The 128,619-nt window shown below is 42.7% G+C and overlaps 1 protein-coding gene and 1 pseudogene across 2 annotated transcripts; one reads left to right on the forward strand and one right to left on the reverse strand.

The window, feature by feature from the left end:
* Positions 1-1,951: 1,951 nt before the first annotated feature.
* On the reverse strand, positions 1,952-116,907 carry SMURF1 (SMAD specific E3 ubiquitin protein ligase 1). 2 transcript variants are annotated; one of them, XM_039226064.1, is made up of 18 exons: positions 116,574-116,907; positions 32,388-32,426; positions 31,115-31,223; positions 29,738-29,871; positions 29,499-29,564; positions 28,167-28,242; positions 25,946-26,187; positions 25,129-25,213; positions 23,445-23,591; positions 21,925-22,123; positions 19,846-19,949; positions 12,839-12,953; positions 11,897-12,075; positions 10,613-10,750; positions 9,513-9,633; positions 8,414-8,615; positions 6,832-6,907; positions 1,952-5,277 (listed from the first exon to the last, which is right to left on the reverse strand). In XM_039226064.1, the coding sequence occupies exons 1-18, from the start codon at positions 116,626-116,628 to the stop codon at positions 5,178-5,180; spliced, it is 2,187 nt and encodes a 728-aa protein (XP_039081995.1). In that variant the 5' UTR covers positions 116,629-116,907; the 3' UTR covers positions 1,952-5,177. The 2 variants fall into 2 exon arrangements, with proteins under 2 accessions (XP_039081995.1, XP_039081994.1); XM_039226063.1 differs by having other exon boundaries at positions 6,832-6,916.
* On the forward strand, positions 74,782-74,878 carry LOC120228054 (annotated as a pseudogene).
* Positions 116,908-128,619: the final 11,712 nt, after the last annotated feature.

Raw genomic sequence — 128,619 nt, forward strand, 5'->3', positions numbered from 1 at the left:
TGGTTCTTCAAAAAAAAATCGACACAATGGCAACCTTTAGCTAGATGCCTGTGGGGGGGCAAGGAGACAAGGACTCAACGACACAAGAGGGCAGCTTACTGCAAATTTACAGAAATAAGGGTCATAACAGAGTTCCGTGAGTAACTGTATGCCAACAAAATGGATAACCTAGATGACATGGACAAATTTCTAGAAACACACAACCTACTGGGACTGAATCATGAAGACATCTGAAGTCTGGATAGACCTTTAACTGTAAAGAGCTTGAATCAGTAATCAAATACCTCTTGAAAGAATAGGCCAGGACCCAATGGCCTCATCAGTGAATTCTACTGAACGTTTAAGGAATCCTCCTCAGAATCTTCCAAAAAGAGGAGGGAATGTCTTCTAATTCATTCTAGAAGGCCAGCATCACCATGATCTCAAAGCTAGATGTGAAGACACTACAAGCACACTATCAGTCAGTATCCCTCCTGAATATGGAATCCCCAACAAACCATGAGAAGTTGAATCCGACAACAGAATAAGAGGCTTATACACATCATGACAAAGGAGGATTCCTGGGATGCAAGGATCACTCCGTATACAGAAATCAATCGATTTAACATGCCATATTAACAGAACAAAAGGGAAAATACTCTCGATTGATACAGCAAAATCATTTGACAAAATTCAATACCTTTTTATGATAAAAACACTCAACAAACCACCAATACTAGGAACATACCTCAACACAATGAAAACCATACAAAAAATCCCACAGCTAACGTAATACTCAAAGGTGAAAGACTGACAGCTGTTCCTCTAAGGTCAAGAACAAGACCAGATGTCCACTCATACCGCTTGTATTCAAGATGCTACTAGAAGTCCTAGCCAGAGCAGTTACGCAAGGAAAAGAAAAGGTGTCCAAATTAGTAAGAAATAAACTGTGTGCAAACAATACAGTCTTATATGTAGACAACATTAAGATTACACGCACATCATTCGAATAAATGAAACCGGCAAAGTTGAAGCCTATATACAGGCAACACACCAAAATCAGCTGTTTCTAGACACTAAACGAACAATCTGGAAAGAAAATTAATAATTCCATTTAAAATAGTATTAAGTAAGAATACAATACTTAGAAATAAACTTAACCAAGGAGGCTAAAGACTCACACACTGAAAACTGCAGAGCACTGCTGAAAGAAATCCAAGACCACACAGATCCTAGTCTGTGCGGTCTTCTCTGGGCACCACGGCCGGGTCAACACAGAAAATTAACTATCATAGCAGGTGTCCATCCAGTAAATGGAAAAACAAAATGTGGTACAGTCCTAGAAGGGCACGCCATTCAACCATGAAAAGGAGTGAAATTTTGATAGATGCTGCAACATGGGTGGACCTTGAAGATGTAACGCTAAGTGATAGAAGAAAGACACTTATCTTATTAGAAAGACTAATATTTTATGATTCCACTTATGTGAAGTATCTAGAATAGGCAGGTTCATAGAGACCAAGTAGAATAGATATTATAAGGGGTCAGAGGTCCAGAGTTTTGGTTTGGGAGCATGAAAAGATCTGGGTAGACGGCAGTGATACTGAACAAGGTTGTGAATGTTTTAATGCCACAGAGGGAGACCTTTACCAATGGGTACATTGACAGATATCACACATATCTCACCACAATAAAAATATCTAAAAAAGAAAAAAACACAGCAAACCAACAAACCCAACCAGCGTGTGAGGAACCGGTCAGCAGATTCAAAAATTTCTCGATCCCACAAGTTTTTGCTTGATACAGCACTTTCAACTGCCTGCCGTGTTTTTTCAGTTCCTTCTATGATTCTAAAGTTTGTCCTTTTTCCCTAGAAGGTCCTTCCTTGTATTTCAAACCATTGACTTTTTTTGTGGGATTGGAGAGGAAAAAAAAAGGATCTCATCCCCACACCAAAGTATCAGACGCCAAAAAATGTAAAGTTGTGAGTTTATTGCATATGTAACAAAATGAACCTGACCTCCTGGGTCCAGCCTGCGGTACAATCGCTGTTTATTTTGTGTTTCCAGCTGGTTCCATAACCACATTAAATAGAACTAGTATTTCTTTAAATACTTCTGATTTTGACATAAAACAGAACATTAGTGTACAATTTTCACAAAATAAATCAGCAATAAAAACAGTGGGAAGAATAACAAGGATAGCAGCAATACTTAAAAACAAGACATTACAAAATAAATTAAAAAATACATTATAAAGTGGTTGAGAAACAAAAATAAACCAATTTTAAAAATTCATACTATCTTTCGGGAAGGCTGCCATGTGGCACGTGCCTGGCTGTGGACGGGGCTGGGGGGACGGGGCATTTTCTCTGCGGAAGGCCATTCCGACAGCTCGGGTTGGAGGACCCCCCCTCACCTGGATTGGGACCACGTGGCCAAGCAAGCTCGGGGAGCACAGGCCTCCCGGCAGGCAGACTCTCCCCTGGGGAGAGAGCTAACCTGACTGCACACCCCGCCCCCCGCGCCCCCGCCAAGCAGCCCATTTGTTTTTCCTTCCTACAGCAAGGGCAGAGCGGCGGTTTGCTACATCCCTGAGCATCGGCTGATGACCACTGGTGAGGGCAAGCCTGCAAGATGGGCCCCTGAAGCATCTGGGCCAACAGGTGAGAGGGGGCGGTGGAAGGCGTGGGGAACTACCGAGTGCCACAAACGAGAGCTCGTGGGAACAGGGTCCACACGGACCCAGAGTGGAGTGATCCAGAGATTTTGCCCACTGTCTGCCACACTACTCTTCATGTGGTTCAAAAGGCCCAATCCATGGTTGGTAGTTAAGGTTCTAGAAGTGCAGTGCCACTGATGGGCCCGTCTGGCAAGAGTGACCAGGGCTCTGGAAAGTTCTGCTCTTTTGGGCTCCACTGTAACACACAGCTGATGAGGGTGGCTGGTGAGGGAGAAAAGCAGAGAGCCACGCCTTCCAGGCGGGGAACGCGTACTGGGCCAGCACCTGCCACGTGGGCAGCGTGGGTTCTAAGGACTGTTCTCGTTCCTCCCAACAGCAGGAGCATCATCTTACAAGAGCCAAAGGCCACAGTCCTGCTAGACCCTCGTCTCCTTGCTCATTCCTGCAGGTCTGGGCCAAACCACGGGAACAATCCGTGCTGCTCCCCCCTCAGCCTGGATGTGCCTTGGCTCTTCTGTGAAGGTCTCCTCCTCACACCAGAGGGTTGAGGTACACCTTCGAGCGGAGGCCTGTGTGGGGGTAGGGCCCTAGCTGACATTTCCTCACTCTTCCAGAGGAAGGTTACGAGGGAGGACCAGAATCACGGAGAGCCAGCTTCTAGAAATGCCCGCAGAAGGATCATGGTAAACGAGACACAGGGTGAGCCTGACTTGGGCAAGGCAGAACTTCTGACAGTCCAAGCCCATGATATGGCCCAGACTTCCTGAACGGATTTCATTTCCCCTCTGCAGCCAGGCCCACTTGACACCCTCTCTACCCTGGTACCTCCAGGGGTGGCCCAGACGTGCGCTCACTCTCGTAGCTCCTGGAACCCACAGCTGGCAGCCCACGGCCCACCGGACCAGTCAGACTTCTTGTTCCGAGGGAGTGTCTATCTCCCAAGGGTCCCCGAGCTCCCCCGCAGCAGCCACAGAACGCTTCGGGGCAAGCCCAAGAACCACGGCAAGACGCACAGGGGCGAGCTCGCCTCCAAACCCACCTCGCTCCAAAGGGATCAGTAACAAAAGGGATAAGTCATCCGAAAGCTCCTTCCAAACCCATCTCAGACACACGGCTGGATCCCAACGCTGAACTCCAAAACCAACGGCAGACGTTCAACAGTGAAATGTCTTCCTGATGAATCACCCCGCACTTACCACCCCCCAAAAACAACAAAAAACCAAACCAGATGATTTGCTGCTGCTGCTGCTGCCGCCCTTCATGGAAGTTTATCGCAAACCAAACCACCTTGTTCAAATACTGCTTGAACTTTTGTGCAAATTGGAAAATGGTGTTAGAAACTCAGGGTCCAGTCTTTGGCCTTGCTCCTCACGTGAGCACGTCTGGGCAAGGCAACGGGGCAGTGATTGTTAGCGCCCCCACCCAGCACCCGGGGAGTGAGCAGAATGAGCCAGGGGGGAAGGGCCCCCTCCACCGTCAGGTTTGCATTCACGCCCTACTTTTCTTAAAACAGTCCCTCAGGGTGGATCTAAGTCAGTGAGGTTGCCCGTTCCCCCTCTCCCTTTGAGGCTACTTTGCATCAAGCCAGCAGCTACAACAACAGAATTCTGTTAGCTCTTAGCAACTTTCCGCACAACACTTGGTTAGTATTCAAGGGACCCAGCAGACCCTTTTCTACATCCAGGTTGGGGGGGGGGGGGGGGCTGCAGCCCAGGACTGGCGACATGGATCTGAGGCTGGTTTGGTGTGTTCTTTTATAAGCTGTTATGTGGTTTTTCACTGGAAAAATATCTCAAACTAGATAGATAATGTGGCAAAAGGGACTTTTAAAAGGAAAGATCATTTTTCTCTATGCAAAAAAATTTTTTCAGCCAGGATCCCCTGAAAAATACCCCAGGCCTCCAGCAAAAGCTGCCCCAGTTCCTTTACTTTTCCAAAAGGGAAGCATACTTTGGATGCAGGCTTTCAGCTGGGGTAGAATTCCAACGGACAATACGGTTATTTTTCAGTTAGAGATTCATCTGCTTCCCAGAGCAGGCTGCAAGGATGTGACTGGAATTTGAGCTGCTGAACTTGAAAAGGGGCCTCAGGACTGTTTGGAGACAGAAGAGCTACCAGTTACAAACCCTCAGTAAGCGAAGCTCAGTTCCAGAACTTGTGAGTTGATCCTCCTATAAAGGCCACAGGGCAGTGAGCCTATCACCGACCACGGGGGTTATAGTTGCTGCAGGGTATCCCGTGTGACCGAAGCCAAATGCTAAACCTGGCCGCATTTTATTGGATGGGCGATGGAAGGGGGTGGGGTCACTGTCAGAAAGGAGGAAAATATGGGTGGGAGCCGCCAGCCAAAGTCCCCCCAGCCCCCTTGCTCCCCCAATGAAAAGGAGGGGCGAAAACCTTTTCCCTCGGGTCATCTAGGCTTCCCGGGCCTCAGCCAGCTTCGCAGGAGGCGCACGGAAAGCTTGCTTTGGGTCTGGCGGTCATGAGCTAGAATCTGTTGCCTTTGGTTGCCCTCTTCACTCCACGGCAAAGCCACAGGTCTCCTCCACGGCTGTCAGCAGCTTCTCATAGAGCTTCTCGTAAGACTCATAAGGTGGGATGTCAATCCGATTAAAGCTGGAAGAGAGGACAAGAGTGACAGTCACTGCTGGGGGGCGGGGGTGGGGTCTGGACCTAGGCCCTGTGTCAAGGACAAGGGCAGGCAGGAACAGAGGAATTCGCGGCCAAGAGTTGGCAGCTCGTGCATATATAGGCGGATGGGGCCGAGAGGAGAGGAAAGCATCTCATCGCCTCGTTGGGGTGAGGGGTAGAGGCAGTTTTCCACTCCCCTCTGGTGCTTTTCTGCTTCTAAAGCAAAGTTTTTTTCATAGAACGCAGAGCAAAATAAATCCTAAGATCTTGAAAACCAAAATTAAACCAATGACTATTTCCTGGTTATATCAGGACAAAGCTCTCCATTCGTTGTGGTGGCTGTCTTTAGAAGAAATTATTTCTCACTACCACAAATACCACCTTTGCACATGGACCACAGTAATCCAGACCGGCCGACTGTCAGATCACCCCTAACAATCCACTGCACATCCATCTAATCCTTCGTGACTTGACCTGAGACCATATAGGACAGTCTGCAGAAATGGGATATTTCCTATAGAAACAAACTATAGCTCAAAACCATTAAGATGTCAAATCCCTGATAGGAGGAGATGAATCAACATTTCCCTGGGGAAATTCATTTCTAGTGTTGTATTTAAAAAAAAAAAAAAGACACCCTGGAAGAAGGGTATTCTCTTCTAAGAAGTCAAAAAAATACAAAATTCTGACCGATAAAGTGACCTACTGAATTACTAGCTGTGAAGCAGTTAAGGATGGGTTTTGTCAAGAAAGAATTGGGCTAAATGGTGTGATAGTTTTGGGGAGGATCTTTAGCATCCGAGGACAGTTCTCACATCCGTTTTACTCAAAGCATCCAACTCTGAAAGGGCAGAGTCAGGGAAGGAAAGTGGCTGCTGTGGGTCGACGCGGCGCTGTGTCTATAACAGCCACTCTGAGCCTGGCGCCACGGCCTCACTAGGGCCTCGGGCTGTGTAAGCACTTGAACCCACACCCCTGGGTTCCTAATCAGGAAGCTTCTGTTGCAGGGTGACGCATCTCAATGGCAAGGAACTGGTTTTTGTGAACTACACATAGTTCAATACGTGGTTTCTGAGACAAAGCATATTTAAGTGACTTGACTTTTAAACAAGGAAAAATAATCTGCTATAGATATTATTGAAGTTAAAATTTAGGAAGGTTAAAAATTTTTCAAAATTCATCCATCACAAAGTTCCAAGAAGGAAAATGAGGAAGCGAAGACCGGGAACTCCGGATTGAAAATGACAACTCTCCCCATGGCGAGGCACGTGTGTGCACACGCACATGTGTGCACTGGCACGGCCTCGCGAAGGCAAGGCTGGAGCTGCCAGCGCCGTTAGTCACATCTCATGACAAAACTGGTTTCACGAAAGAGACTTCTGATAACCCTCATGTGACACACTGCCAAGTGCTCGTCCCATCTGACTGGTGTCATGGCCAGTTGTCCTGGGGCACAGGGAAAAGGAAGCACAGGGAGTCATGCGAGGGATGGCAGGCCCCAGAGACAGGCTCCCGGTGATGCCACAGCATGGTCCTTACCAGGTATGGGCCTTCGGCAGGTTGTCCGTGTTGGCGTCGATCAGGTGGATGGTGAAGAGCCGGGGCCCTGCCGCGCCTGTAGAACCTTACGAGACAACATTCTAGTTAATGCACTTCAGAGGCGGGGCCCGGGCCCCACTGCCAACCACGCCCTCAGCCCAATGCCTGGTCGGTCGTCCTGCCGTATGGTCATGGGCTTCACACAGCGGCATAGCCTCTACCTGGGTTAGGACACACTGACCATCCAGCGACCTATCCCAGCTATTCTAGAAAACAGCAGGGGCAGAGAACCGTGAGAGCTCTCCTCCTGGACCCCAGCCAAGAGCCCACTCAAGTGGGGGTATTTGAAGGGCAAAATCCTTAAACCACCAGTGATGGTTTTTCTTTTTTTTTTTAACAGAATTTTCAGGCAGCGGGCTCACCACTGGCAGAGGACAGCAGGGTTATAACAAAAGCAAGATACAGAGTCATGAATCCCCCAGGTGCAGGTGAGGTGGGAAAAGAAAAAGAAACAAACACCTAGGACAACAGCCCAGGGGATGGAAGTAGCTTCCCTCTCTCAGAGAGGTCCTTAAAATCTGGAAAAGTCTACACAGAATGTTCTCTACGTGAAATATACCTGTGATCACTAGTAATATGCAAAGCTCCATCTACTGCATTTTAATATACTAACATTCTTCACCTTTTTCCTTCCGACTCTCAGGATTATCAAATATCTGGATATCAGATTTTCTATCAGTGTCAGAAAGGACGAGAGAGGGGATGGGTACCTACAGTAGACAGTGGAGCCTCTCGGGCAGTGCATTTGCTTAGAGGAGGAAACCGAGGCCCAGGGAGGACCCCTGGAGCTAATGACCGATACGGCAGCAGGAGACTCCATTGCCTGGTGCTCAGGCCAAGCCGCTCTCTCCTGCACCTCAGGGCTGCAGTGAGCCGGCTACTACCCGAAGACACGGAATGAACGTATGGTGCACTTTAAAACTTCTCATTTCTTTCCCCAAAGCCTTGTTGCTATTTGTACCCTCCCTCTGCCCACCAATTCCATAGGGGCAGGGGAGGCACCAGGTCCACGGGGTCCTTCCTCGCCAAGGTCTTTCCCAACCCAGCCCCAAGCAGGCCCCAGGCTGGCCAGCACGTGCCTCCCAGGTGACATTCCGCCTGCTGGGCATGTCCCTACAGGGACACTGGGAAAGGTGGGTTTGACAGGAAGCTAGCCTTTGTTTTGCTGAGATTCTCTCCCTTTGTGTTTACAGATATGTTCTTTCAGCTTGGGCAGAGGCTAGCACCCCTGGGGCACTGGGGGCCTGGAGCACGGCGGGGGGGGGGGGGGGGCAGCAGAGAGAACAGCAACAAGAGGCCCTCCGGGAGCGAGTGCGGCCACCTCTGCCAGGCGAGCGCCTCCACGGTGCCGAGTGTTCATTATAAAAAACACAGGCCGCCCCACTTCCTAGTAGATGTTTCAGGAAAACACCACCACTGCGGTCCAGCTCTTCCTGCAGTGGCCCGGTGGGGGACATGCCTGGCGGGGGACGTGCCTGGCGGAGACGTGTGGGGCCAGGAGCCCCGCCTCCACATCAGTCACCTTGCAAAGCCTTGAAGCCTTGGAGAGGGACCCGAGTGGAGCCGGTCACGAACTGCAGCAGCCTGGCCCTCCTCTCCTCATCGAAGGTCTCCACGGCCTGCCAGAACCACCTGACAACGTTGCTGTCGGCCACACAGTGCTTCAGCCGAGTGTTGGACTTCCAGTCGCTCACGTCTATCTTATCCAGACCGCCTATGATCAGCTGCGAAGGCATTTGGAGGCAAGTTATTTCTCAAATGCACACACCGGCCTCCCAGGTTCCCGGTCTACGCAAGGAGGGAATTCGTGGCGTCCCAAGAAACCAGCCACAGACTTAGATGCGCGGAGAGGGAAACAGGCCCACGCTCCCAACAGTGCGTTTTCTTACAACCAGGTCTGCGTTTCGTGGTTTTGCGCCTCATTGGCGAGGAGGCAGCACGAAAGGCCCAACCAGCGAGGCTGAACGGGCTGCCTGTCACAGCAGAGCTGGACGCGGAGTGGTGTGCAAGTGTCTGTACAGGGTGGGAGGCCCGCTCCGAGCTGCTCCCCACCCACCCTCCCCGGGAGGCGCCTCGCTGAGGCAAAACGACAAGGATTTCAAAGCCCTGAGACAAGGATTTCAAAGCCCTGAGCCGTTGGGCACCGGGGTGGGTAAGAGATGAATGGGTCTCTCTGTTCACGCGCACGAAGTGTGAGGAGAGAAGACAATCACTCTTTGTTCTGAGTCTAATAATAGCCAGAACAGAGACACAGGCTGACGTGGTGGGAATCTGCTTATACACAAGAGAATTCCCTCAGTCCAAGGTGAATACACGGGAAGGCTTTGGAAACCTCTACAGCTGGAGCTCCTGAAAATGAGGATAAGCCACAGGAGACCCTGAACAATGGCCAGAGAATGATCTGGACTTGTTGCCACCAAGCAGACATCTGGCCTTGTCATAAACAGGCTGAGACGCCCTCGACTCCCCACTCGTGCTAGGCCTAGTCTGGAGCCCTGACAAGCCCCCGGCCTTGCTGGGGATAGGCAAGCCTCATTCTGCAGCCAGGCTGTCACTCAGGAGAACATCGGCCTCATTTGTACCCTTTAATGCCAACTTAGCTTGGCCCGGTGAGCACATACCTCTAGTTCCTTCTGGTCAAACGGTTTCAGTAAGTGTTGGGGAATGAGTTCATTAAACCCTTTCTGAAGAGCTAAGAACTGGGCTTCAATCCCCCTCATGAACCTCCAATTTACATACAACCTAAAAAACAAATTCACAAGTTGGAGGCAATACCAAGTGTTTCACACACAAAACAATGTTTTCTCTACATCTGCTGAACCTGACGCCCTGGGGCAGGGGTGGGGGGGGCCCAGACAGGAGGAAACCGCCACCAGCTGGCAGTGCCTAGCCTCAGTATCAGGTTAAAAATAAGTCAGCACAGGCCCTTACACATTCTAATGCTTTGCTAAAAATAGCGGTAGGAATTAACCTGACCTGTTAGAGCAAGTGCCATAATTTAAAAGTAGATTTGAAAATAACACAGAGGACACCGTGAGAACCACGACCCATCTGGCAGTGTAAACACATGACACACTTCCAGTTCTCTAGGGCGAGCGTCTGGTCATTGATCTGCCTTAAGAGGTAAGCCCCTGAGTGGCTCGGTTGGTTAAGCATCTGACTCGCGATGTGGGCTCAGGTCATGATCTCACAGTTTGTAGGAATGGAGGCCCACATCAGACTCTGTGCTCACAGCACAGAGACTGCTTGGGATTCTCCCTCTGCCCCACCCCTGTTCTCTCTCTCTCTCTCTCAAACATTAAAGGAAAAAAAGAAAGGAGGTGAGAAAACAGACTACTATGTTGTAGACTTCCTTGAGACTGATCTCAAGGACACTTCTAGACTCCTATTCTCTCCTGTGCTCACCACCTTCACACTGAGAATCGGGAGGTCACTTGCAACCCCTTCCCTAGCTTGGGGTCCGGGGTCATTATTCTCCCTTCAGCAGGCCGGCTGTGGTGGCACTGGGGGCTCCACCATGCATAGCCCCCACCGGTGAACCTGACCATTGCTGAAAGTCTGTTTTGTTCTTGGGATTCTGGCCCCCCGTGTCGGCAGGGAAGATAAGCCGCAAACAGCCAAGGAGCCTTGACAACCTAAATGTGAACCCAGCCTCGCCCGGGATGGTCCCAGGCACCTACATGTCCTCACTAGCGACCACCAAGGTTCCCCGGAACATTACCGGACATATTCTTTCTTGTTGTCCTCTGTGACAGGAACATTGCGGCCATTGGGTTTCAGTTCATGCTGAAGAATCCTCCCGAAAGCATTGTGTTCCACACAGAAAGTATGGTCCAACACAGGGGTGATATCATTCTCTCTGTTGAAGTTAAGACACAAGATGGATGTCAGACCTCTGCCAGCACACAGCAGTGAACAGAACCTTAGACGGAACATTCCAGGAGAAAGACAGCATTTCCTGTCTGTCACCCCAGAGCTGCAGGAGGGAAAAGAGGAAAGCCTCAGGCCCAGAGCCTGTGTGAGGGCAGGGACACAGGTACCGGAGGGGCTGGGAGACCCACATGTGCCAGACTCTGGGCTTCCTCATTCACTCTGTCATTCTGGGATTTTATGAGATATGGTGACTGCTTTGTAAACTGACTCTCTGGACAGAAGGATTCACAAAGAGGAAATGGAGTCAAAGGAAAAGCAACTTGCGGAAAGAACCCCCCCCACACATAGAAAATACTCCCCACCCCACCCCTTTAAGGCAGCCATTCCAAATGCATCCATTCAAACAAAGTAGCACTTAGAAGTTCAAGTGGACTCCTCCGCCTGCCATATTTGCTGAGACACAAGCAGAATAAACGATTTCGTGCAGGATGGAGGCACTAACCCTCCCCAACTCCCATTTCCAGCTGGAGTGCCAGAAGTGAGGCTGATCAGTGTGCGGCATGCAGCTGGGTTCAGCTCCCCCGCTCGCTCTCCCCCTGCAGAGCCTGGATCTCTCCCTCCTGTGAAATCGGCTCTTTCACACGGGCCTGCAACCCTGCGGTTACCACGTGACTTGCTGACAGCTTCCAAGAGAGTTCTAGGATAATTCTAAAACAAAGTTGACTAAATATAATTTTTCTTGATACTTTCTCTTACTGTCAAATACTTTGATACAAGATATTCTGACACTAATTTTGTTTTGGGTGCTTTCCCTCTAGAGATTAACTGGAGACACCCTGGAGAGTACAAAACAAAACCTACCATCCACCTATCAGGCTTGGGGATTAATTTTGTGATCAGACCTTAATAGTTTGAGGAAACAACAGAAGAAATTAGTCTATGAAGTGAAATGGGCCAAACGTCATGAGGGAAGGAAGTCAACGATTTTTTGTTAAGTCCACTTTTACTTCACACCCATCCCTCAAAAATTTTCATACATGCACACGCACACACAAAACGATTGTATTTGGCGGACGGTAAGACAGGTGGCTGTGCAGGAATTTTCCATACTGAATGGTGAGCCGGTACTTACAGAATCCACACTAAGCTCTTATGGAGTTCTGGGTCCACCGACTCCAAATCAGAGAGCTGGATGGGTTTCCCCAGTAGCTGCTTATAGAAGGGAACCGTGAAGCCCCCGTTTATGTAGTGTCCATGGAACACGGCGAGACCCATGATCCGACCCACAAAATGGAAATAAGACAGATGGTCCTGTAGGGGGCACCAGAGAACATGAATTTATTAGAAAAATGATGCGGTGGGGGGGGGGTTGATACGGTGTGCCTTCTCCAAGCTTCTTGAGAGACCTGTCCTATGGGCAACCACAGACTCAGTTCCTCACAGGTTGTGCTCATGATCAAAGGCAAGAAGGCTGGTTAGGTAGTCAGAATTCAGAGCACATCTTTTGTATAGATCATCTGAACACTTTATAGGCCCTTCGTTCAAACATCCTCAGAACTGCTACGTCATTTGTGGCATTCAGCATAAAAGGAATATGCAGAACCCCTTGCTCAAAAATTATTAAGAATTTCAACACAGCAGCCACAGAGAATCAAACCAACATGGGCCCTTCTAAGTGCAGGGCGCCCAGGAACCCGGACCCCCCTTCTCCCCCACTGCACTACAGAGTAGGGGGCAATTCTCCCTGAGTCCCAGGAGAAAGCAGAAGAGAAGAAAATCCAAAGAAGGAAATTAAAAAAAAGAGGAACATAGAGGAAAATAATGGACAACCCAAGTAAGGGAATCATTCTAAAACCACAGGTGTTCTGGCTCTTAACTGGGGAACCTCCCATCTCTGCTTTTCCATTATAATCAGAATTAATCAAAACCTCATTTCCATTTCCCGCTCTACCTTTCGGTGTCTATTTACCAGAGACTGCATAAGCCCATAATGGGTGAACCAAGTACTGACACTGGACATGGAAATCCAGTTTAAAAACATTGTAGTTTGCCCTCTTTATTTATGGATACTTACAGGGTTGATAGAAGAATCCGGGTTGATTTGCAACATGTAAATGTTGTCCGTAGAATACTGGAAGAGTCCATAATACGGATTCAACATTTCGTGGCACAATAAATAGAGCCACTCCCTAGGGACAACAACGACAACCATTTTAATTGTGCGAAAATGTCCAGTTTAGGTCTTACCAAAAGGACTGATTCCCTGGGTCCGAGAAGGCCACACGGCAGGATACCCAGCTCTGAGAGAAGGTGTAGTTTGGGCAAAGTAGCCTAAGGAAGTAACAACTTGTGTCCGGTCGTCTGAGAAATGCCTTTTCTGGGCCAAACTCCCATGGCGGCTCTGAAGCGGAGGAAAATGCGGTGGGCTACAGCCCGGACCACCTGCTATGGGCAGTGTTCTCAGCAGTTGACTCATCAGCCTGCCTGCACCTTAACCAAGGTTTTCTCTGGGACTGTGCAAAGATCCAGATCTCAGGTGGTGATGATGATGATGTGGTTATAGTGGACAAGAGTAGTAATGAAGAGCAGTTCTATCCTTTTACTTACAAAGACTGTGTGTGCGTGCATGCATGTATGTACACCAAACAGGAAAGATCTGTATGCAGAGCAGAGAGGAAGAGGAAGAGGATTTACATTGACACTTTGACAGCAGTTAAGCCTGAAAATCAGCATTCTGGGAGACCTTCAGTTTTCTTTGGCCTCTTGCTAGAGAGTTTTTACATTTCCAATCGGAACACGTTATTCACACTTAAGTGAGGAGAAAACATTTCGCAGACTAGGGAGACAGGGATTGAGAACGACTTTTGCCCTTCATGACTTTCTATCATGTTGATTCTTACCTTTTGCCAGAAACATTTATCATTTTTAGAAGTTTACAAAACAAGCTGAATCCATAACAAGATATATTCCATGAGTTCTGAAATCTGAGTGGGATACATAAGAATAAACTATTTTTGGAATTCCTTTATATTCCAATCATTTCATTATATATTTAAAAAAAAAAAAAAAAAAGCCCCAAATCAGAAACAATCCAACAAGGGCACCTGAGTGGTTCAGTCGGTTAAGTATCCGACTTCAACTCAGGTCAAAATCTCGTAGTTCTAGAAGTTCAAGCTCCACGTTGGGCTTTCTGCTGTCAGCGTGGAGCCCGCTTTGGATCCTCCGTCCCCCTCTGGGTGCCCCTGCCCCACTTGCGCGCATTCTCTTTCTCTCAAAAATAAATAAACATTAAAAATTTTTTAAAAAAGAAAAGAAACAATCAAACAAAACAAGCACTCTCAACAGAATCTTTGTGATTCAGCGCCAGGATCAGGGGCGGGGGGGGGGGGGGGGGGGGGGGGGGGGGGGGGGGGGGGGGGGGGGGGGGGGGGGGGGGGGGGGGGGGGGGGGGGGGGGGGGGGGGGGNGGGGGGGGGGGGGGGGGGGGGGGGGGGGGGGGGGGGGGGGGGGGGGGGGGGGGGGGGGGGGGGGGGGGGGGGGGGGGGGGGGGGGGGGGGGGCCAGGACCAGGGAGAACCTTAGGCAAACACCCGTAGCACTTCCACAGCCAGCCTTTTATTTTTTCTACTCAAACCTCCTTTCAAATGGATACATTTCGTTAAGACATCAGCCCTGGATCTTATTCTGGAATTTCTTACTCTGTCAAATAGAAAAGACATGGAACTGAGAGCAATCATAAAAAGGATGAGCACACATGCAAATAATGCAAGGCAATGGTGAGACTACACAGAAAAGGATCAGACCTCAACAAGCTTATGTGCCGAACTCCAGACAACAGGAAGGAACTGGCAAAAGCCAGGAGACTCCAAATGTTATACAGTTCTTTACTAGAAAGGCAGAATTTCCCAGCTGTAAGACCTGGGCTCATCCGTAAGTTTTAGAGTTTGGGTTTGAGAAGAATCATTTTCAAAAGCCGAGGACTTGCAACTGTCTAGACAGGAAGTGATTAAAACACAAGCAAATATTCCGACCGAGTCATGCACGAGGGAGGGAGGCATACTAGGGACATTAAGGAAGTGGTGAGGGGAGAGCCAACTGTACAGGCAGAAGGGTTTTTTAACGATAAAGGAAATGGTTCAGAATCAAACACCAGGAAGTGAGTGTAGACTAATTCTCATCGGCCAGATAATGAACACGCACACACACACACACGAGATTTAAATCTCTCTACAGCTCTCCGAGATAGGTCTGATCCCCTGTAGACGTGAGGAAGGATCCGAGGGTGAACAACGCAAGATCACCCTGGTGGTAGGAAAGCCAGAACTCCCAGCTCTTTCCACTAGACCACCATGTCATCCAAAAAAGACCTCTCAGTGTGGAAGACTGGATAAAAAAACGGGACATGCAGAAGGAACAGGACTCCTACCAAACCAAACCAAGCTATTCACCTGCGTGCCGGGGAAAACATAATACCAGCCCTGCAAGGGCAGGATGGTAGGTTGGAACAGTTTAGAGTCCTGAATTCCTGAGAAAATAGCAGAGAAGAGAAAATGCAAGTAGTCTGATTTGAATTGTTGGGACAAATATGAATGTCTAACTAGGAAGCTTCTCACCTGAAAAGGGGGACAGACAGCCTGATCCACTTGCCAGGAAACAGAACCCATGTTATCAAGGGCAAACAGAAGTTACATTTGCCAAAAGAAAGATGGTTGCTAGAATCAAGATAGAGAAGATCAAGGGAAAACTCTGGGACAGTCTTGTTTGTTTGTTTTAATGTTTTTATTTCTTTATTTATTTATTTATTTATTTATTTATTTATGAGAGAGAGAGCAAGACAAAGCGTGAGCAGGGGAGGGGCAGAGAGAGAGGGGGACCCAGAATCCGAAGCAGGCTCCAGGCTCTGAGCAGTCTGCACAGAACCCGACGAGGGGCTCAAACTCAAAAACCCCAAGATCATGACATGAGCTGAAGTCGGATGCTTAACTGACTGAGCCGCCCAGGCGCCCCTGGGACAGCCTTGAATGGAAAAATATTTCCCCTGGAAAGCTGGTGCCAATCTGAGCTCACTGTTGGGAAAATGCATGCCTTTCTGCACCCTTCATCCCACGTGGACTCAGGAGCCAAGGGGCTGGAGGGTGAGAGAAGGGCAGAGACAAAAATGGGAAGAAGGTGGAGGAATGATTCCAACCAGGGCCAAAGGGCAGATCGTGACCTCTTGCTTTTTAATTCTTCTAGCTGCTGAAAAAAATCCAGCTCTACCCAGAAACGGAATGAGACCCACTATAAAGCTTGTCAGAACATAATTTCTCTTGGGGTAACTGCTGTAAGGCTGAGAATTTACTTATGTTTTCTAAATTGGGAGCATGTGAGGCTGTCCTGTCCTCTGACTTCCCAAGACACATTCTCACAGGAGCACGGGCCCTCCTTTGTAGCCTCTACCAGAGTTAGCATTTTATATGTATTTGTGTAATTCTCTTAGAATGCCTTTGGATGGGGACTTAGGAGGGGTGAAGGGGACAGAGAACATATTACTTTGCTCACTATTGTATCCCTAGTACCTAGTACATGGTAGAGCCTCAATATTTAATGGTTAAACAATTCTTACAGGAACATACAAATTATAGGGGGGTTCTCCTTTAAGAACATTCAGTCATGTAGGGCACCTGGGTGGCTCAGTCAGTTGAGGTTCTGACTTCGGCTCAGGTCACGATCTCACAGTTTGTGGGTTCAGGCCCCGCATCAGGCTCTGTGCTGACAGCTCAGAGCCTGGGGCCTGCTTCGGATTCTGTGTCTTCCTCTCTCACTGCTCCTCCCCTGCTCACATTCTCTCTCTCAAAAATAAACATTAAAAAGAAAAGAAAAAAAAAGATTCAATCGTGAAGATTCAATCATAGATAATAGATAAGTTTTTTTTTAATTTTTTTTTTTTAATGTTTTATTTCTAGGAGAGAGAGAGAGAGAGACAGCATGAGCAGGGGAGGGTCAGAGAGAGAGGGAGTCACAGACTGAAACAGGCTCCAGGCTCTGAGCCGGCAGTCAGCACAGAGCCCGACGCGGGGCTCGAACCCATGAACCGCGAGATCAGGACCTAAGCGAAAGTCGGACGCTTAACCGACTAAGCCACCCAGGCGCCCCAGATAATAGATAAGTTTTTAATTTTTTAAATATTTTGTTGCAATGGAGTCAATAAATGAGTATGTTATGATAACATAAAAAGGTTAAAAAAAATGTTGGAGCAGTGTGGCCACTGTGCAAAACAGTGTGGAGCTTCCTCAAAAAATTAAGAATAGAGATACCATGCAATCCAGTAACTCCACTACTGGGTATTTACCCAAAGAAAATGAAACCACTAAATCAAGAGGTATGCGTACTGCAGCGTTATTTAGAATAGCCACGCTATGGAAGCACCCCGAGTGTCAGTTTTATGAACGGATAAAGAGGACATGGTATATATTCACATATATGGATGAAACGTTAATCACAAAAAAAGAAAATCTTGCCAGGTGTGGTGGCGACGTGAATAGATCTAGAAGGTATAATGCTAAGTAAAATGAGTCAGAGAAAGACAAATACCATATGATGTCACTTTTATGGGGAATCTAAAAAACACAACAAAGCAAACAAAGCAGAAACAGACCCATAAATACAGAGAACTGATGGCTGCCCGAGGGGAGGGGGCAGGGGGGCTGGGCAAAATGGGTGAAGGGAAGAGGGAGGTCCATAGTGCTCCCTGTTGTTGACAGATGATGGCTACACTTTTTTTTTTAATGTTTTATTTATTTCTAGGAGAGAGAGAGAGACAGCGTGAGCAGGGGAGGGTCAGAGAGAGAGGGAGTCACAGACTGAAACAGGCTCCAGGCTCTGAGCTGGCAGTCAGCACAGACCCCGACGCGGGGCTCGAACCCATGAACCGCGAGATCATGACCCAAGCGAAAGTCGAACGCTTAACCGACTAAGACACCCAGGCGCCCCAGATGATGGCTACACTTACAGCGAGCAGAGCGTTAAGCTTTTTAAAACACTATGTTGCAAACCTGACACTAATGTAACATTGTGTGTCAACTATGCCTCATGAAACATAGTAACTCCTAGATGAGCCAGTAAAAACAAATAAATAAGACTGTCTAGAATCACCACTTTTGTTCACATAAAGAAAAACCCTGACACACAGGAAGCTGAATACTCCTATAAGGTGGGGGAAAACGAGCAAAGACGGGAAATAAAAAGAGGAGAGACCTGGAGGTTCAATCCAGGGAGTCCAGCATCTGAGTAACTGGCATTTCCGAAAGAGCAAAGTGGGGGAACAAGGAGGGGACACTGTGAGCAAGAAGCAGCTGCTCGTCTGGTGGATCCAGGAAGGAAGTGTGCTGGCATGGCAGGTGCTCATAGGAAGAATAGAAACCAGGTGGTAGACTCTGTGGGTGATTGGGTGGTCCTGGATGGGGCCAAACCACTTTGGGTGAAGTTAGGACTAAAATCAGATTGGCATCAGACCACTGCTCGGTGACAATGGGTGCCAGGAGATAGGACAGCAATGCCTTCAAAGTCCTAAATGAAAATTCCTTCCTAGAAGTCTATAAAAAAAAAAAGGGCAAACTGCAAATGAACATTTTTGGTAAGAGCTTGGAAAATTCACCTCCCACGCGTCCTTTCTAAGAAAGCTACTTGAGGATATAGTCCAGTAACACGAGGGAGTAAACCAAGGAAGAGGGAGCTATGGACCCACAAAACCATGCCCTGACCCAGGAAAGCAGTGACGCCCGTGACCACACTGTGCGGAAGACCTAGGGAACCGCCAGTCAGACTGGACAGTCTCCAAGATGGGGACACAAGGGGGAAGCGGGTGGGGGGGTGACAAAAGATCAAGCTTAATGGGACAAAGTAAAGACAAAGTCTGGTTTTGAAAAAAAGAAGACAAGGATGAAGAAATTCTTGGAAAATTAAAATTTGTTCTAAAGGCAAAAATTCTAGAATACCACTCAACCCCTCAAGCAAACAGTATTTACACTGGCATAATAACCTACACAATACTGATTTTCAAATTAAAAAAATTTTTCGTAATGTTTATTCTTTTTGAAACAGAATGCAAGCGGGGGAGAGCCAGAGAGAAAGAGGGAGACACAGAATCTGAAGCAGACTCCAGGCTGAGCCGTCAGCACAGAGCCCAACGAGGGGCTCAAACCCACGAAATCGTGACCTGAGCCAAAGTCAGACACTTAACTGACTGAGCCACCCAGGAACCCCAACAATGTACTGATTTTCAACACAAAAATACTAGGTAGGTGAGCATGGGGACCTACTTAATTTTGGATACAGAACAGACTATAAATCTCCAACCCTGGATGATAGAACAAAGGAGGTAAAGGCAGAAGGTCTCCTGAAGGGGAAGTCAGGAGTATTTATACCCTTTTTGCTTATGAATAAAGAGGTCAAGAGATAATGTCTCCAGTTGACAAACCAAAAAATAATGGTGAAAACACATTATGTCAAGTTACCAAAACAATGACGTTGCTGGACTAGGAAGTGAGAGTATTAAATTAGATCCAGTCTATCTGTGTCTGTGACCATAAATCCTGAAGTCAGCAAATTATGTCTGAACTTGATCAGTTTAGTGACATAAAGTCACCCATCAGAAGAAACCATTAAAAGAGCAATAAGGCAGTTGTCTCAAAGGTGAAAAGAGGCAGGACAGGAAATAGCAGCTTTTAATTCTTCTACTTTTAAGGTCATTGGCATGAAAGATCTTGACCAGCATTTCACTTTGCAAAACTTCTTTGACACAAATGCAATGTACATGCCTTTCTCCCGCCCTGAAAGTCCTCTACTGAGAAAAATAAGGCTGCCTCCCTCCCAGACTCATTTCAGGAGCAGGTCTTTCATGTCTCAGGTTCAGAGCTGCCAGATGAAGCAGTGGGGGGAATTAAAAGTTTAAACCTATCTTTCTACGAAGTAATGGAGGAGATGTGTGTTCCAGTGGTTCTGGGGACGTGCTCATGGAGCCCTGACAAACCCTTACCCCCAGAAGCACTGAATCCCACACGGAGACCTGAGCAGCACAAAGCAGGGCTGACCAAGCGCCTCACCTGGCCACTCCGCCATAATCCAAACCTTCCTCTCCCCGGAACTTGACCATCAGTCGCTTTTTCAGATCCTTCGGCCGCATCTTCATGATCTGGCGATAAGACTCCTGCGCAGCAAAGAAGGACAGAGTCAGTGACAAGAATGGGTCACATTCTTACTGTACTATAGAGATTCAAGGTTGTCAGCAATGGAGACTGAATCAGAATAAATAGTCATTTAAATCCAAGTTTGAGCTGATTCCCAGTCAGAATGTTGATCCAATGTCCAGTGTCTGGTATGGGGTGGCCCCTGTCACCTGATCTCCCAGGGTGTCCCTCAGGAATAACAAGGAGCTTGTACCGGGAAACATCGCACCCAAGGGAAATGTGTACCCCATTTTTGGCACAATCACTAAAGACCTACGGACAGACATCCTCACCAGAGTCCGTTTTCTCTAGAAAAATTGATTTTAATGTGGCCATACTAAGAACGACTTCTGGGGGTGCCTGGGTGGCTCAGTCAGTTAAGCATCTGACTTTGGCTTAGGTCATGATCTTGTGGTTTGTGGGTTTGAGCCCTGCGTCAGGCTCTGTGGTGACAACTCGGAGCCTGGAGCCTGCTTTGGATTCTGTGTCTCCCCCTCTCTCTTCCCCTCCCCATTCATGCTCTGTCTCTCATAATAAATAAATGTTAAAAAAAAAAAAAAAAAAAGAACGACTTCTGTATTGTAACTGAAAGGAACATACGTCAGTGGAGAATATGAATATTAAAAGAATTCTGAGCCTGTTTCTTGTATCTGAGGTGAAAAATCACATGATTTCCAGAGTCAATAAAAGCAAAAAAGGATTTAAAGTAAGATCTCGGCGGGGGGGGGGGGGGGGGGAGTGTAGGTTAAGCATCCAACTTTGGCTCGGGTCATGATCTCATAGTTCATGGGTTCGAGCCCTGCATCAGGCTCTGTGCTGATAGCTCAGAGCCTAGAGCCTGCTTCAGATTCTGTGTCTCCCTCTCTCTCTGCCCCTCCCCACTCGCACACTGTCTCTCTGTCTCTCAAATATAAATTAAAATGTTTAAAAAAATTTTTTAATAGATAAAGTAAGACCTACAGGAGCTTACCCAAAATACAGAACAGGCGGCCAGCCTGACCTTCAGCATTTTGAGTAGAACTAGCTAAACGTTTGTAGATTCTTTCAGTGACAAGGCACTTAAGACTCTCCCCATGCTTTCAATTGAATGTAATTCAAGCTTTACCATCCCAAGAGGGAAAGCGGATGCTGAGTGGAAATGACCTAGCAGCAAAATGTCAATTATTCAGCTCTTTTCTCTCCCTGCTCAACCGCCATTCCAGCCACGCCATCCATTCACCCAACCGCTGGCTGTGCACGAGCATCGAGCATGGCCCTGGGTGCTTCCTCAGCACCCGTCACTGTGAAGACAGCACTGGGCTCCCTACAGCCATGGTCCTCACGCTCCGTGGTCAGTTCTCACCCAGTGTCTTTTGATCACTTCTGCCCATGATTCCACAAAGGCAGGCAGGATACGACGGCCCAAATATCACTGAGATTTTACCTTCCAATCGCAAACCTTGAGAAAAGGGCCCTATCTATAAGAGGGTCCTGCCTGTTTAGTGGCCTTGATCCCACAGGGGAGCTGTATGAAAGACAACCCTTTTTTAGGAACGATCTGATCTTCCCATTTCCAGAAAACATAATAAAGTGACCAAATGGCCACGAAGCTTCTCTGAGGAGGCAATGCCATTAGGTGAAACAGCAAGAGCAAAAGGAGTAATTGGTTCTGAAGAAACCATGCAGATTGCAGGAATACACCATCTGCACAGAGCGGGTAAGAGGACTTACAGTATTATTTAGTAATAGTTTCTGTATAAATCTCTATAGTTTCATTTCAGAAGCTCTCTAGCTTTTAAGCTACTACCACAGGAGAATATACAGTGTATCTCTCTATACAGCCATTGGTCCTGATAAACCCTTGCAATTCGCTGGGTAATAAAATCGGTACCTGAAACACCAAACAGAAAGAACTCACTGTCTGTTAACAGGGTTTAACAGTCTCTGCTTCACTGCCGGTCACACCAAATTCCATACCTCAAATATTTCTTCTCTGGACACTTCGATGCGGCAATGACCAGCTTGGGGTTGCTGAAGCGAAAGCTCGTGTCTGAGGACCTTCAGCTTCTGGACTAAATCCCTTTCATATCTCTGGGCTGGAAGCTCCTCGTCTTCCACAGAGCCCTCACTGGGTAATGGCAGCGGCTGGCTGGGCTCCTTTAGTTGGCACTGGTGACTTGAGAAAAATAGAAACATCAAGGTCACTCCAAAAGTAGTGGCCAAGGGAGCCACAAGCAATACCCCTGCTGCTGAGGGACTGAGAAGCGAGTTCATTACACAGAACTCCAAGAAGAGATATTCCCTCTGCTGACATAACCATGTATGAAGATACGTAAACACTGATAGTGGCCACCACGGGCCTAAATACAGAAGTCTAAATATGGCCTCGATCAAGAAGATACCCCTGTTCCAAACAATTGCTTATCCCGTAGCTCATCACTGCTGTAAATAAAATCAGAAATTGCTATCCTTTATCAAGCATCTAGTATGTATCAGAGAGACTGACCAACGCATTATTAGATGCACCTTGGTAGTCAGAATTCAATGAAGCTGGCGTGAAAACTTTCATGAGCAGATTATCATACAGGGAGCAGCATGTACAAGAGCAAACAAGGCAAGTGCAATCTAATGGGAACCATTCCTCATTTTCACGACCAAGAGATTTCTGAGCCTACTCATAAAACTCCAGTAAAATCAAGGACTAGGACTAGTAGAGGGATGAAGTGGCATTTGTCTTGTCCGAGTTCTGCCACTAAGGTCAGCTGTCAATGAGAAAAGCCACATGGTGCTCCTACGTTCTTGAGAACGCAATAAACCCGGACACTGAATGTGGGATCCAAGAGAACTCCCAGTTCCGAGTTGTCCAGGAAGGACGGGCACAGGAAAAGGCTCCAGCAAGTAGCATTATGGACTGTGGCAGCCCATCCAGATGGTGACAAGCAGACACTAAGGAAGAGCCTCGTTTCACTGGCCCTCGCACCAAGGGCCAACACTCCCTCAGCTGCGTGAGGAAGCTTCGAGGGTGGAGCTATACTGCCTAACGTTGCCATCTCAGTGACTTTCATTTAGGCTGCAAGCAAGAAAAAATGGTAACAATACAGTTTCAGAACTGCTCACAACTGGGGCACCTGAGTGGCTCAGTTGGTTGAGCATCTGACTTTGGCTCAGGTCCTGATCTCATGGTTCGTGAGTTCAAGCCCTATGGCAGGTTCTGGGCTGACAGCTCAGAGCCTGCAGCCTGCATCAGATTCTGTGTCTCCCTCTCTCTCCCCCGCCCCAAACTGTGCTCGCTCGTTCTCTTTCTCTCTCAAAAATAAACATTAAGAAAAATTAAACAAAAAACAACTGCTCACAGCTGACCACCAGACATTTACCGTATTTTGCTTACACCTAACCTCCACTAACAAACAGCGCAGTCAATAAATTAAGAGAAATATTAGTAGAAAACAATCAATTACAGATGTAAGAAGTCAACCAAGATTCTGTAAAAGTCTTACTTCATGATGTGATGTAACCTTGGGTCTGTAAACTGGGTTGTTCGGTTATTATGATCTACAAAATATATTCTCCCAGAGACTGTACTTCTGACTTCCCAGCCTGGTGGCAGCGGTCCGAGCTCATCACAGTTCACGCTGTTAAGGTCTCTGCCGAAACGGAAGAGAATAGACAGGTTGTCCATCTGAGCGTGGAGGCATGAGACCAAAATGTCAGCGAGAGGAACCACAGGAGGCCCTGATCAACGCGGCCATGTCCCATTCTGCCAAGAGGGACAGTCACGGTGCGACTTACGCCAAACTCCCACTGAGTCCAGGTCTCCAGGCTGCAAGTGGCAGCGAAACCCGACAGATAAAAATGGAGCTTTAGGAGCCTGTGACCCTGATGGGGAACATGGTTCATTGTCCACCCGGGGAGCAGCGTTGCTTACTGGAAAGAAGGCCAAGTAACAGGAGGTAGCTGATTGTTGTGAGAAAACCATGTGATTTACAAGTTAAATTAAATGCTCAAGGTCACAAAGGTGGCTTCACTGAAAGGCTCCCAGAAGCACAAGCTCAAGGGGATATACTGACACGCCTTCAAAATCTCACAGTTCATAACAGAGGCACCGGCAAGCGGCACTCTTGGGCTTTCCCTGGCTTTCATACATGCCTGTCTCTGATTCTAAACTCTCAGTGAATGATTTCAGTACAATCTGGCCACATGGGAACACAACATTACTGGCCAAATCGCTTGTCTAATTAGCACAAAGCCTGACGTTTCTTACGGCGGGTACTAGAGACACCTCATTCATTTGCAGGTAATATTTCCATTCTCATTATAGACACTGAATCTTGGAAAGTCAGTGACAGGAAGCTCATTCTCAGATGAAACAAATGATGAATAGAAAGGACATGAGCATTACTAGAAATGTTATTAGGTAGTAATGCTGTTCTGAAACAGAACAAAACAAAATTTGGAAAGGAAAGCAAAACGAAGAAAAAAAAAAGAAACTTAACTCCATTATAGGGTGGGGAGGGGGCGGGGGTCTCTCTGACCTGGGCTCAGATGTATGGCCTTGTAGAAGGAATTCGTATAGAAAAGCTTCATCTCCCCCAGGAATGGTCCCCAAGGGACTGAGGCAAGAGGGACAGTAAAGTAGAAGAGAGAAAGGGTAATAGAGTTTTTATATTTCCTTTGTTAACTTTTTAATTATGGAAAATTTTAAGCATACAAAAAAGTAGAGAGAGACCACTAGCAAATAAGCAACGTTGACAATTATCACCTCATTGTCCCCCGACTGCAGACCTAATCCTCCCTTCACTCCCCCGCCCCAGTTATTTGAAGCAAATCCCAGACATGCTATCATTTTGTCCATTGATATTTTTAGTGTAAAATGGGAACAGCACACCTTGAAGGGCTTATTGGCTTTTCAAGTGAGGGCACGTTTGATTTCATCCAGGGAGAGGGTCTTTTTCAGTGGCATGATCTGATTTCAGGCTGGCTTTCTAAAGAACCCACGGAGGTGGGGGGGTACAGCAGCTGCCCATTGACCTCGTGGAGTCTGAAGGGGGCAGCAGAGAGCCTGAGTCCAACACCCTGGGGCTCCTTCTTCAAGCCCAAGGGGTCTCCCTATCATCGAGGGCAGGGGTGGGGGAAGAAGTGCTGATGGAAGGGCGCTGACTGTGCACATCGTAGAAAACGTACCTTGGTATCCTGGGGTCGTGCCACGTGCTCACTCCAGTCTGTGTGTGCAAAAAGTAAACTTGCCCCTGCACTGTTGTCCTTTGTTCTGCACAAGAAATCGGAGGGTGCAGTTAGTTCAACTCCATTCCAAGGAGAGTTTTCAACGAATCCTCGTAAGCACAGAGTCTAAGCTTCATTTCCAAATTCTTTAAAATCATGGAGGAAAGGGCAGTGGGTAGCTTCCTCCTGACCTCCTCACTTGACAAATACCTGGGCGGCTCTCACTTCTTCCTGCTCACACCTGTGGAGGTGGTGATCTCCTTACTCGGCCACACCCCAGGAGTCCCTGGATGGGTATCCAGCTTGGTACTGACCTCACCTTGACCCTTGTCACATCCATCCGCTCTCACTTGTGCTATTCTCTTCACATCTAAATTATATTCCTCCCTCACTGGGTTCTCCTCTCTGCGGTGATGATGATCCCTTCCTTCTTTCCCTTGTACCCGACACCGAGCTTCCCACATTCAAGTCACAGAATGCTCCATCCACCCTCATCCAGCCCACACATATCATCTTGGATTTTTCTTGGTATTCATTTGCCTAAAATTTTCACACGATTGCTAAACTGGGAGATTGGAGCAATTGCTGACAAATTCATGATGCACAAGATTTATCACCACCTTTTTTACTTGGCTTTATTCTGACACGACCGTCGCATGGCCCCACTCTGCAAACGTCCACAGTTATGGCACGTACGGCATGTACGAGTTACTAAAAAAGGCTTAAGAAATGCGACCCTGCCGCTCACACTCGGGGGTGGCTGGGTGGGTTCTCTCACCATAGCCTTCGGGCAGTTCTGGTGACTGGTGGCCGTGGGGACGATTCTGAGGCGTCTGTAGTGACCCCCGGACCTCCGGATTTCGAAGTCGCTGCGCCTGGAGCCTTTGATCTTGACTCGGGGACTCCACAAACCTGCAGTCCCCTCCCCCCGCCGCAGCACCAGTACTGTCTGTGTAAGGGGCTGGCTCCTCCATGAAGCAGCTGAGCGGCCTTCCAGGTCCTGAGTCTTCATACACGGTTCTAGAAAGGAGAGCGGCACAGCATGCATGGAACACTGGCCTGATGCAAGGGCCAAAACCCACACCTGTTTACTGTGCTTCTCTTGAACACCCAAGTGCCCAGTTGTATGAGATTCCTTCTGTCCCATCTAAACTGAAGGGTAGACTTTTTCGTGAGGAACAAGCAGCCGGAGGGAACCATGCATAAAGTGCCACAGAGGCCACATGGGCATTTCATCCTCAGGGAGAGCTGAATGATCCCAAAACCCAACCTTGCCCTGTAAGGAGCTCGTGAAATGATTTTTCATTTTTTGTGCTTTAAAAGCAATTCCACACGGGTGCCAAGCGACTCAGCTGGTTAAGCGTCCAATTTCACCTCAGGTCACGATCTCACAGTTTGTGAGTTCGAGCCCCATGCCGGGCTCTGTGCTGATAGCTCAGAGCCTGGAGCCTGCTTCAGATTCTGTCTCCCTCTCTCTGCCCCTCCCCCATTTGCCATGTCTCTGTCTCTTTCTCCCAAAAAGAAACATTTAAAAATATATATATACATATATATATAATCAAATCCATACTCCACTTTCCTTGTTACTCTATAGTAGAACTTCTGGTTACATATATACTGCAGTGACTTTAAGTGTTCTCTAACATAAATCTTTACCTCCTAAACTTTTCTGAAGACAATTCACCTTAAAGGCTATTTTCTGAAGACAATTCAACCTAAAGCCTATTTTCCCTCATTAGCATTTTTTTTTAAAAAAACATTGTAGATTGAAAACTTTCAAATATATACACAAACTGGGGGACTATCTCAGCGCCCCTCCCCCAGCTCGTCACCCAGCTACAACAATGGGCATCTCACAGCTACTCCTCCAATCTCTCCCCTCCACCGGGTTATTCTGAAACCAATCCCCAAGTGTTTCCATTTCATCCTCAAATCTTTCAGCATATATCTCGAGAAGACAAGGACTTCTTCCATAATCGCAACTAAAAAAAAGTACACTAACCTTTTAAATATCACCAAATACTAGTGTCCAAATTTCCCCAGTCAATGGTCTCATTACTCAGGAGTAACAAGGTCCCCAACATGCATTTAGTAGGTATGTCTCTTAACTCTCTTTTATTATCAATTTGTAGATTCTCTTCCTCTTTATTTATTTGACTCCCAACGTAGTAATTGTTGAAGAGTTGTCTTCTACACTTTCCAGAGCGCCCCCTTCTGGATGCTGCTTAGCGCCCAGCAGCATACTGCTCCGTCCTCTTTCCAAGAGGTGTGTTAACGTCAGATTAACTCTCTTTTGTCCTGTTTTAGCAACTATTAATGGTTACTGCCCAGTACCATTAAGGCACTGGGGATCACAAAACTGATAGAGACCAATCAGCTTTTAAGGGTGTGTGTGTGTGTGTGTGTGTGTGTGTGTGTGTGTGTGTGTGTGTCTTAGGATTTTTCCACTGAGTGACATTATAAACTCAAGAATTTTAATGTCTTTGATATGTTTCAATCCATTACAGTTATAATTCTTTTTTAAAATTTTTAATGTTTATTTAGAGACAGAGAGAGACAGATGCAGCAAGTGGGGGAGGAGCAGAGGGACAGGGAGAGGGAGAATCCCAAGTAGGCTCCGCACCGTCAGCACAGAGCCCAACACAGGGTTCAATCTCACAGAACCTGATCATGACCTAACTCGAAAATCAAGGGTCAGATGCTTAACCGGCTGAGGCACCCCGGACTCCCCTATGGTTATAATTCTTACTGATGCTCAAACTCCCATCTTTGGCCAGTACAAACCTCTTTAAATTGGATCCTGAGTCTTATGGGCACAACTCCACTAATCTTTATAGCTTCCTTTATAAACAAGGAAACTGGACCCCCCCCAGTTTTATCCCAAGAAGTCCCTTCCTGCATCTCAAACATTCAGCACAAAGGTGTGAAGGCTACTTTTACAGGGAGCGAGAGCCCAAGGCAGCAGAGAAGTCAGCAGGCATCACCATGGGGATACGTACCCTTCATTCTCTAACAGTCCTCTGCAGTCTACCACAGACCCTCCAGTGCCTATTCTGTCCCGTGTCTGTAAACTGACTAAAACAGAAAAGAACGTCTTGCGTTAAAATCCAGTGGCATTCCATACAATTGTAATACAGTGAGCCATTGCGAATGTGTAGCTTACATACGATATTATTATACAAAGCGAGGCACATGTATATACGTAAACACATCTAGTCCTGTGCTTTCATGTCTGAAGCGTTTACTCCATTAGCTGTACACCACTGCATGCTGCTTGGAACATTCCTTGTGAATGTGGAGAAGGAGGTGCTGCATTTTCACGCTCTCCATAAAAATAACAAATTCCCGGTATTCACTTCCTCTAAGTTACCTCATTTTTTAAGAAGCTCTTGACTCGTGTTTAATAAGGACACAGAAAGCACTTGCGGTATCTGCAAAGTCTAGATGAATTTAAGTATTTATTCTCTATGCCTACTGTGAACAACAAAGACGATTACAGAGTTGCTTCTAGTTCCTCGTTTTGTCCCTGGCACATCCCTCCACAGAGAAAAAGAAGTGGCAAACAGGAAAGCATTAAGTGAGAACTTTCTCATTATGATAGTTTTCAGGACGCATATCCACTGTTGATTTATTTCGGGTCAAATCTACTGAAGACAATACCTAAAAGATTTGGGGTCATGACTCACTCTGGTATGCTGCTAAAATACTAGGTTTTCTCTGATTCCTTGCAATGCACACAGGCAACATTTGAATTACCCTTAAATGCTGATAAAATGGAGTGGATGACAAAACAAGCTGCTTAGCAGATAAATCCCTTCCAACGGAATACCTCCAGTCAACACTTGTAACACTAGCACATTTGATTCTTTTTATCCTAAAGAATTCAGTCCTGACTCTATAAAATCCTATCACATGGAAGTCTTCAGATGTCGTCTTTGCCTTTTATGCATAGTACAGGTCTTCCTGAAGAAACTATTTCTCAACTCTGGTATACGTGGCCACCATTCTTGTCACGTACACTTGGTTAAGACCATGACACATTAATTGTCCATTAGTGTGGTGATTAAAATTATATTTTAAATTATAACCCGACATCTTTTTGTAGCCTCGTCATTTTAACTCAACTTGGAATGAGAGGATGAAGAGAATTCGATAAAATAATAAAACCACACAAGATGAAAGTTTTTAGCGCTGAAAAGATGGCCCCGGATGCGGCTGGTCCTTTGAAAATATGGCACCACGGTCAGTGCCCCAGTGCGCTTTCTCGGTGATGGAGAGCTGAATGTTAAATTTTGAAAAAGATCTCTTTATACAGATGAGAAAGTTCTTACCCACTATTTGGCCACGAACTGCATCAGTATCTGAGGGAGTTAGTTTGCATAGATCCAAACGCTGGTCTGCAAACAAATAATTCAGAACTTAACCCAGGGAAATGTTAACTAGGGAGGAGGGCAGGAATTCTGTACTTGGTATTCAAAAGTAAAACAAAAACAAAAACAAAAAAACGAAAAGATGTCTCATAACCCTTCTTCAGTTGTACTGAGAGGCAGAAAAGCATTTTGGTTCTTACATCCAGTATCTTTTAATCTGCTGATGGCATTGGAAAGCAGCCGCACGCAGCCCAGGAAGCCAGCCCCCTGCTTCTTGTGAATCTTCTTGTGGTTCCACACGCTGATGGTTATGGAATCCGTTTTCCCAACATATCTGAAAACACACAAACTCCTTCTCAACTGCCTTTCTGAATTATGAGAGCCTGCTGAGATTGCATCTGCTTGACTTCTTAGTACAAAAGAATCCTTTTAAAATGATGTTGGCTCTATTCCCCACACATAACAGGTGCTCAATAAATACACATCTGCTAACTTCAACGGGCTGCGGAAAGGCCGAAAGCGAGTTATGCAAGGAGCAAATGTACATAACTACGTCATCTTATAACAGAGACTCGCTATACTTTCATAGTTCCAAAGGACGATGACATGATTCATAAATTCTCACCAATTAGGCTTCATGTAGAATACCAGTTTGCAACACGGGCCTACTTATAAACCCACAGATGCACCCAAAGCACATTAATACCCCCACCTACTCTCCATGCAAATCAACCAAGGAGGGCAGTTTTTGGGAAAAGGAGCAACACCATTTCCCAAGCCACTTAGGACTCCTGAGTGTAACTAAAAGTGAGTCTTGGAATCCAGTTACAAAATTTTGTATTAATATAAAACCAATAATCACTCAGAGTTCCTTTGATGAACATTTCTTAGAAGGGACATGAAAACAGGTGTGTCTAAAATCATGGTTTTCAAAGTGTGGTCTGTCTTAGGAATGAATGTCATATCCATTCAATCATACCACGCTGTATTTTCTACAACAAACTCTATTTTTTCTTGTAGAAAACAGAGATCTTACTAAAAAGAAAATGTTTACATCAATAGAGATATATACAATATGTTTTTGCATAATAAATATGTAAAATAATGATTCATTTTTAAAAATATTTTATTTTTAAGTAATCTCTACACCCAAAATGTGGCTCGAATTCACAACCCTGAGATCAGGAGTTCCATGCTCCACCAACTGAGCCAGCGAGGTGCCCCAATAATAGTGCATTTTTAAAGTAAAACTCTATAACCAGCTTTAGAGGTTCACTGGAAGAAAGAAAAAACAAAACAGGATTAAAGGACCTGAACCCACAGCCCTTTTTCTCTCCTGTCAGCATGGCCAAGAGATGGCAAAGTTTGAAAACTACGGAAGCAAACCATAAAACTCTATGAACATGTGAAATGCAAGACATTCCAAGTATACAGATCCTAAAATTAGGCACTATGTATTCATTTGGTTATCAATGAGAAGTTAGTAATCATTTTTATTTTTATTTTATTATTAAATGCTTCTCTTAAAAGCTAGATTTCCTGCGCCCCCCTAATAGCTTACAGAATATTCAACTCACAGATCATAGTGCTGGTTCCATTTTGGGTCCAATGTGTTTTTCACAGTGTCCGTTGAGTGGCACTGCCCAGATCCGTCCACCACAATCTTTGCAAAGGGGTCAGGGAGTCCTAAAGGAGAGGGGACAGCCACACTGGAATGAGACTACACATCCATCCATGTGACACAGAACACAGTCTTACAGGCTACAGAGTGCTTTGAGATCATCTACTTTGGTGAAGAACATTACCCTAGTGGCACTCTGTTCTCTAATTGAGGGTTAGTTTGATTAGGGAAATAAGTTATTTCTATTTAGTTTTCTAAGAAAGGCATCCCAGTCTGACATCACTCTGAGATTTTTAGAGGCTAGGAAACTACAAAAAAAATCAGCTTAAATTCAGAATTTCACCTCTGATGATCACCAAGTGGGCTAATTAAATGGAAGAAAAGGGGTCTATAATTCATTATATTTATATTTATGCTTCCTAAAAAAACAATACCGAGAAATCTTGTTTACTGGTCTTTGTCTATTTTATCTACCAATGCAAGGATTCACCAAGTCTTAATTAGGTTGGTTTCTAAATGCTGATGTATGAATCACACAGATTTATAGGATCAGAGAGGTGGCAATTTATGGGTTTTAGAGACACCTCTGATGGGGACCACTACTGCAGAGGTTCCTCGCTCTTTGAGTAAATAAAAAATAAAGCCTGTGAGCCTAAGTTTCTTCCCCTTTAAAGTGCGAACACCACCACTTAAGAAGTCAGTGGCGTCCTTGTAAGGATCAGAAAGGGTGAAGAATCTCATGCTGCAGGCACCTACTTGATAGCAGGCAAATTTCTGCAGTTAAGGGTGATTTCTTCCTTTGGAAAAAGATCCTCTCTTTGTTTTTTACACTTCCTTTAAATATGAGGCTTTTAAAATGTGATTTCATTTCTAAAATTTGACTAACAATTTGACTCAAACCCAGCTCTTTTACAGAAAAATGTCTCATGTGTATTTGAGCGGAGAACACTTCATCCAGCAGAAAGCAACAGATTCAGGGCTGGGAAGACAGAGAAGACAGGGTGCGGCCGGAACAGGGAATGAAACAGACAGTTTTTCTTGCGTGAGTTATAAACGCTATGCCTGGAACGTGAAGCCTCCACATTGTTGTCAACTTGGAAATGAAGTCTGTCAAACCATGGGTCCATTCAGTAAAAGGCAGAACTCTTAGGGGAATATGTAAGTTCAAATTGCAAAAATATGTGAAGAATATTAATACTGTAAGAGAGCAAAAGCGGGTGTGTACTTACTGAAGAAGTCTTTCTTTGCAAGGTTCTTGGCACATAACACTGAAAACAAACAGAAATGCTAGGGTTAGCATTTATGGAGAAGATTTTCATCGCAGCCAGTTGCTATGGACTGGATTGTGTTAGACCCGCCCCTTGGCCCTCAATTCATGTGTTGAAGCCCTAACCCCGATGTGATGACATTTGGAAGGGGCCTTTATAGGAGGTGCTTACATTTAGATGGGGTCATCAGGGTGGGGTCCTCATGGTGGGATTAGTGCCCTTATAAGAAGAGACTATAGAAGTTGCTCTTGGTCAGTTCCCCATGTGAGGGTGCAGCAAGATGGCTGTCTATACGCCAGAAGTGGGCCCTCACCAAGAACCAAATCTGCCAGCTCCTTGATCTTGGGCTTTTCCAGCCTCCAGAATGGTGAGAAATAAAAGTTAAGTCATCTAGTCTATGGTATATTGTTATGTCGGCACAAACAATTGAGACGTTAAGTCTATATTTGCAACAAATTTTTTCTAAAAATTATCTTTGCCAATGATGTTTTTCAAGTTTAGTAGCACATTACACTTACACACACACACACACACACACACCCTAAAAAAAAAAAAAAAAAAACCTGACAAGCAACTAAAAAGTATTTTCTCCTCAAAATGGGAATCAGCTATAACAAATACAAAATGTTTTTTTACTTTTTCTTTCCTTTGTTTATTTTGAGAGAGAGAGCAGATGAGGGGCAGAGAGAGGGAGACAGAATCTGAAGCAGGCTCCAGGCTCCAAGCTGTCAGCACAGAGCCCAACATGGGGCTCAAACTCATGAGCCATGAGATCATGACCTGAGCCGGAGTCGGCCACTTAACTGACTGACATGATTAAAACTACCATATCAAGGGAAAATAAACCAATGTCACATTTAGAGCACTTCACAAATTTTGCCAGTTTTCAAGAATATGGTTTTTTTTTTTACATTTTTAATGTTTATTTACTTTTGAGAGAGAGAGAGAGAGAGAGAGAGAGAGACAAAGCCCAAGTGGCGTAGGGGCAGAGAGAGAGAGGGAGACACAGAATCCAAAGCAGGCTCCAGGCTCCAAACTGTTAGCACAGAGCCTGATGTGGGGCTCCTACTCACAAACTGTGAGATCATGACCTGAGCTGAAGTCAGACACTTAACCAACTGAGCCACCCAGGCACCCCAGGAATATAGTGTTTTATTATAAACATTTTAATAAAATATATTCATGATATATTGCTCTGAAAACTTTTAGTATATTTTTTGTATAACAGTATTATCAGATATAACTAATACAGTATACAGTTCATCTGTTTAAAGTGTGTGATTCAGTGGTTTTTAGTATATTCAAAGGGCCATAGGGTTGTACAACCATCACCATCAATTTTACTTTATTTTTTTTAAGTTTATTTATTTTGGGAGAGAGAGAGAGCACAAGAGTGACAGTGAGCAGGGGAGGGATGGAGGGAGAGGGAGAGAATCGCAAGCAGGCTCCATGCTGTCAGTGCAGAGCCCGAAGCGGGGCTCGATCTCACGAACCGTGAGATCGTGAGCTGAGCCGAAATGAAGAGTCAGATACTTAACCGAGCCACCCAGGCTCCCCATCACCATCAATTTTAGAACATTTTCATCATCCCTCCAAAAGGAGATCCCACACTCATTAGCAATTACTCATTTGACCTCAACTCCCTCTACCCCACTTCTAGGCAACCACTTATCTACTTTATGTCTCTGTGGTCGTGCCTATCCTGGTCAGTTCATAGAAACAGAACACAGTATGTGGTATTTCGTGACTGGCTTTGTCCACGAAGCAGGTTTTTAACATTCACCCGTGTTGTAGCATGAATCAGTGATACTCCATTGTACAGACATTTCCTTTATCCATTTATCAGCTGATAGACATTTGGGTCGTTTCCAATTCAGGGCCACTATGAATAATGCCATAAAAGTTGTTGTGAAGACATAGAGTTTTATTTCTCTTGTTGGGAACCTATGAGTCGTTACATTGCACATTTCGAGGACGTGCCAGACTGTTTTCCACAGCATCTGCACTATTTCATCTTCCCACTAGCGGTGTCTGAGGGCTCCGGTTTCGCCACGCCCTCTCTAATACTTATTGTCTGTCTCTGTGGCTTTTCATCTCTGTGCTTTTCATTTGCATTTCTCTGATGACTAATGACTTTGAACATCTTTTCATGTGCTTACTGGCTACTGGTATATCTTCTCTGGAGAAATTTCTATTTAAAAATGTTTTTGCCCATTCTTTAATTGGGTTATTTGCCCTTTTATGGAAGAATTCTTCATTCTAAATATGTAGATATCTACAGACAAGGTATCCTTATCAGATATAGGATTTGCAAATATTGCCTCATTCTGCGGGCTTTCATTTTCTTGGTGGTGTTCTTTGAAGCAACAAAGTTTTCAATTTTCAGAAAGTCCAACGTATCTATTTTCATTGGTTGCTTGTGCTTTTGGGGTCATGTTTAAGAAGGCCTTGCCTTAAAATGTTTTATTAGTTTATTTATTTTGAGAGAGACAGAGACAGCACAAGTGGGGTAGGGACAGAAAGAGAGAATCCCAAGGAGGTTCTGTGCTGCCAGCACAAGGCCTGACTTGGGGCTCGAACTCACGAAACCACAAGATCATGACCTGAGCCGAAACCAAGAGTTGGACGCTTAACTGACTGAGCCACCCAGGCGCCCCTTTACACTTTCAATTCTTTTCTTTTTTTTTTAAATGTTTATTTATTTTTGAGAGAGACAGAGTATGAACGGGGGAGGGGCATAGAGAGAGAAGCAGGCTCCAGGCTCCAAGCTGTCAGCACAGAGCCCGATGTGGGGCTTGAACCCACAAACCCCGAGATCACGACCCAAGCCAAAGTCGGAAGCTTAACCAACTGAGCCACCCAGGCGCCCCTACACTTTCAATTCTTAACTAGACATTTGGCCTATGATCTATTTTGGGTTCATTTTTGTGGATTGTGAAGAAGAGGTCCAACTTCATTCCCTGGCAGGCGGCTATCCAGTTATACGAGTGCCATTGGTTGAGAAGAAGAATATTCTTTCCCCACTGACATGTCTGGGCGCTTGCTGAAAATTAACTCCCCGTCAATGTGAGAGCTGATCTGTGGTCCTTTGATTCTAGTCCATTGATCTACATGTCTCTCCTCATACCATGACCACACTGTCTTGATTACTGTCTTAGTCTTTCAGGCTATATAGCAAAACACTACAGATTAGGGAGCTTATAAAAAACAAACATTTACTTCTCACGGTTCTGAAAGTCTGAGATCAGGCTGACAGCATGGTTTGGTGAGGGTTCTCTTCCAGGATGCAGACTTCTTGTATATCCTCGGCAGAAGGGGCAATGGATCTCTCTGGAATCTCTATTATAAGGCAGTAATCCTATTCTTTGAGTTTCCACCCCCATGATTTAAGTACCTCCCAAAGGCTCCACCTGCTAACACTGTCACCTTTGGCAGGTAGGGGAACACAAACATTCAGACTCAAAAACTACCACCGCTTTATAGTAAGTTTTGAAATTAGGAAACATGAGTCTTCCAATTTCATTCTTTTTCAAGATTGTTCGGGCTACTCTGGATCGCCTAAATTGTCATGAATTTTAGGATCATACCATCTGCAGATACAGCTTTACTTCTTCCTTTCCAATATGAATGCCTTTTCTTTATTTTTCATGCCTAACTGCCCAGTACTTCCAATACAATACTGAAGAGAAAGGGTGGACATCCTTTTTCTTGGTCCTTACCATAAGGGGAAAGCATTTCAGACTTCCAACCATTGAATACGATGTTAGCTGTGGGGTCTTCGTAGATGCCCATACTTAGTTGGGGAAATTTCCCTCTGTTCCTAGTTTGTTGAGTGTTTTTATCATGAAGCACTGTCAGCTTTTGTCAAATACTTTTTCTGCATCTACTAAAGATGATCATTTAGTGTTTGTCCTGTATCTGTAGCTATGAGGTAGTACATTAATTGATTTTTCAGATGGTATGCCAACCCTGCATTCTGACATAAATTCCACTTGGTTATGGTGCGTCATCCATTTTCATGTGCTGCTGTATTCAGTTTGCTAGGAATTTAGCAACATTTTTTGGTCTTATATTCATAATATATATTGGTCTACAGATTTCCTTTCCTTTCCTTTTTTGTATCAGGGTGAGAGGTGACCTCTTTTGTTCTTTCTCTTTAAGTTGGTGAAGAATTAGCATTCATTTTTCTTTCTTTTTTAAAAGAACATCCTTTTTAATGTTTATTTTTAAGAGAGTGCATGTGCTTGCACAAATGGGGGAGGGGCAGAGAGAGAGGAGGATAGAAGATCTGAAGCAGGCTCTGGACTGACAGCAGAGAGCCCAACGTGGGACTAGAACCCGTGAACCACGAGATTATGACATGAGCCGAAGTCAGATGCCCAACCAGTAGAGCCAGCCAGATGCCCTGGTATTCATATTTAGTAGAATTTGCCAGTAAGCCATCTAAGCCTGGCTTTTCCTTATAGAAAAATGTTTTCAATTACTTATCCAGTCTCTTTACTTTTTATGTATCTATTCAGATTTTTCATTTCTTCTTAAATCAGCTTTGGTAGTTTGTGTCTTTCTAGAAATTTGTCAGTTTCACACAGGTTATCAGTTTGTTGGCATACAGTTGTTTACAGCATTCCCTAATAATCCTTCATTTTATTTCTATATAGTCAGTAGTAATATTTTTTCAATACTATCTTTATGCCCTTCCTTCCCAATGGAAATACACACACACACACACACTTTCTCTCTTTTTAGCCTTTTCTGTGGATAGATCATAATTCATTATAGCTCCTGCTGCTGTTTTGTTTCTGTAATTACAAAAATAATACTTGTAAAACTTTGAAATGTGAGTAGAAAATGCATGTCCCTGAAATCTCATCATTATTCTTTGCTTAGGATTCTCCTGGCTAGTTACACATGCTTATCATTCCCATTACTTTTAGGATCATTTTGAGCAAGTTCAAAAAAAATAAATTACTTCATGAATAAATTTGAGGGGAATCTATCTCTTTATCATACTAAGTACTCCTCCTATTCTTGAAGGTGGTACATTGATCCATTTCTTACAATCTTCCTTAACACTCTTAAGTGATGTTTTAAAGTATGTCATAAAAGTTTTCCAAATTTCTAATCACATTTACACTGACCTGTCTTTTTGTTACTATTGTGAATGGGAGTGTTCCTTTCACTGAATTTTCTAATTGTTCTTTGAATATAGGAAAGCTATTAATTTTCTTCCATTAATTTAACATCCATTAATTTCAACTCTCTTTAAATGCACTTGTGATGTTTTGTTTCCTTCAACTTCTCTTTTCTTTCCCACAGTTTGAAAGTCTCAAAGGCTCTCGCATCAAATTAAAATGTCCAAAATTGAAGCTGAAATCTTCTCATTCCACCTAAAAACCTGGTCCTCTCCTAGGATCCATTACTTCAGAGACGGTCAGCTACACCCATCAGCTGCACAAACCAGAAATGTATGTGTCATGCTTTTACCTCTCAGTCTCTCTCTAACGTCTTGACTCCTCACCACCTCTACCCTTGTTCAACTCCCCAACATCGGCCATCACCAAGGACTCTTCAAAATTTAAATCTCTGGTTTCTTTCCTTTTTAAAAATTCCACACTGGCTTCCCATTGCAAAATTCCATCTGTCATGCTCTGACCCCGACCTACGTCACCTTTCCAGCCTCAAACATTATCCACCAGCTTCAGGCCCTAGTGTTCCTAAGGTGCTGGTGCTGAGCTGCTTCTGAATGGAAGAATTCTGCTCACATCTCAAAAAGATGAATCTTTGCTCATATTTACAAGACTAGCGATGTTTTAATTTAAGGCTCATTCCAGCGGGATTTGATTACATCATGAAGTGGTGAAGGTCTCAGTAGTGTCAGCAAAGATAATCTTGCCTCAATTTTGTGCAAAGATCATTTAAGGCCATCTTGAATCTAGTTTGGTTAATGGAATAAGATTTCTCCTACTAGAATAATTTGTGATCTTGTCCACTCTGGGAGATAAAATGATAAAATGTAATTTATCACAGCATAAAACTGCAGTCTATCAAGACACCAATTCTGCATGAGGCTCTAAGGATACAATGATGAACAGAAAAAGGAAGCTTGTTTCTCTTAGCGTATACCATTGCATGGTGGCTTCAACTCCCAACCCCTGGGCACCCCTCTACTTTGGACATATCTTGTCTCTTACATCCCATAATTTCCTAATCACATACCAGAACTTCCTAATGTTGGGGATAAGAGCAAATTACATAATGTTCACTTCACATCAGGAAATACATGAAGTGTTAACTTGAGGTATATTCAATTAGTAAGGTACTTCACTAGGACCCTGACAAAGGCAATTTCCCCAAAACACTCGTGGTTTCACCCACCCCAGGATGAGCAGCCGTGGCACAAATTAGTACTTTATTATAATAATCAACTTCAGAAAAAAAATTTTTAGGTTATATATTTTAAGAGAGAGCGAGCGGTAGGGGCGTTGGGGGGGGGGGGGGGGGAGAGAAAATCCCAAGCAGCAAAGAGCCTGATGCAGGGCTCAAACTCCACAACAAACCATGAAATCAGGACCTGAGCCAAAACTAAAGTCAGACTCTTACCCAACTGAGCCACCCATGTGTCCAAAGAAATGTTCTCATTTGTGTCAATACTTGCACTGTTTTTCTGTTCCCCAAGGCTAGAGACTTCTAGCTGTCGCTGTTCCTCCTCCTCCTCCTCTTACAGCTGGATTTGCCTCTTCCCCTGCTTCACGCCTGCTCTCCCCTTCTTGGCTTCACGGACTCACAGCTCGATGGAAGGACAAGGGCGCCCTGCCGCCTCAAGACATTCAGCCACCAGCTCAGTCTTCTGAGATGCTGTTTGCATCTTCTGAGGCTCCAAAAGCCCCAATGGCTTATTTTATTCCAATGCGTATTTTACTGCAAATCTAAATGTCTCCCTGGGTTCTGAGGTGCTCCATTCCCTAGGACCGCTGGTGCTTCCCACCACGCTTCAAAGTATCGCTTGGCTCACCAGCACCTCCTACCACCCCAACCGTCACCACCTCTCCACCATGATTCTTCCACTCAGCCCACTCAACAACCCTCTTCTCTCCGCTGGGCTCCATCTTCACAGTCTAGGCAAGGGCCCCTTGTCGGTGAAGCCACTCAGGCTGGTGTTTCCTAAATGCCACTCAGTGGGAACACTTCCACTGGTGCCAAAATGAAAAAAGTGACGACAATATGGTGTGGTTTTTGTTAAACGGAACTAAATCACTTTAAATGCCTGTCCTGTGTTCTGGTATTAGGTCTTTTCTCGGTTTTTTTTCATGTTATGATATCCCACTCTTAATGAAATGAGGTAAGAGCAAAACAGTGAGTTTCACCAGGGACTTGGCAAAATAAACGGCTAACAATTTTATGTTATGTTTACGTAAGTTCTGACTGACCTGAGAACTGCTGCTAGCAGCCACCAGCAAGCTACTCGTAGCCTTGCTCCTAGTTAAGAACCACATGGTTGAGTTGTCTGTCACTTTTCACACAGGCAGGCCTCATGCCCCAGGCAAGTGAAGTTCCTCTTTCGACCAGGGTTTCATGTGGAGCTGACCAAACAATTGACAGCCACGAAATCTCAGTTCTGATGAACAAGAACCAAAAAGCCCGAGAGAGAATAACAGTGATACAAATATAGAAAATGAAGGCATCTCAATAATTTAAAACATCTAAGTAGGGCACATGGGTGGCTCTAGCGTCCGACTCTTGATTTCCGCTCAAGTCATGATTCCAGGGTCACGTGATCAAGCCCCGCATCCGGCTCTGTGCTCAGCACGGAGCCTGCTTAAGAGTCTCTCTCTCCCTCTGCCCCTCTCCCAGACTTGTGTGTGCTCTCTTTCAAAAATAAATAAATAAATAAATAAGACATCTAAGTAAAATGTTCATTAGAAAATATAATTTATCATGTAGGATAGCCAGCACAGAATATGCACTTAATATATACTATTGGCTGTCTATTTCATCTAACTCTTAACCCTGAAACCACCCTTTTTATTTACTTGGGGGGAAATCCTTTAATCTACAAAAAAGGGATAAAAACAGAATCCTGCTAAAAGCAAAACAGGTTTCCTGGTCAGTGTGTCACTAGCATGTCACTTTCTAGGCCCTGAATCAGTCACTCACCTGTCAACTCTCATACAAGTTTAAGAAATCCTCAAATTTGCATTAAGAGTGGGGGTAAAATCACGTTTCAATTACATCAACAGATTCAAAATACCCAAATCTTTAAATCCACAGAGAACTCTATGCCATTTGTTGCTTAATGGAATAAACAACTTTTCTCCAATCCTTCTCAATGAGCTTAGGGGCAGGCGCGCGCGCGCGCGCGCACACACACACACACACACACACACTCACTCACACTATTCACACACTGTTAGATGATCACTAGATGACAAAATGATTTCTTCTTCGTACAAAATTGTCCAAGGGAATGAAATACTTTTTAGCAGCCACCGCTACTGGCTTTGGAGGTGGGGTGACTCTACTATCCTTAGGTTTTCTAAGTACCTCCTTGCTTAAAATATTCCTCTTCTATAAATGTGTTAAATTAAAAAATGACAAATTGTAGGAATTATTTGCACTTGGAAGTGTGACAGAGTTCAGCTCATACCCCCAGCCCTGAAGGGTGGAGCAGGAACTCTGTCCCCCTGTGCCCCCCCACCTTGCCAACAGCCCCAGCAGAGCTCGGCTCCAGAGACCCACCGGCAGCAAACATTTACACTGTTCTTGTGACTTTAGAGGCTCAGAAGCTGTTTTACGTACGCCATTCGCTGCCCCTTGTTTACAGGGTGAGGCAAGTGGACATACAGGGCAGGTGTCACTTTTCCCCCACTTCATTGGTGAAATTATTAAGATTCAGAAGGAGTCAGTAGCCATTCCGCTTCCTCCCCCATATTACCCTAGCGCAGCAGCATCACAGCTGTTACCAGTTTAAAATCAAATCCTCAGATAGGGGCCTGGGTGGCTCAGTTGGTTAAGCGTCTGACTCTTGGTTTTGGCTCAAGTCATGATCTCACGGTTTGTGAGTTCGAGCCCCATTATCAGGCTCTGCGCTGACAGCTGCGCAGACTGCTTGGGATCTGTTTCCCTCTCTCTTTGCCCCTTCTCCCTCCTGCTCCCCGTCTCTCTCAAAAATAAACAAACATTTATAAATAAACAAACGAATGAATAAATAGCTAATTAATTAATTAAATCCTCGGGATGCCTGATCTCACAATTCATGAGTTCAAGCCCTGCATCAGGCTCTCTGCTGTCAGCACGGGGCCAACTTCAGATCCTCCGTCTCTCTCTCTCTCTCTGCCCTGCCCTCCCCCACCTCATGTGCTCTCTCTCTCTCAAAAATAAATATTTTTTTAAAAAATTAAACTAAGTCCTCTACTTGTATACTGCTTCCTATCTGCTTTTCCCTCACAAAAGCGTCCACTGGAACAAGGGGCTGTGTCTTTTACATCCACCACTGTACCCAGAGCTTGTATGGTGCCTGTACACAGAGATGATTTTAAAATGCTTGTTGAGTGGCACCTGGGTGGCTCAGCCGATTAAACGTCCTACTGGGTCAAGTCATGACCTCATGGCTTGTGGGTTCAAGCCCCACATCGGGCTCTGTGCTGTCAGCTCAGAGCCTGAAGCCTGCTTCGGATTCTGTCTCTCGATACCTCTCTGCCCCTTCCCCGCTCAGGCACTGTCTCTCAAAATAAATTATTTTAAAAAATAAAATGTTGTTAAATAAATGAATTAGGTAATAGTCTTTCTTTTTTCTTAACTATTCACTAGAACATAAACACCAAAAAGGCAGAGATGATTATCCTGAACCATTACACTCCTACCATGGGGCACAGAGCCCGGCATAAATTAGTTGCTCAATGAATGTTGGGTGAAATAAATGACTATGTGCCTGAATGAATGGATGAATGAATGAATGACAGCTGTGCCAGAGCCTCCGCCATGTGTCCACCTACCATCCCATTCTCACCCCAGAGCCCCCAGCCTGGCAGCTTCACACACACACACTGCCCCCCAACAGATCCTGTTCTTCAGAACAAGTTTATGCTGCTGCTTCTTTGGGGGGTGGGAGGCAGGAAAGAGAATCCTGAGTAGGCTCCACACCACCAGCGAGGAGCCCAACACGGGGCTCGAACTCATGAACTGCCAGATGGTGACACGAGTTGAAACCAAGAGCAGGACACTTAACCAACTGAGCCATCCAGGCACCCCAAGTTTTTGCTACTTTTTTTTTTAATGTTTATTTATTATTGAGACAAAAAGAAACACAGCATGAGTGGGGGAAGGGCAGAGAGAGGGAGACACAGAATCTGAAGCAGGCTCCAGGCTCTGAGCTGTCAGCACAGAGCCCAACGCAGGGCTCGAACCCACGAACCGTGAGATCATGACCTGAGCCAAAGTTGGACACTCAACCGAGCCACCCAGGTGCCCCAGTTTTTGCTACTTCTTAAGGACATCTGATTGACACTAAGGAGAAAAAAAAATGTTCCCCTGCAGTTTCAAAGCAGAGGTAATAATATTTCAACAAGGGAGACATAAAGTGCCTGTCAAAGAACCAGTAATAAAAGTCCAGAAAGCATGTGGAACTTTTCATATGAACAAAGCCCTCCTTAATGAACAAAGTCATTCTTACATCTTTAAGGATGGTTTTTCAGGGACTGATTAGGCCATTGCTTTCCAAGAAAATCTGTAACTGAGGGACATACTTAATTTTTAAATTTTAAAGTGTCGCTTTTCTTGACGCCCTGGGTTTGCTCCCTGAAACCCACAGGAGGAGGACTCCTCCCACAGGAAGAATAGAGAACCAAGCCGGCCTCACAGGAAGCATTTTCCACAACTACTGCTTGCTAGCTTTTGTTTGAGTTCTCCCGGGCATTACAGGCTTTGCCTTGGAAGATAAGAAAGATATCTCATTTAGGGGCGCCTGGGTGGCTTAGTCGGTTAAGCGTCCGACTTTCGCTTAGGTCATGATCTCACGGTTCGTGGGTTCGAGCCCTGCGTCGGGCTCTGTGCTGACTGCCAGCTCAGAGCCTGGAGCCTGTTTCAGAGTCTGTATCTCCCTCTCTCTCTGACCCTCCCCTGCTCACGCTGTCTCTCTCTCTCTCTCTCTCCTAGAAATAAATAAAAATATTAAAAAAAAAAAAAGAAAGAAAGATATCTCATTTAAAGTGTCTGTCCTTTACCTCCAGATCATGCTTCTGTCTTAAATAAACCTAACGGAATGTTTGTCAACCATGAGAGTGGAGCAAAGATGTCAAGGGTCATCAAGGGTCAAGATGACTCTACAAGGAGAAGCACATTTCCTTGCCTTGGAACACAGGGAAATGCAGGTTGTCATTAGAGAAAGCTTTATCCAAATACTTAAGGTTATATTCCAAAGGTGACCAGCTCTTAGATCAGTTACAGTGTTGTTTCTCTACATATGTTTGCTTTTCCCTTCAAATGTCCTCATTCAAATGTCACACGTAATGACGTTTATTAACACCAACACTTGAACCCCCGGTGCCTAGTAAGTGTCTCAGCTCCTGAAAAGCGCACGGTGATTTTACCACCAGGATCCAAGGGGCAGCGTGCAACGGGACCACCCTGATGACCAGACTACCTCCCAGGCAACCGTCGGACCAGCCGGTCTACCGAAAACATCCAAGGAAACCTCTCAATGGAATCAAAGGGGCCAGTTTGGAAGACTTGAAAACTTTGTCATTGCTTTGTGAAACCTTAAAAATACAATCTAATTCCCTTTAGTTAGAACGGCAGCAGCCAAAACGTACAGAATGAGTACAAGGTAATACGGCGCTTTGTTAAGCACCTGACATGCATGATTGCATTTATTCAACACTACAATTCCAGGAGATAGTTACTGTTATTATATTCACCTTCCTGATGAGAAGACTGAGGCTTTGAAAGATCACATAACTTCCTGAAATCATTATTGCGCTGTGCTAACTCGGAGGTAAATTTAAAACTAATAAAAAAAATTTAAAAAGATCACATAACTTGACCCACCCAAGTCACTGTTAGTACATAAAAGCTGCTGCTTCTGAATAAGTGAATCCATTGATCCCCTGAACAAATGTTTGGTGATCACCCATGGCAGGCTGAGTCTGTTCTAAACTCTGAAGATTCCATGAAGCACAGCAAGGAACCTGTCCTCAGGTTACTTCTTCAGGGTTTGACTTTCAAGAAACGTAAATTAAGAGCAACAATTGCTTAAAATTGATTTCTCAAGCTTGGATTATTGTCCTAGGGTTAGATAATATAAAACTCAACTTTGTCAGGCAGGAAATGAAATTTAACCCAAAAAAGCCCGTCATTAAGTAATCTTAATGACATTAGTTATCTCCACTGTTCATAGGAGATAACTCAGGGTTAATAGGGAGTAGAGCCATGCAAGGTTGCAAACAAACGTCCTCACCTACCTGACTCCTAAAGATCTCTTAAATACAGACTCCCCTGATGATACCATTTTAAGCAAGGTGATAACCACTAAGAGTGAGGGGGGAAATTGAGAGATTTAAAGGGGAAGAAAGCTAGCGGCGCCTGGGAGGCTCAGTCAGTTGATTTTGACTCAGGTCATGATCTCACAGTTCGTGAGTTGGAGCCCCGCATCGGGCTCCATGCTGACAGGGTGGAGCCTGCTTGGGATTCTCCTTCTCTCTCTCTCTCTCTCTCTCTGCCCTTCCCCTCTCAAAATAAACAAACTTAAAAACCAAAAAATAAGAAAAAAAAAACATTTAAAAGGGGAGAGAAAGCTAGAATTAAGCAAATTAGTCTACAACCTGATCATCAGAGCAGACAGAAAACAAACAGGCAAGGGGAATAAAGTAATAATTAACAAACAATAGCAAGAGAAAGTTCTCTGAGCATTTCTCTCTTCAGTTACTAACCTGACAAATGAGGCTTTATTAATTTGGTGCAGAGAAAGGTCAACAGAAAACCAAAAAGCGAGGACAAAGTTGAGCAAGGTAACGTTGCAAACATCCCCATGCACCGTTATGAAAAATCCATAATCTTCTAGAACAAAGCCCCTTATAATTTATTTCCTATTTAGCACTTTATAGCACCAAGATCTATAGCACCAAAGTATTTTAAAGTATTATTTTGCATGATTTTATCATAAAATCTCTCATAATTACTTAGCTAATCATTATTCACCTCACAGTGCAAGTCAGGGCAAAATCATTATGCTCAATCTAGCTGAGAAAAATAGAAGCTCAGGAGATTGAACAACTTGGTCAAGGTGACCCGGCATAGTTAGTGATGGAGACAAGAAGTTGATCCAACCATGAATGAAAACAAGAGTTCAATAAATTATGCTCCTTCATTAAGACAACTGAGTGTTGGGGTTCCTTGGTGGCTGAGTGTTAAGATAACAATTTGTTACATTAAAACTTTCAATTCAGTGTCGCCAACACTGGATTCATAAGAGCATTCAAATAAAAAAAAAAATCAATCATGACCCAGCAATTCCACCCTTATTCCTATAGAATCAGCAGGAAGGCACACGTATGTTCACCACATAGAATGGTTATAGCAGCACAGTTAGCAATAACCAAAGACCAAGAACCAATGAGACATCTATCAACAGTACAATGAATGAAGAAGTTGTAGTATTCACAAAATGGAATATTATACAGCACCAAGAGAGATGAACTATCACTACACACAAAATTAGGAAGGAATCTCACCAACATGATATGAATGAAAGACACAATAGATGTTATACAGTGCCATTTATACAGAGCACAAAACCAAAAGAGCTAATATATACTGTTCAAGTCAGATATAGCCGGGCTCCGTCTCTTGATCTGGGTGATGATGGCACATGTGTGTTCATTTTGAGAATTCAGTGAGCTATACACTTAAATATTTATAAATCAATCATAAATCATTGGAACAGAATAGAAAATTCAAATATAGACCCGTAGGTATGAGAGCAATAGATTTTCATCAAAAGTGCCAGGATAATTCAATGAGGAGGGGGGAAAAAAGGGATAGTTTTTTCCAGCCTGGAAAATGGGATATGCAGTTGGAATAAATCAGATATCCTTGGGGTAAAAATAAACAAGCTTTAACTCTTGCCTCACATCATACACAAAAACTGACTTGAAATAGAGCACAGACTTAAATATCAGGTACCTTTAAGAAAATGAAAAGGCATTTCCCCCCAGTCAGGGAAAAATGTTCATAATACATATATCTGACAAAAGATTTGTAATCAGAATATATAAAGAACTCTTACAACTCAATAATCAAAAGAAAAACAACCCAACTTAAAAAAGGGCCAAAAAAAAAAAAAAAAACTTGGACACTTCACTAAAGAAGATGTCAAATGGCTGGTAAGCACAATGAAACATGGTCAACATCACTAGTGATCAGTGAAATGCCCCTGAAAACCACAATCAGGTGTCACTACATACCCACTAGGATAGCTAAAACTAAAAAGACTGACAATACTAAGTGTTGGTGAGGATGTGGAGGAACAACTCTCATAGCTGGTGGAAGTGTAAATCACAAAAGCCACTTTAGAGTACTGTTTAGTAGACGTGTACCCATGACCTAGCAATTCTACTCCTGGATTCTTATCCGAAAAATGAAAAATAACAGCTACAAAAAGATGTGTACATGAAAAACAAAAGATATGTAGATGAAAGCTTTATTCATAATAGCTAAAAATGGTAACCTAGTATCCCTCAACAAGTAAATGGGTAAATGGTGGTGTATCCATAAAAAGGAATGAGTTATTAATACAGGCAAAACATGGATAAATCTTAGTAGCGTTAAAAGCACTTAACAGTACATGCTATGTGACTGCATGTATATGAAACTTTGGAATGGGCAAAATTAATCATTCTAAAAAGCAAATCACTGGGGGACTGGGTCCAGGGGCTAGGTGGGAAAACTAGCTGCAAAAGGTCATCAGGAACTTTCCAGAATGATGAAAAGGTTATAGATCTTGACTTACGTGGTGGTTATATTAGTGTGATACATTTGTTACAATTCACTGAACTATGTACTTAAATGGAGTGCATATTATATAGGTCAATTATAGATTTAAAAAAAAATTTTTTTAACATTGATTTATTTTTGAGAGAGAGAGCATGAGCAGGGGAGGGGCAGAGAGAGAGGGAGACACAGAATCTGAAGCAGGCTCCAGGCTCTGAGCTGTCAGCACAGAGCCCGATGCAGGGCTCAAACTCATGGACCACAAGATCATGACCTGAGCCAAAGTCGGACACTTAACCGACTGAGCCACCCGGGTGCCCCAATACAGGTTATTTTAAAAGTAAGAAAAGTCATAGTGCTGTATAAGAATACAGAATGACATGAGAAGATGATCAGTATTTTTAATTGGGAAAAAGTTAGATTTCTTTTTTATTAACTCTTTTTTTAAAGTTTATTTTGAGCAACACCAGAAAGCGAGCAGGAGAGGGGCAGAGAGAGGAGGAGAGAGAGAGAATCCCAAATAGGCTCCACACTATCAGCATGGAGCCTGATGCAGGGCTCAGACTCACAAAATGCGAGATCTAGACCCGAGAAGAAATCAAGAATAGGATGCTTAACCAACTTAGCCACCCAGGCACCCAAAATGTTACATTTCATCTACATCATCCATTAAAAGAAAAAAGGGCTCCATGGAGAAATGTATGCTTCTAAGACCAGGACACATAACAGACAGGTGAGCATCTTGTAGTGATACAAAGAAAATGCTGGGAAAATGGGGGAGGGGGGTAGGAAAAGAATCCCACCACACTTCCAACTTAAATAAAACTAACATGTTACTAGGTTTCCAGAATGACAGACAGAACACACGCTGCTGTCTGTCCTGTCCTCCAAAACCAACAGGAATGATAATAGATACTTAAGACAAACATACACATAGCTCTGCTCACAAATTTAAGGAACCTCTAAAAGATGGACAGCAAACAAGAGAAGAGGGAAACCTTAGCCGTAAATAGATGACACAGCCACAGGCAGGTGACTGTGACTGCAAAAGGTGGCACCACCATTGTGGCATCCCAGGCGCGGCCACGAAAGTGTGAGAGGGAGTATGATGAGTCACTGCGTCAAGTGCAGTGAGGCTCCTCGTCAGGTGTCCCCAATGTCCAATGGGAGCCAGCGACCAAGGGCCACCAATGGGAGCCAGCGACCCAGGGCCAGGCTCTGCTCCTAGCTGCAAGACTGACTGCAGAGCGTGGCTCTGGACACAGAATGGTGTGTTGGCACGGAGCTGGGGGGCGGGGAGGAAGGGGGGATTAAAGTTCAGAGCTCATTCACCACACAGAATAACAGTTCTCCTACAACACATATCTCCCTCGTCCTCCATCCCTCTAGCACCTTGACTGAGAAGCAGGAAATCCCAGCTGCAGAAATAAATACATAACTAGGAATCACTAAACGTTTTCAGGAAGTCGCATCATGAGAGAGAAAATAAAATCATTTTCCTTCTAAAACAGAGAGCACCCGTTCTTTTCGAACACACATGGAATTTAAAAAAGCAGACTGTGTTCTAAGCTACAAAGGAAACTTAAACAAATTTCCCAAGCTGATAAACAGTCCACATTCATCCACAAAATGTAATAAAATATCCACACCAAATATACAGCCTAAATAAATCTGCACTTCTGGAAAATTTTAAACCTATTTTTAGATAACTCTTGTGGTCGAAGTGGAAAGGAGAAGCTATTTACAATCAAATGAAAACAAAAAAATACTATATATTAAAATACATAGGCTTAACTTCATTCATTAAAAACCCAGAAAGATGGAAAATATATGAACCAAGCTTCCGACTCAAAAATGATAAAGAGGTTCCTGAGTGGCTCAGTTTGTCAGTTGGTTAAGCGTCCAAGTTCGACTCAGGTCATGATCTCATGGTTTGTGAGTTCAAGCCCTGCATCAGGCTCTGTGCTGACAGCTCAGAGCCTGGAGCCTAGAGCCTGCTTCGAATTCTGTGTCTCCCTCTCTCTCTGCCCCTCCCCTGCTCACACTCTGTCTCTCTCAAAAATAAACAAACGTTAAAAAATTTTTAAATAGGGGCGCCTGGGTCGCTTAGTCTGTTAAGCGTCCGACTTTCGCTTAGGTCATGATCTCGCAGTTCGTGGGTTCGAGCCCCGCGTCGGGCTCTGTGCTGACTGCCAGCTCAGAGCCTGCAGCCTGTTTCAGTCTGTGACTCCCTCTCTCTCTGACCCTCCCCTGCTCACTCTCTCTCTCTCTCTATCTCCTAGAAATAAATAAAATTTAAAAAAAATAAAAAAATTTTTAAATAAATAATCCAAAGGCAGTGAAAAGAAGGAATTAATAAAGATAACAGTACACTTTAACGAAAAATAAAAGAGTTGCCAATAAAATCAGAAGCCAGTTCTCTTAAATAATTAGGTTTAAAATTTTTTTTAAATGTTTATTTATTTTTGAGAGAAAGAGAGAGCAAGAGCCAGGGAGGGGCAGAAAGAGGGAGACACAGAATCTGAAGCAGGTTCCAGGCTCTGAGCTGTCAGCACAGAGGCCAATGCGGGGCTCAAATTCAGGAATGGTAAGATCAGGACCTGAACCAGAGTTGGATGCTTAACCGACTGAGCCACCCAGGTGCACCAGTTTTTTGGGATTTTTTTAATGAACAAATCTTTTTTAAGTAAGCTCAAGAGAAAAGAAAGACAGCATAAATAACCCACACAAAGACAAAAGGAGGAGAAAAACCAAAAGAATAAATTTTACAAACTGCAATAGTACACCACAAGTAACAACTTTAAACCAATGGCTAAAATGGAAACTTTTCTAGGAGCACATACATTGCCAAAATTGGGCCCCAAAGCAGCAAAACTCTGACCATTACTCATAGTTAGTTGAAATGTAATTGAAAAACTCCCCACAAAAATAAGCCAGACGGTTTTACAGGAGAATTCTATCTCAATTTCCAGATACGGATACTTCCGCCTTGTAATAAGAGAAGTCACTCCAACTGAGTTCATGAGGCTGACATCAAAACCAGAAACAACAAGAAAAGAAAAGAAAATGGCAGACTGTGGTAGACATCCCTAATACTCCCCGTATCTGGTTCTCCTCTTCCTCAGGACAAATGGAAGACCGTACTTCCTAGCTCCCTCCAGTTGGCTGGGACCATGTGGTCACAGTACTCCCGGCAGAAGTGGTGTGTGTCACTTCTGGACCAAAGTGCAGCATAACTGGTAGGTGATCTCTGTGCCTCCCTGAGAAGGTAGATGAGCAGGACCCCTATCAGCCTGGGTAGCTGAGTGACTATGTGGAACACAGCCCCCGGTGACTCACAATGAACATGTACAAAAAGTAAATAATGGTAACCTGGGGAGAAGGGGGCTAGGGAGGGCCCACGAGGGGACAGAGGATGGTACAGGTAGAACACCGGGCTTGGAACTGGTGGACTAAGGGGACTTTGGCCTAACATTTGTATTCTTCTATAAGAAGGATGTATTTATTTATATATTGCTTTTTAGAAAGAAATCTTGGGGCACCTGGGTGGCTCAGTTGGTTAAGCAACCAACTCTTGGTTTTGGCTCAGGTCACGATCTCATGGCTTCCTGGGTTCAAGCATGAACCCATGCTTGAACAGGGGGCTGTCTGCTAGCAGCACAAAGCCTGCCTGGAATTTTCTCTCTGCCTCTCCCCCACTCACATTATCTCTCTCAAAATAAACTTAAAAAAATAAAAATAAAAATAAATCTCATCGGTCCCAGAAAAAAAGAGAAAAAGGTAATAGACACAGGGGAGGGAACGAAGAAGGAAAATCTGAAAGAGGGAAGAAATTCATTTAACATCTGGAGAAGAATCTCACAGTATCTGTAGAATCTTGGATTGGAAGAAATTTTGAGACTATCCTTTTAACAGATATGATGAGACTATCAAAACTATTTATTGGTACTCCCCCCACCCCCCGTTTATCTTCTTTTTAAACCAAGGGGAAAATAAACATGATAAGATTTATTTTTCAAGGGGCGCCTGGGTGGCTTAGTCGGTTAAGCATCCGACTTTCGCTTAGGTCATGATCTCACGGTTCGTGGGTTCGAGCCCCGCGTCGGGCTCTGTGCTGACTGCCAGCTCAGGGCCTGGAGCCTGTTTTGGAGTCTATGTCCCCCTCTCTCTCTGACCCTTCCCTGCTCACACTGTCTCTCTCTCTCTCTTGCCTAGAAATAAATAAAACATTAAAAAGAAAATTAAAAAAAAAAAAAAAGATTTATTTTTCAAAAAAGTTTCCAGGTTTGATTTTGTAGGAAGCAATGTCCCCAGTGCGGACATATATCTAGGGGTAAATTTAATAATTATTAACTGTAAGACTAACCACAATTTCCAATATTTACTGAGCTTATTCTGTGCCAAACACTATTAATAGCACTTTACAGATTACACTTTACCTAGTATTCACAACAGATAAGGAAACTAAGGTTAGGTGAGATTAAGTTATTTGCCCAAGACACAGGCTGTAGGAGGAAAATCTTGAGTCTGAAGCCTGAGCTTTACACGGCACCATATTCTGCTACAGTGTGTTTTGAAAAGGTATAATTATGGTGACAAATTGACATACAACACAAGGAAACCAGAATACTCTGGAGAAACATGTATTTTTTTTAAAAAGTAAACAAACATGACTGAAAAAAAAAAATAGGCAACTCTTGCTTCTAACTAGAGAAAGGAAAAAAATTGTAAAGTAGTGGTATCTCATTAAGTATACATTTTTTAATGTTTATTTATTTTGAAAGAGAGAGAGGGAGAGAGGGAGAGAGAGGGAGAGAGAGGGAGAGAGAGGGAGAGAGAGGGAGAGAGAGGGGGGGGGAGGGGGGGAGAGGGGGGAGAGAGAGGGAATCTCAAGCAGACTCCACACCCAGCACAGAGCCCACCATGGGGCTCAATCTCACAATCATGAGATCATGACCNTGAGATCAGGACCTGAGCCTAAATCAAGAGCCAGACGCCCAACTGACTGAGCCACCCAAGTGCCACTCATTAAGTGTACAGTTTACAATACACCAACCTGTTAAGATATAATTCACAAACCATGAAAACGACTTTTAAAGTATGAATACAGGGTCGCCTGGTAGCTCAGTCCAACTTTGGTAGTTAAGTGTCTGACTTTGGCTCAGGTCATGATTTCACAGTTTCTGAGTTCAAGCCCCTCATCGGGCTCTGTGCTGAGAGCTCAGAGCCTGCTTAGGATCCTCTGTCTGCCCCCTCACTGCCCCTGGAATAGGCAACTCGTTCTCTCCCTCAAAATAAATAAACCTATTAAACAAAATAAAGTATGAATATAACTCAATGAGTTTTTAGTATATTCAGTTGTACAACCACAACCATTTAATTTCACAATATATTAATCACCCCCCAAAGAAGCCTATTAGTGGCCACTCCCCATTCCCCTTTTCCCCAGCCCCCAGCAACCACTAATATGCCGTCTCTGTGCATTTGTGGACATGTTGTATAAATGCAATCATACGAATGTGGCATTTATGATTGGTTTCTTTCATTCAGCATAATGTTTACCATTTCATCCTGAAAGCTTCATTCATATTGTAGCAAACGTCATCGACATTTCAGTCCTTTTTGTTGTCAAATAATATTTAGCTATATGAATATTCCGCATTCTGCTTAGCCAGTCATCAGATAATGGACATTTCAGTTATTATTACATTTCAAGAGCTGTTTTGGCTACTGTGAATGATGCTGCTAACTCACATTCATGTAACAACGTTCTATGGAGACATATGGGTTCAATTTTCCTGGGTATATACCTAGGGGGAGAGTTGAGGGGTCATAGAGTCACTCTATGTTCAACATTTTGAGGAACTGTCACACTGTTTTCCAAAGTGGCCATACAAATTTACATACCCACCAGCAGTATATAAAGGTTCCAGTTTCCCTACCTCCTCACTACTTATCTGTCCCTGCACCATTTGTTGAAAAGACCATTCTTTCATCCCACCTAATCATCTTGACTCATGGTCAAGAATACATTCACTATTAATGTGTGGATTTCTGGACTGCTCCATGTCATTCCACTGATCCATCTACACGTGTCTGTTCTTATCATGGGTAACATTCTCTCTTAATTGCCATAGCTCAGCAGTAAGTTTGAGAACCCAAAAGTGTGTTTCCAATTCTGTTCTAGTTTTTCAAGACTGGGTTATTCTGGATCCCTTGCATTTCTATATGAATTTTACAATCAGCTTATTAAATTCTGCAAATAAAGCCACTTGGGATTGGATCCTGTACGGCATCCATCCAGGAATCTGGGGGGCGCTGCCATCTTAACAATTTTAAGTCTTCCGGTTTATAAACATAGGACGTCTTTCCATTTACCTAGGTTTTCTTCAGTTCCTTTCAACAGTGTTTTGTGGTCTTCATCGTACAAATTTTGCTAATTTTTTTCGTACTACTTTAAGGGGAATGGTTTTTAAATTTCTTTTCTGGTAGATTAGTGGCTGCATAGGAAAGATGGGGATGACCGCTAAGGGGAAACAGGCTTCTTTTCAGGGTGATGAGAACATTCTAAGGTTGCGTGTTGTGATGGTTGCACAAGTCTGTGAATATACTACAAATGACAGAACAGTATACTCAAATGGGTGGATTTTATAGTATGTGAATTATATCTCAATAAAAATGTTACAAGGGGGGGGGAGAGAGAGAGAGAGAGAGAGAGAGAGAATGAACAAACCCTATCAGGTAGATGAAACAAACTTAGCATGTTGTACTTTCCCATTTATCTCAAAAGGAAAGATGTTCCATATCCCCAGGCCAAGGTCAAAGACATTGTTAATACACTGGTGGTTTGCTTGGAAACACTAACACCTCTTAAGATGGTCTGAAGCAAAGTTTGACATGACTGCCATAATATTAAAGCAGGGGGAGGGCGCAAGAAAGCTTTTGCTGTTTACTTTTACTTTTCTAATGTTGACCAAGTGCATTATAGAGTGACACATTGTAACCCGCCCATTAAGTAAACCACCTAAAGGTGGCTGCAATGGTTTCAAAATTGTTGGAATAGCCTCTCAACTGAAATCCCTGCTTCCTCTATTGATTCCAGTTGTTCTTAAAACATTGTCAAAATCCTTTTTGATAATATCTGAAGGGTCTCCACTGCCTACAAACCCCTTTCTTTGGCATTCAAAACACAACATACAGTTTCTCTTGATCTACTTTATTATCACCCAACTATGGTTCATTTAATTTTTTCTAGACAACAGGGCTATTTTTACCTGGGACTTTTTTCGTGTCACATGCTGTCCTCTATGACATCTAACCAATGTTTCCTGGGCTCTAAGGTGCGCTTGACAATAAGTGCAGGCTACACAGTCAGCACTCGGTCTGTATTTGTTAAAGAACCCTACTTCCTATTTGATGCTAGACTCTGTCCCAAGCACTTCACCTACGTTATCTCCTATAATCTTTCCACAAACCCTGTGAAGAAACTAAGGGTCTGAGAAGGCTACATGCCCCGAGCCACTGCCTGGTGATCGAAATTCTATTCATTCTTGGGCTACAGCTGATACCCTATCTCTTCCCTATTAAACCGACAGTGATTGGTCCTTTCTCTGAACTTCTGAAGTATTTCCTGCCTTTGATGCATAAATCTACCCTACCTGAATTTGATTTGGGGGAGACTTTCTTTTTCAGAGCAGTTTTAGGTTCACCGCAAAACTGAATGGGAAGTACAGAGATTTCCCACATCCTCCGTGCCCCGTGCCACCCCACTATCACCATCCCTCACTGGAGTGCTGACACAACACTGTCACCCAAAGTCCACAGTTTTACATCAGGGTTCATTCTTAGTATTGTACACTCTGTGGGTTTCGACAAATGTGTAATGGCATGTATTCAGCATTACAGAAGCATCCAGAAGATTTCCGTCCTAATATTCCTACATGTTACCTGTCCATCCCTCCCTCCCTGCTGACTCCTGGTAACCACTGCTCTTTTTTATTTTTTTACTACAGTTTTGCCTATTCCCAAATGTCATATAGTTGCAACTGTACAGTATGTAGCCTTTTCAGATCGATTTATTTCACTTTGTAACAGGCATTTACAGTTCCTCCATGTCTTTTCATAATTTGATAGCTCATTTCTTTTTAGTAGTAAGAGGCCACCTGTCTGGATGTATCACAGTCGCTTCCGAGTTTTAGCAATTACAAATAGAGCTGCCATGGACATCTGTGTGCAAGGGTTTTGTGTGAATGTAAGTTTTCAACTTTTTTAGTTAAATATCAAGGAACACAATGACTGGATCATATGGTAAGAGTGCTTGGTGTCGTCAGAGACTGCCAAACTATCTTCCATGGCTGTACCATGCTGCATTCCTACCAGCAATGAATGAGAGTTCCTACTGCCCCACATCCTTGCCTGCTCTTGGTGTCACTGGTGTTTTGGATTGCAGCCATTTTAATAGGTGTGTAGTGGTATTTCATCGTTGTTTTCATTTGCATTTCCCTGGTTGATATATGACTGGGGAGTCTCCTTTCATATACCTATTTGCCATCTGTAGAACTTTGGTGAGATGTTCATTCAGGTCTTTTGCCCATTTTTTAATCAAGTTGTTTTCTTATTGTTGAGTTTTAAGAGTTCTTTTCATATTTTGGATTAATGGTCCTTTATCAGTTCTAGCTTCTGAAAGTATTTCCTTCCTGTCTGTGGCCCTTGCATTATTTTGCATTCTTCACATTTTCATGTCCTACAAATTAGGCTTAATTTTTTCTACTTTTAAAAAAAAAAAGTAATCTCTATGCCCAACATGGGGCTCAAAGTCATGACCCTGAGGTCAAGAGTCATACGCTCTACTGACTGAGTCACCCAGGTGCCCCTGAGCTTAAATATATCAAAGTTATTTTGAGTAGCTATACTGCTCCTCACCTTAAGAAGATAGTTCATCTTCCATGGTAGACCATGGGTAACCTTTCTATTTCATGGCAGCCATCAGTTACCAGGTGGGTGATTCACGGCACACTGGAAGCTATGCAGAAGAACACAGGCTTGCATGCCGCACACCTGCTCCCAAGCTCCATGCCTCTCTAACCCCAACTAACCCAATAAAGCATACAGCCTGGGTACGCGGCTAGTCCAGATTTTGTCATTTAGCAGAGTTGTGTCTGCTGTGGTGGATGCAGGTGCCCAGGTCCCAAGGGTGCAATCCACAGCAAACCTGGTTACCATGGGTCCTAACCACCTGTAGCGTGCACTTGTAGCTGGAACTGGACACCTCTGGGACCTTAAGAGTCCTCAACTCCTACTGGGCTAGTGAAAATTCCACACACAAATTCTTTGAAGTTACTCTTATTGATGCAAACCAGAGTTATCAGAAGACATCAGGGGTATCACCAAGCCAATCCATAACCACAAGGAGATGGGTGGTTGCATCTCCTGGCTACAACTATTGTGGCTTTGGAAAGGACTGTAAGTTTCAGGACACTATCGATAGTTCTCACAGTGTTGTGTGGAAAAACTCTCAGTACTCTTCAAATCCACACTCACCACTAATTTAAGCAACCTCTGTAAAATTCAAACCCAATAAACCAATTTTTACTTAAAGTTGATCTGTTAAAACAGTAGATGTCTGAACCTTATTTCATGAATGTGTTGTTGAACTTACGAAAATGGTGCCAAGCCAGTTCAGCGAGAAGAGAACAATCTTTTCAACAAATGGTGCTGGGACAACTGGATTCCACATGCAAAAGAATGAGGCTAGACCCCTACCTCACATCAGACACAAAAGTTAGAAAAAACTGTAAGGCATAAATCTTCATGACCTGGGACTAGGCAGTGATTTCTTAGATGTAGGATCAAAAGTATAAGCAGCAAAAGTAAAAAATACATAAATTGAGCTTCATCAAAACTAAAAACTTTTCTGCTTCAAAAGACAGGAGGGAGAGAGGAAGAGAGAGAGAGAATCCTAAGCAGGCTCCAAACTCAGTGCAGAGCCCGATGTGGGGCCCGATCCCACAACCCTGGGACCATGACATGAACCAAAATCGAGAGCCTGATGCTCAACCAACCAAGCCTAATAGATATTTCTTCAAAGAAGATATACAAAGGGCCAGTAAGTCCATGATGATAAACATCATTAAGTTATCATCAGGGAGGTACAAACTTCATACCAACTAGAATGGCTAAAATGAAAAACGTGGACAAATGTGGAGAAAACAGAATACTGATACACTGATGCTGGGAATGTAAAATGGTGGTGTCACTTTGAAAAGTAGTCTGGCAGTTTCTCAAGCTGTGAAGCATACAGTTGCCCTATGAACCAACAATCCACCCCTAGGTACACACAAGAGAACTGAAAACAGAAGCTTGCACACAAATGTTTATAGCAGCATTATTCATGATTAGCCAAAAAGTACACACAACCCAAATGCTTATCATCTGATGAATGAATAAAATGTGGTATGTCCATACAACAGAATATTATTCAGCCATAAAAAGGAATGGAATCCTGATATATGAAATATGCTACAGTATGGATGTACCTTGAATATATTGTGTTGAGTGAGTGACGCCAAACACAAAGGGCCACAAACTGCACGATTCCATTTACAGGAAATGTCCAGAATAGGCCAGTCAATTGCTATAGGTTGAATTGTCTCCTTAAAATTCCTATGTTAATTAAATCCTAATTCCCAACATGATGACAGCTGGAGGCGGGACCTTTGGGAGATGATTAGGTCATGGAGTGGAGCCCTCGGGAATGGGATTAGTGCTTTATAAAACGGACCCCAGAGAGCTCCCACACTCCTTCAGCTGTGAGGACACAGCAAGAAGGTACCATCTATGAACCAAGAAGCCGCACTCACTAAGCATTGAGCCTGCCAGCACCTTGATTTTGGACTTCCCAGCCTTTAGAACTGTGAGAAATAAGTGTTTATTGCTTATAATCCACTCAGTCTGTGGCATTCTGTTATGACAGCCTGAACAAACCAAGCCATCTATAGGGACAGAAAGTTGATTAGTGGCTCTAAAAGCTCAGGGTAAAATGGATGGGGCCTGACTGCCACCGTATGTGGGCTTTGTTTTGGAGGTAATAAAAATATCCCAAAATCAGACAGTGATAATAGCACAACTCTGTGAACATCCTATACTATATCCAACACTGTAAACTTTTTTTTTTTTTTTTTGAGAGAGAGAGTGTGTGCACGAGCAGGGAAAGGACAGACAGAAAGGGAGAGAGAGAATCTCAAGCAGGCTCAGCACTGTTATCACAGAGCCCAACACAGGGCTCCAACCCACGAACTGTGAGATTATGACCTGAGCCAAAATCAAGAATCAGATACTTATCCAACAGCACCACCCAGGCATCCCTGCATTGTAGAATTTAAAGGGTAAAGTTTATGGCATGACCATGATATCACAATTAAAATATTAAATAAATGCACTAGTGGTTTGAAGACAAAGTGTCGTTTGTGTTTTGTAAGACAAACCCTTCAGTCTTAGCTTTCTCTTATTGGTAAGTTACAGGTCATTGTTTAACATGTCATGAAGACTGCATGCAATAATACATGTTAAGTAAATTCTTCAGGCGGGGCTAAAAAGATAATGGCCAGCTACAACAAATGTAGTAGAAGATGTAGTGTCTGTCCCAAAAGAGATTACAGTTTAGCTCAAGAAACAAAACACATCAACAGGAAAACCAAACAATAGTGCAGAACAGCTCACTTTTGCTAACCAACATTCAATTACTCATCAAGCCCTATCAATTCGTCTTTTGTAGTATCTTAAGTCTATTCTTTGCAGTCCCAGCACCACTGCTCAATTCCAGGCAACTCCGGTCTCATGTCTGGATTCTTACAATAGACTCTGGCATCTCTTTCCTCTGATTCATTTTAATCATGAAGTGATTATTTGTTGGATAAATGAATAGAACACTCTTCATCATGTAACTCTCCTACACATAAACCTCTGAGCTTAACTCTACTTCCAAAGTGAAATAAAAATTCCTCCCTGCCCCTACCCCTCCTCTCCCCCCAAATAGAGAGAAAAAGTATAAACTCCCAGAAGCTAGCACTTAAAACTTTCCAGAATCCTCTCCCACTCACTATCTGTCTTATCAACCACCAACCTCCAGAAAGCCTTTCCTCTCTGGTCACCCCCAGATTGGGTTCAGTCATTCCTGTCCTATGAGCTCCCACCCCACTCCCCCCTGCTCATCCCCATTCCCTTACCTTCCCCCACCAACTCCTTTGCTGAGGTCCTTCCCACCGCCACCTCCTCCTCTTCACCATCCAGATGTCTACTTCCTGAGCCTAGTTCAAGTTCAAGCCTCCCTTCCTCCATCAGCCATCCCCTATCCTGTGCTGCCCTGTCAAGTTACATTTTTTTATTAGTTACTTATATAAGTCTCTAAACAGATTTTAAACTCACTGAAAGTAGGACCCATGACAGAGGTAAATCTAAGACTAACATCTTGCTCAGCAAACACTGCCATATGGACTCAAACTTCCAAATGAGCTGTACAGACAAATTACCAGAATGCAGAGAAACAGAATATTATTGTGGGAATGCTTGGGTTGTGTTTATTTCTGTGGAGGTGAGACCAGCTGAATTTCAAAGGGCAGGCAGGTTTTGGATTTATGAAGAGGATGTAGTATCAGAAATCAGATGGGGCGCATAAGGAGAAGGAGGCATTATCACAGGATCTATGTGCACTTCTTGGGGAGGATCTAGACACTGATACAAATTGAATCTTTAAAATACAATTAACTGGATTTTTTGTCTTTAAAACCTTTCAAAATTCTACACTACTCATGGAAATCACATTGAAAAGTCAACTCACAATGATCCTCTGAATAGTCTAGTACCTGTTTGGCATCTGCATGGATGCACAAGTCTATGTTTTCTGCCTGTTATTCACCTGTAATAAGATTTGGGGTTAACTTTTCTGCAAACCCACCTACATGGACTTTTTATCACACTACTATTTTCTGCTCACTCAGTTTAAATCTCCAAAGAGATGGTGTGTGTGCAGTAGAGAGGAGCTCATTCTTCATATTCTAATATTGTCATAACTGCTTAAAGGACATTGGCCTTCATTTGATAGCATGTAAAAAAGAGCTTACTTCCCGAAAAGAAAAGAAAACAAAACAAAACATGACTGTATGAAGACTGGAAACTATAAAAAAAAAAAAAGATTTTCATGAACATAAATTAGTTAAAAGTCAGTTTAGAAAAGGATGGTGGGGGGGTGCCTGGGTGGCTCAGTTATTTAAGCTTCCGACTTCAGCTCAGGTCATAATCTCGTGGTTGGTGAGTTCAAGCCCTGCGTCAGGCTCGGTGCTGACAGCTCAGAGCCTGGAGCCTGCTTTGGATTCTGTGTCTCCCTCTCTCTCTCTGCCCCTCCCCCACCCATGCTCTGTCTCTCTCTTTCTCTCTCAAAAATAAACTAACATTTAAAAAAAAAAAAAAACAAAAAGAACAGGGGCGCCTGGGTGGCTTAGTTGGTTGTGTCCAACTTCAGCTCAGGTCATGATCTTGTGGTCCATGAGTTAGAGCCCTACATCTGGCTCTGTGCCTCCAGCCTGCTTCGGATTCTCCTCCTCTCTCTGCCCCACCCGAGTTCATGTTCTATCTCTCAAAAATAAATAAACGTTAAAAAAAATTTTTTTAATAAAAATAAAAAGAAGAAAGGGATAGTGGGAAACAGGTGGATAGTAGTTGATGCTTCTTGAACGTGTACCATTTTTCCCAGCAGAAGCTGCACACGAACACACGACCCCTCCATGGCCTAGACCAGGTGAAGGGGTTCTGAATATGCTCTTGGGTGTTTTGGAGAAGGGGGGGAATTAGAACAAAGCTCTCACAAAATGGATCACTTACTCACTGATCATGATTAAAGCAACCATCAAGGTCAAACATGTTGCTCAGGGCTTGAGAGCTTCCAGCCTACCCTGTCTTTTTCTGCAGCTTACAGTTACCTCAGCTTGTCACCATGACCCTTGTCTCTTCTTCCCACATAAATCAATGCCCCTTACAGTCAGCTTCTCTATCCAGCGTGTGGGGGAGGTGGAAGAGGGAAAGACAGAAAAGGAGAGAGCCAAGGCACTGCATTTTAGGGGGAAAATTAATTAGCAATCTCTGCCTTCTGTCCCGAGATATTAAATACCCCAGAGCTTATCATTAAATATACAATTCATAACAGAAGAAAAACGAGTGAAATGTGAGTAAATTGTTACAGCTCCTGGTATTTCATTTCAATTTTCCTTTCCTACCACCAACCAAAAATGTCCCATAAACTTAATATCTTGATTTAGAATCTTTTTCTTTGAGCAAAATGCATAAGAGATGACAAGTTTTCCATAGAACATTACTTTCACTGCCCAAGGTTACAATGCAAATTTTTAAACGCTACATACACAAAATTCTGCTACAGTTTAACCCTACAAAGGAGTTAGAAATGTCTTAAAGTAACAACTATGCTCTAGACCAGGGACTGGCTAACCATGGCCCATGGACCAAATTTTGTAAACGGGCCTTCTGCCTGTTTTTGTAAATAAAGTTTAAATGGAATACAGCCACGTTCATCTGTTTACTAAGTGTCTGTGGCTACAATGGCAGAACTGAATAGTTGTGACAGAGACCATATGGCCCACAAAGCATAAAATATTTACTATCTGGGCCTTTCAGAAGAAGGTTGCCGGCCCCTGCTCCAAATTATAATTACTACTGACTGTATATACATGATAACCTCAGTTATCTCAGCCCCTAGGGGATTCATGAAGAAAAACATATCCCCAAAATACCACCCTGGCTTTTGACTACTTATTCATTTATTTACATGGACGCTAAATACAAAAACAATTTGAAATTTACACAACGCACGGCCACCGAACTTGAACCAGATGTAAGAAACAATCATTCCGCAAGAACGCCATGAAGCATTCCCTTCAAATTGCTATGTTGCAGTCTACTGAAAACCATTTGCAGCCTACAAGTAGAAAATGATGGAAAACTTCCATGTGTCTTTCTGAGAGTCTGGGCATTCACAACACCCGGGTCAGCCTTGACTCAGAAAAATGTGTCACTGTCGGAGGGGAGAGTGGAAACTGCCTTTTGGAGGCCTTTACTTACCAAAATGCCAGGCCCTTAGAGCTCGGAGAACTGGGATAGTTCCCAATTCACTCCACACGCAAACGCCAATTGTGTGAATATGGGAAGCCCTTCTCCAAAACCACCCAAAGAAAGGACCCATCTCTGGAAGTCTTTGAGGAAAACACCCCTCTTAGGCCATTCGTTTGGAGTACTTGAGAAACAAAGAGCTTTCCCCAAGTGCTAACTTTCTGACAGACGTGAGGACCTATGAAGGTCAGAAATACATATAGGAAAGCAATGATAAGTGCTATTCTCCGCAAGTCCAGTTTGTGGACAGCTAAGATGACCAACAGCAGTAGTTGATACCAAGGTGTTTGAGGTCACCTCCCTCAAACAGAAGTGGTCCCTGCCCAGGTCTTCATGCCAACTGACATAAGGCCTCTACTCTTTAGGGCCTCCTTTGGCCTCTGTCTCTGCAGCCCAAGGCTTGTCATGTGATCACTCTGGGCTCTATCTCTCCCTAATTTCCTCCACTCTGGGCAGGAAGCATAAGCTCCCTCCTAAGAGAGTCCTCTTTGCCCAACCACCTCTGTCCTCACCTCGGGGTACAGATACATCCCAGCTGGGTTGCTAGGAACCCGAAGCCATATAGAATCCTTCTTCACTTGAAATGATCAAGTCCTGGGTTCAAACTGCAGCCCAGCTATTTAGCAGATGGATAGCATGGAGCACACTACCCAACCCCTCTGAGCCTCCATTTTCTCATCTGTACCAAAGAAATAACACTTCCTGCTTTTCAGGGTTATTGTGAGCGTCAAAATCGGTACATGATGAAGATAGTTGCTGTTAGAATTAACTTATCTTACTCATTACTACTAACATTACTACTTATCAAGGACTTACTGTTTATCTGGCAATGTGACAGCAACGTACTCGTTTCAATTCACTAACTTCTGGTGTAGGTAATATTTATCCCCAATTTATAAACATGAAAATAGACATAGAGCAGTGAACTTGCTTAAGACAACAATACATGTACTGCGTGGTAGGGGTCAGGACCCAATCCTAGTCATTTGAGTAGCTGGTCCTCATTAATCATGAATTCTGTATTTGTGAATTTGCCTACTTGTTAAAATTACTGGAGGGAGCCTGGGTGGTTCAGTCAGTTAAGGGTCCGACTCTTGCAGGTTGATATCACAGTTCATGATTTCTAGTCTCACATTGGGCTCTGCCCTGACAGTGCAGAGACTGCTTGAGATTCTCTCTCCCTCTCTCTCTGCCCCTCCCCCACTCATGCTTGCTAGCTCTCTCCCTCTCTCAAGGAAGAAAGGAAAGGAGGGAGAGAGGGAGGGAGGGAGGGAGGGAAGGAAGGAAGGAAACAAACTTTACTGGGGCACCCAGCTGGCTCAGTGAGTAGAGCACGTGACTCTCGATCTTGGGGTGAATTTGAGTCCCACATTAGGAGAAGAGTTTACTTAAAAACAATTTACTTGTAACCCCAAAATCAATACTCTCAGCACTTTGTTGGCCATCAGACACGTGAGAGCGACAAAAAACTTGAATCCCGCAATGTCCACACTCCCAGCTGGGGCTGAACAAGGCAACATTTTCCTTCTTGTTTCAGCTCTCACACTCTAAATGGGTGTCCTTTTTGGGGTCTATTTAGTGACTCCTTTTCCACATTTGTGTGCTCTTTGTTGGTGATTCTGCTATTTAAAATAGCCCTTGGTGTTGAAGTGTTACCTAGTATTCTTAAACTCGGGAAGGCTGCAATGTGCCTCCCAGAAAAAATACATGTGTTGTGCCAGCTTCGTTCAGGCCTGGCTTTATAGCACTGTTAGCCACATGTTAAATGCTAACGAATCACCATCATTATCAACTATTATTAATTATTAATATATACTAAATGCGATGTCATTAAATAGGACCAAGAGCACACATGAAACATGCTATTGTACAGTTCACAAAAATGTGACCGGGGCTCACAGGAACCAAATTCTGTACTCCTTTTTTTAAATTATTTTTTTTAATGTTTACTTATTTTTGAGGGGAGGGGAGAGAAACATGAGTATGGGAGGGCCGAGAGACGGCGAGACACAGAATCTGAAGCAGGCTCCAGGCTGCTACCGAGACATGCCCTGAATCCTGTATTCCTTAGGAGCAAAGGCTCAGTGGTCACTAACCCTGTGTTCATGGGGACTTCACTGAATGCAGCTACCATGAATCACAGAAACCCGATGCACAGACCTTGTTCTACTACCGGGGCTGGTATTAGCCACACCTCAGGCACTTCCCACAGACCCTCACCAGAAGCCTTCACTGCCAGGGCCACTCGCACACCATCAGACACACCGGTGGGAGACTGGGGAGGACACTAGCATAGGAAGGAAGAAGAGGAGAATGAAGAAAAGGCAGAGCAAACGTGGCATGTCAATAATATACTACTGCTTAAAAAAAGGGAGCGACGGGGGGGTGCACCTGGGTGGCTCAGTGAGGTGTCCAACTTTGGCTCAGGTCATGATCTTATGGTTCGCAGGTTCAAGCCCCACATCAGGCTCTCTGCTCTCAGCTCAGAATCCACTTTGGATCCTCTGTGCCCCTCTCTTTCTGCCCCCCCCCCCCCCCCTTGTGTGCGCTCGCTCTCTCTCTCTCTCTCTTTGAAAAATAAACGTTAAAAAAAAAATAAAAAGGTGAGGAGGGAATGGAAGCCACACACTAAAAACATATGCCGTTACTCGCTGTTCCTTCCTACTTCCAGAATTATAAGAAGCTTTGGTAATCTCGGAAATTCCCATATTCAGAAAACATTTCCCAAAATGAATTACAAACTAATCAGATTTAAAGCTGCCTTCAGTCTGGCATTCTCAATAACTGTCAAATCTCCTTTCCTCTCACTGCAAAGCCAAACCCCTCTCTGTTCTCAGGCTCTAGCTCTAGCAATTAGGAGAGAATGCAGCCAGTCCTACCACCACAAAGATGTTTTGTGTTTCATCCCGGAAAACAAAGATTTCCCTGGAATTCACTCCCTCAAATTCAATAAAATACAACAAAGCAAACACCCTATAATGACATTACATTATTACCCAAATCACCAGAGCCCTGCAGAAAAGGCATCCAAATTTTGAAGAGTTTTTGCAATTTCATTCTTAAAATTCTCATGCAAAAAAAATCATTTTATGCCACATGAAGCACAATTTGATTTCTTTTCTCCTCATGTAAAGAGCTACTCTTGAAGATACTGTCTTTATTTAAAACAAATTCTAAATTACATCGCCTGACATTACACTCTTCTGTATGTATACTTCAATTAAACAGGGTGCCCGGGGGTGCGCAGTCAGCTGAGCCTCTGACTCTTGGTTTCAGCTCAGGTCATGACATCATGGTCCGTGAGTTCGAGCCCCATGTCAGGCTCCACACTGAAGGTGCAGAGCCTGCTTGGGATTCTCTCTCTACCTCACTCTCTGCCCCTCCCTCATGTTTTCTCTCTCTCTCTCTCTCTCTCTTTCTTTAAAATAAACAAATAAACCTTTAAAAAAAAAGCCAAGTATATAACCCCAGGTTAAGCTGAGATAAGCCAATTTTTCAACTATGAATTGATTACAAATAACCTGCTAAAATAAAAGCTTTTGCAGTCTAAATATTAAAGCTCTGATAGTCTTTCTACATTGTAACAGATTAATATGAATTTTCAAAAATAACAGATAACAAAAGTCAAACTGTGAGTTTCATTAATAGCGCAGTTGATACTCACACATGAGATGAAAAACAATTGAAGTTGTTTGAAACAACTCAAAATTACACTCCAGTAGTTGTTACCTAAAAGTAACCTTAAATATTTCAGGGCAGCAGATTAAAAATACCAGAACTACAAATCAGACCAAACTAAAAATTCATCTAGACGTTGAGAGTGAGCATAAGTTAGGTGGGAAGCTTACAGGATCTCCCACTGGTTGTCGGAACCCCCATCTTCTGTGCGCACACACATCAATTAAACAAAATAGTTAAAGAATAATAATTAAATCACAGTAATTTTAAAATTTCATAAATAATCCCCTTTGTAACAATGAACAGCTTTATAGATCATAAAGAGAATATCTCCTATTAACTGAAAATGTTAACAAGTTGGGGCAATATTTATCAATTTTTAAATAACTCCACAACTCATTAAAAAATGTTTTTAATGTTTATTTTTGAGAGAGAAGAGGAAGACAGAGTGTGAGCAGGGGTGGGCAGAGATGGAGGGAGACAGAATCCGAAGCAGGCTCCAGGCTCTGAGCTGTCCAGCACAGGGCCCGACCGGGAGCTTGAACTCACAAACCACAAGATCATGACCTGAGCCGAAGTCAGATGCTTAACTGACTGAGCCACCCAGGCGCCCCTCCACAACTCATTTTTAAAATACTTATAGCTGTGACTAAATCCATGTCTTTTAAAAGTCACATTAACACCAGCAGCTGCACAAGGAGACTTAACAGGTGAATGTGAAGAACACAAAAGGGAATTCAATTCAAATGCCGTCTGTTGTGCTGGGATTTTCTGTAACCCAGATGACCTCATGTGTGACTGTAAAGTGGGAATGACATCATTACAGCATGGAAGCCTCGCTGATTCATTTGTGAGTTTCCAAAGCAAAAAAGGGGAGGGAATGGAATTATGTGAAATCTGAGGCAAGAAAAAAAACAAGTCCTGACCTAACTTGGCCTTAGCAAGAAGTTGCATCATAAGCTGCAAACGGGAGCCTGCGTGGGGGCCTCACTCCCAGAGTGCAGTCACAGGCAGGCCCAAGGTCTCACTCAGCTGGGCTGTGACAAACTGGTACCTGTCAGTGCCCCTGTGAGGGCAGCGCCACTGGCTCTGAGCTCTACTTCTGTTTGCATGGTCAGACACTCATTATCCAAGCTACCAATTCAAGCACTGCTAGAATTTCCACTCTGCTCCTTTTATGTACTTTTAGTATCCATTTTAGCAACCTCCAGCCACACTGAGATGTCTGCCTATGGTCCAGGTCATCAACTGAGGTATCAATTATGCTTTTGCTAGTAATTACTAACCTGCATACATTTTGAGAAAACTGCCACAATCTTATTTTTCTCATAAGACACTTTTTTTTGAGATCGTGTTCATAAGACACTTTTTTTTTGAGATCGTGTGCACGCCTAAGTGGGAGGAGAGACAGAGGGAGAGAGAAAAAGAGAATCTTAAGCAGACTCCACACCAGCGTGAGTGAGCCCAATGCAGGAATCAATCCCACGACCGTGAGATCATGACCTGAGCCAAAATCAGGAGTCGGGTGCTTAACTGACTGAACCATCAAACACTGTTTTTTAGTGCATGACTTTCAGAATACAAGGTTTTTCAGGAACATGAATATTCCACTATAGCACGAAAAGCTAGGTTCAACTTCAGGATCTAAAAAGAAGATATTTTCTTAACGATCCCAGCTTAGAGAAATGACCATCTCTTCATCAGTTTGCCAAAGCTGCTGTGACAAAGTACCAGGTGCTGGGTGGCTTCAACAACAGAAAATTTAGCTCACATTTCTGGAGCCCGGAAATCCAAGATCCAGGCACCAGCAGGGTCACTTCCTTCTGAGAGCTCTGAAGGGAGTATCTGCTAGATGTCTCTCTCCGAGTTTCTGGGGGTTTGCGGGCACACTCTCGTGTTTCTTGGATGACCGATAGATCTCCCTATCTCTGCCTTCATGCTCACAAGGCATTCTCCCTTTGTGCTTGTCGGTATCCAAATTTCCCCACTTGATAAGGATACCAGTCATAATTGGATTAGGGGCCCACCTGACTCTAGGATGGCTTCATCTTCACTCCCTGCATCTGCAATGACCCTATTTCCAAATGAGAAGCCATCTTTTTTTTTTTCATTAAAAAACATTTTTTTTTAATTTTGGAGGGGGGAGAGACAGCGCGAGCAGGGGAGGTGCAGAGAGACAGGGAGACAGAATCTGAAACGGGTTCAGAATCTGAAGCTGTCAGCACAGAACCCAATGTGGGGCTCGAACTCACAAACCATGAGAGATCATGACCTGAGCTGCAGTCGGACACTAACCAACTAAGCCACCCAGGCACCCCAAAATGGGAAGCCACCTTGTGAGGTACAGCGGGGACTGAGGACTTTAACGTATGAATTTTGGAGGGTCAAAATGCAACCCATAACAACCTCTAATTCACAAACTGGAACATACTAAAAATCAGAAGTATTTTCAGCCCCTGGAAACAGCAGATTAGGTAAGTCAGTCTGCTAAAAACAATAAAAGCTGCAGGAATATGACAAGCATGTTCCTAAAAGCACCAAATAGCTAACAAGGTAGTGAGGATGTACTGAACCCAGATTCAGGTCAGTACTTGACCTAGAGAGAACCAAGAAGTCCGGCTGCATCTTGCCCTTTAGCCATTTGCTAAAAGGTGCCCTTTTAGGACTTGGGGATAAGGGCTGGAATCTGGTAACTGCCAAGGATGGGGTCCTAGTGAATGGTATCTCAGTTTGGGCCGGCCCTCAAAAGGCAGCAGGCTGGGGGTAAGAATTCTGAGCTATGGCCAAGAAAATCTCAAGTCTTGATTCTTACTAGTGATAACTCTCAAACACAAATGTCTAGTGCACTTAAACTATGGGGTGAACCACTGGCCAAGCTCCAGGTGGTCACTTGTGGAATACAGACAGGTGAGATACAAATAGCCCTGCAAAGGTTATGAACACAGAACTGAGACACTGAAACGACAACCCACAGAAAGCCATTTGGAACACACACCCTGAACCCACCCGGGTCAACAACGCCTGCTAAAACAAATACATCAACATTCACCATAGGATTTAAACAAGACACAGGGCCTATAGCATAACATTCAAAATGGTCAGGATGTGATCCAAAATTAGTCAGCATACAAAGAACGAAGAATTGCCACTCACATGGGGGGAAAGATAGACCATGCAAACACTAACGATAAGGAAGCCGGAGTGGCTCTATTAATATTGGACAAAGTGGACTTCAGAACAAAGAAAACCCTGGGGGAAAAAGAAGGACAGTCTATAATGAAAAGATGGTTAATTTGCCAACAAGGCAGAACAGTCCTAAAAGTGTAAGCATCTGACACCAGAGCTTCAAGACACATGGAGTAAAACCTGACAGAACTGCAAAGAAAAATAGACAAATCCAAAATTCCAGCTGGAGACTTGAGCACCTCTCCCAGTAATCGGCAATACTGGGAAACACGAGGTCAGCAGGGACACAGGAGGACTGAATGCCCTCCACTAACTATATCAAGCGGACATCTATCGAGCATTCCACACAATCACAGAAGCGTTACACCTTCTCTTCAACATACATGGAATTTAAAAAATCTGAACAAATGTAAAAGAATTGAAATTGTATAATTATGTTCTCTGATCAGAACGGAATTCAACTACGAAGCAATATAAAAAGATAACAGAAAAATCTCCAAACACATGAAGAGTCAACACCACACTTGTAAATAATTCATGGGTGAAAGGGAACATCTTAAGGGAGGGATAAAAAAATATTTAGAACAGAAAGAAACAAATTTAATTAACGTATCAAAATCTGTGGAATCCAGCTGAAGCAGTACTTAGAAGAAAATTTAGAAATTATTTCTCTGTTTTGCTAATGTAAAGGGCACAGTGCAGTCGTATCTGAAAATTAACATTTAGTTACTTTCTGGGGCTTGATATCCCATACTGTAAAAGTGGGCAGAGGACCCACCAGTAGGTAATCACATTAAGATTAAGAAATCAGGAGTGCCTGGGTGGCTCAGTCGGTTAACGACCAATTCTTGATCTTGGCTCAGGGCGTGATCTCATGGTTTGTAAGTTGGAGCCCCACATCAGGCTCCCTTGCTGACAATGTGGAGCCTGCTTGGGATTCTCTCTCTCCCTCTCTCTCTCTGCCCCTCACCTGTGCGCATGCAGGTGCTCGCTCTCAAATAAAACATTTTAAAAAATAAAATATAACAGAATAATTGCCTTATTTTTAGTAAAGAAACAGAGGTAGGGAAACTATAATATTTTAATTCCAAATGAATACCTTATGGACATTACAAAAAGCAGTTCCATTAGAGAGACATCTATGAACATGCTAACCAAAGAGACAGGCAGAGAGATCATAAAACACAGTAGTCAGGTGGTCTTACAACGTAAAGGGAATAGTTCTTAAAAATCCAACATGACATGACTGGGCCTATGACATAGAACACTCCACTTCCTTGTTTTCATTACTAACTGATGCATATTTCTGTCTTGCGTCACCACACATCAGTGCCCTATTCACAGATACTCTGCCTGAAGCCTTATGGAACAAAGGACAGCAACAGAAAATAACACAGTGCACCTAGAAAGTGCACTGAACACTAATAAGCTATGTGGCTGATTAAAAGTGGACAGATTTATATTTGTACCATACCTGGTCACGAGAAACTGCATACAGTTTTTCCATCCAGCCACGTATTAGGGATTTTCAGCCCTTTGAGCATCTTCCCTGCCCATTAGATTATAAGGCCCTTTGAGCAGGCACTCTACCTCCTTCATTTAAAATAACATTTAAAGAGCATCTGGGTGGCTCAGTCAGTTAAGCATCCAACCAGCTCAGGTCATGATCTCACAGTTCATGGGTTTGAGCCCCGAGTCTGGCTCTGTGTGCTGTCAGCTCAGCTCCTGGCGCCTGCTTTGGATTCTGTCTCCCTCTCTGCCCCTCCCCACTCAGGCTCTGTCTCTCTCTCTCTCTCTCTCAAGATAAATAAGTAAACATTTTAAAAAGGTAAAATAACATTCAAGAATTGCTTTGGCCAGGCCGTGTGCCACTGGAAAAATAGAAGTGATTGAATCTCTGCTTCTCATCTTTGGCAGCAGCAAAGACAAGGACATGTATAATGTGAATAAGGTTGTGCAGAGCCTGGTGTAGGAAGATGAAAAAAGCAGGACTAGCTCCTGACAAACAGGAAGAGCTGGGGGACGGGAGGGAGGGGTCATTCTACACATACAAGGACATGTTGGAGACACATGATGCATTCAGGGACAAGGGTATGCTTCTATGGGATGTTGGTTTAGGAGGAAGAAAAAGGGCTAGGTCCATACTAGAAAAGGTCTCACCTGCAATTGCTCAAGAATTTGGACTTTACCCTGTGGGCAATGAGGAGCCAAACAGGATCAGACTGGCTTTTTAGGAAGCTACAAACTCTGGCACTGGAGTAGCAAATGAGAAGGCATGGATGGGAAGAGGCAGGAAGCGGGAAGACTGAGCCATCAGGAGGCTGTTTAAATAGTCTAAGGAGATCTTATTCTGATTTCCTGCCACTGCAGCAGCTAGCGCACAGTGACCTTATGCATAGTAAGGAAACAACGCTGGACTGAACTAACTCAAGGAGGAAAATACCTCAGTTGCTTACAAAGTGCTTTCCTGCTTCTGAAGACAATTCCTTCCTCAAGAATGGGGTGGGGAAAGGGGAGGAAGCAGCCACAACATCATATACACTCTGATAAACACCAATGCCTTTCACATCATCCTAATATACAGCTAAGATCCTTAAGAATCCAGGTTCTCACAGATTTTCCTTGTCTTCATTTTATCACATTTTCACTCATCTCAAAACATTGGTGGAAAGAGTTTTGAAAAAACCTGCAAGCAAATACCCTGGCCAGAAGATGCCACATATACATTTCAAATAACAAAACTAAGGAAGGGGGTCAATATATAGGTAGTGCCAGTTCCGTGTTTCTTCAAATAATCTAGTTTTGGATATGCACTGATTTATCCACCAAGATATAAATCTTCAATGGACATTCCCAATAACTGTTCCAGAAGTTGAATGTAATCCATAGTAAAGATGTAGTAGATGATTTAAAATAAGATAGCATCTACCCAAATGCAATCCCTATCAAACTTCCATCTGTTTGGGGTAGGGTTTTTTGCATAAATTGACAAGCTCATTCTAAAATTTGTATGGAAATTCAATGGACCCAGAAGCTAAAACAATCTTGAAAAAGAACAAGTTGGAGATTTACACTTACCAATTTCAAAACTTACAACCAAGCTATGGTAATCAAGATGATGTGGGACTGGCATAAGGCTGAACATACATAGGTCAATGGAAGAGAACTGGAAGTCCACAAATAAATCCTTACATTTATGTCGCCTGGTGTGGACAAGAGTGCCAACATTGTTGAAAGGAGAAGAGTCCTGGGGCGCCTGGGTGGCTTAGTCGGTTAAGCGTCCGACTTTCGCTTAGGTCATGATCTCACGGTTCGTGGGTTCGAGCCCCGCGTCGGGCTCTGTGCTGACTGCCAGCTCAGAGTCTGGAGCCTGTTTCAGTCTGTGACTCCCTCTCTCTCTCTCTGACCCTCCCCTGCTCACGCTGTCTCTCTCTCTCTCCTAGAAATAAATAAAACATTAAAAAAAAAAAATTTTTTTAAATAAAAAAAAAAAAAAAAGAAAGGAGAAGAGTCCTTTCAACAAATGGTGCTGAGACAACTGAATGGATATCCACATGCAAAAGAATGAACTTGGAGCCTTACCTCATGCTGTACATAATAATTAATTAAAAATAGATAATGCAAAGTTAATGTAAGAGCTAAAACTATAAAACTCTCCTGGGGTGTCTGGGTGGCTTCGTCATTTAAGCATCAGACTCTTGACTTTGGCTCAGGTCATGATCTCACGGTTCATGGGACTGAGCCCTGCATTGGGCTCTGTGCTGACAGCACGAAGCCTACTTGGGATTCACTTTGGCACGCTCTCTGCCCCTTCCCCGCTCATGCACTTTCTCTCACAATAATAAACATTTTTTTAAAAAACTATAAATCTCTTATAGAATGAAAATATAGGAGTGAGTCTTTATGATCTTGGGTTTGGCAATGGTTACTCATTAGAAATGATGCCAAAATTGTAAGTGACAAAAGAAGTAATACATAAATTGTACTTGATCAAAATTAAAAACTTTTGTGTTTCAGAAGACACTACCAAGTAACAAGACAATCCACAGAATACTTCAAAACTATCGGAAAATATCTGATAAGGAACTTGTATACAGAATATATTAAGTCCCTTTTATCTATGTAAATATAAGTAGACGTAAAAAGGGATGCCTGGGTGGCTCAGTTAAGCATCCAACTCTTGATTTCGGCTCAGGTCATGATCTCACAGTTTCAGGAATTTAAGCCCTTGTCAGGCTCTGTGCTGGCAGAATGGAGCCTGCTTGGGATTCTCTCTCTTTCTCTCTCTCTCTTCCCCTTCCCCACTAGTGCTCTCTGTCTCTCTCAAAATAAATAAACTTTAAAAATAAAAAATATTTGTAATGATATCCATTGCTAGATAAAGGGGATTAAAAGGTATGAACTTCCTATTATAAAATAAGTAAGTCACAGAGATGAAAAGTACAGGAGAGAATATAGTCAATAATATTGTAATAACACTGTTTGGTGACAGATGGGGGCTATGTTTATTGCAGTGAGCACTGAGTAACACACTGAATTATTGAATCAATATGCTGTACACTGGAAACCAACATAACACTGTATACGTCAATAAAAATATTTTTTCAACTCCCCAAATTCAGTAATAAAAAGACAACCAATTTCAAAATGGGCAAAGGATTTGAAGAGACTTTTCTCAAAAGAAAACATACAAATGGTCCGTAAGTCCATGAAAAGATGTCCACATCAGTAGTCACCAGAGAAATGCAGATCAAAACCACAGTTAGACACCACTTCACACCCATTAGGATGGTGGAAATAAAAATGATGAGAACAAGTACTGGTGAGGATGTGGAGAAATCAGACCACTTAAGTTCTACATGCGACTGTAAAATGCTTCAGCCCCTTTGGAAAATAGTTCATCAAAATGTTGAACACGGAGTAGCATATGACCCAGCGATTCCCCCACTTAGGTATACTCCCTAGAGACCTGAAAACATTAGGTCTACATAAAAACGTGTACATGAATTTTTATCAGCAGCATTACTTACAACAGCCCAAAAGTGAAACAAATCACATGTCCATCAACTGGTGAATGAACAAAATGTGGCATATCCACACAATGGAACATTATTCTAATATTCAGCAATAAAAAGCAACGGATGATCTTGAAAACACTTCCCGAAGTGAAAGAAAAACTGACATATTATATGATTCCATTACTATGAAATGTCCAAAACAGACAATGTTCATACAGACAGAAAGTGGATTAGAGATTATAGGGGCTGGGGAGAGGGGATATGAGGAGTGACAGCTGATCGGTACACGGTTCTTTTTAGGCAACAAGAACATTTCTGTTCACTTCCACAGCACATATACTGGAACGATACAGAGAAGATTAGCATAGCCCCTGAACAAGGATGACACACGTTTGTGAAGTGTTCTATGTTTTTTCTTGCCATTTGCAAAGACATGGATGGAGCTAGAGAGTATAATGCTAAGTGAAACAAGTGTCAGTCAGAGAAAGACAAATACCATATGATTTCACTCATATGCGGAATTTAAGAAACAAAACAAATGAGCAAAGGGGAAAAAAGAAAGAGACAAACCAAGAAAGACTCTTAACTATTGAGAACTAATGGTTACCAAGGGGGAGATGGGGGGCGGGGGGGGGTGGAATGGGTGAAATAGGGGATAGGGATTAAAGAGTGAGCACCAGGTGATTTAAATAAAAACTTAACAGGGGGCAGGCAAGGGCAGGGAGGAGCCGGGGGCCTGGATGGCTCAGTTGGTTAAGTGACCAACTTCAGCTCAGGTCTTCAGATTCTGTGTCTGCCTCGCTCTCTCTGCCCCTCCCCCACTCACATTCTGTCTCTCAAAAATGATTAAATGTTAAACAAATTTTTTACATAATAAAACCTTAAGGGGCGCCTGAGGGTCTGACTCTTGATTTTGGCCCAAGTCATGACCCCAGTGTCATGGGAACAAGCCTCGCAATCAGGATTGTGTTGAAAGTGGAGTCTGCTTAAGATTCTTTCTCTTCCTCTGCCCCTCTCCCCCACTCACAAATTCTCTCTCTCCCTCTATGAAAAAAGAAGAAAAAAGAAAAAAACACTTTTAAAAATTGGTCTAAAATAAGACAGTGGTGATTCACACCACTGTGAATATACTAAAAGCCCTTGAATTGTATACTTTTAAAGGGTAAGTTTTATGGTACATAAATTATATCTCAATAAAGCTGTTACACATGTATACATTTTTAAGACAATACTCACCTGTTGTTTATTAATTAGATCGGTATCTGCATTGATGGGTTATTTTTTTTCTATCAACAATCAGCTTAAAAATTATTTGGAAAAACAATTTTACAAAATAAACTTACAAAACCAGAAAATCATCACAAGGGTGGGATGAACAGCATGGAGACAGGGCTCTATGAAGATCCTTAACCTTAAATAATGCCAACATGTTATTCTCTTTCTAAATATATGTAATTAAGATCCATCTTAAAACTGTCAGGCTAATCTCTTCAGTGTGAACAGTCTCTGTTTTTATTAAGTCCAGAGCTATTCAGGCATGTGGGCTAACCAAAGGGGTAAAAGTACATGGTGAAAACGCGGGCTGTAACAATTGAACCACAATAGTTTCCAAGGGACTAAAGCAAAAGATGCTTGAAACTAAGTCTCTGCCTTGTATTTTATTTTATTTTTTTTTTACTTTTATTTTTTTTTTACAAATAGTTTATTGTCAAATTAGTTTCCACATAACACTCAGTGCTCATCCCCACAAGTGCCCTCCTCCATGCCCCTCCCCCCCTCCCCCCAACATCCATCAGTCCTCAGTTTTTGTCAGCATTCAAGAGTCTCTCATGGTTTGCCTCTCTCCCTTTCCCCCACCATTTCCCCCCTTCTTCTCCCCCTTGTTCCTCCGTCAAGTTCCTCCTAATCCTCCTATACGTGCAAACATATGATATTTGTCCTTCTCTGCCTGACTTATTTCGCTCAGCATAACACCCTCAAGGTCCATCCATGTTGCTACACATGGCCAGATTTCATTCTTTCTCATTGCCATGTAGTATTCCATGGTATAGATAAACCACATCTTCTTGATCCATTCATCTGTTGATGGACACTTAGGCTCTTTCCATGTTTTAGCTATTGTGGAGAGTGCTGCCTTGTATTTTAAGCAACTCGTCCTAGATCATTATTAACAGCTAAGTTTATAAATACTTGTGAAAATTAATAAAGGGAAATCCCACTAAAGTGACTCAGGATGCCAGAAGGGAGAGCCACACCACTCAATGTCAATTACAGACTGCTAACAGAAGACTCCTTACCAGGAAAGAATCCTCAATTCCAGGCCCCGCTACTGAAATGTACATTGCATCTCCTACAAGAAATGGACCCTCCCAGCAACTCAGCCCATGAGAAATCATCACCCTGAACTCTTGCATTTCTCCACTGGACTTCCACTCCAAATAACCCCTCTCAACTTCCTCCTTCTTCTACATAAAATAACCTTCTTGTCCTTTGTTGGACTGGCCTATGGTTTTATCGTAGCTTACTTGTCCTGAAATGCAGTTCTGTTATTACCAAATAAACCTATTTTTGCTGGTAAAACAACTGACTGTTTTATTTTTAAGGTTAACGTACTCAAATGTTCACTTAAAATACACTGAGGTTAACAACAAGCCAGATGGCAGGAAATCTATGAATTTGGTGCCAGAAAGATGTTGCACTTCATCTAGTAAGAAAGAGAGCAACCAACACCTCAATTTAAAAATGCAGTGGCAGGGCACCTGAGTGGCTCAGTCAGTTAAGGATCAGACTCTTAATTGGGCTCAGGTCGTCATGATCTCACAGTTCATGAGTTCAAGCTCCGAGTCAGGCTCTGTGCTGACAGCACAGAGATTCTCTGTTTTGAGATTCTCCCTCTCCCCCTCCCTCTGCTTATGCTCTCTCGGTTTCTCTCAAAATAAAAAAAGAAGAAAAATAAGGTAAAATTAAATTAAATTAGTAAATAAATAAAAATGCAATTCCAAGTTCCAAGCCAAACATAATAGAAATATATATCCGGCCTTCTCGGGTAATGCATGAAAAGAAGCACATTTATTTGAATAAGTCTTATATCTTTGTTAGGAGATAATTATTAGCTCCCAGTAATAGTTTATAAGTTAATACTAGATATATTCTATCAATGATCAAACAGACTGAACTCAAAGACCAGACAAGGAAGACTGAACAGTGTGGAGTAAAGAAGAGAGGAATTGTAGATAGACTCTGAAGCAACAAGAATATTCAGAATCAAAGACAGCTACAAGATAATACACATCAAATTTTGAATCCAAGAAACTATGGCCAGAGATAAATCTGGCAGGCAAAAGAAATCTTTACTTTGTAAAGTGACTTTTTTAAGTTTATTTATTTATTGAGAGAGAGAAAGGGAGAGAGAGAATACCAAGCAGGCTCCCCACTGCCAGCTCAGAGCCAGATGCGGGGCTTGAACTCACCAATAGTGAGATCATGACCAGAGCTAAAGTTGGACACTTAATGGACTGAGCCACCCAGGCACCCCAGTAAAGTGATTTTGAGACTTTAAAAAAAATAAACAAAGAGGTAACAAAATTTTAACTGCAATCAAATTTTTCTGCCATTTATTTTCATTTTAGGACTCAGTTGGATCTTCTGAAAAGTTACCTATGAACCTGATTCTTGAGGAGCAATGCTACTATTATGTCCTAAAGAAACTGGGGTGGGGGATGGGGAGACAGTCATGGTAAGAATGTTCCAGCAATGTTAACATTCCATTTCCACTAATTTAAACACTGGGATATGATGTTCCTGGCTCATACTTGAGTAGAAGTTGAAACATACAAATACATACACTACAGGAGGGGCACCTGGGTGGTTCAGTCGGTTGAGCGTCTGATTTACACTCAGGTCATGATCTCACAGTTTGTGGGTTCGAGCCCCATGTAGGGCTCTGTGCTGACAGCTATGAGCCTGGATCCTGCTTCAGATTCTGTGTCTCCCTCTCTCTCTGCTCCTCCCTTGCGCACATGCTCTCTCTCAAAAATAAATCAACATTTAAAAAAAAATTTTAAATACGCTACAGGAGACATGCACAATTAAATTTCAAGCTGAAACAAAATATATTTATTGTATGACATGCGATCAATTTTTAAAGTAGAAGTGCAAATTCTATGTTTGAAGATCCAAACATTTTAATTTCACATTAAAGGAGGAAAATAATATATACAAAAATATACAGTAACTTCATTTTTCTTAGTTTGCACTCCCATGTCTAGACAAGCTTAAAAGACTATTTTAACACAATTCTGGGGAGGGTGGGGGAAATAAAAATACATATATTATGGCAAGGATTTGAAATAAAAAATAAGAAACCATAGTTGGCTCCTTTTACAGGAACATACTAGGATTATGAATTTTGATCCCATTTAAATCTATACTCTGCACAAAATACAGGCAAAATATGATTTTCTATAAACAGTAACTTGAAATTTTTATATCTTTTTCTAAAATCTCAGTAACATTTTAATGGAGTAATCTCAATATTTTTCTGTTCTTTAGGGGCATGTGGTTGGCTCAGTCTGTTGAGCGTCCAACTTTGGCTCAGGTCATGATCTCACAGTTGGTGGGTTCAAGCCCCATATCGGGCTCTGTGCTGACAGCTCTGAGCCTGGCGCCTGCTTCGGATTCTGTGTCTCCCTCTCTCTCTGGCCTTCACTCGTTCATGCAGTCTCTGTCTCTCAAAAAATGAATGTTAAAAAAAAAAATGTTTTAATCATATTTTCTGTTCTTTGTACATAGTACTAACATCCTATACATCTGTCTCTTAGGAGTTTTGAAAGAGAATTTATCTACTGTAGTCAGTATTATAACAAAGCCATGCTATATGGTGGCAGGAGGTAGGGTGGGTAAATTCTTGGATACACTGGTTAAAGAAAACAAGGAATAGGGAGTAAACGGTCTGGTAGAAATTCACTAAGAGCAGACTATGTGCTGGTCTGACATGCAGATGCACTACTTGTAAACACAAGTGGGTAGGGGGAGGTGATGGAAAAATTAAAGCTACAGATGCCAGCTATCTTAGAACAGAATCTATGCAAACCTGGAAGTTCTCACAGCAGAGTCACAGCATTCTGCAAAATTAAGTAAACACTGAGAAATCTATTTGTATTATCTGGAGTTACTAAAGGAACTAAAGAGCACTGAGTGTTATGTAGAAACTAATTTGACAATAAACTATTTGTAAAAAAAAAAAAATAAAAAAAAAAATAAATAAAGGAACTAAAGATAGAAACTCAGGAGTGTGGAGAAAGAAAGGAAAAGGTATTGTTAATTTTTCAACCTAATCTCTTCGGTACTACTTTACTATTTTATTTATTACCAAATGCAGGTATTCAATTTTTAAGGATAAAAATTTTAATTAAGGATAAAAGAAAATGACATTGTTCAATCTCCTTATATACAGAGATCTGTTTCTTTGAAAAACAAATTAGAAAACAATGTTCATACAATCCCATGACAATAGAATATAATGACAACGATAGTAAGAAATGTTGCAACAGGCACAGAACAAAATCTGTAGGCTCATATTCTGAACTCATATACCAAGCTATCTTATGGGTTAATGGGGCGGGAGCAGGGGGAGGGGAACAGCAGGCAACTTTCACTTTCTACAGCAAGTAATCCTGTAACTTTAAAATTGAATATATTGGGGTACCTGGGTGGCTCAGTTGGTTAACCATCCGACTTTGGCTCAGGTCATGATCTCATAGTTCATGAGTTCGAGACCCGCATTGGGCTCTGTACTGATAGCTCAGAGCTTGGAGCCTATTTTGGATTCTGTATCTCCCTCTCTCTCTGCCCCTCCCCTGCTCATGCTTGCTTGCTCTCTCTCTCTCTCTCTCTCTCAAAAATAAGTATTAAATAAATATTCTGTAAAACTGAATATATATTACTTTTGTCAGGGATCGTAAAGATTAAAGAATATAAACTAAAACATGTATGCCTAGAAAAATAACTGAGAAACAAAATCAGAGTAAAAGATTAATAGCAGTATTTCTGAGAGAAAGAAAAAATGGCAGGTTATTTTTTCCCTTGTTTTCCTGGGTTTTGCCCCAAATATTGTACAAACAAGATATATTCCTTTATAATAGAGAATTTGCATTTTTTACAAACGATTTTTAAGAATATATTCAGATGACAATCTTCTAATATAGGTCTGTTGACCTACCACTTCCTTAAAGGTATCCAGCTTTATGGAATATCAAAATACAAATATTTCATCAATTCTAAGGCCTGCATATTAACATCTCTGAAATAGAGATGCATCCCACAATCAGCCAGTGACAGCTGGGAAACAGTTTTCATTGCCTGGATGTGTGTGGAGATAGAAAGTACCAGCATTAGGGGTGCCTAGGTGGCTCAGTGGGTTGAATATCCCACTCTTGCTTTTTTTTTTAATGTTTATCTACTTTTGAAGGAGAGACAGAATGTTATCAGGGAAGGGGCAGAGAGAGAGGGAGACACAGAATCCAAAGCAGGCTCCAGGATCTGAGCTGTCAGCACAGAGCCCGACGCAGGGCTCGAACCTACCAACTGTGAGATCATGACCCAAGCCAAAGTCGGGAGCTTAACTGACTGAGCCTCCCGGGTCCCCGCACATCCCACTCTTGATTTCAGCTCAGGTCATGATCTCCTGGTTTGTGGACTAAAGCCCAGCAATGGGCTCCTCACCAGGTATGGAGGCTGCTTGGGATTCTCTCTCTCTCTTTCTCTCTCTGCCTCTCCCCTGCTTGTACACATGCTAAATAAATAAACAACCATTTAAAAAAATAAAATACCAGTAGTAAAACTCAGACAACAAGGTAAACAGAACTATCATATGACCCAGCAATTACACTCCTAGGTGTATCCCAAAGGAATTGGGAGCTGGGGCTCAAATACATACTTGTACACCCATGTTCACTGCAGCCTTATTCACAAAAGAGCCCAGGTACCCATCAACTGACTAGTGGATTAACAAATTACAGGGGCACCTGGGTGGCGCAGTCGGTTGGGCGGCCATCTTGGGCTCAGGTCATAATCTCACAGTTCGTGGGTTCGAGCCCCGTGTCAGGCTCTGTGCTGACAGGTGGCTCAGAGCCTGGAGCCTATTTCAGATTCTGTGTCTCCCTCTTTCTCTGACCCTCCCCTTCTCACGCTGTCTCTCTCTCTCTCTCAGAAATAAAACATTAAAAAAAATTTTTTTAAATCACAGCATATTCATGCAATGAAGTCGTATTCAGTCATACCATGGAAGGAAATTCTGACAAACACAACATGAATGAACCTTGAAAACATTGTGCTAAGCTAAAAGAAGCCAGACACAAAAAGACAAATACTATATGATTCCACTACTTTTTTAAGTTTATTTATTTTGAGTGAGAGAGCATGTGAGTGCACATACACGTAAGCAGGGAAGGGACAGAGAGAGGGAGAGAGAATTGCAGGCAGGATTTGCACTGCCAGCAAGGAGCCCAATGCGGGGCTCAATCCCAGAAACCATGAAATCATGACCTGAGCTGAAACCAAGAGTCGGACATTTAACCAACTGAGCCACCCAGGTAACCCTGTATGATCCCACTTTTATGAAATATTTACACCAGGCAAATTCATAGAGAAAGTAAATGAGAGGTTCCCATGAGGCAGTTATGACTTCACGTTTCAGTCTGTGACTCCCTCTCTCTCTGACCCTCCCCTGCTCACGCTGTCTCTCTCTCTCTCCTAGAAATAAATACAAACATTTAAAAAAATTAAAAAAAAAAAGAATATGAAATAAAAATGACAGATCCTAAGAAAGCAATGTCACTGCTTGGTTCACAGTAATTTGCTCATCTAGGGGTGCCTGTAACAGCGCGTCTCGCAATCAATGTGCATATGCCACTCAGAGTGCCATGCAGATATGTGCCCGCATGCACACACACACACAGGCCCTTTCCCTAAGCATCCTGTGAAATCGAACATATATTTGCATTCCAAAACAGTAATTTCTGAAAATAAAAAAACACCAGGGAGAATATCTGAAATGAATACCATTCGGCCAAATCCAGTGTGTTTGCTGTTGCAGGCACTAAAAGAAAAGGCACTGGCTTCACGTGGTGGTATGACACAGCAGAAATCTAATACAGATATAATGTCTATTACTCATTTGGAGCCGTGACTCAGAGTATTTTAAATATACATATGGAAACCAGAATCTTTTCATAACTAGACTACAAACGAGAGACTCATGCCAAGATGTGACAAACACAAATCTTAAAAAGCTTCACAGATTTGAATCTCCCATTTAAAACACAAACTATTTTATCAATGCTTTGATGTAATCCTGAAAATGCAGCAGCCACAGAGTTTGAAAGCCCAGTAACATTTTTCTGGTTTTGGTGATGCTAACCATTTGTCCAATTAATGGTCAATAATCACTGCAGGACACATACAAGTTCAGGGGAATTCCACGCATTAATGGAGGTGATAATCAGGGTCTCTTGTTGCATATAAAGAGCAATTTGCAGTGGATACATCTTCACAACTTTTCAAGTGGAAGAAAAGTACTGCAAAGCTTTCCAGTTTTACAGTAACTTAAATCATTTGGGTCTTTATGGAAGTAATGGATGCTCATCAGAAATCAGAGTAAACAAAAAAAGCATGCCATAATCTCATCACCTGGCTCTACCCTCCACTATCACTGTCACGTGAAGCCTTTCCGTGTATGTCAGAGAGTGAACCATGAGGTGCCTATGGGTCCAGTTCCAGGGCCTGACTTACAGATTCAAGTTCTGCCTCTTCCACTCACTGGCCAAGTGACCTTGGGTCAACTAGAAAACAGTTCTGTGCCTGTCGAGTAGGAATTACAGAAGCTCCTTCATCAAATTTTTAAATATAATGATCCCACACATACAGTTTTGCTACCTGCATTTTTGCTTAATTAAAAAAAAAAACAAACATGTGAATGGTTAATGTCCTAATGTAAAGTGTTTAAGGGCCACAATGCATTCCATTACCCAATTGTTACTGATTGTTCCACAATGTACTCTGATCTCCAGAGCCACGCATTTAACCATTCCCGAGGTTTTTTGCTATTCCAACAGGCATTTACACAAAACCAGGAACAGCTAGAAGGTAGATGTCCTAAACCTCAGGGACAGCGACCCTACATACACACAGACCAGGCCATTAGCCGAGGAGATGACCTTTGCGCCTCCCGGCCACCTGAGCTCCTTAGTGTTGTCAAGTTTGGTGCCCAGCCTTCTGGCCATTCTGTGAGTTCCCAACAGTCTTCCAGTAAATTTTCTTATGCTTAAATTAGCCAAAGTCTGTTTCTGTTGCTTGTAACCAAAGCACTTTATTGATACACAAGATAACATTCTTTTGCATGATATTCCATTATACACACACAAATAAGTATGCCACCAACCAACCTCCCCAAGTCAGCTGTGTCCCAGGAAGGAGTAGGTAAAACCGGACAGCTAGAGGGCAAAGCACCAAAGTTCTCCAAAAGAAAGACATTTCTATCCCAATGAGAATTCTGCTCTGAGAGTCTTCATGCACTTATAGGCCTGGGATGCTACAATTAATTACACAGAGTATATAATCTATAAAAAGACCAATCCAATCTTTCTCAAGGGAAAAAAAAATCAAATTGCAAATACAAATACTATTACTACTACTAAAATAATTACTAACATTTACATACTGTTATAAATACTTTACCTATTAGCCATTTAATCATGGCAATAACTTTGCAAGTACTATCATTATCCCCATGTTATACACAAGAAAAGTGAGGCATCAGAGACTGAATAACTTGCCTGAGGTCACACAGCTATTCAGAATTTGAACCCAGGCAATCCAGCTTCAAAACCTATGTTCTCAAGCACCATATATATACTGCTTCTTGATTTTTGTCTCATAAGGACAGACTTTTAAATTATGATCATACATTACATTTCCATTATTATGTGTCATAGTTGGTATGTAAATGGCAAAGGGAAATTTACCACACAGACGGACTCCAATAAATACTTCATCTTCTACTATAGCTTCTTTTGCTAAGACTATGATCCATCCCAGTACCTAAAACAACCTATAGGGCGCCTGGGTGGCTCAGCGTACGACTTCCGCTCAGGTCATGATCTCACAGTTCATGGGTTTGAGCCCCACATCGGGCTCTGTGCTGACAGCTCAGAGCCTGGAGCCTGCTTCAGATTCTGCATCTCCCTCTCTCTCTCTCTGTCTGCCCTTCGCCCACAAACATTCTGCCTCCTTCTCTCTCAAAAATAAAAACAATATAAAAAATAAAAATAAATAAATAAAACAACTTATCATTCCCCTTCCTCCCCAAACAAATGTCAAATGCTGTTCCATTTCTAAGCCATCACTTAAGCTTTTTCCATTATTTAAAATTCCCTCCGAACCCATCCCCCCCCCCCCCCCCCCCCCCCCCCCCCCCCCCGCCTATTTCTCTCTAGGAATGCAATGGCAGGCTCAAATGCCACAATCCCCACACACCTCCCTCAAGCCCATCTGGATGGAATGAATCTGCCCTCCTCCCATAGTCCTGTGATTCTGTTTCCGTCCAGTAGAGCATGCATTGCAATCTGCTAGTCTTTCCTCCCCATCCTCCCTTCCCAATATAAGATTCTAGAAAGCAGAGACTACATCTGATAAATTCTCTTCTTCCACTTAGTACCATCCACTGTACAGAAAAAAGTTATTGCAAGAAGTAGTTGCTCCATTCATGACGACTGAGCTTAAGGGAATCAGGGTGTTGAAATCTATCAAGATAGACTATCCTAAAGAAGCAAACAGGAAAATATCAAAGATCTAGAAAAATTTAGCTGATCATTAAGCTACTCTAAATCCCTGTAAATGAAAATCTTCACCTATCATTAAGAGACACTATCATTTGTGGAATTTTAACATGTATCTCAATAGGTCCTTTTATGGTCTGAATGTGCACACTGTGGGAAATGATCAAGGAAATTTTTTTGGAAAACTATTTAAAATATTTGGTAAATACCAGGAACACAAGGTCATATGCACCACAATGAAAAAGCCTAAACTCTGGTCACCAGTATAGTAAGCAGTGAGGGTTATAACTGCAAGCAAGCCAGACAGGTGGTCAGCTCTCACTTTAAGAAACCTATTGCCGGGGTGCTGGGGTGGCTCAGTCAGTTGAGCGTCTGGCTCCTGATTTGGGCTCAAGTCATGATCTCCCAGTTCATGGGATCGAGCCCCACGAGTCCCACATCAGGCTCTGCACTGACAGCACTGACTGCTTGGGACTCTCTCTCTCTCCCTCTCCCACTCTGTCCCACTCTCTCTCTGCCCTTACACTGCTCATGCTCTCCTTCTCAAAACAGAATCTCACTGCCTTCTGTATCTCGTCTTCCTTCTTTGGTTTTCCTCAAGTGATTTATGGATTAAATCAAAGCTAAGACGCTCTTTGCATTTTCTGAATTACTGCTCATTACTGCAGTAAAGATGAAACACTCCCTTTGCGTTTTTCCCATATTGGATGAGTAAATGTGGAAAATGGTAGGAAGAAATCCAAATAATTGCAATTATTAACCAAATGGACCTAATATACTATACTGTAGATTCTATTATAAGTTTTGAGGAAAGAAAGATTCCTGCATCAACAAAGACAACTCACTGCCCACACCACCTGTGGATCAAACACAGAAGGAGCCCTCCCACCCATGCCATTTGTAGGAAGGGGGTAGAAATGAAATCCACCCTTACCACTTGACACATGAACTCCTCTGCCACCACGAGGAACCCTCACCAGCAGGAACATCTCAAAGAATGCATTCTTGGGCACCTGGGTGGCTCAGTTGGTTAAGCGTCTGACTTCAGCTCAGGTCACAATCTCACAGTTCATGAGTTTGAGCCCTGCATCAGATTCTGTGCTGACAGCTCAGAGCCTGGAGCCTGCTTCGGATTCTGAGTCTCCCTGTCTCTCTCAAAAATAAATAAACATAAAAATTTAAAAAAAATAATGTATTCTTTTCAGAAAACTAAAGCCTCACTTTTATTATTTTTTTAAAGATTTTCTTCTTAAGCAAACTCTACATCCAAAGTGGGGCTCAAACTTACAACCCCGAGATCAAGAGTTGCAATAAACTTATAAGTTTCCTGCTGTACTGACTGAGCCAGCCTGGCTCCCCTCACTTTCAAAAATATAAAATGTACATTGAGATCTTTCTGATTGGGCTTAGATGATTCCTTCTAATCCACACTCATTAGGAGTTTCTGGAAATCCCTTGCATATAAGACAACTAAAAACAGGAAAACAACTATTCTCAGGCTCAGAGAAAGTTGCATACACATGACCTCCAACAGCTTCCCCTGGAGATGATCTTTGTGTTCAATTTGCAGGACTGCCTATGCCAAATGGCATACAGTTATAGGAAGCAAGCAATAATAAGCTGGTCCCAGCCTTTCCAAAGCCAATTCCAAAGTGACACCGAATGGTATTCCCAGAGAAAAGAGGTTAGTCTTAACAAAATCTCACCTGTTCTTTTGAGTATTAGTAACAACACCAGGGTAGTAAGACACACGATTGTCCACCTCAACAACAAATTTATTTGCACTTACCTCCACCTGGCCTAGAATGTGACAAATATCCCAAGAGAGAGAAAAGGAGGAAAAATGAGGTTGTCAATCTAATTTCCCTGAGAACACTCTCAAAGTCATTCCTAAAAAAAGAAAAATTCATAATAGACATATCCAAACTCATTTAAAAAGTTTTTAAAAATCCCTTGAAAGTGTGTGAAAGGCGCAAACAGAACAGAGCTAATCAAATCACAGTGAAATTCACACCCTGCTCACAAGCTAAAGAACACTTGGCCATTGTTGCTGTGCAGAGTTTCCACAACTGGTCCATACCAGGCATTCCCTGTTACGCCCTTGCACACAAGACTTTCAATTTTTTAAAGATTAATAGGATCTCTCATCTTGAAAAGAAGCATTCTTTTAATAAAGAATAACAACACTGGGATGCCTGGCTGGCTCAGTTGGTTAAAGCGTCCACCTCTTGATTTCAGCTCAGGTCATGAACTCACAGTTCGTGAGTTTGAGCCCTGCATTAGGCTCTGCACTGACAGCACAGAGCCTACTTGGGAGTCTCTTTCTGTCCCTCCTCCCCACTTTAAGGATAAGTAAACATTAAAACTGAGGGGTGGCTCAGTGGGTTAAACGTCTGATTCTTGATCTTGGCTCAGGTCATGATCTCATGGTTCATGACTTTGAGCCCCACATAGGCTCTGAGCCTGATTGGGATTCTCTCCCTCACTCTCTGCCTCTCCCCTGCTCGCACTCTCTCTAAAAAGATTTTCTTCTGTCTTAGTTTTTGTTATTCTTTCTTCTTTCTTTTGTTTATTTTTTTAGAGATTGCACATGTCTGGAGGTATGTGTGCACATCCTGTGAAAACATGTATGTTAAATGAAGATCCTTATATGTTATGTCTATGCAGCTACATATGCCTTCAGTCATAGGCCCTTCTGTTGACCTCAACCTCAGGCTTTAGCCTCTCTCTGTATGACTTCCCCACATGGTGACCAATGACACAGCTAACATATCAGAGGTTAAGTTCTCAAATTTCTAAGAATAGGACTATACCAGAGAAGATGGCTTAAACATCAGTCAGATGGGTTTCCTATCCAGTGACCATATCAACCAAATTCAAGGGCACATTTTAGAAAAAGAAAGGGTACTATTATTGATTATGCCAGGACAGCAGGTTTAAAATGGAGTTGTTCTAGGCAGAAACAAAAAAATATAGTCACCCTAGAATATGCCACCAGATGAAACTTTTTTTCCACTTCTAAGAGACATTTCTACTGTTCTACAGATGCCAAAATATGCAGTAAGTCACCTTCTCTTCAGCATGCTATTTGATAACAACAGAACAATTGGAACCAGAGGGAAAAGGAAGGCAAGAAATGGCTAAGTCTTGAAATACGTTGTCCAATAAACTAATGCAGAAACTGATAGCATTCCTGCTCATCCAAGATTTGAAAAGGACACAGAGGCATTGTCCATTAGATGCGCAACACTTTCCAGAGTCATTTTTTCAATGTAGTCACTAAAGACACACTGTAAGCCTAAAGTAATACACACAGCTTAAATCAAGAGAGAGGGTCACTAAGAACCATGCATGGGATTCTGATCCTACAAGATTAACAAATCTGCGTTTTGAAGAGATTAATTCTTCTAATTTCTAATTTATTGATTCTTCTAATCAATACATGGCAATGAGAAAGAATGAAATCTGGCCATGTGTAGCAATGTGGGTGGACCTTGAAGGTGTTATGCTGAGCGAAATAAGTCAGGCAGAGAAGGACAAATATCATATGTTTGCACGTATAGGAGGATTAGGAGGAACTTGACGGAGGAACAAGGGGGAGAAGAAGGGCNGGGGGAGAAGGAGGGGGGAAATGGTGGGGGAAAGGGAGAGAGGCAAACCATGAGAGACTCTTGAATGCTGACAAAAACTGAGGACTGATGGATGTGGGGGGGGGGAGGGATGGGCATGGAGGAGGGCACTTGTGGGGATGAGCACTGAGAGTTATGTGGAAACTAATTTGACAATAAACTATTTGTAAAATAAATAAATAAATAAATAAAAAATAAAAATAAATAAATAAAAAAGAACTTACTTTCACTTAATTTTAAGAAGCTGAAAATCAGTCTGAACCTTTGGAAATAAGATGTTAAGGGAACAGGATGATTTCTTTTCTTTTTTTTTAATGTTTACTTTTGAGAGAAAGAAAGCACAAGTGAGGGAGAGGCAGAAAGAAGGAGACAGAGGATCTGAGGCAGGCTCCTTGCTGTGAGTATAGAGCCTAATATGGGGCTTGAACTCACAAACCGCAAGATCATGGCCTGAGCCAAAATCAAGAGTTGGCCACTTAACCTACTGAGCCACCCCAGTGACCCTGAAATAGGACGATTTCTTCTGTGCAACTATTTACTCATGTTCTCTCTTCTTCCGCACTCTGCTATAGTCCACTGAGTGATACTGGGGCTAAGACTCCCAGATCCCATGCTGGCGGGCTCTCTGTTCACTTCTGTAATGGGAAGTTCTAGTGAGAGGGTGAGAGATGGGGAAGAAAAAAGGGCTTTTTGCCTGTTTCCCTATTTCTGTTAACATCGCTCCATCAGCAATTTAATTTCCAAGTGCAGAAATTTATCCACAGATAGGCTTGCAGATGGGTAAAATAACACATGTGCAAGGATATTCACTATAGCATTGCGTGTAAAAGTTGCAAGATTATAGACACCCTATATGTCTATTAAAGATGGTCAGGCAATAATGGAGGAATAGAGTAACCCAAAAAAGGGACATAAGACATATAGAAAGCCATTATTAAAATGGCAGTGGTACCTGGATGGCTCAGTTGGAGGAGCCTGTAACTCTTGATCTGGGGGTTATGGGTTTGAGCCCTATACTGAGTGTGAGATTACTTAAAAACAAATCTTTTTAAAAAATAGTAGACATCTTTGTAACTTTTTTTTTTTTTGCCAGTGACAATAATTAGCATTTTATTTTCTTCACTACAGACCCAACAAGAAAGCCCAATTCTAAAAGCTGTACCTGGTTATAGTCTCCTTAGTATAAATGCCCATGTAACACAAATGTAAAAGCTTCAAGGATATTGGTAGAAGTTTTTCTTTATCAGCAAATACATAAATGTAAATATATTAAACTTTTCAACTGAAAGGCAGAGATGGACAAAATGGGTAACAAAACATGATCCAACTATATGCTGTTCACAAGAGATTCATTTTAGATTCAAATACCCAAATAGGTTAAAAGTGAACAGGTAGAAAAAGATATTCCACACTAGCAGTAATCAAATTCAACAGCTGGAGTGGCTATATTAATCTCAGACAAAATAGACTTTAAGACAAAAATTGTAACAAGGGGGAAATAAAGACCTTATAAAATAATGAGTCAATTCATGAAGTAGATATAACAATTATAAGTATTTATAAATATATACTCACCTAACAATGGAGTCCCAGATATATAAAGGAAAAACTGACAGAATTGAAGGGAGAAAAAGAAAGTTCTACATTAATAGTTGGAAGTATCAACACCCCACTTTCAAACATGGGTAGAACAATTAGAAGATTAACAAGAAAGTGGAAGACTTAACACTTTAAACCAACTAGACCTAACAAATAGAACATTCCACCCAACAACAGCAAAAAACACATTCTTCTCAAGTGCATTCTCTAAGATTAACCATATATTAAACCACAAAAAAAGTCTTAATAAATTTTTTTTTTAAATATATTTATTTCTAGGAGAGAGAGAGAGACAGCGTGAGCAGGGGAGGGTCAGAGAGAGGGAGACACAGACTCTGAAATAGGCTCCAGGCTCTGAGCTGGCAGTCAGCACAGAGCCCGATGCGGGGCTCGAACCCACGAACGGCGAGATCATGACCTAAGNAGAGAGAGAGAGAGAGAGAATCTGAAACAAGCTCCAGGCTCTGAGCTGGCAGTCAGCACAGAGCCCGATGCGGGGCTCGAACCCACGAACGGCGAGATCATGACCTAAGCGAAAGTCGGATGCTTAACCAACTAAGCCACCCAGGCGCCCCAAGTCTTAATAAATTTTAAAAGACTGAAATAATTCAAAGTATCTCCACCAAACACAGTTGAATGAAATTGAAAATCAATAATAGAAGGAAATCCAGAATTCACAAATATATTGAAGTTAAATAATGCAGTTTTAATAAATTAATGGGTCACGTAAAAATTACATGTAAATCAGGAAATACTTGAGATAAATGAAAATAAAAATATCACATATCGAAACATAGGAGGTGCAGCAAAAGCAGTGCAAAGAACTAGAAATTTATACTTGTAAATGCCTACATTGAAAGAGGACCTCAAGTTAATAACCTAACCCTCCATCTAAATAAACTAGAAAAAGAAGAACAAACAAAACCCAGAGCGGCAGAATGAAACAATAAAGATCAGAGCAGAGATAACTGATGTTAGAAAATAAAAAAGAAAATCAACAAAACCAAAAGTTGGTTCTTTGAAGAGATCAACAAAATCAACAAATTGACCAAAAGAAAATTTAGATTGACTAGATTGACCAAAAGAAAAGACTATTCAAGTCACTAAAATAAGAAAAGAAAGTGAGATTGGTCACTCTTGCTGATTTTAGAGATAAAAAGGATAAGAGAACACTATGAACCACTGTAGGCCAACAAATTAGAAAACCTAGATGAAATGCAGAAAATCTTAAAAACCCAGAAATCACCAAAACTGACTGGAAAAGAAAGGGCAAATCTGAATAAATCTAGAACAAGTAAAGATTCTGTAATCAAAACACATCCAAAAAAGAAAAGTCCCAGGACCAGATGGCTTCACTGGTGAGTTCTACCCAACATTTAAATAAAAATTAACACCAGCCTTCCTAAATTCTCTCAAAAATAGAAGAGGAGGGAATACTTCCTAACTCATTCTGTGAGGCCTCTATCACCCTTATACCAAAGTCAGACAAAGACATCAGAGACCAAAATCTCTTGTGAATAGAAATGCAAATAATCCTCAATGAAATACCAGCAAATTGAATACAATAGCATATTAAAAGGATTCTACATCACGACCAAGTGGGTTTTATACTGGAAATGCAAGGGTGGCTCAACAATAAAAAAAAAAAATTTAATGTAGTATATAATAATAGCATTTTTAAAACTGCAATATCATTTGAATTAATGCAGAAAAAGCATTTGACAAATTCCAACATCTGTTCATGATAAATAAAAAATAAAAACACTCAACAAACTAAGAACAGAAGGGAACTCCCTCAACTGGAAAAGGGCATCTATGAAAAACCCACAGCTAGCATCGTATTTAGTGATGAAAGGCTGAATGGTTTTCCCCTAATAACAGGACTAAGATTAGAAAGTCTACTCTTGCCAGATAAAAAGTATCCAGATTGAAAAGGAAAAAAATAAAACTATCCTTTTCACAAATGACATAATGTTATCTACAAAAAACCCTATAAAGAATCCACACAAAAGCTATGAAAGCTAATAAATGAGCTCTGCAAAACTGCAGAATACAAAATCAGCATACTAAAATCAGTTTTATTTCTATACACGAGCAATGTACAATCCAAAAATAAAGCTAACATAAGGCCATTTTACCCTTATCTAAAAGAACAAAATACTTAGTAATAAGTTTAATCAAAGAAGTACAAGACTTGACACTGAAAACTACAATACATTGTTACAAGAAATTGTAAAAGACCTAAATAAATAGATATCCCTGTTCATGGACTGTAATGTTTGATAACATTAAGATGGTAATAATTCCCAAATTAATCTACAAATTCAAAGCAATTCCTACCAAGACCCCAACAGCCTTTTTATAGAAATGGACATGCTTATCCTAAAATTCACAGTATTGCAAGGGATCCTGAATAGTCAAAACAATCTTGAAAAAGAACAGCGTTAGAAGACTTACACTTCCTATTTCAACTTACTACAAAGCAATAGTTATCAATATAGTGTGAAAGTGGCATAAGGAGAGACATTCTAGATCACAGAATACAACTCAGAGTCCAGAAATAAAGCAATACATTTATGGTCAAATGATTTTTTGACAAGGTGCCAAGTCCAATCAATAAGAGTTTTCAACAAATGTTCTTTTCAACAAATGGTGCTGGATCAACTAGCTATACTTGCAAAAGGAGACATTTGGACCCTTATCTCACAACATACACAAAAATCAATTCAAAATGAATCAAGAACCTATATCTAACAGCAAAAACTTATAAAACTCTGAGGAGGAAACATAGGGGTAAATTTTTTATTATTTTGGATTAGGGAATGATTTCTTAAATATACACCAAAAGCACAAACAACAACAAAAAATAGATAAATGACTTGATCAAAGTTAAAAAATCTTGTGCGTTGAAGAACCCTATAGGAAAGTGTAAAGGCAACCTACAGATTGGAAAAAGATATTTGGAAATCATATCAAATAAGGATCTAGTATCCAGAATCTATTTTTAAAATGTTTATAACTCAAAACAAAAAGACAACCCATTTGGTAGACATTTCTCTACGGAAGATATGCAAATGGCCAATAAGCACATGAAAGATCCTCAACATCTTTAGTCATTAGGGAAATACAAATCAAAAGCACAATAATACCTCATACGAAGGAAGGAAGGAAGGAAGGAAGGAAGGGAGGGAGGGAGGGAGGGAGGGAGGAAGGAAGGAAGGAAGGAGCATTTGCTGGGATATGGAGAAACCAGAACCCTCATACACTGCTGGTGGGATGGTAAAATGATGCAACCACTGTGGAAAACAGCTTAGCAGTTCCTTTTTAAAAATTTTTTAATGTTTTTTATTTATTTCTGAGAGAGAAAGATGGCGAGACAGACAGCATGAGCAGGGGAGGGGCAGAGAGAGAGGAAGACACAGAATCTGAAACAGGCTCCAGGCTGAGCTGGCTGTCAGCACAGAGCCCAATGCAAGGCTCGAATCCACTAACCGTGAGATCATGACCTGAGCCGAAGTCAGACACTTAACCTACTGAGCCACCCAGGTGCCCCTAGCAGTACCTTTTTAAACACAGAATTCAATATGACCTAGCATTTCTACTCTCAGGTATATATTCAAGAACACTGAAAACATATGTTCACACATTGATTTGCACATCAATGTTCATAGCAGCATTATTCATAATAGCCAAAAAGCGGGAACAACCCAAGTGTTCATCAACTGATAGATATAGAAAATGTGGTCCATCCATACAATGGAATATTATTCAGCTATAAAAAAGAATGAAGTAGTGATACACACTACATGAATGAACCTCGAAAACATTATGCCAAGTGAAAGAAGGCAGACCAAAAAAAGGCCATATAGTATATAGGATTGCATTTTTCTGAAATGCCCAGAATAGCCAAATTCATTGAGCTCTAAAGCAGATTAGTAGTTGCCGGAGGGGTGCGCAGAATAGAGAGTGACTGCTGAGTGGGTATTGGATGTCTTTTCTGGGATGATGACAATGTTCTGGAGTTCGACAGTGATGATGGTTATACATCGGGAATGTACCAAAGCCACTGAATCACACATTGATCAGTGTGTATCAATCAGACTGATATAGATAGAAGCTTTCCAAGATACAATATTGGGTAAAAAAAAAGCAAGGTATAGAACTGAGTATATGTTCTCCCTAAAGAAGAGGGGGTAGGAAGGGAGAGGAAAAATATATAAGCATTTTTATCTAATACATCTTTGCAAAAATAAACAAGGTTACCACCAGACCGTCTCTGGGGAAAAGAACTTCAAGGATAGGGGCTGGTGTGAAAAGACTTCCTTTTTAAAATAAGCCATCTTGTACAGTCTACATGTTGCATCCTCTCCCAACCCCCACTGGAAAGAACAATAACAACAAACTGGCCTTTCTAAAAGAGGTTAATATTTAAATAAAGGGCTTGTCTTATATTATAAATACACTCATGGGAAGATTGTTGACCCACGCTGAGGGAGAAATGCTGGGTGGGAATGAGATTCTACATGTGTTTGTCTGACAATGAAAGGGACTAAAATACTGTTTTAGAATATAATTACACAAATCCCAAATATAAGGGCATATGGGTAGTGTGATACTTGCACAACAGACACTGAATGGCTGGCTGAGTATGTGACAGCCTCAGTATGACCAGCCTGAGTATGGCTGGTCCAGCTACAAATACTGGCCAAGAAGCCTTCCTCACGCTCCCCGACTCCCTAGGGGCAGGGAAACTTGGCTCCTCCCTCCTTCCATTTCAGATAGAGCTCCACTGTCTGGGGCCTGTGGGCACCGACAGGTAAGGCAGTCCATGTTGAAAGGAGGTGAAAACACGTTTTCTCGGACTCTGGAAGAAAGAGGGAGATTGTATAGCACACCCGTGATTGTCATCAGCGCCCCCATTTCAACTCTTTCTCTTACCTGGAAAGATCTTGCAGCTGTACTGTTCTCTCCGAAAAGCTGAACATGAAATGTACTGGCTTAACCCACAGCTTCTAAGACTCCAGATACATTCACAGGTGTACAAAAGGAAGTCCTATCATTACCCATTACTACCTACAACACAACCCAGACGAAGTGCTGGTTTTAAGCCATACTTCCTTTGGCTGATGACTGTTTCCCATTTCTGTCAGATTACCATCAAATCTTGTCCCCTAATCTTTAAATTCATCACAGAAGCTTCTGGCTACGGGCAGAACCTCCTGAAGCAGCTGGGGGAGACAGCCAGTCCCTTCCTGCCCCATCTTCTTTATTTCTAGAGCGGGGGAGAAACAAAAACAACAACAAAAAAACACCAAATCTGGAAGCCCCACATAGCAGCTGCTTTTGTGGTCTGTGACTCAATTTAAGGAAGTATTCTATGAAACCTCCAAAAAGAATCTAAATTTAGATCGAAGTCTTTCACCACCAATGCCAGCCTCTCCAGCTAGGAAACCCACACGCACAGCAGCACAGTAAGGGGGAAAAAACAACAAATTTAAAATGCATGTAAAAGTGTCATCATTGAGGAATTGAAGCTGGCATTATTCAGGCCAAAGAAATTTTCTTCTGGTACCACCAACATCTTAGTTCTCCATAAAGGAGTAGTGATTACAGAAACTTTTAGGGTGAGAAGCAGTGACATAAGGGAGACAAGTTTCCTTTGTGAGATTTCTACTCAGAGAGCTAGGAACTAATCTATATACCAGGATGTCTGTAATGAGTCCAGCATCAAAGTATTAAAATCAACACAGTGCCTAAAAGAGTTCTCTAACACTGCGTCAGACAGGAAGGAAAAACCTTCTACTTAACACTACTATTTCCCCAACACCTCACTCCTCCCAAATGTGTCAATTTAGACCTTGAACTCTGAGATAAGAGTCACATTACGATGACTTGAGATTAATGGCAACTAACAGGAAGATAGTGCTCTTTCACCTTTAAGAGTGAGTCTGATCCATTTATTTTGAGAGGGAGACAGCAAGAGTAGGGGGAGGGCCAGAAAGGGGGGACGGAGCGGGGGGGGGGGGAGAGAGAGATTGAGAATGAATATCCCAACCAGGCTCCTCGCTGTCAGCACAGAGCCTGATGCAGGGCTTGAACCTACAAACCGTGAGATCGTGACCAGAGCCGAAGTCAGATGCCCAACCGACTGAGCCACCCAGGCAACCCCCAAGTCTGATTCATTTAAAATCTAATCTTCCCAATGTTCTTCTCCCAATAAAATTAAAATATTATACATAATTTGAAAATCAACATTCAACATCCTATCTTACTTCATACCCCAAAAAGGTTCTATTTTGCAAGCCCTATCTGTAGACAGATTTCAGCAGATAACTGTGTAAGAGATAAAAAGAGAGTGAAATTTTCTCTGTTCTTTCCGCCTTGCATCCTCCTCTTCTCCCCACCCCCCATCAGCTGGGAAACATTCCCAGATTCTTCTCAAGCTTAGTTTGGAAGTAAAGCTCAGCCTTGATAAACACGTAGCCCAGGAAATGCTCTGTATCACAGACCACTTAGAAGACTCGGTCTGTCCTCTCCCAAGAGACCTCTTTCAAACTCCGTTTGATAGGGCGGGCAGGCAGTTTTAGATTTTCACTAAAACCTCCTGGAACATTACTGAGCGATAAAATCATAGCAGTCTGGCAACTGTACAAATGGTGGAGAGGGCACCACACCCAGGAACAAGCTCCTGAGACTTCAGGGGAAAGTTCGGTTCCAGTGAGCTCCCCACGCCACTGACCCCCTGTGGAAATCAGGGAGCCGGAAGGGGAGCAGCGTCCATGAACAGCGCCACTGCACGTATCTCTCCTACAAAGTGGCTGCTTATTGCTGGTGGGACACAATGAAACAGCAACAGGGACCTGTTTTTAGTCTTTGTGAAATGTTAATGTCCCTGGCCCGGCACTATCCAAAGGATGGACTCAATCACACAGACATCAGCCGTATTTCTTCTTCCATAATCATAATTTCACATCCTCTCTTGAGTCTTTTGGACCACCACTGGTGTCACAGTTGGGTTCTGTTTAAAATGTCTCGAAGACCCAACAATTATCTACACTCGCACATTCTCTCCTAAACTTGGTTCATGAGGTCAAACACTGGATTAAGTGAAATCACAAAATGCTCTCAGAGGGGCAAACAGTTTCATGACACCATTAAATAGAACATAAAATTCTTTCATAGGAAGAGGGTGGCGATAAGGCCTGGAGATCAAACCAAAGAGAAAAATGGCATAGGCACAGCCTGAACCAAGAATGCGCAAACTTTTACCAGCTGACGGTTGCCAGCGGTAAGAGGGGTGGGGGGGTGGGCAAAATGGGTGAAGGGGAGACGAAGGTACAGGAAGGCGGCAGTCCTAGGGATGAAAGTACAGCATAGGGAATATAGACATTGGTACTGTGGTACTATTGTACGGTGACAGATGGTGGTGACATCTGTGGTGCGCAAAGAAAGCATAATGTACAGTTGTCAGATCACTACATTTATACCTGAAACCACTGTAATATTGTGTCAGCTATACCTCATTTAAAAAAGAGGAAAAAGGGGCGCCTGGGTGGCTTAGTCGGTTAAGCGTCCGACTTTCGCTCAGGTCATGATCTCGCGGTTCGTGGGTTCGAGCCCCGCGTCGGGCTCTGTGCTGACTGCCAGCTCAGAGCCTGGAGCCTGTTTCAGAGTCTGTGTCTCCCTCTCTCTCTGACCCTCCCCTGCTCATGCTGTCTCTCTCTGTCTCCTAGAAATAAATAAAACATTTAAAAAAAATAAATAAATAAATAAAAAAGAGGAAAAAAAGGTACGTTCAAACTTTTGGAAGACACCAAAATTTTACAGTTGAGTCTTGAAACAAGAGGGTGGGGGTGGGGGTAGGGACACTGACACCCCCCCATCCCTGTGTAGTTGAAAATCTCTGTATAACTTCTGACTTCCCCCCAGAATATAACTACCAATAGCCTACTATTGATTGGAAGTCTTACTGATAACATGGTCAACTAACACATATTTTGTATGTTTTATGTATAATATACTATATTCTTACAATAAAGTTAGCTAGAGGAAAAAAGTTCAGAAAATCCTAAGGAAGAAAAAAGATATTTACAATCCTGTACTATATTTATCAAAAAAAAAATTGCATACGGGCGCCTGGGTGGCTTAGTCGGTTAAGTGTCCGACTTTCGCTTAGGTCATGATCTCGCGGTTCATGGGTTTGAGCCCCGCGTCGGGCTCTGTGCTGGCTGCCAGCTCAGAGCCTAGAGCCTGTTTCAGTCAGTGACTCCCTCTCTCTCTGACCCTTCCCTGCTCATGCTGTCTCTCTCTCTCTCCTAGAAATAAATAAAACATTAAAAAAAAAAATTGCATAGAAGTGGACCCAGAGTTCAAATCCATGTTGTCCAAGGGTCAACTGTATTCATTTTTTAGAAGTGTAATTACAGAGTAACATTTCAGTGATATATACATGATGCATATAATAAGGCACAGTTTATTCTGATTTTTAGTAAATAATCGATGGGAATGTAGGCCAAGTAGGAAATGGCATTTAAAAATAAATATTGAATTGGTAAGAGGTGGTGGAAATTTGAGAAGATTCACCTTCCTTTTTACGTTGTTACTCATATTTGTCACAATAACGCTAGCGCCATTTGCCCCCTCATAAACAACCTTTGAAGTGATCACTTTCTGGGAAGGTTGGTTGAAAAAGAGCTCCTAACTGAATGTTGTTTAAAGGCGGTTTTAATTTGGAAACAAGAAAAGAACTAGCTTCAGAAACCATACTTACACCAACTTATAAAGTAAGAAGCAAAGTAACTTCAGGAGGCCGTTACCTTTAATCCACTTACAAGATACTCAAGGAGGCCTTAGGCATAGTCTCTACCATATGCTGGGCAACAGCTGGGCGCCAAATTACTTCCTTTATCCCTTGCCACAACCTTATGAGGCAGGTCTTGTCTAAGACTTAAAGCTGAAATGCATGATTTGCCCAAGGTATGCGGGGAAACTGAGTAGACTGACTCCACGGTCTCCAAAATGGGGACAGGAATAGTACCTACCTAAGTAAGTTTACTGAGAGGAAAACGTGAGAAGTGACTCGCACAGTGCCTTCCTGGCAAGTAGTAAAAGCCTCAACAATTGACAAATAGCTTCATTATTATTGCCTAAAATGACCCCAATCCTGAGTAGCCAAACTGAGCAGGAAACCTCGGTCAGGTATATCCTAAAACCCACGTCCAACCACAGCGCTCACCCTAGAATTCCACGGTATGTAGTTTGTATACCTGACCTAGTTTCCAAGAAAAGAGCCAAAGGGCAGAAGAGGCACTCCAAAGAATAATGTCCTAGCACCAAAGCACAAAGCTGGCATTTGGCAGACTCTCACTCTAGAATCTCTTTGGAGAGACTCCAAACTGGGTGCGGAGGTTGTACAGCCCCCAGGATAAGTGATCCGGAGCAGAGCTAAGGGAAGGACAAGGGCAGTGGACCTTCCACGGGATCTGCCCCACCTTGAATGCACTTTAAGTTTGACCTACTTTGCCCACAAAAAGATGTTAAGCAGTACCTGACTGTAAACAGAAATAGTCCCCATGTCAAAAAAAAAAAAAAAAAAAAAATCACTCCACAAACACCAAGTTACCATCCATCCTGGAGGAGCCATAGTTGGGCTCCAATTAGAACTTCTAAGAAGGGTTTTAAGAAAGCATGCTGCAGGGGCGCCTGGGTGGCTTAGCTGGTTAAGCGTCCGACTTTCGCTTAGGTCATGATCTCACGGTTCGTGGGTTCGAGCCCCGCATCGGGCTCTGTGCTGACTGCCAGCTCAGAGCCTGGAGCCTGTTTCAGTCTGTGACTCCCTCTCTCTGACCCTCCCCTGCTCATGCTGTCTCTCTCTCTCTCTCTCTCTCCTAGAAATAATAAAAAAAAAAAAAATTAAAAAAAAAAAAAAGAAAGCATGCTGCAATAAACCAGCAAGATATTTAAGTGAACGCATCGGAGGAAAGGCTAAGGCAGCCTTCCCTGAACGCCTGCTGCATTTTATCAGGATGTCCGACATCATTTAACTTGCTTCACAGATACTTCTTATCCACACCTCCCCCACCCCACCTTTAATTGGAATAGGTTTTCAAGGGGCAAATAGGGAATCTGACATTAACTCTGTAACAACACACAGACTGGGTAAATAACAAGTCTTTCCTTTCATCCAGTCTCTGTCCCCTTCCTAATGTCCAGTATGTTACTTCCCAGACAACCTAGCACTTAGTAGTTATTCAATAAATGTCTGTTAACAAGGAACTTTGTAGACCGTCTAGTCTAAACTTGGCCCCAACAAAGGATTCCTTGTAAAGCCCCCAGAAAGACGATCATCCAGTATTTGCATAAACACAGCCAAATACGCACTCACTACTTTGTGAAGGAACCGAACTTACTCTCACAAGACAGTTCTCACTGTTACCAAGTTCCTCTCCAAGAGGCAGCCGCACGCAGTAGGCATCACAACTGTCATCCTCTAAGCACTTACCTTGGGTACTCTTTTTCTAGCACTTTCTACAGCTAGAAAGTGGCAAAGACAGAACTGGAGCACAGGCTTCCAGCGTGGCTGGCTCTTAGCCACTGTACTACTCCATTCACTGGGTCCTGTGCTGCCCTCTGGGAACGAAAGACCCCCTTCTACACATCAGAATTTATCAGGTCAGTTCCAGATTCAATCTCTCTAATGCTACTCAGACCCCTGAGTCTGTCACGGAAGCCTGTGATCTCTGTTCCCTCTGTCTGGCCACACTCTTGTCCCATTCTGTCTCTGCATGTGTTATTACCCCATGGTCCTTGTTCCCATGCAGATCTTTCCAGAGCTACTTCAAATTTGGCCTCCCCAGCAGCTAGACCTCTGTGGCCCACAAGGAGCTCTCTTTTCAATCTGGCACCTTTGTGTTTTTGTTTTTGTTTTTTAATGCTTAACTGTTTCTAGTGCCTGTCTCACTCCCTGTTGAACTGTTAAGTTCCGGGTAGGGACTATTTTTATAAAATTTGTCTCATGCTTAACACCCGTAAGTATTGTGCTCAATCCTGAGTAACACAGTAAATTGACTTCAGTGCTTACCGTCCTTTAGAAATAAACTGACTAGAAAATTAATATCAAATTCAAATGTAAAAAATTATAAACTATAATGTTAAATAATGAAGACTCACTCAAATAATAAAGTGCTTATTTCTCCTTTACATTTTTCAATAAATATATATTCCCTTAAAAAATAGATATGCTACAATGATGTAGTAACAATTCTCTGGTATTTGTTTATTTAAAATGATTATTCTTTTGGGGCACATGGGTGGCTCAGTGGGTTAAGCGACCAACTCTTGATCTGGGCTCAGGTCATGATCTCACAGTTGTGAGATTGAGCTCCATGTCAGGCTCTGTGCTGACAGCATGGAGCCTGTTGAGATTCTCTCTTTCTCTCTCTCTCTGACCCTTCCCCACTCAACTTTACTTTCTCTCATTCTCTCTCTCTCAAAATAAAATAAATTTTATTTATTCGCATGTGTGAATGGAAGAGGGGCAGAGAGATGGAGAGAGAGAGAGAATCCCAAGTGGGCTCCACATTGTCAGCACTGAGCACAGTGCTGGGCTCACGCTCATGAACTGTGAGATCATGACCTGAGTCAAAATCAAGAGTTGGACACTTAACCAACGGAGCTACCCAAGCATCTCTAAAATGGTTTTTCTTTAATGAGATTCCTTTTTGTTCTTTAATGAACTATCAGATAACCTGAACTGGGTTTAATTGGTGTTATATATTTCACAGCTGTTAAAAAGAAATAGGCAACACTAATCAGGAAAGGCTGATATGACCAAGAAACATGAATCTAACAGAGGTTTTATTCCCTGCTATCACTACATGTCCAACATAGACTGAGTCACTGTCGGACGGGATGGGTAGTACATGGACCAGGGCAGAAGGGGACTCTCCACGCCACATAATCATTCAGGGACCCAGGCTGACAAAGGCCCCACCATGTGCCCGTCACATGGTTCCAGGTGCTCCACTGAAGAGCTGGAGGCCTTTCCTGTTTCAGCCCACAGTGGGACAAATCACTTCTCACACCTCACTAGCCAGAACTAGTCAAGTGGTCCCACCTAAGCACAAGGCTTCTGAACAGTGGAGATGTTTCTGCTACAGAGGCAGCTCTGGGTGTAGGAAAAAATGGCGTGATCCCTGATCTATATCATGTGAACAAGCAAGGTGAACAAAGTGCATATCATATCCTGTCATCTTTGTTAAAGAGAGAGAGGGGGACAAAGGGAAAGGAACAGAGACCCTTCGCAAGAACGCAAGAGAAACCAGTAGTGCCATGATAATAACTTACTTCTCAAGAGGCAAGCTCTTGGCTGACAAGGGACAGGGAGGGTAGGAGACTTATTTTTTAATGAATACCCTTTTATATCATACGCATACATCATCTATTTAGAAACTCCAACTGAGGTGTTTAGGCTGTGATGTATACACTTCAAATTAATGAGTTGTTTTATTTTTCTTTTCTGAATAAAGTTCCATGTATTCTAATGTAAGAAACACTGAATCCTTGACTCATGCTGCCTGAAATTAAACACCTGGAGTAACACTGACATCATCATATCTTTTTGTAAAGCCTTGCTGAGAGACTTTGACTGGCTTCTGTCTATTCTAAACATAAACACTGCTACTGTACAGGTGATAAGAAAAGTGCTTACATTGGTAAACTGTTTCCTTTCAGAAAGAATCTTTTCTGGTATTTCAGTAGAGGTACCATCACCTAAAGTCAAACTCTGCCTGAAATAAAAAATAAAAACTTTTTTTTTCCACCATGAGGCTGAACCCTAGCCAAAATCCAGCAACCAAACCTGGGTTTCCAAAAAGAAAACAACACTGCCGTCTCAGAATGCATTAAATTATGGAATGCGCAGAGAGAGTCTTTTCCAAAATCATCATCAAGACACCCTCAAATACTATGTAAATACTTCATGTGCCAGATGTGCCGGAGGACAGCCTCTGCAGCTTATGACAAAGTAACCCAATGGCACATCTGCTCCTCTCCTGCAATTGTCTTGAACAAAAGTAGAACCCCGCTGGCATCCAGTTCATGAAGTAAGCCATAAATAATGCAGTATGTAAACACGTATGACAGGTCTCCAAAAAGACTTCCGTGATTCATTTCAAGCTTAATATCAAAAAGTAGACCTAAAAAAAAAAAAAGAGCCAGAACAGGCTGACACTACTCCCGTCACAACACCTGAAGTATCACGCTCCAAGAGAAACAGCACACTATCAAGGCTATGCGCTATCCTTATAGATTTTACTCTAAACTCCAGCTTAGCATATTACATAGCAACTTTTTATTGCACCAAGTTGGTACTTAAATAGCCTGTGACTACCACTCAAGTTCTACAATATACTTCCACATTTAAATTTTAGTGGAAAATCAAACACCACGCATTGCTTTCAAATATCAATATTATGCCTTCCAAATTGAATGTGTTTGCATGTATCAAAGGCACTTTCCTAAGCAGGCTTTCTGCCAACAACCTGTGCTGTTCTAAAAGGTTCCAGGTGCTATCATTTCAACTATCTTGAACTTCTGATGAGCATTATCCAACCAATATTGATGATTTCCAAAAACATTATCTCCATTTTTTTCTAAATCACTGGAGAAAAGTGAATCACCAGTTTCCAAGCCTATCATGGGTCTTGTATAATCCATTACTAAACCTGCGGAATGAAGTAGCAATTATTAAATTGCCAATATTCCAATACATAAGACCAACACCAATGTAAGCTTAGGACAAACACCAAAATGAAGAGAAACTTTAGATCACACCACATCACGTTTAAACTGAAGACAGATGGCATTAATTTGTGGGTATACAATTTCCAGGACTTTCAAGTCATAGGCAGCCATAATACCGTGTACCATTGATTCAAAGACATTTTTTCTTATTTTAACATCTCTGAAATCTTCAAATGAATCATGTTGTAGTATAATTACTGGTGTTTCTTTTTTAGTGGTACATAAAGCAATGGTGTGACTTCCAATCAAAGTCACCTTAGCTTCACTGAGAGATGACAATGTTAATATTAGCTAACATACAACTATGTACCAGACACTGCATGTGGGTTATTTCACTGAATACCCACAAACTCTAAAGTGGCTCCAACTATTTACCTCTCTCTCTCTCTTTTTTTTAAGCTGAGGAAACTATGAGATCACTCATCTAAAGGCACAGGCTGGCTCCAGCCCAGCTTCTAACCACCCCACCTGGCTGGCTCCACAGAGGAAAGAACTTGCAGACCTGAGAAAGCCAAACATGCCTCAGACCATGGGTTCAAAGCTCAGCCGTGAGCCCCCATCTCTGTTTTTTAAGCCTGTTTGATAAGTCCCCCTCCCTGTTTGGCAAAGAAAATGCAGAGCTCCAAGTATCAAGAATGGATATTAATTCAAAGACTTTATTAGAAAGAAGGGTTGGTAATCGCCTATCTTATAAAAAATTATATTCTTAAAAAAATAAAATAAAATAAAAAATTATATTCTTGCATAAAGAACAATTTTTTTCTTCCTACTCATCCTGAATTCAATTTACAAACAATTAATATTCACTTTTCCTTCTCAAAAATACCCTATCATCTTTAGAGAAATGACATAAGAATTTCTAGAATCTGTAACTGGATTTTGTTTAAATCTTGGTACTTGAAATAGTCCCAAATAAAACAACACAACAATCCAGAAACATTCTATAACACAAATCAACAACGACATTTGTTGGGGTAAGTTTACATATAAAGCTACCATTTCTAACTCTTAGCAAAAATATGTGGCATCTTTACAAAAATACATCTTTTGCTTCACACCACTACAAAGAAGGGCTACTTATTTTTCAGAAGTTTCTTAAATGGTAGCTTTCTCATCCTCACATTCAGCATACACAAAGCCACCATTCTGAATTTTTTTAATGGTATCATCTAGTTAGTTATTGGTTGCCTTCCCAAGATCCATTTTTCTGTTCCCTCAACATGTCCCAGTCCTGTATGTTGGGACACCATAACTAGATTCCAAGATGGACCCTAACTGCCCAACCCACACATCCCACAACCTTGCCACAGTGGTTGGTTCAGAGTTGGACACACGACCCAAAACAGGCCAACCCAACAATAGGATTCAACCCCAAGACTTCTACTCCAGCAACGAACTGTTGGAAAAGTGGACTTTTAACATTTCTGCTGGTTAAGGCCAGAAGCAAATCACTACGGGAGCATCTAATAGCCATCTTTTGATCATAAGAGAAAGAGATAGCCAAGAATGGTTCTCAGTGCTGTGACCTGATAGCCAAGAATGGTTCTCAGGTCACAGCACTGAAACCAAAGAGGAACCGGGTCCTCATCATACTACTGGAACTACTTTTGGTCTTTTCAGTTAACTCACTGAATAAAATGCTTTCTACTGAACTGATTTAAGCTAGGGTTTCTACTACTTACATCTGAAAGCACCTTGTTTCTTAAAACTGATTTTAAAAATTCAGTGTCATGAAGTAAATACATGACAGAAATAAAAACGTGAAATTGGCTGAACAAAGGAGGCAGGGCAAAATTCAGTGAACACCCGACCTGGTTGATGACTTACACTTACAAAGATGGGGTGAACTAGGATCAGAGCGCCTTGGGGAATGGCTGTCAGGCAAGGGGGTGGGGATAAAGTCATGAGTTATCCAGAGGCAACAGCTGCTCCTGTACAAGAGAATGTAATATGCGTTCTGAGCCATGAAGACTATATATTTCCCATTCTCAATTCTTTCAAAAAGTAGTCTTCAGTTTGGTTTCCGGTTCTCCCTCCATGGTTGTACACAGTTAAATCATCAGACCATGAGAAGCTCCACGTGCCCTGACAAAGACAACCGGCCATCCTCACCCGTACTCCTGGAGCTGAAGCTAGAGGCAGTGAACATAATAGAAGCAGAGGGTGAAGGAGCCGCCCTAGCCAAGAGAAAGAGCACTGTGAGCAAATCTCTTTCCAGCTCCCCTTTAGAATAAGCCAAAACGAGGGCTTTTGTAATTGATCTTTTACCATCTTTGAAATCAAGAAATAGCTGATACCGTAGCAGAATGGTTTTGGTTGCAAGTCACATTTAAATTGAAAAGGGCACGAGGCAGCTGTCCAAACAAGAGATGCTCGCAGCGTGAACTAGGATGGGGGTAATGGGCATGAAGAGAAGACATGCTCCAGATGAACTGTGGTTGCAGAAATGAGAGGGCCTGAGGAGGAGTTAGATAAAAAGGATGACAACATGTCTTGGTTTGGGGTTTGAGCAACTGAGTAGATTTAATGAAACGAGCAAGACTGGGGAGAGGAAGGCTTCTGGGGAAAATCAGGAAATCAGGAAGACTGTTTAGGACATGTAAAGTTTAAGGTGTCTACCAGGCATGTTTGGGGACAAGAGTGTCACCTTTCCAATTTTGCATAATCAAGGGGAGAAAAAAAGGCTATCTTACAAAAAAAAAAAAAAACCCTCATCTAATTTTGTGAGTTTGTGGATTATCCTCACTAAAGCCTAGCCTAAGAGGAGTTAGATCAATGTCCCATGAGTACATAGAGGCCTTCTCTGCACAGGACTATTGATTATTGCAAAGTATATGAATGTATTATAGTTAGATTAAGTATGCTTCTGAGTATTTCTGTAACTGCACATGATATGATTATCCATTTAGGACAAGAGGAACTATTCTTTTCTGTACTATAAAATGTGTTTTTTAAAGAGTACAACAAGTTGCATGCTATTTTTTTAACCTAGAAATAAAAACACATACAGAACAAAACAAAACACACAACCTCTTGGGGCTTGGTTTGACAGCTCACTTGAGTAAGGAAATATACTTGAGAACTCTTCGGAAATGAAGAAACACAGATAGAAGACATTACTATTACTGACATGTACGAGCAAGCATCAAGCAAATCTCACATCTATAATTTGTAGGTAATATATGTAGAAATACAATTCAGTAAAATTTAGAATTTTTATCCCAAAGATCTAGGAGAACAATAAGGCAATAAATTACAGGTGGTTACAACCTTTTCTATTTTTATCCAGTCAGCTATTTCTTCTTCAGGCACAGCTAAAATTAATAAAGCCCTTAAAAAAATTTTAAAGCAAACATTGGTAATAAATACTTAGGGAAAATATCAAGTTATTGTTACTGGCTATGCAAGTTAGCATTTTTGCCTACACTTTAGGGATGAGGTTATTTGCTGAAAATAGGTCAGAGATAACCCTAAATGGCATTTCAAATAAATGATATACACCAGTACCGTTATTTAGAACCAAGACCCCAGTCTTTCAAAGGACTTACTACAAAAGGTAGATTTCAGGGGTGCCTGGCTGGCTCAGTTGGTAGAGCATGTAACTCTTGATCGCAGGGTCAGGAGTTTGAGCCCACATGGTGTGTGGGGATTATTTGAAAATAAAATATTTAAAAAAAGAAAGGTAGGGGCGCCTGGGTGGCTTAGTCGGTTAAGCGTTTGTCTTTCGCTTAGTGTCATGATCTCGCGGCTCGTGGGTTCAAGCCCCGCGTCGGGCTCTGTGCTGACAGCCAGCTCAGAGCCTGGAGCCCATTTCAGAGTCTGTGACTCCCTCTCTCTCTGACCTTCCCCTGATCTCTCTCTCTCTCTCTCTCTCCTAGAAATAAAAATAAAACATTTAAAAAAAAAATAAGAAAGGTAAATTTAAAAAAAAAAAAGAAAAGAAAGATTGATTTCAGAACCAGATTTATGAATCTGGAAAAAAATTGGGCTTACTTAGTATCATGCTGGAACAATTTCTTTTTTGAGGGGTGTGTGTGTGTGTGTGTGTGTGTGTGTGTTTAAGTATCAGAATAAACATATTCTCTGGGAAAGTAAGTTTGTTCAGATCTACAAAGTATGCAGAGTATTTTTCACTCTCCAGAACCCAAGAATCTTCCTGTGAAGAAATACATATAAACACGGGTATATGTCTTTAGATGCTATTTTAGCCTTTTAAAATATATTTGGCACAATTATTCTGAAGTTTCAGAACACCTACATTTGAAAACAATTTTAATCAATGTACTAGTTGCTCTAAGAAATTCTTAAGAGCTGTAGATTCTTTTTTGTTTTCAACATTTTTTTTAATTTTTTAACGTTTTATTTATTTTTGAGACAGATAGAGGCAGCGTGAGCAGGGGAGGGTCAGAGAGAGAGGGAGACACAGAATCCGAAACAGGCTCCAGGCTCTGAACTAGCTGTCAGCACAGAGCCTAATGCGGGGCTCGAACCCACAAACCGTGAGATCATGACCTGAGCCGAAGTCAGACGCTTAACAGACTGAGCCACCCAGGCGCCCGTTTTCAACATTTTTAATTGTTGAAAAGCAATCTATTCTCAAGACGAAAGAAGGGGAGAGGACAAAGAGTACAAAAGGAATACAGTGAAAAGATGTCCCTCTCACCCGGATCCTCAGGCCCTGGTTCTCCCCAGAGAAAATCACAATCAGTATTTTCAGCAGTACCCTTGCAGTGATATCCTATGCAATAGGTCAATAAATTTCCCCTTTAGTGTGTGTATAATATTCACTCCTCTGAATCTTTTTCCCCCATGCAATAATGCGTCTTGGAAAATGCTTTGTATCAGAATATAAAGCACAATCTTATTTTATTAAACAGATACACATCCCTGGGTATATAACATAATTTATTTAACTAGTGCTCTATTGATGCACATTTCGGTGGTTTTCTTTCCTAATCTCAAACAATGCTGCAATGATTTTGTATATAAGGCTTTTTTAAAAAGTTTATTTACTTATTCATTTTTAGGTAATCTCTATACCCAATGTGGGGCTCAAACTCATGTCCCCAAGATCGAGTCTCATGCTCTTCTGAGCCAGCCGGGCGCGCCCTACATATATCTGTAAGAAAAATTCCTAGAGGCAGAACTGATCGATCAAAGGGCATAGACGTTTATTATCTGACAGTACCAAGCTGCCATCCTTACTCTATTGTGTCAATTTACATTCTCAGCCAACAATGGAATGGAGCTTCTGCTTTTCCACACCTTTGTTATCATAACACATTTTCAGAGTCTTTGGTCTCTGCCAATCTGCTTCATAAAAAATTGTTTCACTCTCAGTTTCAACTGATATTTTGTTTGGTATGTAGGGCTGGGTACCTTTTCCCATGTTTGAAATCAATTCTCTGTCTTTTCTGAATTGCCTGTATTCTTTGCAAATAGGTTATTGGTCTTTTTCTAATTGATTTTAAAAGCTCTTTATATATTAAGGAAGCTAGACTTTTATGTTCGTATAGACGGCAAATTATTTTTCCTAGTTTGTCTTTGCATATCAATTTTTAACCATATTTTTTCTCATGGAGAAATTTTCTATCCAGCACTTAAGTCTTTTTAATTGTTTATAATTGTTTTACAGCTGATTCTTTTGGATTCCTAAAGCAAATAATAGTAATTTTGCTTTCTGCTGTCTTTCTCTAGTTAATAACAATTTTGACAGAGCACATCCCTGTATTCTCGATTTTAACGGGAATGCTTCCAAGTTTTCACAATTAAAGATGAGGCTGGCTTTGGCATCTAACACTATTTCTCCAAGGAACTTTCTGAATGCATAGAGAATTTAACAATTTGTTCTTGAGTATTAGTTTTCATGGTTATCAATAGGTTTTATCGATTTTCTTCAGTGTCAAAGCATACCATTAGCTTTAGCATTGACATAATTATTTGGGAATAAGAAATAACAGGAATCTATGATCCTCTATTTACACCATGCTACCCTATAATCTATAACTACTCATCAAAATATTAATCTGCGTCAAGTACTTGTGCGATGTACAAAGGCAGGTATCCTGCATCATAGTCAAACAAACTGGGTCTCTAAAAAACTATACTTCCACCCACCCTCTTTCTTCACTTTTGCGAGTCAGAAATCAAATTCAGACCTTCTGACTCCCCGAGCCAGTGTTTAAGCCACAAGAAAGTACCATGTGTGGCCTTTAGAGAATCTAGCAAATGCCCAACGTACAAAGAAAAATGCAGGCCGCCAACTACAACCCGCAGCCTCTTCCAGACTCCTGAAAACAACCCCCAAGTTGGACTCGGGAGCTTAAAACATCTGAAATGCATCACCCAGCAGCCAGCAAAAGAGGTTCATGCTCAGTGATACACGATGTTGCTGACATTCCTCAGCCAATTAGAATTCCTTTCAGATGCAACGGAGGCGAACACAGCTGGAATGAGAGTGGGGCGCATCAGCAGACACAGTGACTGTACATTATTTAAGCCTCGTTCTAAAACAATAAAAGGGCTCCCCCCACACTTTAATCCAAAAATATGGAAACAACATTCCACTTAGTTCAAATATCCAAATGGATTACACTGCATCTGCAGACACAACAGTAATTCTAACATTTTAAAAAGATACTCCCAATCCACATGGCTAGGTGCTTTTGTGTGTGTGTGTGTGTGTGTGTGCGCGCGCGCGTGTGCGTGTGTTTCAACAGAGCTTTCCAGCTCATCTTTAAGTAGCATGCCTGAGGAACTGTGGTCAGTTAGAATGAGTGTGCAGTGGATGACAAGCCAATTATTTAAATTAGGGGCTCTCTCTCAATAACATTCACTTACAGAACAACAAGCAAACCAGTCACTTAAGTTGTTCAGTGACAAAAGATAAAATAAAATAAAATAAATAAATAACCACATATTTCTAATTCTCTACTGGTTTAAAAATATTTAACCTCTAAAATGGTTTTGAAATTACAAAAATTTGATCCAAGTAAGAATCCTAAAAGTTAGAGTTTCTCAACCAGAAAATCCGAGCACTGCCAGGATACTAAATTATTTCATCTATTTCCGAAGGTTTTTGAACTTCCCTTTTGCCCTTGGCACTCAATAAAACACACAATTCAGCTATTTTAACTTTTAACCAGTGCCCACAAACATGTTACAAAACAGCCAGCTTAGTTAAGTAGATCACTGAGCTGATGTTGAAATATTATGGGTCAGTCTTTCTTTTTTTATTTATGAGGAAATACTTCTTCCCAAGTGACTCAGCCCCCAGAACCTCCCCTTATACCCAGCACCACACACTAGAACCCGACAATTTGACAAAATGGAGAAAATGAAAACTTGGGGACTAGAAGAAAAAACTCAAAGCTCAAGACACCATTTTCATGGTCACGAAAATAGGAATTGTGAACTCAAATAATTAAGACTTGAAGTCAAAAATTCTAGTTGGATATCACTACAACTCCTATCAAGAAGCTTTAGAAAATGGATTTAAGGTGGGGGGGGCGGTTCTTAAGACAACTCCAATGTGGTCAAATCACAAACACAACTTCTATTTGGCAGAATGTGGTTCCTTTTAAAGTAAAATTGAAGTTTAAGTTTTGCAATAGTTATTTGAGGTAGCCCATCCCACACCCTTGGCTAATCCAGCCAAAGTGCCTTGAAAGTACCTTCATAAATTTCCTGAGGAAAAGTCAGAAGCAGCTCAGGGCTAAACACAGATGACTTATTCCATCCTACCCCAGTTTCGTTCGTTAAAATCAAAAGTTTTGCCTGCCTTACATAAGCGAGGTTCTCTGCTGCCATAAACTGATAAAGGGAACACTCTTAACAGCCTTCTTAACCTTTAAGAGAAACCGAACTATTCTAAATCAATTAGACCATCTGTTATTGATCAATTACAGTTATTAACAGCTATTACTACAAGTATTTCTCTCCAAGTTGCATCATCTGGACGCCAAACCCCAAGTCTGCCTTACTTCCCATGTGCTACAACTTTAAAAATAGCCTCCATTTCCATATGCTATCAAGGAAGGTCTCTTCCCCTCTCTGTACTTGGAATTAGAATTTTTCACTCTTCACAACATGTAGTCACGCTCCAAAAGATATAAAAGCACAAGGAGGTCTGAGAGTGTTTTGAGGCCTAAAAACCCAAAAAAGTTTAGGCATTTGCTATTTCAACTAACTGGTTAACATTGGAATAAAATTTAATTTGCTTGAAGAGCATTGTGGAACCCTTAGAGCTCAAAATTCCATTCTTTTACCCAAAGTGGCCTAAATAATGTATCTGGGATTCATTTGTGTACCACATAAGAAACAAAAGTTTTTGCAAATCCTGCTTCAATTTAAAATAAAAATGTTTCCGATGTGTTTGATTTGCCAGTGAACTCTAAAAGTCTGCAAGGTAATGTTAAGATCACTTTGATTTTGCACATATTATGCCCCAAACCGAACGAAACTATTTAAAAACGATTTTCCTGTTAAAATATCACAAAGACATTCATTAAAGTTAATTCTTTTAAATAAATATAAAGACCCAAATATTCCTCTACTACACAGGCCAAGGCTTCCAAAGCAGCTCCATATACCACTCAATAGTTTTCAAAAGCTGAAAGGCTCCAGAGGAAGAAAAAAAAAAAAAAGACCATAATCAATACACAAAATTAATGCTTAGCATAAATCAAACACTAGAGCTGTAGGGTTTTTTTAATTTTTTAAAATGTTTTATTTATTTCTGAGAGAGAGAGAGAGAGACAGCGTGAGCAGGGAAGGGTCAGAGAGAGAGGGAGGCACAGACTGAAACAGGCTCCAGTCTCTGAGCTGGCTGTCAGCACAGAGCCCGACGTGGGGCTCGAACCCACAAACCGTGAGATCATAACCTGAGCTGAAGTCAGACGCTCAATTGACTGAACCACCCAGGTGCCCCAAGAGTTGTGTTTTAATACAAATTTCTGAATATCAGCATTGAGATTTAACAACAGAAAGTGTAAGTACCCAACATAATTTAGAATAAGTAGGTAGCTGAATGGAGAATCAAGATGTTAAAATAAAGTTGAAATTGCAGGGCGTCTGGGTGGCTCAGTCAGTCAAGTGGTTGGACTCTTGATTTCAGCTCAGGTCACAATCTCATGGTTAGGAGTTCAAGCCCAGCTATTAGTGCAGAGCCTGCTTGGAATTCTCTCTCTCTCTCTCTCTCTCTCTCTCACTCACTCACTCTCACTCTCTCTCTCAAAATAAACATTTAAAACATTTTTTAAGTTGAAATCTCATTTTATATGACGAAACTGAGACCCAAAAAGGTGACATAATTTGTTCCATATCATGCAGTTTAAGATAGACTTGAACAAAATCAAGTTTTTTTTTTTTTAAGTAGGCCTCATCTCTAGTGCAGAGCCCAATGTGGGGCTTGAACTCACGACCCTGAAATCAAGACCTGAGCTGACACTCAACCCACTGAGCCATCCAGGTGCCCCTCAAGTCTCTTAATTCTAAATCCAGTGCTCTCATCATCAAATACAATTGTGGGCCCCAAAGTTCTAAATGCTCTTTTATAACTCCAGTGTCATCAGATGTCACCTTGAATTATGCTGTGTGACATTACTGACTGGTTAGAATATCCCTCATTTTTAAAAATATTTCTTTCAAATATCAGGGGTAGAAATAAACTCTGAAACCTGGAACAAAAGTATGTAACTTTTGAAAGATGGCTATCCAACATGCCAGATGTGAAAGGATTTCAAACTGCCCCTGACAGCCTTAAAGATGAGGCCAAAACCTACCCTATCTTCAATGAAACATCTGGTTCCAACGTTACAACATAAATTAACTTTCAACAGACAACTGGCACGTGGGTCACATGGGCCTACAATGACCACTCAAATTGCCATCCTGTTGCCGGGACGACACATTCACAGATCATCTCAGACCATCAATCACATCATCAGGGGTGAAGGGAAAAGGTGCTTTCGAAATGACACCCTTTACCAGATCCTTCAATATCAAATGCCATCCAAAACTCTTCAAAGCATTTCTACATCTTTGGCATCTAAATTTCTGAATCCAAAAATAATTTGGGAAGACAAACCAAGCCCTCCCTTTCACACAGGAAAGGCCCAGACCGGCCAATTAGGCTTGATTAATATATATATTACACCTGACACAAATATTTTCATTAGAACCTGTTCCTTCTGAAACATGAATCAACGTTTCTATCCAAACTCATGAAATCAGTTACTTCTGCTTCTAACAAGAAAAATGAAACCAATCTGATGTCAATTACAGTTTACACTGTAAATGAGAATCAAATTAAAGTTGTCAGTAATTAACGTTTTATAAGCATCAGGAAGACAAAAGCAGGGCTTTCATGTAACCATAAAAATAACAAAGTTATACATTGTATCTCCATAGTGAGAAGTGTTTCCTACCAGTCCTGGAATAAAGGATGATGTTTCTCCAAAAGCAAAGATCCCTGGAATAGATGGCTGTTACTTCACAAAACCAGGGTCTGAATCTGGGTCCAAATCATCTGATCTGAACATACTATCTCATCATAACCTAACCTGACATCTTTATACAAAAAAAAATTATAACGCTTTTCTTGAAAAAAATCATGCATCAACTATGTACTTTCAAAAGAAACTTTGGTTTTTAAACAGTCACCCATTGCCGTTTTCATGGATTTTACCGACGAATTACAGTTATGCATCTGCGATAAAGTGTCCAAAATGCTCACTGTGTCTGCGAAAGGATCTGACCAGACTCTGACTTTGGAGTCCTCACCACACTGGCCACTGAACACAAAAATCCAGGGGAAAGCCCCGGTCAAGAATTAGCCTGAACTTTTTATTTCCTTTCCAGAGCTGGAAATATTCGAGTTTGGAAAGTCTCGCAGCAGGACCGCATCTGCAGCCCCGGAATCCGGCCTCAGGTGTGAATTTCAGCTGGGAGGGAGGCCGCAGCGCCGTAGGCACTGAGGAGACCGAGAAGGGGCAGGTGAGGGCGCAAACTGGCCCAGGATCTCCGGGGCCAGCTAGCGAGGGGCGTCTCCCGCAGACACTTCGCGGCCACACTCCTCCAAACCCGCGCGTCGCCGGCCCGCAGAGCTTCGCGCTCACCCTTGAAGGTGGCACTACAGAGCCTCCGAGGAGACACGGGCATTTCACGCGAGTGAATCAAGGAGCTTGCGTTAGTGCAGCTGCCAGAGCCTCCAGAGGGGGCGGGGGGGGGGTCCCTCAGAGCCTCAGCAGGGCTCCAGGATGCTGGGGCTGGGGGAGGGGGGGTCGGCGACGGCAAAGTGCAATGCAGAAAAGGAAAGAACTGAAGAAGCGCGGTCAGAAGTAGATAATGGCCTGGCCTGAAGGAGAAAGGAAGTGGAGCAGACTGAAGAGGTCTGGACCAGCGGGGAAGTGAGGAGAACAGGACCGGGAGAAGCCACAAGATAGGATTGAGGAATTCGAGGCTGAAGGAAAGGGTGGAGGCAGCGAGACAGAGGCAAGGGGGCGGGGCCGGGAGATAAGCAAAGGCGGGACTAGGTAGAAAATGAGGGGCGGGGCTTAGGGGGAAAGTGAGGGAGCCGGGCCAAGGGAGAATAAAGGGGCGGGGCCGGGAGGGGAGAAGCCAGGGAGCAGGTAGGGGGGTGGTAGAGAGAGGAAGGTACAGAGTATGGGGGAGGGGTGAGAGGCGGGGGCAAGAGGGAGAAGCGAGGGGGCACGTCGGAGGGCAGACAGGGGAGCGGGAGAGGATGGGAAGGTGGTGAGAAGCGAGGGGCGGGACCGAGAGCAAGGGGCGGGGCCAGAAGGGAAAAGCGAGGAGGCAGGTGAGGGAAAAGGGAAGAAAGCAAGGGGTAGGAAAGGGGGGGAAGGAGAGGGGGCGGGGCCACGAGGGGAGAGTCGAGGGGACAAGGCGGGGAAGCTGGAGGGGGGCGATCGAGGTGGAGGGGTGAAAGCAGGAGGGGAGAAACGAAGGGGCAGGTGGGGGAAGAAGGAGGAAAGCGAGAGGGCCGCGCCGGGGGGAATCGGGGAGAGAAGCGAGGGGGCGGGGCCGGGAGCAGCGAGGGGGCGGGGCCGGGAGCGAGGAGCGAGGGGCACTCGCCGAGGGGGGTGACGAGGTCCTGGGACAACGGCCGGCGTGGGGGAGGGCCACTCCACCGGGGCGCTCTGCGGGAAATTCCGGGGCTGCTGGGGGGGCTCTGTGGGGCGCCAGGGGGCGCCGGGGGGGTGGGGGGCCTCCCACCGGCCGTACCTGTCAGACGGATCTTGATGCTGGAGCCGTTCCTGCGCGTCCCGGGGTTCGACATCTCCCGCCAACGATCGGGCAGCCGCGGATCCAGCGCCGCCGCCCCCCGGCCCGGCCCGGCCCGGCCCCGCCGCCGCCGCCTCAAGGTTACGGCTCCGGGCTGGGCGCCGGGGTCCGAGCCGGGACACAAACTCCGCGGCCCAGGCGTCTGGGCGGCGGAAGGATGGTCGAGCCGGGAGATCCGCGCTCGACCCGGCGCTCCCGACCCTCGCTCGCTCCCAGCAGAGCCCAGTCCGGAGCCGCCGCCGCCGCCGCCGCCGCCGCCGCCGCCACCACCACCTCCTCCTCAGAGCCGGACGCCCGCCGCCCTCGCCGCTTCCGCCGCCGCCGCCGCCTCCCGGAGCCGCGCGCGCTCCCGCCGCCGTGCCGGCCCGGCCCTGCGCGCCCCCGCGCCGTGCGCCCCCGCGCCTGCGTGCGTGCGCGTGCCCGCGGACACGTCGGGGCGGGGCGCGCCGCGGTGCTACGTCGCCGGCCCAGCCTTGGGCGCGCGGGGTCTGGGACCCGTGGCCCTAGCTTCCCGCGTCCTCCCGCTGGGAGACGGGCGGAGGAGATCCGGCCTTGGGAGTGCAGCGCGCCCTGGAGGCCCGCGTAAGGGGAACCGTGGCCCTCAGTCTTTACCACATTCTCCGAGGGAACGGGTTAGCAGATGGAATTGATTTTCCAGGTCTGTCTCAAGCCTCCGGGCCCCCAATGGCTATTGAAAAGAGGATTACGTGAATCCGTGGGCTGTCACTACACCAAGCACCTTGCACAAATAGTCATGCGACACTTTTTTTTTTTGAGCAGAGAGCTTTTAGATAATGCAGTTTCAATGGAGAGATTTCTCAAAGACACGAAGTCCCCTAGGCATGTTTTGTGCAACTAGTGTGCTCTATCGACCCGTGACAAAGTCGCCAGAATCACAGGAAGTGCCATATATGGACACGGTAAACAAGATGGGAGAGAGGGATAAAGTTGAGAGGTAGATGTTTGTGATTATCCAATCTGCATACAATTCAGCCCAACAAAAAGGCATCTTTAGAGCCTGCCTTCTGCAAACACTTCCTTCCCCGTACCAGACTCGCACAGTAGAACTAAAAGCCAACATTTCCCCTCCTCCCGAGCGGCAGGGTAGGGCAGGGTAGAACTAAATCTCGTTAGGCTTTCTCCAGCAAACAGACTCCTCTCTTTGTGAACCTGTAATGGAGAGGAAATACTGTGTTAATAGAGAGGAAAAGCTGGGCGTGTTTACCAAACTTGTTTTTGATCAACTACTTAATTCTTTGAAAGCCTTTATTTGGTTTGTGTCTTAAGGAAACCAGGCTCTGAGCCATTGCAGCCAGGGACCTTTCCTGGGGTCACAGTCTTCAGACCAGAGCCCTCCTTCTAGTGCCCCTTGACATGCCCCTCTGGCTCACAGGCTGAGCCCAGTAAGAGGCGAGTGCCTCCCCGGCTGAATTCAAAGCTGCCTCTTGAGCCTCAGTCAGTCAAATAAAAAGACAGACCTAGATCATTTCTATGGCCCCCTTGCAGCTCAAACGTTCAATAATTCTAGTGAAATATCCAAGAATACAAGCTGTGTTTAAGCAACAGAGCAGTAGTCCCAGAATGTCACTACGAGTCAGTCCCTGGAGTCTGAATAAATCCTTTTAGAGTCTCTAAGCCTAACCCCCATTCCTCTTTCAGTCCACCCCAGTATCTCTCCCTTCTCTTCATTCCCATATTAAAGAAGTCCATTCTCCTCAACCAAACTAAACCTCTCTCTCTCTCTGCTTACCTGAGTGGTGGCCTCTGTTCTGATCCCCAGCTATTCCTGACCTAATATCCTTCCATTTCTTAACCTTCCTTGTTTTCTTACCTGCCTAGATGGTTGGACCTTCCTTTTCCTGATCGTTTCCTCAACACCTGAGTCAGGAGGTCACTTCTGGAGGTTACTGAAAGGCATTTCATTTACTCATTAACAAGTAAGGGCCATTGTCATTTAACCAGATACACCTAATGGTGTCTTTCAACACAGCCTGCACTAGGAAGACTTCCCTAACTGGAAGCTAATGTATTATTCATCAGCAAACACCAGCCACCTACTATGTGGCTAGGGACAAGGAATACAAAATAAATAAGTCACGGCTGTAGCATTTCAGAGGCTCAGTGGACTGGATGAAACAGACAGGAGCAGAAGACCAGGACACAGTGACAGAGCTGTGTACTGAGGGCTAGAACGTAGATTACAGGACCATTCTGCCTCGGAGGAGATGGGAAGATCACAGAAGAGCCCCAGAATACCTCGATCTAGGACTTAAACACAGTGTTCAAGTTCGTCAGGCAAGGACTTTGTAGACAGAGGGAAGAGCTGACCCAGAGGCATGAAAATAAATGTATTTTCCAGCAGTTTTCGGCGCAAGAACAGTAATGCAGCTGCCAGATCCTCTATCCTCACACCTGATCCTATTAAAAGTTGATATTATAAAGCTGATAAAAGCTATTGGCCCCCATAAAATTCAACAGCCACAATTTTGGGCTAGGCCTGTGGGCCAGTTGTTATACTGAACTTCAGGTACTTTGATTTCCTTTCATCGTGTATCAAATTTGTCAAAAATACTATCTTCTATAGACATATGGAACAAGTAGATGGGAAATGCTTAACAATTCAGCTGAGACAGAGATGAAATTTAGTGAGTGTCTTAAAGTATCCTCTTTGCAATGACTTTACAAAAGAGTGGTTTTGACCCTGCTTTCTGTGCAGGATTTGGCAGCTTATTTTATTTCTCCCAAATGTATCACTCACGCTTGTCAGTGTTATTGGGCATTTGAAACACTTTCCAGTGGGGGAGGAAAAAATAAATCTCACTTTGGATCTAACTGCAGTAGTTCTTAACCTGTTTTTGGAGTCCCAAACCACTTCAGGGAATCTGGTAGAAATAATGGATCCTTTCCGCCAAATTCACGTGTGCAACTCTGCACCAAATTTTACATCCAGTTTCAATGGGCTCATGATCTCCTGAAACCAATCTGTGGATCTGTAAGGTCCCACAGCCCCTAGATTAAGAACTTCTAATCTAAAGGAAATAACCAAGCAGATCACACTGGGAATACCCCATATGTGGGTGTTGAGGAGCCAGTATATTGGTAGCCCCTTGTGAAGGCAGCAGGTATGCATGCTAAAAAGTTTTCATTTCTCTGGAATAAGTGCACTAGAGCTGTGGCCCACACACACCCACACCCTATTCTGGCTCCACCGCATTACAAATTGGTGCCAGAGCAAGATAATTAAATTTGCCAAGCCTCAATTTGCTCATCTGTACAATGGAGATAAAAATACCTCTCACACACAGTTATTGTGAGGTTTAAATTAGATGTAGATTGAACAGGCTATTAGAACAGGCACTCAGTTCTGATTAGTGCAGGTAAAAATGCATATACTAATCTTTCCCCCAAACCTACTAATGCTATTACCCTAGGGAAATTGGGGGTATTGTGCAGAGGATCCCTGGTGGCTATACCAAATATCTCTTGAGAGTACACTACTGTACCTGAGCTGGTGCCTCTGTGGCCGGTGGCCAGATCAGACCAGCCTTTAAGGTCTTTTCTTTTTCTTCTTTTTAATTTTTTTTAACATTTATTTATTTCTGAAAGAGAGAGACAGAGCACAAGTGGGGGAGGGGCAGAGAGAGAGGGAGGGGGAGACACAATCCAAAGCAGGCTCCAGACTCTTGAGTTGTCAGCACAGAGCCTAATGTAGGGCTCAAACCCATGAACCATGAGATCACAACCTGAGTTAAAGTCAGATGTTTAACCGACTGAGCCACCGAGGCGCGCCTAAGTTCTTTTCGATATCTAGGATCTAGGCCTCTCTTTTGCTTTTCATCCAAACATCAAGTTTTTAAAACAATCAGATCTACAAAACTTATGATTAATTAGCACATTTATTTAGTCCTTTATGCCCAGAAGCCTTTGGGATTTTCCTCTAAATTACACCTAAACTTAATATAACCAATATGCAGGGTAATATCATTGGCAAGGTTTATTATCATTGATAGGGTATTTTTTAAAATAAAACTGTTAAAACAATGTTTGAGATCACTGTAGATTCACATGCAGTTGTAAGAAATAATAGAGATCTTGTGTACTGTGCCCAGTTTCCCCAATTGTAACACTTTACAAAACTGTAGTATAATATCACAACCAGGATACTGACATTGATACAATCCAATGATATTCAGATTTTCCCAGCTTTACTTGGACTGGTGTGTGTGTGTGTGTGTGTGTGTTAAGTTCCATACGTCTTTTACACCTGTGTAGGTTCAAGTATCCACCACCACAGTCAAAATACTGAACAGTTCCAAAACCCTCCCATCCTCATGTTGTCAATTTCTAAAATGTTGTCAATTCAAAACATTTACATAAATGGAATCATATATAATGTAGACTTTTCGAATGGCTTTTTCCTCACTCAGCGTAATACTGGGAGACTCATCCAAGTTGTTACACGTTTCAGTAGTTTGTTCCTTTTTATTACTGAGTAGTATTCCATGGTTTGAACGTATTACCTTCTGTTTAACCATTCACTCATAGGAGAACATGGGGGCTAACTCCAGTTTTGGTTATTACAAATAAACTATGTCCAGGCATTTATGTGAACATAAGTTTTAATTTCTCCAGAATCCGTGCCCTAGAGTACAAATGCTGTGTCATATGGAAATTACAAGGTTAGTGCTTTAAGAAACTGCCAAATTTTTTTCAAGTGGCTGTAGCATTTTACTTTTCTACAAGCAATGCTTCTCAGCATCTTTGCCAGCATTTGATATTGTCACTATTATTCCTTTTAGCCATCCTGGTAGGTGTGTAGTTTTGCTTTATGGCTGTGGAATTATTTGAGATTTAGACTATTTCTTCAAATATATGCAGCCAAGTAATTAGGGACTATTTTAGAAAAACATAATTCTAAAGTCTTTCTTTAAAAATCCTAGTTGAACCCCACAGTCTATGTTCAGAAACAGCTGAGGTCAAAGTGAAAATGAGAAAATGATTGAACTGCTATTTTACATTTTAAAATGTAGTTTATGGGGCGCCTGGGTGGCTCAGTTGATTAAACATCCGACTTCGGCTCAGGTCATGATCCTGTAGTTTGTGAGTTTCAGCTCTGCGTAGGGCTCTGTGCTGAGAGCTAGGAGCCTATAGCCTGCTTTGGATTCTGTTCTCCCTCTCTCTCTGCCCCTCCCCACTCATGCTCGCTCACTCTCTCTCTCTCTCTCTCTCTCTCTCTCTCCTCTCTCTCTCTCTCAAAAATAAATAAAACATTTGGGGCGCCTGGGTGGCTCAGTCAGTTAAGGTCTGACTTCAACTCAGGTCATGATCTCATGGTTTGTGAGTTAGAGCCCTGTGTCCGGCTCTAAGTTGACAGCCTGGAGCCTGGAGCCTGCTTTGGATTCTATGTCTCCCTCTCTCTCTGCCTCTCCCTTGCTCACGCTCTGTCTCTCTGTCTCAAAAATAAATAAGCATTTCAAAAAATTATTAAAAGAATAAGCTTATTTTAAAAAATCCGGACATAACATTTTTCTCGTAAATAAACAAAGGGGAGGGGCCCCTGGGTGGTTCAGCCTGTTGAGAGCCCAACTCTGGCTCAGGTCATGATCTCACCATTCATGAGTTTGGGCCCCATGTCAGGCTCTGTGCTGACAGCTCAGAGCCTGGAGCCTGCTTCAGGGTCTGTGTTTCCCTCTCTCTCTACCCCTCCCCAGATCACGCTCTGTCTCTCTCACACTCTCTCTCTGACAAATAAATAAGCATTAAAAAAATAATAATAAATAGACAAAGGGGATGTCCACACTTCTGGTCTACTACTCCTTCAAACTATCATGGGGGCACCTAGGTGGCTCAGTCAGTTAAGCGGCCAACTTTGGCTCAGGTCATCATCTCACAGCTCGTGGGTCCAGCTCTGTGCTGACAGCCTGGAGCCTACTTTGGATTCTGTGTCTCCTTCTCTCTCTGCCCCTACCCTGCTCGTGTTCTCTTTCTCTCAAAAATAGACATTAAAAAAATTTTTTTTTAGTTTCATGATTTCTATTGGTCTAGAAAAATAAGATAAATATTCCCTAAGTTTGTTGTATCTCATCTGTAATATGTTAACCAACAATAACCAGGGAAATCCACAAAACAAAGGAATTCCCAAGACCCTGAATCATTGTTTATTGGCAAAAAATTGTTGCTAGTTTTTAGACAGAATTAGAGGAAGCTCCGCTATATTCTGGGCTATTGGTTCTCAAAAGTATGGTCACTGGAGCTGCAACATCACCAGGAAACTGTTAGAAATGCAAATTCTGAGGCACCGCCCCAGACTCACTACATCAGAAACTCCAAAGACAGGCCCAACGATTCACGATTCACGGTTGGACCAACCCTTAGGGTGATTCTGATATAGGCTTGGGTTTGAGAACCACTGTGAAAGGCAAGCAATTACCTTCCTATTGTCCTAACTCGAGGAAGAGAGCGGTGATGTGCAAAATCCAAAGCAAAGATATTTGGGCCAGAATGTTAAAAACAACTATAAGGTTGTTTAAGTTACTATAGGTAACTTAAGCAAAAATGGGATATATGAGAAGAACTTTAGGGAGTCACAAAATCCTTGCTAGATTTTATGATAGAAAATAGGCAGTGATCAACACATCTGAGCAGCCGAGGGGCAGATTTTCTTCTTAATCAGAAACAGTATGGCCAGGACGCCTCCCCTGGAATTAATGTCCTCCTAGGAATTAATGCCATCTGTCCTTATGTCTCAAGATTGTAAGCACCAGAAGGTGTTCCCTGTCGGCTGAGCCTAGACCAAGGCCCAAGCCCTGGCTGCCTGGGGATAGCGAGAAGGGAAGATAAAGCCACTCTTACTTTCGTAGTGGGAAACTGAGCTCCTGCCTCATGCCCAAACTATGCACAGTAAGGCTTTCTCCTTGATAGGAAGGGAACTGAGCAACCCCCACATGGCTGATGTCTGCCTCATCAACATGATGGGGGAGGGAGGGAAGCAGACTGATATGATTTGATTAAACTGATACCAATAATTTAGAGTTCGGTTTTTGATTCCCCAAGCACATACTCTAAGGTGAAGATGGAAGAAACCTAACGAGAGGAAAGGCAGAAGGAATTCTGTGATTTAAAACAAAATGGAAAATTCACAAATCGCACTCTTGCACTAATTATTTAAAAAAAAAAAGACGTAGTAAGTGCCCATCTGTGACAATTATTAGCACATGGTCTGTGCTGGTGAAGAGGTGCCCCAATTCCCCAGTCCTCCAGATGCGCTGAACTAGTAACCAAATCGCTGCTCTCTCTGCATTCTGCAGTGTTTGAATCAAGTTCATCTTTCTGCCGAGATCCGGCAAGCCTCTAATCTTACCCTGATTATGCAAAAATAGAAACAAGTACAGATGAATGTGACAAAGATTCCCCTAGTACCAAGAAAGGGGCGGGAGCTGTGTACCTCATTATTTAAAGGCATTCATATAAACAAATTAAGTTAATTTGGGGTTCTGGTTTGTGTGAGGGAGGGATGCTTATGTAATTATTAGCTTCTATTCCTGCTTAGTGAACATGATAAAGATTTTCATGGATAGCTATTTCCAATCCAAGTTCATGCTTTCTTCAGTGCCTGTCCATAGAACTGTCCATGTGCTGAAAGCAGATTCTTTGTGTATCCATCTCTCTAGTCCACATCAATCCCCTGTCTGCCCAGGATCTCCCCGGAGGGATGGGGGAGATAGCGGGGCTCATGCCACAGAATAGCTCGACAATGCCCACTTTTGTCTTCCCAGGAAATATATTTTAGAAAACATGGTCTTGCCATTTGTATGCACTGACTTATAGTAGAAGCTCACTTTTCCTCTTTATTGTACCATAGAACATAAGCAAACATTTATTGGGAAATTTCAGTGTGCCAGGCAATGTGCTAATGCGCAAGGACATTTTTTTCTGCTATTAGAAACACACACATACAGAAGAGTGAAACTCATAGATAGTTGCCAACAGGTAAAGAAACAGAACATCTCCAGACCCCAGAAGACAACGGATTCATCCTCCCAATCACAATCTTTCCCACCTCCTCTCTAAGTAACCACTCTCCTCTTATTAAACCTTCTATAAATGGAACCATACAGTAGGTACTATTTTGTATCTGATTTTTTTTACTCAGCATTATGTTATTGAGATTCATCCATATTATTGTGTTATGGCTATAGTTCATTTATTTTTATTGTTTGCATAATATTCTATTGTATAAATATACTTCAATTTGTCCATTCATGGGCATTTGAATGTTCCACTTCGGTGCTAACATAAACATTATGCTAAACTGTATTTTGACTAATATGAACATATTAAATAGCATTTCCTGATTACTAATAGGGTGTTACTTTGGCTATTGGAAATCCATTTAGCAAAGCACATATGCAATGTTTTGGGTTTCTTTGTTCATTTTTCTATGGGATTTTCTGTCTTACTGATTTATAGGCATTTGTTGTGTGCTTTGGATATCAGCTGTCAGGGCTTTTTTCCCAAATTTTTTTAATGTGGCAAAATATATGTAATATAAAATTTACCACCTTAACCACCTTTAAATGTAAAGTCAGTGGTATTAAATACATTCGTAATGTTGTGCTCCATCACCATCATCCATCTCCAGAACTCATTTCATCTTGTAAAACAAATTCTGTATCCATTCAACAACTCCTCATTCTCCCCTTTGCCCAGCCCCTGATAATCACCATTCTACTTTCTATCTCAGGGAATTGGACAATTCTAGAGACCTCATATAAGTAGAATCATACAATATTTATCTTTTTTGGCCTGTTTCACTTAATATCCTTAAGATTAATCCACACTGTAGCATGTCAGAATGTTCTCCCTTTTCAAGGCTGAATAATATTCCATGGCACGGAGAGACCACACTTGGCTTATCCATTCATCTGTCAATGGATATCTGGGTTGCTTCCTATTTTAGCTATCATGAATAATGCTGCTTTGAACACAGGGATACAAATATCTCTTCAAGACCCTGTTTCAATTCTTTTGGGTAGATATTCAAAATGGAATTTCTGGATCATATGGTAATTCTATTTTTTGAGGAATCACCATTCTGTTTTCCATAATGGCTACACCATTTGGCATTCCCACCACCAGTGCATGAGGGTTCCAATTTCTCCACATCCTCACCATCACTTATTATTTTCTGGTTTTTGATAGTGGCCATCCTCATGACTATGAAGTGATATCTCATTGTGGTTTTGATTTGCATTTCCCTGATGGCTAATGACATTTATCATCTTTTCATGTGTTTCTTGGCCATTTGTAGGACTTCTTTGGAAAAATGTCTACTCAAGTCCTTTGTCCATTATTGAGTCGGGCTGTTTGGCAAAGAATTTTAAAAGGTCAGTAAGGTATTTTCCCTGCATTTTGCGGTTCACCTCTGGTAGTAGAGACTATCACGTAAGCAAATAATGTATAAATGAGGCAGAAGAGCCACAGTTGAAGGCTTCCCTTTCATGTGGACACCAATATGCTGTTAGTGACAGTAGACAAGGGGAAGGATTCGGCCACTTCACATGGATGGATGTGGAAGGAGTCTTGCTTGCTGAGCATTTTGCCACATATCTGAAGCAGCAAGTTTCTAAAGAGTTTCAAAAATTCACAATGATTAATTCAGGAGCATCACCAATTTAAAATTTATACTCAGGATGTATGGTTGGCAACTTTATTTCTCATAAGGCAGCCCTCAACCTTTGCTTTTTGAAAGACTCAAGCAGCTCTCTCAATAAGCCACATCTATTTCTGCTGTGAGTTTTTATCTTGGGTTGTCACTTAGAAGTATAATCAATTTAGACATTGCTGTTTGCTCAGCGAGCAAAATCTGTGATGTCTTAACTAAGCACAGGACAGGCCTGCCATGCCTCTCTCTAATAAGTGAGAGTCTTTGGAATCAAATGGGAATACAGTTTCATTCTAAGGAAAGCACTAGCAGCAATGGAGAAAAACTGTACTTACTATGGTTGCATTTGTGAATTATGGTTGGATTCTCATCTCACTGATGAAGATTAGGAGGCTTGAATATTGTTACCCCAAATAAACTATATTGCATCTGAATGGAATCTTTTGATAATAATGAGCTGGTCGTAGGAGAATGCTTCCCATGAAAAAACGGTAGAGCTAAGTATCATTACAGATGTTTCATGGAACTATCAGTTAATGCCTCCTTCCCCTAAAGGAGTTTCCATGCTCCGAATTCAATCCTTTGCAGAATAATTCCTATGTAAGCAGGAGGGAAAAGGGTGTGTGGGGGATTAGTGCTAACAATCAATGATTTAGGAAAGCTATGAATGTTCCAGTGCCTGAAATACAGCAGTGGGGTAGCACTAGGTTGTTTCACCAAAGAGCCATTTCTCTTCTTATTGGGAAGAATTGGCCTGCAAGTTCAAAAGAGGGTTGCCAACTTGACCTTAGGTCACTAAGATTAGAACATCCCTGGAGTTTTGATAGAAGAGTACCTGTAGTTAGGAAGCCAGATTTATGGCTGTGGGCAAAGAGAAAGAAAGCCCATGTCTACAGTATACTAGCTTATTAGGGTAAGTATACTCCTTGGAAATCCTTCTAGAGAAGTCCCATAAAAATCACTCTCAAGCCTCCTGCATCTGCACCTGGGTCTTTACCCTCCCACCAGGGATGGTGGAAGGTCCATAATGCGATAAAATCACTTTCAAACCTCCTTTGGATTCTGATATCTTGATCACCCAAACATTACTTTCCCTACCTTTTCTTAAGACTAGAGACATGCCACAATTTAACAATCATCAGAAATGCACGGAGAACTAAGAACCCAAGGCATATAAGAACCAGGATAAACCCAGAGCGATTAATTCCCTAGCAATCCTCGCATTAGGGATACATCTGGGAGTGAATTTGGCGTCAGCAGAGTGGGCTTAAATACGCCCCTGTTTGCTGGTTATGTGATCATGGGTGATTCTCTTATATTTCTGAGCTTCAATCTCTTCATCTACAAAATAGATGTAATACCAACATCATGCTGTTTTTATAAGCATTACTGGTATGGAAGATGTTATCTGTGAAAACCCTTGGTAAAAGTATCATTTAAATAATTGTTCTTAATCTAGGGGTATTTGTATCTAAGCCTGCAGGCTTCCAGAGAAGGACTTTGGTTTCTTTCAAAAATTTACTCACCTGAATGTGCAGGTAAGAACCACAACTTTATAAATAATAAAATTTCCCATAGTTTTTTTTTTTTTTTTTACAAATAGTTTATTGTCAAGTTGGTTTCCATATAACACCCAGTGCCCATCCCCCTTCCCCCCCACATCTATCAGTCCTCAGTTTTTGTCAGCATTCAAGAGTCTCTCATGGTTTGCCTCTCTCCCTTTCCCCCACCATTTCCCCCCTTCTTCTCCCCCATGGTCCTCCGTTAAGTTCCTCCTAATCCTCCTATACGTGCAAACATATATTTGTCCTTCTCTGCCTGACTTATTTCGCTCAGCATAACACCCTCAAGGTCCATCCATGTTGCTACACATGGCCAGATTTCATTCTTTCTCATTGCCTTGTAGTATTCCATGGTATAGATAAACCACATCTTCTTGATCCATTCGTCCATTGATGGACACTTAGGCTCTTTCCATGTTTTGGCTATTGTTGAGAGTGCTGCTATGCCTCAGCATTTCTATATCCTTTGGGTAAATTCCTAGCAGTGCTATTGCTGGGTCATAGGGGAGTTCTATTGTTAATTTTTTGAGGAACTTCCACACTGTTTTCCAGAGGGGCTGCACCAGTTTACGTTCCCACCAACAGTGTAGGAGGGTGCTCGTTTCTCCACATCCTCACCAGAATCTCGTGTTCTCTGATTTGCTCATTTTAGCCACTCTGATTGACGTGAGGTGGTATCTCAGTGTTTTGATTTGTATTTCCCTGATGAGTAAAAAGTTCCAATAGTTTTTGATAATTGTTAAATATTATGGTTCTCCTA

Source organism: Hyaena hyaena, unplaced genomic scaffold (assembly GCF_003009895.1).
Source record: "Hyaena hyaena isolate Hyena2069 unplaced genomic scaffold, ASM300989v1 scaffold_20, whole genome shotgun sequence".
Lineage (NCBI taxonomy): Eukaryota > Metazoa > Chordata > Mammalia > Carnivora > Hyaenidae > Hyaena > Hyaena hyaena.

Excerpts from the sequence above, each read along its gene's own strand:
- SMURF1 (XM_039226063.1), bottom strand. The coding sequence starts at position 116,628 with ATGTCGAACCCCGGGACGCGCAGGAACGGCTCCAGCATCAAGATCCGT. Across the intron at positions 29,565-29,737 it reads CAGATTAAAAGATACTGGAT|ACCAGCGTTTGGATCTATGC; the intron begins GTAAGAACCAAA and ends ATTTGTTTGCAG. Across the intron at positions 28,243-29,498 it reads AGTTCGTGGCCAAATAGTGG|TCAGTTTACAGACACGGGAC; the intron begins GTAAGAACTTTC and ends TTTCTGTTTTAG.